At 37.1% G+C, this 144,179-nt stretch overlaps 2 pseudogenes; one reads left to right on the forward strand and one right to left on the reverse strand.

The window, feature by feature from the left end:
- Positions 1 to 27,259: 27,259 nt before the first annotated feature.
- On the reverse strand, positions 27,260 to 29,318 carry LOC100774975 (annotated as a pseudogene).
- A 1,488-nt stretch (positions 29,319 to 30,806) lies between these two features.
- LOC100750496 lies at positions 30,807 to 109,428 on the forward strand (annotated as a pseudogene).
- Positions 109,429 to 144,179: the final 34,751 nt, after the last annotated feature.

The raw sequence follows: 144,179 nt of genomic DNA on the forward strand, positions 1-144,179 counted from the left end.
GCCTGAGTGGCAATGCTGCCACTTATGTCCATGGAGTTTTGTAGACCCAGGCTGCTGCCAAGAGGCATGTCTGGATCCATGGCCCCATAGCAGATGGTGTCTGTGTTGCTGTCCATGGCTCCATGTACCACCAAAGACATTACAGATGCCAAACATCTGGGTAGACACCTGAGGCTATGTTACTCCCTAAGGATCATGCTGCCAGTGAGGCCATGCAGATCAGGGTGGCCTGCACTTCCACCTGGGGCCTTGTTGATATCTGGGTCTGATCTGTGCCTGGGGGCCATGTCTGGGTCTCTGGACATACAGAAGCTAGGGTCTTTGTTAAGATCTGTGGCTCTGTTGCCATTAGGGCCTGTTGCTCTGCTCGGGGTCTCCATCTCTACCTGTAACCATGTTGGAGTCCAGAAACCACTTTGCTGCTAGGCCCAGGCCAATCTGAGAGGCATATGCTCCCATCCAGGTCCATGGTGACATCCAAGCCCAAGCTGCTGCTCCTGGTCATGTCTGGATCCATGGTCTTGCCACAGTTGAGGTGTGTGTGTTGAAGAACATTGCCTGTGTTACATCACCTTTACAATAGGCATGAATAATATAAAATGTCTTGGGCTAACTCTAAGCAAATAAGTGAATGATCTGTATGACAACAACTTTAAGTCTTTGAAGAAAGAAATTGAAGAAAATATCAAAAAGTGAAAAGATCTCCCATGCTCATGCATCAGTTGGATTAACATAATAAAAATGGCAATCTTACCAAAACAATCTACAGATTCAATGCAATCCCCATTAAAATCCCAGCACAATTCTTCACAGACCTTAAAATAGCAACACTCAACTTCATATGCAAAAACAAAGCAAAACAAAAAACCTAAGACAGCTAAAACAATGCTGTACAATAAAGGAAGTTCCAGACGTATCACCATCATTTTTCATATAGCTATTTGACATCCTTATAAAAATGTACATTCAAGTCATTTAATGACTTTTAAATTGTTACATATACTTTTATTTCATTTTTACATAGCTTTCAAATATATTGCCCTCTTCTATAAATTGTCTTCTGTTCTTCTGACCATATTCTTTGTTATGTAAAATTTGCTTTTTAGTTTATGATGTTGCCATGTACTTATCTCTGTTTGTCCTGTGCTTTTGGTGCCATACTCAAAAGCAATTGCCAAAACTAGTACCAAAAAACTGTCTCTGAAAAGGAGTAATGTCTACAATTATCTTCAGGCATAAGGATAAATATTTAGAATGTGGCTAGGAATTATGTTGTTCTTTTCTAAGATCCATGACCTTAACAACCACTGGTTGTTGTCTGGGCTTACGGACACAGTTTTCCTCCTGTAGAGAAGACTTGAAGTTCAATTAGACAGCTGTCTGTTGGTTACCACCAAAGTATGAGTGCCTTTAGGGATATCTTGCCATGATGGTCATTATTGTGCTTCATAGGCATCACAGCTAGGTGAGGACTGTTTGTTGCTCCCTCCCCACACCCTGGCAGTTTGTATGGAACTTTCTGTAAATATGAAAACAAAAAGCAAATACATTGCTCCTCTATCTTTACCTTTACATCACTTTTTCATTTGTCTTAGAGGCATTGGGAGCTGTGGTATATCATTCAGTATAGTCTTTTATTCAAACAATTTTCTTTGCAAATGTGCATTGTGTAATGTGTTATTGGGACAGGTTCAAGGCCCTTACCTTTCAGCACAACATCAATAATGGATCCCCAAAGAAACTATGTGGACATTACACTGTTGCCTAAAGCCATGTATACCAAGCAGCCATGGTTCTGTAGGCTCAGTCTCTTCACACACTCCAGCAGGTCAGAGCTGTTGGGGTATGCCAGCTCAGAGCCCTGGATGTGCACACACATGGTTGCTGAGTTTATCACTCTAAGCTGTTGGTATCACTCCTGTCAGGGTAGAGCCAGCTCTCCCATACTTATGGTAAGTGCAAGGCCATCTTTATCATGCTGGGTTACTGGGGTCATTTCATGTTGTTTCACTGATTTCATTCTTAGACCATTTTTCATTTGTATAATGGAGGGCTACAGATATTCTTGAGTGAATCTTATATCCAGCCACATCACTGAAGGTGTTTATCAACTGTAGGAATTCCCTTTTAGAATGTTTGCATTTGACATTTTCTTTGACTGATGAATATATTTCCTCTGTCTTATTCTCAACTCCTGAGATTTGCTCTTCCATCTCTTATATTTTGCTGGTAATGCTTGCACCTATAGTACCTGTTTTCTTACCCAAAATTTCCATTTCCAGTATTCCTTCAGTTTGTGCTTTATTTACTTCTTCTATTACAGTTTTCATGACTTGAACCATTTCCTTCACCTGTTTGATTGTTTTTTCTTGACTTTCTTTAAGGGATTTATGGATTTCTTACAATTATTTTTGTTTGTCTTTTCCTAGATTTCTTTAAGGGAATTTTTCATTTCCTCTTTAAGGGCCTCTGTCATCTTCATAAAGTTGTTTTTAAGGACATTTTCTTGTGCTTCATCTGCTTTGGAATGTTCAGGTCTTGCTGTTGTTCGATCACTGAGTTCTGATGGTTCCCCATTGCCCTTTCTGTTGTTGAATGCATCCTTTCACTGGAGTTTGTACATCTAGGTTGGGGAGGATTATAGGTATGGGTGTTGATTCTTGTGTTGTCTTTGTTGAATGAGAGTTTTGTTCCTTTATTATCTGTTTCCTTTATTGTATTGTGGCACAAATGGCCAATGATCTTGGTGACTGACAAGAGTTCAGGTATAGTAGGGTTGCCTCAGCTGAGGTTTGTGGGGGTTTTGTTAGCTGGAACCAGTGTGTCCTCAAGTTCTTCTGACTGGTATGGTATGTACCTTTGTCTATGGAGTCTGTTCTTCCAACTGGTATGGGTTGTGCTTGTAACTATGGAGTCTGCTGGAGTTTCAGAAGAGGGCTGGCTATGTGAAGGATGATGAGGTGGGTAGGGTTGGGCAGTGAGGTTTGGAGAACAGAATCCAGTTTGTGTTGGCAGTGGTGGTACAGCCTGCAGGTAGGTCTCTCACATGCTGTCAGATGCTGGGGACTACACCAGAACAGGGGAGTTCCATCATAGTTGGGGAAAGGGCTCAGCTGCTTTGCTGGTGCTGAGATGGGAGTAGGGGGTGGGGACACGTAGGGACCCTGGCACTTACAGTCTGGAGGTTGATGCAGTTCAGCTGAAAGGCCAGTCACTCACCAGTTCTTCCAAATTGTGAGGGTTATGCCTTTGCATATGGAGTCTGCTGGAGCTTTGTTGGGGGAGCTCTCCATGGGTAGCATGATGAAGTAGATAGGATTGCACAACTTGTGGGTCTTGGGAGAACAGAATCCTGTCAGTAGAGGTGGTGGTGGTGGTACAGACTTCAGGCAGATCTCTCACATGCTATCCAGCTGCTGGGCCTGCCTAATTCCACTTTGATTCTTTAAATCAGAAAAGATTTTTGTTCATCTGTTTGTTGTTTTACTTATATGCAGGAAATATGCCCAAACTTCTTCTGAATGAGACATAAAAATTTAAGAATACATAATTTTGATTTGTAAGTTTTAGGAAAAATATTTATGTAACATTATACTCATTCATGTAAAATTCATACTACTTTCTACAAATAATAAAAATTTATTTTTGTAATTTGTGAAGTGTTAATAGTCCCTGTTTACAAATACTTTTCATAAAAACAGTGGCATATATTTTTAAAAATATAACATATTATCACTCTGTTTTCCTGATAAAAGGAGTACTGGGATGACTTCTAAAATTATTATTTTTTGTAGTTCTGGGGTAGAACACAACACATGCTCATGAAACAGTCAACTACTGACTCAAATACTCATCCTTACTCCAACATAGTAAATGACAATATTTTTCTTCAAAAAACTAAAGGAAACAAAATAATTAGTATTAATAATATAAAGAAATACTTGGTTATAATAAATCCTGTGATTCAATTTCAAGCTAGAATCTCTAAATATATGAATTTTTATGAAGTTTTTTTGTTTTGTTTTGTTTAATTTATACCTCATTTGGACTCAGTTTCAAATTCTAAAATATGGGGTGGTTGGACTGAGTTGTCTCTATGGAACTTTTAGTTCTGCAATACAATGAATAGGTTATAAATATTTAATTTCAGTTCCTGAGTCATCTGTAAAAATAGTTTCAAAAACAAGCTTTGCAGCAGGAAACCTTTCCCTACCATAGCAACTACACTGGGATCATGTTACATTGTGACACAGCAGAGTTGCAAGTTTCCAGCAAACATGAAGAAGCTAATTATCTCATTTCTGCCTCATATCACCAATACAGGCAGATGGCATTCCTGAATCAGAGACATTAAATAAAAAGGATTACAAATAAAGGAGGAAAACTATGGGAAAATTTGTCCTACCTGAACATTTCTCCACATTACCAAGTTAATAAGAATAGACTATAAAATTTTCAATAGTTTTTAAGTGTTGGGTTTGGAGAATTCAGTCAGAAATAATCATTGCCTTTGAGTCTCATGAGGAATGACTATACAAGCTGAGTTTAAATTTAATGTAAGATTGTTAAAATGCTATAAAGCTGCATTAAATAAAACTATTTACTTGTCACACATGTTGCTTACAACTCAAGAGAACTCATTTTAGGTTTCTACCTTAATCATATAAACCATTTGACCTAATTATACCCTATAATTATGATAAACTAAAATATATTCAGTTCCCAAATCTGCTCTACCCCATAGTTTTTTTTAAGATTAATTTCTATTTTATGTATATTAGTGTCTTCACTGCAAATATATATTATCTAATCTGGTGCCCATGTATACCAGAAGAGTATATTTAAATTTCCTATAATGGGAGTTGCAGATGGTTGTCTGCAGCTATATAGCTTCTGGGAACCAGACACAGGCCCTCTGAACGAACAGCAAGTGTTCATAAGTGCTGAGTCACCTATCCAGAACTATCTACATGGCTTAGGAATTAACTGTGTACCCTTTGTTTACTATAATCCAACTGTTGGTGAACAAAAACACATTCTGGTGATTTTTTAACTTACCCTTTTTGCTTTTCTAATATGCAAATCTATTAATTTGTTTACTATATTCCATTATCTGGATCAAGCATCTCCAGCCAAAATTATGCTGAAAGATATTAAATGTGTACATCACATATCATTTTCAAAGTTATGAAACCAATTCACTTTTATAGTAATTTTACTTAATAAACTTTTTGCATAGGTATATTAGATGTGTTGTAGGTGGTTTACATAAGTGATTGAATATTCTTTTTGAAACAGAAAAAAGATAAGTAAATTTTAGAAAGTTAAAAATGTTTACCTTATACTAAGGAAATATGCATGGTACATTATTGTTAGAGTATATTAGAATAATTAAAACATAGCTATCTATCAGTCTCCATGGAATATTTTGTTTGAAGAACTTCTATGGATACCAAAGTTCATAGATACTCAAAAGTATTAAATTAAAAAATAATATAAACTTTAAAGATCCTCAGAATGCTTCCAGGTTCTGGTTATCACAAATAATACTTTTATAAGCATAGTTGAAGAGATGACCTTGTTGTATGAATGTGATTCTGTAGCTAGGACCTGAAAACAACCCAGATGCCCCTTAACTGAAGAACTGATAAAGAAAACATGGTACATTTACACAATGAAATACTACTCAGTGAAAAGACAATGGAATCTTGAAATTCACAGGCAAATGGATGGAACTAGAAGAAACCATCCTGAGTGAGGTAACCCAGTCACAAAAAAAAAAAAACAAACATGGTATGTATTCACTCATATATGGATTTTAGACATATAGCAAAGGATTACCAGTCTATAATCCACACCTCCAGAGAAGCTAGAAAGAATGGAGGACCCTAAGAGATACATGCATGGTCTTCCAGAGAAGGGGAAAGGGACAAGATCTCCTGAGCTAATTGGGAGCATGGAAGGAGGGGAGAGATGGTTAGAAGAATGAGAAGGGGAGAAAAAGAGGGGAGAGAAGGATATGAGGGAACAGGAATACTGAGTTGAGGGAAGAATAGAGGAGCCCAAGAAAAGAGATACCATGATAGAGCGAGTCATTATAGAATTAAACAGAAATCTGGCACTAGGGAAATGTCCAGAGATCTACAAAGATGACCCCAACTAACAATCTAAGCAATAGTGGAGAGGCTACCTTTGATGCCCTTCTCCTGATAATGAGATTGATGACTACCTCATATGCCATCCTAGAGCCTTCATCCAGTAGCTGATGGAAGCAGAAGCAGACATTCACAGCTAAACACTGAGCTAAACTCCTGAAATGGCAACTATTTTGTGTTTTATTTGATATGTGAAATATGATTTAAACATCTGTATAGACAGATGTAGATGACGTAGATATAGATATATGATTCAGATATATAAAGCAGATTATGTAGGAGATGTCTAAGCAGATGGAGTTAAAACAGAGGAGAATGAAAGGGAAGAAAAAAGAACAATAAACGCATTTTCACTCATATATAGAATATATATCAAATATAAAAGCACAAATTGTGCACATTTTAATATAATAAATATAAATGCATGAAATGAAAGTCAATAAAATACTGAAAAGTATGGCTGAAATTGGAGATTAATTTGCTATCCTGAAATTTTAGTGTTTGGAAAAGCAAAATATAAAAGAGAATGAAACAAAAGACAGGAAGAATGCTTGAGAGTATACTGTTTTACAGTTTCTATGAATGTAATAGTTGTCATGTAAGCTCATATTTTATTAAAATAGGTTGATACAGAAAGGTGATATCTGAAGAAAGAAAAGCAGAAGTAAGACAAGGAAAGATGGTGGTGGAATGAATAGAAGCAATGTGGTGATCTTTGGGGAAAGACATAACATGGCCTGACCTGGGATTTTCTGGGACTTAAAGCTTGTTTCTGGGTTGTCAAGGAAAGCTTGTTTCTAATTTAAATTAAAACGAATGGATGGATGGTTAAAATGTGCTACATTTACACAAAGAAGTAGTTACTACTCAGCAGGAAAAAAATGGAATCTTGAAATTCGCAGACAAATGGATGGAACTAGAAGAAACCATCCCGATTGAGGTAACCCAGTCACAAAAAGACAAACATGGTATGTACTCGCTCCTATATGGATTTTAGACATAGAGCAAAGGATTAGCAGCCTATAATCCACACTGCCAGAGAAGCTAGGAAATAAGGAGGACCCTAAGCGAGACATACATGGTCTCCTGGAGAAGAGGAAAGGGCCAAAATAACCTGAGGATTTAGGAGCATGGCAGGAGAGGGGAAGGAGTTAGGATAAAATGAAGGGGAGAAAAGAAGGGGAGAGGAGAACACGAGGCAACAGGAAGACTGAGTCAGGGGAAGAATAGAGGCAACCAAGAAAAGATACCATAATAGAGGGAGCCATTATATGTTAGAAGAGAAATCTGTCACTAGGGAAATGTCCAGAGATCTACAAGGATGACACCAACTAACAATCTAAGCAATAGTGGAGAGGCTACCATAAACGCCCTTCCCTGATAATAAGGTTGATGACTACCTTAAATGCCATCCTAGAGCCTTCACTCAGTAGCTGATGGAAGCAGAAGCAGACACCCACAGCTAAACACTAAGCTGACCTCCAGGAATCCATTTGGAGAGGAAGAGGAGTGATGAGTAAAGGGGTCAAGACCAGGTTGGAGAAACCCACAGAAACAGCTGACTAACAAAGCTCATGGACCCCAGACTGATAGCTGAGAAACCAGCGTAGGACTGACCCAGACTCCCAGCACATGAGTGTCAGTTAAGAGGCCTGGGCAATCTATGGGGCCTCTAGTAGAGGATCAGTATTTGTCCCTAATATACAAATGGACTTTGGGAGCCCACTCCACATAGAGGGATACTCTCTCAGACTAGACAAAAGGGGGAAGGCCTAGGCACTGCTGGATGTGATATAACAGACTTTGAAAATTTCCCATGGAAGGCGTCACTCTCCCTGGGAATCAGAAAGGGAATGGGATAGGTGGTGGGTGTCTGGCAGAGGAGGAGGGGAGGGAGAGGGAACTGGGATTGACATGTAAAACAAGCTTGTTTCTAATTTCAATAAAAAGGGGAAAAAGACTGAAGAAAAGGATAAAGTCCTACTTTTATGTGTAGTCTTTAGGTTAAAAATAATAAAACATTATAAAAAGAAAAATATAAAAGAAGACAGAGGCTATTCCTGGGGCAAATACATTTTTCTTTCTGTGAAACTGGACGCTACAGTACCTTCAGCTCTTTTGTAAGCATTATTTTTATAGGATGCCAATTCTACTTTATGATTGTCAACTCAGTATTCTTTATGGCATTGCCATCTATAAGCCAAATGGCACAATCTTTCTTCCAGAAAAATATACTCCTCCTAAAAAGACATCCTCTCAAGGAAATGCTAGTAAAAACTTCAGTAACCAGGCTAAGGATTCTTCTTACCTCATATTTCACTGACGATTGGATTATTCTTCCCAGCCAAGCAATAAATAGATCAATTATAAAATCAAATTTAATATTTTTATAATGGCTCCTGATTCCTGCTATGCCAATTTTAATCCTTTGAGAAACAGGTAAAGATATAGTGTGAAGGAGTGGGTTATAAATGAGAAAAAGCATTAGATTGTAGTTCAGTTTTCTATTGCAACACTCAAGAAATTCTTAACTTGACCAGTGAAATGACCCATGCAAAGCTACTAGAGGAGCCCTGTCTGAATCAAGTAGAGATGTTCTGGAAATGTTACACCTGTTGTGTTGAGTATTTGTGTGATAAAACTGTGACCCTGAAGCAAGTTCCATAGTAAATACAAAATTGTAGCAGTTAGAAGCTCTTAGTTTACTGTGCTCCCTGCAGCAATTCTCTTGAAGGGATATTTCAGCAGTGCAATGTACCTTCTTGGTTGTCACATCTGGAAAATGCTTAGTACTGTTTCCTAAGAAGATGCCAGATGTTGTACAAATGTATCTATTTTAAGCTTATTCTCCAGCTGGGAAAGTCTTCTCCTTCAAAAGTAGCCTTTCACGTTTTAATCATGAAGAGAGAAATCAGTCACTATATAAACCACAATGCAGCATGCTCAGATTAGAAAGCAGAAAATTACTGATTAAGTAAGTCTTTGGCATAATATGCTAAGGTCAGCAGTAATATCTTTACTAATACAGGGCTTAGAGCAGGCAATAAGCATCCCATCACAAATCAGTTCATGCCACAATGAGAAAAAGCAATTCAGAAAGATATAACAATATCTAGTCAATGTCAAAAAATCATTTTAGCAGTAATTTTTAAAGATTATAAGGTACAATTTCTATAGAACATTGGAACCTGATCCCAGAATAAATCCAGCCTAGAAATATCAACGAACATAACTAGCCAAGATAAAGGGGAAAGAGTTACATAAACAGGTGGAGGTTGCTAACCTTCTATGTTCCCCTAACAGTCATCTTTTGCTACTTTACTGAACACTAAGAATATGGCCTCATTTATTAACCATATCTACCTACAAGCCACTATAGAGATGCTGGTTCAAAAAATCAAGCCTATTTCAGGGAGTCCATCAATAATTAGTTTGTACAGCATGTTTAAAAACCAGTTAACTGCTACACCCTGAATTGGAATTTGGAGATATGGACCACTGACTTCAAGGAGGTAAATCAGGTATATTGTTGGTTGTCCAACTAGATAACAATGATAACATGATTTACTCTTGGAATTTCCCTATTATTATTTTTTTTGTTTTTTCCAGACAGGGTTTCTCTGTGTAGCTTTGGAGCCTATCCTGGCACCCGCTCTGGAGACCAGGCTGGCCTCGAACTCACAGAGATCCACCTGTCTCTGCCTCCCGAGTGCTAGGATTAAAGGCATGTGCCACCAATGCGCATTAATTGTTAAAAGTAAAATTTGCTTTCTTTGTTTCTGTGTCATATCTGATAACAGGGTTGAAAGTATGTGAAAGGAAGTTCTATATGTATTTGAGTATATATTAGTTTTGATTACTATGACTATTATACATAGATTTATATTTTTAATTAATATCTTAAACATTGTTTGAGCATTGTTGAATTATCAATTTTATAATGTTTTATACTGTTAATTTATTATAGTGTTATTTATTTTACTGTTTATATATTTAAGAATATAATTCATATATGATCTGAGAAAAGTTAAAGATATAAATATTTTCCTTCAAGTCGTGATTTTTGACAAAGGGAATGCAAATAAAATGCATTTTAAATTATTTAATTAAAATCCATGTGATTAACAAAAAGGAAGGGAATATGAAAAAGCTATATGAAACTTCTCATCTTGTTACCAAAATGAATATATATATATATATATATATATATATATATATATATATATATATATGGGAGTTAGCCTACATAGCTAGGAAATGCTTCTCTTAGAAGCAGTCGGGGAAACCACCACAAGAATTTTTCAGGGAGTAACCAGAGGCTCTCTAAAACAACATAGATTCTTGTCATTCTTGATTTCTTTTCAAAGCTAGGGCATAACTCTATTTGTGAAGGTACCACCTTCCCAGGGAACATTACAGAAGGAGTAGGAAGTATGTAAGAGCTGCAGCATAAGTGAGGTATTCCAATGCTAGCTTGTGTGCTCAACAGAAGCATTGAAATCCTGAACTCAAAAGGGAGGGAGAGGGATCTGGGATTGACATGGAAAACAATCTTGTTTCTAATTCAAAAAAAAAATCTGCTAAAAATAAAAACCCGTAGTTTTCAGGAATGGCCCCTCATAAGACTAGCCCTGTCAACAATCAGTCATGGATGGAGGAGAGGCTCATAGTACCCTATCCCTTTCTGTTGAACTGTTGGCTATTGAGAGATTCTTAGAGAAAGGAAATCTTTGTCTTCATTTTTATACCTTCCAGGTTCCAATGATCACAGGGGCAATCCTGGTTAAACTCAGTGGCTCATAAAAAATAGAATTGAAAATGAGAAAGATATTTGTATCGGAAAATGGATAGGCAGGAGTAGTGGGAATGTGGTTAAAGTGGAGATGAGAGCGTTCAGTATATATTATGCACATGTATGTAATTGCCAAAGAAAAAATGTAACTAATAAAGCAGCAATACTTCAGAAAGTCAAGGACCAGCTAGTCTACATGCAGCATGGAATAAACAACAAAAGATACCATCAATGTGCAATGAAGAAGAGATTATGGAGTGTTTATTATTAAATGGGACACCTATATCACAACCCCTATTTCCAAGGCTGGAGGGGTCAAGATAGATGTGGTGAATATATCTGTCTGTATATTGAAACAATATTTGTTATGCATAACAGGGCCATTGCACACTCACAAACTCACAATGACTATATTTGCATGCAAAAGATCAGTACAACATCAAGCTGACGAAAATCCCAGCATAGATAGGGGAGATCATAAAGTCACAGGACTAGCTAAGGAACTATTAGTAAATGATGGCTTCTGTGGGATAGGGAGTGATTTTTCTTCAGGCGTGTGGTTCCTGAGAGTCTACATGTGCTCCAATAGATGGTCTTACAATTGTGCATATACAATTGTGCATCAGTAAGTGGACTCAGTGGGCTTGAAAAATAGAGAGCACATGAAATTGAGAGGGAATAATGGTGGGAGGACAAGAGAGTAATTGATGAGGAAAATTTGATCAAACCACATCACATACATGTATGAAACTTTCAACAATAAAACAATAATAAAAAATAAACATGTGCAGAGGAACATAAATAAAAATAACAGATTTTGGCTTTAAGTGTATAAACTACAAAATAGTATAAGGACTTCTATTTGGGAAACTGACTACTTCCCATCTTGAAATATTCACTCTGAAAAAATAAAATAAAAGACCCGACCTCAACAAGGTGGAATGCAAGAACCAATACTTTCTCGGAAAGTATTCCTCTGATGACCACATGTGCATTTTGTCACAAACACTAAACACAATACAAATACAATAATAATTATAAAATTTACGGAGGCATACTCAATCATTAGACATGCTTTCTGTTTATAACATGTGAAGAGATGTAGTAGTTTTTAACACAAAGATATTGGTGTGCTAAGTGAGGGTAGTAAAGGGACAATGCATCAGAACATCTCAGTGAATTCTCTATCTAGAGTCATAAAGGGCCATAGCCATTCTTGAAGATGACCTCTGTTTATGAGTTGATCTTTTTGTAGCAGAAAATCTTGCAATGTGTGGTTTATTGTGAAACCAGGTTGGAAAGGTGCAGTTTTACTGACCTCATATTTTCTCTGAGAATAGCTTGAAAAGGAAGTCACCCTTTTGAGTACAAGAAACAAATAAAAGTAATGCAGTAATATAGACTTGGGGATCCTCTTTCTAAGGAATATCCTTCATTCATTAACAAAATCCTAACACGTTGGCAAGATAGGTGTGAAACACTGCCTTTGATTGTAGGATTATTTAGTTTTCATTGTACCAGTTAGAGGTTCCACTTCTAATTTATACAGTTAGTTATCTTTGTCACAGCATGAGGTCTTACAGCTGAGCAAGCAGCTTTGGCAAAAAGTCTAAGGCCCTGGGCTTGAGGAGGGACAAAGGGAATGAAGTTGGCTGGAGGCCTGAGGAACTCAAGGGCATGTAACGTGAAATCAGTTCATTTTCAAGGCTTATATAGATGGTAGGCACTTCCTGCCTCTGTTTCTAAATGAAATAGGGAAATTTTGACTGCCTGTGAACTTGTCATAGCAACAAAGAACAATTTCATTCATCTTCCCAAGGAATAGCTTCTGGTGTGTATGTATACAGAGTGATAGAAACTCGTTCAAATGAATATTGGTTTGGGAGCTTTGGGCATGTTAAAGGGGGCACAGCTGTGATTCTTCATTGGCTAGGTGAATGAAATCAGCCATTTAAGAATGGTGGAAGAGCCAGCTGGAATGAAATCAGTAGCAGTAGTAGCAGGAAAGATAAAGCTTTAAGACCCTGGGAACCAATGCACACAAGCTTTCCTCTAGCTCTCTCCTGTTAAGTAGATTTCCATTGGAGGCTGTCCAGAAGAGATTCCAACCCATTATACACCCACTTACAGTAATGGCTGGACTGGGCAGTAACTAGGAAAACCCAAAGAAATAACAGACACAGAATCAGAACACAAACAAAAAGACCTGACTTGCCTTACAGAGCTTTGATCAACTCAGTCCTCCTATCTTAAACTTACATATCCTCACGGGACAAAAATACCTAGATTTAAGGAAACAAGAGGTTGAAAACTATTGACACAATTCAGAATAATAAGTACCAATATTCACTGTACACAGATACAAATATTTCAAGTAAATCAATAAAAATGTGTAACAGGGACCTTAATCTGAAATTACTTTTAGATGAGCATGTACCTATTATGACTACAGTATGTATATGAAGTACTATTTTTATGGGAGAATTTCAGTCATTCATAATTTATTATTTATTTGATTTGGGGATATTTTAACATTTACAAATTCTAAAATTTAATATGATAGCTTTTCTTTGGCCTTTTATTAAATTCCAGGACTAAAGTATCTTATAATTTAAAAATCTTGTAAGTGATGATGACATACTGGAATTGGGATCTAGAATGTGAAGGCTCCACTCCCCTTACTATACTCTGTGATTAAAGAGGTAAATTAATAAAACAAAATTTAATATCACAGCTCAATTGCCCAATTCATAGATTTGTGATGTACTCCAGGGGAATTGAGTATTGCCTTTATTACCATCTCTATTACTGTAATCCAGAGTACAGGGAGTTCACCAAAACACAAATTACTAGTGTTCTTCCTATTCTGAAAGTATGGGAAATATCATGGATCATGAGCTACAAAAGTAGCAATGGAGACTTGCTAGTAATTAAAATGAAGATAAATAAGAAGGAGCAAAACTTTAAAGCAAAGCAAAACAAACAAAAAACAAGTAGCAAGAAAAACAATCCATGAATCATTACAAGTGTGTGTGTGTGGCGGGGGGAGGGCTATTTGCACATGGATTCAGTTGCCCTTGAAGGCCAGAAAATTGAGCTATATCCACTAGATCTGGAATAATAGGAAATTGCAAACTGGGTAATATGTGTGTTGGTAACCTAAGGCAGGTCTTCTACATGAGCAGTAGGCTTCAACTGTTCAGCCATCTCTCCCTGCACCAGGCTGTTGTACCTCATTTTAGAGATAGGCTGTTTACTTTCTTTGAGCCTTGTCATGATTCCAGGATTGTTTTCTTGGTGGACTTCAATATGGCAAAGCTAGTCATCTAGGCAAGAAACTGTCCTTGCCTCTACGGCTGACAGTATATTGTCCAAACTAGACAAGCAGGACACAAAAGAATGTAACTACTGAACTTTGACAAGAGAATGTAGAACAGTCCTTCAAAATTCCTGCTTCATGGAAAATTCTGTCAGATACTCTAGGCCTGTATGCTGAAGATGGATTCCCCAGTACTACAGAGGAAACTTGATTGACTATCCAAGCAGCCTGCTGTCTCTCTTGTTTCTGTAGTTTTGGAAGTTGTTTGCTCTGCACTTTCTGTTTACTCAAGTAATATTTTAACTTTATGGGTCTCTGATGGGGATCAAAGACTAGATAGCCTTATAGTTTTCCTTGTCACCAATTTCAGAAAATAAACTTACATGAGAGATTTAAAGTTTATAAGGTTGAGAAACATAAAAGCTTAAGCTATTTATCAAAGAAGCTGTTTTTAGGTCTAAAATGGGTACTTTTAGAATGATAATGAAATTTATGATAGAAAATGGTTTAGTTATAAAACTTTGGACACACCATGCTAAGTTAGATAACGGATTAATTTCTCTGAGTTTGCTGAAATCAAATGGGCTAGACATGCAAAATGTAATTATTACATGATAATTTTTCTTATTTTATATAGTTTTACTCTATTAGAGTTAAAACACTTCCCTTTAATTAGACAAAATGTGGAAATGTTGCAGACTATTTGTACACTGTGTAAATATGTGTTGCTGTGATTGATGTAATATTAAGCTGAGTGTCCAATAGCTAGGCAGGTGGTATAAGCAGGACTTCTGGGCAGAAAGAGAGGAAGAGGAAGAAGAATCTAGGTGAATGTATTTCACCATCAGACTGGAAGCAATTTGGATGTGCCATACTAATCAAAGGGAACAAAGCTATGTGCCAGAATTCAGAATAAAAAATTATGAGATAATTAATTTAAAAGAGCTTATTTGGAAAATGCTTAAACTAAGGTCGAGATCTCATAGTTAAAAACACAAACCAAACCAAAAAACAAAATTGAAAATAAAATAAATTATATTACTAAAGGGACACAACTTTAATTGCATCAAACCATGGAGTAATTTGTATTCCATAAAGATGTAAAAATAACTTCTATAAATGAATATGTTATAATAAAGACAAACCAGACTGATGGAAATATAAAGGACAGAAAAAAAGAAAAACAAAAAACTTGATTAAAATTATTCATCTGTTATTTGCCACAGTGACTGTATATTTTCATGAAGAAGTTCTTCCAATAACCTCAAGGATTATGCCTTTTGGTGAAATAAATTTTATTTAACTATTTCAGAAAAATCACTAAAACTAAAGAGGAACAATAATAATCAGTGAATAATTGAACAACAACATTCACAAATGGTGTAGATTGATATCTAGATGATTGAATACATATTTCTGATTTTTGATGTATATAATGTCCTCTGTCATCCCATGCCAAATGAGGTGAGTCTATAATGCAATATCTGAAAAGTTCACTATTCAACCACCAATTATAAAGTACGTGATAGTCTTAACAATATACATACTAAATATGGAAGTAAACCTTGCCATTGCAGGAAAATGGGTGCTGGACTTGAAAGTTGCTCATGTAAATATATTCAATGAATTAAAGGTACAATAAAATATCTTAGTTTTTAACAACTTAAATGAAGGTGTTATGATAAGCCCTCATGAAATTGTAGATACTAATTAATTCATTAAAAACAAATGGAAATGAACTGAAAATTTGGAGTTGACAAGATCTCCATCATTCATCGCATTTAAAATAAAAAATCTGGCTAGGTGGCAGTGGCACATAACTTTAACCCCAACACTTGGAAGGCAGAAGCAGGTGGATCTTTGTGAGTTCAAGGCCATCCTGGTCTAGAGAGTGAGTTCCAGGACAGCCAGGGATACACAGAAAAACCTTGTCTCTAAAAACCAACAAAGGAAAGAAAGAAAAGAAAAAGAAAAATCTGAGATATATCATTATAAGTTATGATGTATTGTATTCACTAAGATTTTTTAAAGATGAAATATGTTTATATTTACATGCATACATATATGTACTCTTTAAATTATTAAAATAATTACATTTTATTATAGAAAATTTTCTCTAAATTAAGACACTAAACCAAGAACCAGACATAAATATATGAAACACAGAAAAATAAAATTGGTATCTTTAAAAAATAAGTTATTTTCATACACAAAAATCCAACCACCTTAAAAGTAAAATTAAAAGAATTTCAATAATTTTATAAAGAAATATGTCACTAATATTTTAGAAAAAAAGACACTTCTCTGCCATCTTTGTTGAACACACATATAATATTCTAAGACAGAAATACATTTATAAGAAAAGTATAGACATAAATTTGTTATGTAAACACCAACCATAAAAAACTGCAATGGCTGCATTCATAAAATAGAGTTTAAACTCAGGACTTCAATCAATGAAACAATAGAGTCAATGATATACTAGAAGCAAACAAAAATCAGTACAAAGAATCAATGAAACGACATGTTTTTTCTTTAACAATTTCATCAAGACTGACAAACCTTTGGCCAAACTAACTGAAAAAGACAAAGAAATCCAAATTAAAAGGGAGACATTACTGTATACACAGATAAAACTTAGACTCATGAGGACACATTTTAAAAGTCTGTGTTCAACCAAATTGAAAAACCTATAATAAATGATGGGTTTCTTAATATATGTGACCTACCAAAGCTAAATCATTCTGAAATAAACACATTAAATAGTCTACAAAAGTTACATGGCTTGAAGGCTAGCTGGTATAAAGTAAGCCTCCACTCTCAGCTCCAATTTGGTTTCTTTGTTCTACAAATGATGTTTACAGTGTCTTCAGCAATTAGGTGTTACAATCAAGTTCTAATGGACAACCAAGATTAATGGTTACAATCCACCCTGTTTTGGCCATCAACTTGTAAGGAGATGGACCACAGATGGAACTGGGATTTTTTTAATCATACATGGATCCTAACAAGATCATTATTATCCATTGAGTTAACCACCATTCAAGCCTTTCTTTTTTTTTTTTTTTTTGGTTTTTCGAGACAGGTTTTCTCTGTGTAGCTTTGGAGCCTATCCTGGCACTCGCTCTGGAGACCAGGCTGGTCTCGAACTCACAGAAATCCGGCTGCTTCTGCCTCCCGCGTGCTGGGATTAAAGGCGTGCGCCACCAACGCCCAGCTCAAGCCTTTCTTTTAAAACAATATTTTAATAAGCTTACAAAATACTAGAGTCAAAGGCTTATGATGCTATTATAGTCCCTATAATATCCTAAAATTAATCCTACTATTTATATTTTGCTATTTTTTTCTTAAATGATCATGTTCTCAAACTGCCCCCTAAATACTCATGTTTATACTTGGCTATTAGTAATGAACCCAGACTTCTTCAGAAAATATTTTTATTACAGCTTGCAAAGGTTAATGGAGAAACCCTAACTGGCCACATTCTGAGTGTTGTGATGATCTTGAATGTGACATCTATACCACTCCACACCACCAATCAGAAAAAAATTGTGGCAGAAAGCAAAACACAATTATAAAAATCAGAGGATGTGGAAATGCTCATAAAAAAGACTTATGGACAGGAAATAGCTATTGTACACAAAAACACACTGTAACTATGGCTATCTGCAAAAAAAAAAAAACATATATGATATTGGACCAGTTAACATTCCATCATGGATTGAGGAGGAGCCCATTAAGCCTTCCCATTCCTGAGAGACTATTTGCAATTATTAATTGTTGTGGAAGGGGTTGACATTTTCTTCAGTGGTGCAGCCACTGGTAAGTTGCACTTACCATTAAATAACCTCCCATTCATTCTCAGGGGAAAAAAAAAAGAACTAAACTCTGTGTTCAGCACACATAAAGAAGAAATGAATGTATGTGGGGAACATTTTGATATGAAATGTTCCAAAGGGCAAGAGATGGGGATGAGAGACAGGAAAGGGATAAAAATGCGTAAAATTCATTATGTAAATATATACATATATTTTAATATGTCTTAATTTAGTTAAAATAAAAGGTGAATAAATATCCCAAATTTCCACATTATAAAAGTATACCACTAAATACAAATCAATCAGAAGTAAGAAAATAATTAAGATTTAAGTAGAAATCAATGAAAAAGAGAATGGAAAAAATCAATGAAACTAAAAAGTTGGTTCTTTGAACATAGCAAAAAATTGACAGACATTACCTAGACTGCAAAAACAAGGAAGATGGAAAATACCTAAATCAGAAGTAAAAGAGATAGAACCACTAACAAATAAGAGAGCTAAAAGTATTTTAAAAGAATGTAATGAAGTACTGCATGCCTTACAATTATGTAATGCAGAAAAAGAATACAATGAGCATATGCCTAGAAAGACACAGACAACAAAGCATGTATGTACCCAAATTAAGTGTTCAGCCCTGAAATTATATATACATAAGCAACATAATACTGGCTAAGGAGGTTGTGTTTATACATTTAGGAGTACCGCCCCACCCTCTCTCTCTCTCTCTCTCTCTCTCTCTCTCTCTCTCTCTCTCTCTTCTCACACACACACACACACACACACACACACACACACACACACGTATATGTATGCATGTACTAAAAAGGAGATCATGAATTTAGAGCAAAGCAAGGACGTAGATGGTAGACGGGAAGAATTAGAAGGACAAAAGAGAAAAAGGATAATTATTTAGTTATATTTTAATTTAAAAATATTATAAACAAAGAACTATAAATATGCATACAAGGCTTGTGAGACATCTCAGTGCATAATGTGCTTTCCACACAAGCACAATGACCCGAGTTCAGATTTTCAACACCTGTATAAAAACAAGGCTGTAGCAATAAGTCTTTCTGCCAAAGACACCGAAGCCCTACCACCATGTGGGTGCTTTCTGCTAAGGTGCCCAAGTTCTTCCAGCCACCAAGTTAAGGTCCCAAGTAACACATAGAGACATATGAGGTACAAATGCTGCTTGGCCAATTACTAGGATTTCTCATCTGCTAGCACAGTCTTAATTATCATAATTCTATATATTTTATAAGACTTATCTCAGGGAGGACGCCTTCTGCTGGTGTCCTCATCCTGGAATCACATGGTGGCTCAGAGCAGAGAGCAGGAGGAAGATCGAAAAGGGAAAAGGAACAACTTCCTGCTTGTCCTTGTTTAAATATGAGTCTGCCTGGTATGTCATTTCCTACCTGTATCACAAGACTTCTTTTTACTACATTTCACAGAATCCTCCTTGACTCCTAGTTCCACCTATCTTTCTGTCTTATTGGCCAAACAGTTCTTTATTCATTAACCAATAAGATAAATTTACACAGAAGGGCATTCCCCATCACAAGGCAGATACGTTGTTAGCTTGGATTCACAGCATTCAGAAGGGAGAAACAAAGGATCCATCAGGCAAGCTGGCTACTTAGCGTAGCCAGATTGGCAAGCTTCAGGTTTAATTAAAAATCCTGCCTTAATAAAATAAAATGTAAGGAGCAATCGAAGAAGCACATAGCTTCAAACCCTGGCTTTTATATGAATGTACACACATTTGAACACAGAAATGAATATATGCTTACACACATATGAACATTTACATATAAATTCATGCACATAACACTAAAATACACATGCAAAAAAGAGAGAACACACAAATTAAATACAAATAAAAACTTACACACCTTGATCAATGATTACAACCTTTCCTTAAAGGGAAAGCATAGACCCATATGGCTCCAACTAGAAATTTCCACCAAACATTTAAAGAAGAATTCATACTGGTTATCCACAAGATTATTTAAAATAGAAGATAATGGAACATTTCCCACCTCATTCTATGAAGCCTGCTACCCATTACCTAAACCAGACAAAAATACAAAAAAGAAAGGGAACTACCACTCAGTTTCCACTGTAGTTACAAAAGTTCTCAAATAATATTAGCAAATTAAATCTTGCAACACATAGCAAACATTTTACACCATAACAAAGTGACATTTATTTGAAGAAGCCAAGGCAGAATTAACAACTGAGCATCAAATTTCAACTATTTTATTTTATATCACAAAAATAGATAAAACTACTTCCTCTTCAAAGACACAGAAAAGTCATTAGATAAGAATCTAAAAATGGATCCTAGCTGAAGCATGTAGGTGGAACACAGATGAGAGAGAATTCTGAGGCCACTGGAAAGGGTAACTGTGATTCAGCAGATGACAAAGCTAATCAGTGAAACCAGCCAATCAGCTGTGGAGGGCAGGGAAGAGAGTGAGTGTGTCATTGAGTTTTATGCTGATCATCTATTTTTGTTGGGTACCAAAAATGAAGAATCATTCTTGGTTAAAATATTTTCGGTCATTTTTCCCAATCTTTTCTTCCTGATGGTATTGAAACCTTCAATATTTTATGGAAGCTGTCACTGGTGGTTAGCATCTGGGTGGACTTTTCTCTGAACATCCTGATGATCAGCATCTTCCCCACCATAGATGTTGTCCATTTCAAAAGGCCAGTTTCTACAGGCACGATGATGAATGCACAATGATTAATGGATCCTGTGTAGTGAACCAGCAGCTTGTTTGGTGCTTCTGACCTGGGTGCTGTAAAACTCATTACCTATTGTAACCTTTCTAATGGATTTAAAATAGATTTCACTACTCTTACATGGTTACACTCTTAGGCAATCTCGACTTGCATGTTCCTTGTTTATGTGTCTTTATTTGTCACTGTTAGGCACTATCAATAGACTAATATATATTTATATATTTCAAAAGTCAATCTATATTCAGAGGGGCAATTTATCATGTTCAATTTAGAAAACAAAGTCACTTAGTACAAAGATTCATGCCTACACAATGGGCTTTAGATACAAGTAAGTACTTTTCTTTTTTGTTTGTTTTTGTTTTTCATTTTTTACTTTTTTTGCAGACAGCGTTTCTCTGTATTGCTTTGGAGCCTGTTCTGGCACTTACTCTGTAGACTAGGCAGGCTTCAAACTCACGCCTACATCTGCGTCCCGAGTGTTGGAATTAAAGCCATCCTTGAGCAAGGCCTTGCAAGTAAGCACTTTCAAAGTAGAATTTTGGATTACAAAGAAACCGGAGGGCTCAGGTTGTCAGTCCAGGGTGAAGCATTTGGCTAGTAAATAGATGTTTAATGAATAAACAAACAAACAAATAAATAGGCAAGGCAGATATTAAAATAATGTCCTCTGCTATACTTTATAACAAACACTGTTATTTAACATATCTGCTTCCCTGTAGTCTTGAGGTGTCTGGTAATTACCTGGCTCTTCTTCCATGGTCAAGGTAATGTTTCAGTCTGGCCAATCAGATGAATTACTTCCCCCAACCACTGTTATTGGTTCCAAAAATGTCACATGACCCAAATACAAGGCCAATTTCCTTATTCTCACGAAGTAGTATATAGATTCCCCAAATGGAAGAGACCATATATCTTTCTTCCTCTAGCATTACTAACAACTAAGATGGTGGAGTAATCACTGTCCCCGATCCTCCCAAAGTAGGAGTTGTTTACAGTAGGAGCTAGTGAGAATAACTCATCAAGACAGCCATGTTTAACACACGAGAGAAGCCTTCATCACCACTGATTTCTCTTCTGGATGTTTGTCTGTCCCTAAGATTTATTAAGTTAATTTAACTTCAGCCCTTGGGACTGTTAACATCTCCTAGTAGAGAAATGTCAGTGAATCTCATAGAGAGAGGTAAGTGGAGGAGGGTGATGAATATGAATGGCAGCAGAGAAAACTAAGTTTGAAGAAAATAAAAACTGTAAGTTAAAAGCAAAGAACTCTAGATTGAAAATCCCTCTTTGACCAAGTTTATGTTTATAAGAAAAAAATTAATTTAAAATAGATCAGAAAAGACCATAGGATTTTTCCTACTAAAAATGTATTTTCCATTTTACATACCTGTAGATGGAATTTTCTGTCCCTCCCAGTCCCACAGTCATTTAGTCCCAAATAAATGCATGGAGGCTTATATTAATTATAAACTGGCAATGGCTCAGGATTCTTGTTGGCTAGCTCTCTCTTAATTATTGACCCATTTCTATTAATCTGTGTATCTCCATGTGGTCTCGTCTTGCTGGTGATGGAGGGGTCTCTTCCTTCCTTGGCAGCTACATGGCTTCTCTCTTCATGACTCACTCTCTAAGCCTCTTCCCAGAATTCTCCTAGTCTGGTAGCCCCACCTCTATGTCCTACCTGGCTACATACTGCCTGTCCATTAGCCAAAACAGCTTTATCCATCAGCCAATAAAAGAAACACATATTTACAACATACAGAAGGTCCTCCCACATCACATACAAACCTCAGTTCCCCTTTCCTCCCCAGCTCCCACCCCCTTCTCCTCCTACCCCACCACCATCCACCTCAGAGGGGTAAAGCCTTTCTTGGGGAGTCATCAAAATCTGTCATACAAAGTTGTGGCAGGACCAACCCTCCCATATCAAGGCTGAGAAAGTCATCCCAGTTCATGTACCTGAAATAGATCCTGATGCCATTGCCAGGGTCCGCCACAACAGATCAAGTCACATAACTGTTACCCACATTCAGATGGCCTAATTTGATCTCATGAAGGTTCCCCAGCTGTCAGGCAATGCTCCATGAGCTCCCACTAGCTTGGTACTGCTTACCTAAAAAGATAGTGGTTTCTGAGAAACCTGAATCTATTGTAAAATCCAGTTTCCCTTACTTTCTGTGGCTTCTACATGTTTTAGCCAAGGACAAGCCTAGGAAGGGATCAAGGGGGTGGGTGTTTATTGTTCTTCTTGCACCTTTTTTCTTAGTCAAACTAGGCTATACCCACTGGGTGACCCACAGCTGTCTCTCTGGTAACCACACCTACCCATTTCCTTGCAGGCACACAGATGCCAATACCACTCCATTTTTGATCTCTGTGTTTCTCCCTGCTTTGCCTATGTTTCATCATCCATCCCTTATTCATTGTGAGTGTGCCTGCTTGTGGCTGCACTTGGCCACTAAGTCTGAGTATTGGGCAAAAGCCGGGAGATTTGGATGAACCACAAGACTCCTGGTCCTTTTCTGAGAGATTGTCTCTCACCTTTATTGTGGAGCAGCCTTATATACAAACTTACGAAAACTCCAGGTCAAAGGGTTCACAACAGGATATTGATCCCAGTGGGGTGAGATCAGGAAAACAGGAGGTACCTGTGGTTATACTGGAAAACAATTCTTAGAGACCCCATGGGGGCTGCGTTCCAACATCTCCCCCTTCTTTATATATAACAAAAGAATTATCAAGTAAGAACTATAAGATTTTAACCATTCTATCTTAGTGTGTTACTTTATCTATCTGCGACTCCATCAAAGACCATAGAAGGATAATATATAAACTCTAAAACTGACAGAGACATCTTGCTTCCTAGACAGTCACCCAAAGATTCTTGGTAACCTTGGGGCATCTATCTTTAGCCTACAGACCACAATGTGTCTGGCAGACTTCTCAGCAAAGCAGGAAATTCTAAACTGTCCACCTGCATTGGCAGTTTGTCATCTTTTTTTCTGTGTCCTGTAGAATGTCTGGCAGACTCTTTCATGAAGTAGGGAATTCTAAACTGTCCTGCATTGGCAGTTTGTACTCCTCCATGAAGCAGGAACTCTTTAGGCATTTTCCTGTGGGTCCTGCATGTCCAGTTCATAAAGCAACAGTTAGACGGTTTAGGCAAGAGTAGCTTCTTGCCCAAATGGCTGGTTTTGCCATGTCAAAGTCAAACTCTATAATGAGTTTCTTGGGTGCCCATCTTCCTCTCAGATATAATTGGTGTGCCAGGAGCAGTTGTGTCTCACTGTCAAGAAAAACCCTAACCCATTTAATTGTCATATATTCCATCGGTCTTTGAATGGTATGAAGAATATCTATATATCTAGAAAACCTAACTAGTATCAACAAATGAAGATCCATTCCAATACAAAGTATCAACAAATGAGGATCCATTCCAATACAAAGTATCATTTCTATATCATATTCCTCCTTTTTCTTTTTAAAAGTGATTGACTGTGACCACTACCATTTCTAACCAACCAAATTTAAATGAAAACAAATATTTGGATCACCTGGGCCACTGCTTCATGGGGTCTTGCCCCATGAAACCATACCAGTCTGGAAGAAATCCACAGCTCTTCACCCTCCATGGGAAAAAAAATCAGAAATTTCCCTCCCAAGTAACCTGTACTTTAACAACTGTTGCTCCTTCCTCAGCAATTAAACGATTCAAAGACAACACAATAGCATTCTTTTGTTAACAATCACACATGTACAAGCACACTTCATACACACATGTGTGGCCACACCATACATACAGAACATACATACATCTTTTGAACAAAAGTCACAAAGGAGAGGAGGTGTCAGGGATGGCCATCCTTACCATAGCTTGGCATCTTTGGAGGGTCTTGAGAACTGCCACATCTTTGTCCATTCCTGTATGGTCTTTTGTACGGCCTGGGTCTTTTCTTTATCTACTTGGACATATTCTCCTTTCTCATCTGATGCGACAGATGATGTGGATGGCTTGCGATGAGGGCTCTGGGAGACGGGCTGAAAGTCCAGGGCTATGTAATTCACATTGCCAGTAATCTTTTTTGGAGCTGGGCTGTTAGTCACACTGGATACAGGTGATGAAGACATTGGGTTCTGCATAGGGACATAGTTCTCCTCACTGTCTCTGTATTGGAGATGGAATGGCAGCACTGGGAGGAGCTGGAGTTAAAGGTGTGGTTGACTGTGGACAAAGACTTGGTGACAGGTGTCTTGAAAGGAAGCTTATTGGTAACAGTTTTGTTACTCAGGTCAAGGGGTACTGGCTTTGCTTTTTGGCCAGGCTTGAGGTGGATACTGACCAGGGGTGGCTGGATCTCGCTTCCTTGCTTGGCAAAGTGATGGGGCATTGTGCTGATGGGGATGTCAGAAACTGAACATCCCATGGGTTTATGGGCACATAGTTGTCATCAGAGCTGGCACTGTCTGATTGACCAACGAAAGTTTTTCTAGAGATTTAGCAGACCAGCAAGCAGCTTCTTCAACTCGTGCTGGATACTTGTAGTCACTGACTGCAGGTCTCTGTTGAGGGCTGCCCCACAGAGGTGTCCTGTGGTGCTGTGATTGGGGAGCTATGGCTGACTCCACTAGGAGGTCTCCAAATTCCATACACAGGGTGTTGCTGGGTGCCTTGAAGGTGCACACATCCTCACTATCTGCTGAAGATCCTGCTTGGAGCAGGGGCTGACTGGAGCTGCTGAACTCAGCTGGAGAAGAGCAGAGATTATGACTGACTGAAGAAAGGTTTCTCAATGTGTCAGTGCTCTCTTTAGTTTGACTGAAGCCGCAGATCTGGCAGATGCTCTGGACCCACCTATTCCTGTCAGCCTCTGTCTCAGCCACCAGGTAGAAGGTGTCCTCATTGGTAATGATATCAAACATAAACCTCATTTGGAGCTCTTGTTTGTTGAAGGTCAGGGTTCTTCCAAGCATAGTGCCCCAACTTTTTCTCAAGAGGCAATTTCTCCAGACAGCCTGTGCACACCACATCATTGCTGGCTGACTAGAGCCTGCAGCAGGCTCCAGTGGACAAAAGCAAGGGCTGCTGTGTCAGCTGGCTGCTGGTGGGTAGCTCTGGAGGAGGGATTCCTCAGTGGCGGATATCCCGCATTTCTTTAATCCAAAGTTAAAATTAAATCTTACCAGTACCTTGTCTCTTTAAACTTTACCTGTGTGATTGACTGTGATCTCTATTCCAACCCAACTCTCTTAGGAGTTGAGGCACCCCTTTTCCAGTGCCTTTGCAGTCCAACTCTCTTAGGAGTTGAGGCACCCCCTTTCCAGTGCTTTTACAATCCAACTCTATTAGGAGTTGAGGCACCCCTTTTCCAGTGCCTTTACAATCCAACTCTCTTAGGAGTTGAGGTACCTTTTTTTCTAGTACCTTTTGCAATCCACCCTCACAACTCCTTACTTGCTTTCCAGCCTTCTGAGGGTGATCTCTCAGGGTCCCCTTTCTTTCCCAATCTCGGTGAAACCTCCATTTGTGGCTGCCCTTGGCCACTAAGTCTGAGTATTGGGCGAAAGCCGGGAGATTTGGATGAACTACAAGACTCCTGGTCCTTTTCTGGGAGAATGTCTCTCACCTTTATTGTGGAGCAACCTTATATACAAACTTACAAAAAACCCAGGTCAAAGGGTTCACAACAGGATATTGATCCCAGTGGGGTGAGATCAGGAAAACAGGAGGTACCTGTGGTTATGCTGGAAAACAACTCTGTTTTTTTTGTTGCTGTTGTTTTTGTTTTTGTTTGTTTTTGTTTTTTTTTTTTTTTGCTTTTGGAATTTTATGTTTTTAAAAAAATCCAGAATGGATGAAAAGAACAATCATCAAGGATACAGGTTCCAAGTCACAGGCCAACCAAGAGGGTAGCTAGAAAGATACGCCTTAGGACCAAGAGAGACTTCATCTCTCCCCTATCTCTTTAATCTATAGTTAACACAGCTATTATCCACTGACCTAGCTTTGCACCTACAAACCATGGCACAGGTAGCTGTCATGCAAGGCCTCAGTTGAAGGACCAATCCCTATACACATAGGTCATTCTTTATAGCAGTACTCTTGGCCAACAGGATCTACAGATAGTCTTACTGCATGTAAAATGTGTTTCATACCTAGAAACATGGCCATTTCAGCACAAACCAGATATACCTTAATAATGATTGATATACAGCCCCATCCCACCCCTTTACATGCGGCTGAAAATAACAGACTAGTGACAGAACAGTATGAACCTGCTACTGCTGAATTTACCACCCATTAAATGAGTTAGCTAATTGTCAGCTAATTGTTAGCTAATTAGCTAAACTTATATATTAAGGAAATTATATATAAAATACTGCAAAAACACAGTAAAAAGACTGAAATTTGCCCCTTTTCTGCTCAGGAAGTCCCTTTACTCCCAAGCTTCACGGTATGTTGTCCTCTCTGGCCTGACAATGTGCTGCCACTGTTACTGTTTCTCTTCTCCTCCTTCTGATCTTCCTTCTGTTCCCCAGTACCAGAAGTCCCAGAACCTTCCCGTTCAGATGCCATCTTTTTATATGCCATTTCAAAGAGTTTCAATGATGCCTACTGAAGTGAAGATGCTGCCTGTCTAATGTTTTCTCCTGTTTCACTGTCCTTTCGAGCAAGGCGTTCTCTCATTTTGGAAATCTCTTCCTTTAGTTTGTTGCACTCAGCAGGTAACTGATCCTTGAATTCTTCCATCTTTGTTTCTGTATCATGAATAATTCCTTCAGCCATATTAACTGCTTCAACACGTTCCTTCTTTCTCCTGTCTTCTTCAGCATACTTCTCCTCATTTTTTACCATGTTTTCAATATCATCTTTGCGTAATCCGCCGGAAGACTGGATTACAATCTGTTGCTAATGTCCTGTTCCTTTATCTTTGGCAGAAACATGTATTATCCCATTGGCATCAATGTCAAATGTAACTTCAATTTAAAGAACTCCACGAGGGGCTGGGGGAATTCCAATCAAAGTAAACTGTCCTAAAAGTTTGTTGTCTCCAGCCATCTCTCGCTCTCCCTGACACACTTTAATCTCTGCTTGCGTTTGTCCATTAGCAGCGGTACAAAATACCTGGCTCTTTTTAGTTGGAATAGTGGTGTTTCTATTAATAAGTTTGGTAAAAACACCTCCCAGAGTCTCAATACCCAGAGAGGGGAGTCACCAGCCAACACACCTCCCTGAATGGCAGCTCCAATGGCTACAGCTTCATCAGGATTAACAGCTTTACTTGGAGCTCTGCCAAAAAGATCTTGCACAGTCTGCTGAACCTTGGGCATCCTTGTCATACCGCCAACCAAAATCACTTCTCCTATATCACTCTTGCTGACTTCTGCATCTTGCATAGCTTTCTGGCATGGAGCAATAGTCCTCTTGATTAGGTCTGTGACATTACCTTCAAACTGAGCTGGAGTCAGTTTCATATTCAAATACTTGGGTCCAGAAGCATCCATTGTCAGATATGGCAAATTGATGTCAGTCTGCACAGATGAGGAGAGTTCACACTTAGCCTTCTCAGCAGCTTCTCGAACTCTCTGAAGTGCCATGTTGTCTTTGGTCAAATCAACCCCCTTCTCCCTCTTGAACTCCTTGACAATGTGCCGCAACAAAGCTTGGTCAAAGTCTTCACCTCCTAAGAAAGTGTCCCCATTGGTGGATTTCACCTCCAACACTCCTTTCTGAATTTCCAGGATAGAAATATCAAAGGTTCCACCACCTAAATCATACACAGCAATGATTTTTATCTTCAGATTTGTCCAGACCATAGGCCAGGGCAGCAGCTGTAGGTTCATTAATCACTCGAAGTACATTTAGCCCAGATATCTGGCCAGCATCCTTAGTAGCTTGTCGTTGTGAGTCATTGAAATAAGCAGGGACTGTGATCACAGCATTTTTTGCTGTGTGACCCAAGTGATTTTCTGCAGTCTCTTTCATCTTCATCAACACAATAAAGTTTTCCATGAGCTTCAACCCAGGCATCACCATTAGAGGCACGGACAAATTTAAAGGGAACGTTCTTAGTGTCTTTCTGTACTTCAGGGTCATCATATCGACGTCCAATTAGACGCTTTGTAGCATAGAATGTATTGTTTGGGTTGGTGACAGCCTGTCGCTTTGCTGGCATGCCAGCAAGTCGTTCTCCATCTGCTATAAAGGCAACAACAGAAGGGGTAGTTCTGGCACCATCAGCGTTTTCCAGGACCTTTGCTTGTTTGCCCTCCATAACCGCCACACACGAATTGGTAGTACCCAAATCAATACCAACAACTGCGCCCTTAATTGCCTCTGATGCATAATCCCTTCTTGAAACAAAGCTAAAAGCCTAATGACTAAGGCCATTCTAGCCATCCTGGTGATGGGCGGCTGCGGGAGTCCGGGAGGCTGCAGTGCCCACGAGCTGCGCGGGGGCAGCTCTGCTGGCTCTAATCATGGCGGCTGGACAGAAGGTGTACCAGGGCAGAGAACAAACATGGCACTGGCCTGGAGCTGTGAGGCACGGTGGCGCTTCTGGAAAACAACTCTTAGAGACACCATGGGGGCTGGGTTCCAACACCTGCTGTTTCATCCCAGCACTCTGACAGATACAGGACCAAGAGAGAGGTTAAAAACAGTTGGTCCAGAGTACAGCTGTGGAGATTCCATGGGACTGAACTAGGCCTCTGTATGTGGGAAACAGTTGTGAAGCTTGGTCTATCTGAGGGGTCCCTGGCAGTAGGACAAGGATCTATCCCTGGTTCATGAGCTAGCTTATTGGAGCCCATTCCCTATGGTGGGACGCTGTTCTCAGCCTTAATGAGGGGGTGGGGGGGTGGGGTTGTTGGTCCTGCCCCAACATAATGTGCCAGACTTACCTGTTGGGACCCTTACCTGTTGGGAGGAGTAGGGGTGGGGGAATCTTGGTGTGGAGTCAAGGGGGAACGAGAAGGAGGGATGGGAGGGAGAATTTTGGTTGGAAATAAAAAATAAAGTCCTTACCAGTCAATCCCGATGACAAATTTGGCTTCATCATTCCCTATGCTGATAGAAGAAAGCGCAACGTGAAAGGAACTTTTCAAAATTTAAAAAAATAATAAAATAAATTTTAAAAAGGTTAAATACAATAAATTTAAATTGTGTGAGGTGACTTCTTCAATGCATTAAGAACAATTTCAAAACCCAGGAGCAAACATTATATATGTTGTATAAATAATAAAAGCTGGCCTCAAGCTATAGCCTTTTCAATGTTTACTTTATAGCAGGCTAAGACCATCAGCTCAAAGGTCACAGGCACAAGACACAAACTTTAACACATCCAGTTGCTTAAATCCAGTCCTCAACAGCCTATTCTTAGTCCTGTAGAGCCTGATTGCTTTGCATATCCTGACAAATTACACATAACATCAACTAGCCATAGATAAAGCAAACCTTTTATCTATAAAATATCATAAATTGTGATGCTCCTTAGAGCTGTTTGACCCAAAATTTTTTCACTGTTCCACTGATTAACATTATCCTCAAAAAATCCATAGTCCTCTTTCAACTCTAATTCTGGAAGGTCAGTCTCTGCATGTGTATTACTTGCTTTGGGGAGTTTGTTGTGACACTGTGTCTCCTAGGAATGTCAGAAGCTCTGTCCATAAAGCTTTATGAGCATGACTGTCTAATTATGAGTTAAACATGGATGATCTACCAATAGACATGCTAAAGTGGAGAAGAAAAACTCAGGAAGCCTCAACCATATACTAAGAACTATAGGCAACTAAAGAATGTTGATAGCTGGAGAAATAGTCTTCTCCAGGGAAGAATATGCCAATTGGATTATTCAATACCAAATGGTCAGGCCTGAAATTTTCATACAAGTAACATTATACCAACAGAAGTGGTTATATTTAGGAATATATATGTATACATGTGTATATACAGTAATGACTAATGGAAAATGGCCATGATTTTGAAAAATATCGTGAACAGGTATGTGGGAAGGTTTAGAGGGAGGAAAGGTAAGGAGGAAATTATGTAATTATAATATAATCTCAAAAAATAAAGAAAAAACTCCTGAATGATTGTGCTCAGTCTGACTTTGCCTTGTAATTCCTGTGGAACTCTATTCTATCAATGGCCCCACCCATATTCAGAGGGGGTTTCTCCTGTGAATTAAAGCTTCTGGAAATGCCCTCAGAAACATAGCCAAATATGTGCTTCCATAGTAATTTAAAATCCTGTTAAATTGGAGATGGAAATTAATTGTCACAGTGAGGAATTACATTGCAGATTCAATCCTCTTCAAATATTGATTAATCATGCTTATTTTGAATGCTGTACTCATACATTTTTGTCAGTTGGCCCCAAAGTCTTTTAACTGATTAAAGATTGACTATTTTCTTCCTAAGATCTATCCAAAGTCTAACATGTCTTCTCTTGTACTTGTATTAGTTTGCTTATTATAAAAAAACATACCACTAACTGGGTAAATTGAACATGGATTTTCCCTCCAGAGGCCTATGAAAGTCTGAAATAAAGGTTGCTTTCTTCTAAAGGTGGTACAAGAAAAGTCACTTCTAGGTCTCTATCCTTGCATTGTACATATGGTTGCAATCTTCTTGGATCTTTATCTTCTATTTCTTGTGAATATATCTGACTCTAAATATTCTCATTGTATTAAGACACCAATTAAACTGGATTAACACACACCTTGATGTCACATTTATAATTGTGGTCTCTGAAAAGACTATGTATCACAATGTAGTCACATTCTGAAACACTAAGAATTCAGACACCAACATATGAATATTGGGAGGGAGAAAAAATTAGCCCATGACACCACTTTAATTTAGGTACTGGAAATGCTAGCCAGAATCATTAGGCAAGCAAGAGAGATGAATGTCAAGAAGTTGGAATGTTGTTGTTTCAGAGTCTAATTTACAAATTCTCTTCAGCAATCTTAGGCTACCCAAGCAGCCATTCTTTGCCCTCCTTCAGTGCAAGTCTACATCCTAATAAACAGTTTCAAAAAACCTTTGGAATATATTAAATTAACAAAAGTCCTATTCTCAACCAATGGAAGGGCTAAAAATATGATCAGGTAGCATCTGAAACCTATGTTCCTGTCTGTAACTGTTTATCTGATATATGCAAGGATATGTTCTAAAATTACCTTGATTTAGAACTTTATTCTGCTACTATATAACTTCATGAAACTTATTCCACGCTGGAACATGGACCATGGAGTAACCTCATTCCATCTTCCTGAGCTTTGGTCATTCAAATTTGTCTGTAGACTAAATTCTTATTTCCTTCAATGTGATAGCTGTGTTTTTTTTTTTTTTTTTTTTGGCTTGGTTGTTTGGTTGTTTGCTTGGTTGCTTAGTTGGTTGTTTGGTTGGTTAGTTTTTATGTAGTATTGCACTGATAAAAGCTTACTGTGCAAGTATGATCCTCAACTATATACAATGAACTACAAGCAACTAAGAGTGGTAGACACAGTCTTCTCCGGGGAAGTGTACACCAATTATTTAATTCCTTATCCCTGAAAACATAAATATAAATAACATTTTTCAGTCTGAGAAGATAACATTTAGAACTATATTTGCATTAATGACAATTAATGAAAAAACCAGTCAAGAAATTGCAAGAGAGAAAGGAAGGGTATATGTGAGGCAAACTAAAAGGGAAATAATAATTATGATCTCAAAAATCAAACAAAAAATCACGCATGGTTGAGCATGTCTGTAACCCAGTCATTGAGGAGACATGGTGCTAAGAATTTTCCTGAAGTTTGCTAGGCACCAGCATTGTGGGAGTTTGGGGAGAACAACTAAAACAGAAACAACAAAAAAACCCAGAAAGCTCCAGGTTCCTTGGGAGCTCTGTTGCAGGGCAGCAAGACTTAGAACAGTGGACAATGCCTGACATTATCCTCTTGCCTCTGCACATGTGCCTGTATGTCTACCCATGTGTGCAGGTGCAGGCAGGCACACACACACACACACACACACACACACACACACACACACACACACACACACGCATACATGCAAGCACTCAATTAAGTACATGCATGTATGTGTAAATAAAGAAAAAAAGAAGCAAAGAAAAAGGAAGTCTGGCTGCTTTGCAAATAGTGTCCTTCCTAAATTAGAAGGAAAAGTTAAGACATGCAGAAACAAAATATGTAAATTAGAATAAGAGTCTTAATTTCTATTTTCACTTGAAAAAATAAAAGCTATTATCTGGATATTAGTTTTTGTTGAGGAAAACAGTTTTAACTGGAGTAGCTGTTGCTTCCTTTGGATGGCAGACTGCTTTATCTCTCTACCAACACATCACACATCACTAATTTGTTTTACTTGCCAAATCTCATATCATGTAAGTGCTAAGTAACATGCTAACATTTCATGCTACAAAAAACTAAATAAGGAACAATGATAGTATCGTGCCCCTGGTATTTGAAAATAAAGATTGCTAATTGTATTAAAGGTTTTTAAATGTTGAAATTTCCAGGAAATGTTACATAAGAGCCAGTTTTAAAAACATCAGCTAGCGCCAGGCGTTGGTGGCACACGCCTGTAATCCCAGCCCTTGGGAGGCAGAGGCAGGCAGATCTCTGTGAGTTCGAGGCCAGCCTGGTCTCCAGAGCGAGTGCCAGGATAGGATCCAAAGTTACACAGAGAAACCCTGTCTCGAAAAAAACAAAACAAATCCCATCATCTAGCAATGAATATATAACTTATTCACATCTGAAAAACATGATATCTAATATAGAGATAGGAGTAGTAAAATATCTGATGAAAAGAAATCAAAGAAAATTACACTAGCATCCACATTGTGATACTAATATATCTCCTTTACTTTAAGTACAAATGTTTTTTATGCAGACACAATAGCATTGCACTCTTTTGTAGAACAGAAATTATAGTGATTTACATTATACTGTGTACCAGTTTTTTAAAATTTAATAAGATTATTTTAATAATTAATTACACAACAGAAACTAATTGCCTGTCACAGAATGATATGTGTTTGGAGTCCTAGATGGGAAGAAAATGAATGCTGTTGCTTTCATAAATATTCACTCAATTGTTTTACACTGAAACATAAGCATTTATAACACAAACAATGAAGGAAAACAAGCAAGACATTTCAATACAAATCAAAAAGAAGGGATCACAATGCTTTTTGGAACCAAAAACTGACAAAAATTCAAATAATGTAAGCATATCACTCTAATGCTTTATTTTAATAATGAAATGAAAAACTATTTTTCTTTAACATAGAACAACAGTTTAAGTTTTATTCCAAACATATTGTAGACAGATATGAACAAGTCAAATTGCATCAAAGCCCTTTGAAGTACCTACAGCAGCAAAGAGGGGAGAAAAACATACTACCACAAAGGGAAAAGACTTCCTAGTATTCTGTCTCTTACAATCTTTCTGTCCTTTCTTCTGTGATGTTCTCCAACCCAAGATGCAGGAGCTATAATATAAATGTATCAGTTGTGGTGGGCTCCCCATTATCTGTTGATTTCTATATAATTTGTTTTTATGTTTTGGGTTTTGTTTTGTTTTGTTTTGTTTGTTTTATCTGTGATGGTGTCCATCTGATTTGGTCACCTCTGAAACCATATCCACACAAAAACAGAACAGAAGTAGACCTAGCAGGTTGTATTTATAAAGGGGTGTGAGTGTGTGTGTGTGTGTGTGTGTGTGTGTGTGTGTGTGTGTGTGTGTAGAGGGGACAATATAGAAGGGATTGGAGGAAGGTATGTACCTGGGAAGAACTGGAAGAATGAAAGGGGAGAAAGTGATGTAATTCTATTTCAATTAAAAACATCATTTAGAATCCTTTCTCTGTGTGTTTGCTGGTGATGTGTATAAAAGTTATTAATTTGTGCAAACTGACAGAGACATCTCCCTGCCTGGACAGTCACCCAAAGTTCCTTTGTAATGTTGGAGCATCCATCTTCAGCCCACAGGCCATAATGTGTCTGGCCAACTTCTTAGTTACCTAGCTTCATGGAAGAGTCTGCCAGAATTCTGCATGAAACAGAGAAAAAAATTACAAACTTCTAATACAGGTGGACAGTTTAAAATTCCCTGCTTCACTGTTTTGTTATATATAATTTTACTGTTAATGTTAAAACATTTTTATTAATACAGAATAGAGGAGATGATGGGGGATGTTCTTCTGTATATATGTTTCTCTTATTGGTTGAAAAATAAAACACTGATTGATGAATAGCAAAAATACCAGACAAGGAGAATTCTGGGGAGAGGATATGGAGAGAAGCTGCCAGTGAGACACCATCTAGCTGAGGAAGGAGTATCAGGTCCAGACCCTTCCCCAGTAAGATAAGACCATGTAGAAATACTTAGATTAGTAGAAATGGGTTTATAATTAAGAGAGAACTAGCCAGTTAGAAGTGTAAGCAATTGGCCAAATGGTTCATAAATTAATATAAGTTTTTGTGTGATTATTTGGGGCTAATTGGCTAAAGATCCAGGTGAAAAAAGAAACTCAATCCACACAAAAATAAACAGGTAGATCAATGGAACAAATCCAAAGACATACATGTGAGTACATGTAACTTCAGCCACTAAATACTAGACAAAGAAGCCACAAACATACGTTGTGGAAAATAAAATATTGCCAGGGATCACTGGGTGTCAACATACAGAAGAATGAAATTAAACCCACTTCTGTCGCCTTGTACAAAAACTAACTCCAAATGGATCAACGGCCTATCCCCCCCTGTCCCCTTACTAAGTAACTCATCTCTATCGTTATTTGTATTGTGGCACACAAATAGGAAACTTAAACCTACATTCAACAACCATATATAACAAAATAAAACAATATTTCTGTTTTAAAAGATGTGTTACCTTACTCCTGGATGACTTTTTTCTAGCTCCATCTAATTTACCTGCAAATTTCACAATTCCATTTTTCTTAACAATTGAATACTATTCTCCCATGTGAATTTACCACATTTTCATTATCTACTCATATGTTGATGGACATCTAGGCTGTTTCTAATTTCTGACTATTATAAAATGAGAGGCAATGAATATGGATGAGTAAGTATCCCTGTAGTAGAATTTAGAGTCCTTTACAAAGATGCCCAAGAGTAGTATAGCTGGATTTTAAGTACATTGATTCACAGTTTTCTGAGGAACTGCACACTGATGTGTATAGTGGCTATATAAGTTTACACTCCTGCCAGCAATGACCAAGTGATCCCCTTACCCTGAATTCTCACCAGCATGAGCTGTCATTTGTTTAATTTATCACATCCATTATGACTTTAGTAAAATAATACCATAAAGTAATTTAATTTGCATTTCTCTGATGGCTAGGAATGAATCTCTCTCTATGTGTTTCTCAGCCATTTGTATTTCATATCTTGAGATCTCTAAGTTTTGTTCTATATGCCACTTTTAATTAGGTAATTTGTTTTCTAGACAATCATTCTTTGTTTGGGTTTGTTTAGTTATGTATATATTTTGAATATTAAACCTTTATTGAATGTGTAATTGATAAAATTATTTGCCCAAGCTGAGGCCTGCAATTTTGCCTGAAATGATGTCTTTTGCAACACAGAACAGAAGATTTTCAGGTTTCTGATGTCCCATTTATTAATTGTTGGTATTAGTGTACTGTCAGAAAGTATTTGTCTGTACTAATAAATTCAATCCTATTTCCCATTTTCCATTCTACCATATTCAGGAAATATAATCTTATTTTGAGTTTCTTCATTCATTTGAAATTGATTTTGTGCAGCAACATGACAAGGCTGTTCACTCTTTCTATACCTATTCAATATTACTTGGAGTCTTGGCTAGAGCAATAACAAAACAACAGGAGATCAAGGGAAAACAAATAGGAAAGAAAGAAATAAAATTATCATTATCTGCATTAATTCATAAAAGACCTTAAAGACTCTACCAAGAAACTTCTGCAGCAGATAAACACTTTCAGTAAGGTAGTAAGCTAACACAGATAAATCAATAGCCTTACTATACTCTAATATCAAGAATACTGAAAAATAAATCAAGAAATCAGTACCTTTCACCTCAGAAATACTTTGGGATAACTGTAAATAAACAAGAGAAAGAATTGTATAATAAAAATTAACACATTGAATAAAGAAATTGTAGAAGACATCAGAAGATCTTCCATGATAATGGATTGATAGGATGAACATATTAAAAATGGCCATAATACCAAAATCAATCTACAGATTCAATACAGTCTCCATGAAAATTCCAACACAATTTTTAACAGAAATTGAAATGACAATGTTTTAGGTTCTATGGAAATATACACACACACAAACAAAACCAAAAAAATGAAAAGAAAAAAAAATTGCTAAAACAATTCTGAATAATAAAAAATTGCTAGAGATATCATCCCTGATTTCAAGTTGTACTACAGAGCTATATCAATAAAACAGCATTTTACTTTTCACAAAGTGGCAAAAATATACAATGAAAAAAAAAAGCATTTTCAACAAATAGCTCTTGTCAAACTGGATGGCTTCATGTAGAATAATGAATATATATATATATATATATATATATATATATAGTATATATATCACATGCAAAAACCCAACTGCAAGAGGAATTTTTTTAAATGATGGAGGATGCCATTCTGTATATATGTTTCTCTTATTGGTTGATGAATAAAACAGTTTGACCAACAGAGGCAGTAAGATAGGCAGGGCTATGAGACGAGGAGAATTCTGGAAAATGTAGGCCAGGAGAGATGGCAGAGAGATGTCATGTAACAGAGGAAGGAGTAACAGACCTGGACACATCTCTGGTAAGATAAGACCACCTGGAAATACTTAGATTAGTAGTTATGGGTTAATAATTAAGACAGAGCTAGCCAATAAGAAACCCGTGCCATCAGCCAACAGTTTAATAATTAATATAGTGTCTCTGTGTGTTCACTTGGGGTTGAAATGGTGGGACCTGGTGGGACAAGAAACTATGGCAACACTTAAATGTGAATATTTGAAGAATATATTTTGAGCCTGTAACTACTACTTAAAACTTCAGTTTTCCTTGGCTCCTTGTGATTCACTGCTACAAGGGAAAGGTTTCTACAAATTGTCATTACTGCCATGTAGAGGAAGAAGGCCAAGTGTATTAGTTACCTTTTTGTTAATGAGATAAAACCTATAAGAAAAATTTGCCTTTCTGGGATCTCCTGTTCTGGGTACTGCAGCAAGTCAACTCAGCCCCTGGCGGACCAAGCAACCCAAACAAAAGTCTACTGATATCACAGTGCTAGTCCTACCCCTACTCAGGGGAGAGATGAGCTTGGGCACCTGTCTCAGGCCTTGCCCACTTTGGGATCTCCTGGCCTGGAGAATTCAGGCACATCAACTTGCCCCCAGCAGGTCAAGCAACCTAGAGAACATGCAGATTAACAAAATCAGAAATAAAAAGGGGGCATAACAACAGACACTGAAGAAATCCAGAGCATCTTTCAGGTGATACTTTGAAAACCTGAACCACACAAAATTAGAAAATTTAAAGGAAATGCACAATTTTCTGGATAGATATCACTTAACAAAATTAAATCAAGAACAGATAAGCAATTAAACAGGCCTATAACCCCTAATGAAATAGAAGCAGTCATCAAAAGCATCCCAACCAAAACAAGCCCAGGGCCAGATGGTTTCAGTGCAGAATTCTACCAGAAATTCAAAGAAGTACTAATACCAGTACTCCTCAAATTGTCCCACAGAATAGAAGCAGAAGGTTCATTGCCAAAGTCTTTTATGGAGCTACAGTTACCTTCATACACAAGCCACACAATGCCACAACTAAGAAAGAGAACTACAGACCAATATCCTTCAAGAATATTGATGCAAAAATATTCAATAATATACTGGCAAATGGAATCCAAGAACACATCAGAGAAATCATCCAACATGATCAACAGGCTTCATCCGAGTAATGCAGGGATGGTTCAACATATGAAAATCTATCAATGTAATCCACCACATAAACAAACTGCAAAAGGAAAACCACATGATCATCTCATTAGATGCTGAAGAAGCCGTAGACAAAATCCAACATCCCTTCATGATAAAAGCTTTGGAGAGATCAGTGATAACTGGAACATATCTAAAATTTAAAAAAGCAGTATACAGCAAACCAACAGCCAACATCAAACTAAATGGAAAAAACTTAATACAATTCCTCTAAAACCAAAAACATGACAAGGCTATCCACTTTCTCCATATCTCTTCAATATTGCACTTGAAGATCTAACTAAAGCAACAAGACAACAAAAGTATATCAAAGGGATATAGACTGTAAAGTAAGAGGTCAAATTTTCAATATTTGTAGATGACATGACAGTTTACATTAGTGACCCAAAAATTTCTACCATGTAAATCCTACAGTTGATAAATACCTTCAGCAAAGTGGCAGGATTCAAGACTAACTCAAAAAATCAGTAGCCCTACTATATACAGATGATAAATGCCCGGAGACAGAAACCAGAGAAACATCACTCTTTACAATAGCCATAAGCAAAAAAAAAAGTATTTTGGGCTAATGCCAACCAAAGAAGTGAACGACCTGTATAGCAGGAACTTTCAGTCTTTAAAGAAAGTAATTAAAGAAGATGCCAGAAAATGGAAAGATCTTCCAAGCTCTTGGACAGGTAGGATCAAAATAGCAAAAATGGCAATCTTACCAAAAGCAATCTACAGATTCAATGCAATTCCCATCAAAATACCAGCAAAATTCTTCACAGACCTTGAAAGAACAATATTCTATATAGAAAACAAAAAAACCAAAACAACCCTGTACAATAAAGGAACTTCCGGAGGCATCACCATTCCAAAATTCAAGCTCTATTGTATAGTTATAGTCCTTAAAACTATAGTCCTTGTTATTGGCACAAAATTAGACAGGTAGACCAATGGAATCGATTTGAAAACCCTGATATTAACCCACATACCTACTAACACCTGATTTTTTAAAACAAAGCTAAAATTATACAATGGAAAAAAGAGAGCATCTTCAGCAAATGGTGCTGGCATAACTCGAGCCTGGCATGTAGAAGACTACAGATAGATCCATATCTATTGCCATGCACAAAACTTAAGTTCAAATGGATCAAAGACCTCAACATAAATCCAGCCACACTGAACATCTTAGAAGAGAAAGTGGGAAGTAACCTTGAAGGAATTGGTACAGGAGACACCTTCCTGAACATAACACCAGTAGCACAGACACTGAGATCAACAATTAATAAATGAGACCTTCTGAAACTGAGAAGCTTCTTTAAGGCAAAGGACATAGTCAACAAGATAAAATGGCAGCCCAAAGAATGGGAAAAGATATTCACCAAATCCACATCTGACAGAGGGCTGATCTCCAAAATATACAAAGAACTCAAGAAGCGAGTCTCCAAAACACCAAACAATCCTATTAAAAAGTGGGGTACAGAACTGAATAGAGAATTCTCAGTAGAGGAGTCCAAAATGGCTGAAAGACACATAAGAAAGTGTTCAACATCCTTAGCCATCAGGGAAACGTAAATCAAAATAACTTTAAGATACCATCTTTCTCCTGTCACAATGGCTAAAATCAAAAATACGAAGGACAGTTTATGCTGGAGAAGATATGGAGAAAGGGGAACACTCCTCCACTGCTGATTGGAGTGCCAGCTCAATCAGCCACTTTGGAAATCAGTATGGCAGTTCCTCAGGAAAATGGCAATCAGTCTACCACAAGATCCAGAAATTCAGTCTTAAGCATATACCCAAAAATGCACATTCATACAACAAGGACATCTGTTCAAGTTTGTTCATAGCACCATTATTTGTAATAGACAAAACCTGGAAGCAACCTAGATACACCTCAACTGAGGAATGAATAGAGAAATTGTGGTACATTTACACAATTTAGTTTTACTCAGCAGAAAAAAAAATGGAATTTTGAAATTCCCAGGCAAATCGATGGAACTAGAAGAGTGAGGTAGCCCAGTCACAAAAAGACAAACATGGTATGTACTCACTCATATATGAATTTTAGACATAGAGCAAAGGATTACCAGCCTAAATCCACACCACCAGAAAAGCTAGGAAACAAGGAGAACCCTAAGAGAGACATACATGGTCCCAGGAAGAAGGGGGAAGGGACAAGATCTCCTGATCAAAGTGGGAGCATGGCTGTAGGTGAGAGGGAGTTAGGAGAAAGAGAAGGGGAGAAGAGGAGGGGAGAAGAAAATAATAGAGAGCAGGAAGATCCAGACAGGGGAAGAATATAGGAGAGCAAGAAAAAAGATACCATAATAGAGGGAGTCATGACAGGTTTATGCAGAAATCTAGCACTAGGGAAATGTCCAGAGATCTACAAGAATGACACCAATTAACAATGTAAGCAATAGTGGAGAGGCTACCTTAAATGTCCTTCCCTGATAATGAGATTGATGACTACCTCATATGCCATCCTAGAGCCTTCATCCAGTAGCTGATGGAAGCAGAAGCAGGCACTCACAGCTAAACACTGAGCTGAACTCTGGAATCCAGTTACAGAGAGGGAGGACTGATGAGAAAAGGGGTCAAGACTAGGCTGGAGAAAACCACAGAAATAACTGACCTGAACAAGGGGGAGCTCATGGAACCCAGACTGATAGCTGGGAAACCAGCATAGTACCGACCTAGACCCCCTGATTGTGGAAGTCAGTTTGGAGGTCTGGACAATCTATGGGGCCTCTGGTATTGGATCAGTATTTATTCCTAGTACACAAATGGACTTTGGGAGCCCACTCTACATACAGGGATACTCTTTCAGCCTAGACACATGGGGGAAGGGATAGGCCTTGCACCAAATGATGTGATAGACTTTAAAGATTCCCCCATGGAAGGCCTCACCCCTGGGGAGCAGAAAGGGGATGAAATAGGGGGCTGGTGGGGGGGCAGGGGAGGAGGGGAGGAAAAGGCAACTGGGATTGGCATGTAGAACATGCTTGTTTCTAATTTAAATAAACAGAATCTGAAAAAAAAGAAAAATCCAATTATATGAGAAAAATTTTATTTGTATTGCAATTCCTTTGGTTGAACTCTTAACTGTTATCAAAGACAGAGCAGAGGGCAACAGGCACATCTTGTTGTTCACTCTCTTAACATTTTTGATACTGATTCTCTTAAAGAAAATATTCTAGTCTTATTTGTTGAGTATTGAAATCTCATTGTTCAATTATTTTCAGAAAGCGAAAGCTTTAAAATGGTGGTTTCTGTTATACTACCAAATTTGTAATATGAAAAGTGCCGTGAATTTCAATCAGATAATTTTGTTTTGTGTTTAATATTTTAGTTTTACTTTCATACAGTGATTGGAAAACATTAGCTTAAATTTTCAATTTTCTTCTTTAAAACTTCTTTAGTATCCCTTTGGTGTTTTCACAACATGCCCTCCAAATCTGTTCATCTCCGGGTACCACCATGTCCTCTTCTCATCGCTGCCATGCCTCCCTCCAAATAAGGAAACAAATCAAAGTAATCAAGCAAGGGAAGAAAAGCAAAATCCAAAACAAAAACCACCCCAACAGAAAAATCTTTTTGCTTCGCCTTCTTTCCTTCCTCTTCAACACCTCTTCATTCCTCCTGGTGGCAATGGAGGCTTCAGTGTGTCATACAGTACACTTCTTTGTCCCATTAGTTTTACTGGCAAATGTCTATTGCAATGAGTTACTAGTCTGATTGAAGGCCTCTAGCTTCTGGTACACCATTATCACAGGATCCCCTCTGGAACTCCTCTAGGATACCTGTGGCTGGCCTGAGTCTTGGAGATTTTGTGGGTATCCTTCCAAAGGTGTAGTCCCTTCACCAGTTCCAGCAGGTCCCAGATGGGGTAGATGCTAGGGTAGGTCAATCCAAGGCCTAGCTGTAGGCCTGGATAGTATTACCCAAGATGGTCAGTCCAGGCCCCTGGCACCACCCACCTCTGGCGAGGGAGTGGAGTGAGCTACCCTACATGCATGCCTCAGGGTGGGTTTACCATGGCCTTTGGTGATGGGAGGGGCCATCTATCCAGCATGCAAGGGCAAGCTCCCTTGGTGTAGTGTTGAAGTCCTGCTTTCCAAGGACATGCCAAGGGTGTGACTGGCTCAGCATGGCCCTCTGATTTCATCTGTTAAAGTCTAGGTTCGCAACCAAAAATATAAAATTTAAATTTTCACAGAAGGCTATACAAGATTACTCCAAAGTTAACAATGTCTAGAAAGACTGTTTTATGACTTCTTATACTGTTCCAGTGTGGTATCATTAATGAGCAATAAACATTTGAGTTTAGAATCATTAAGTGAAGAAAAACAAAACTTTTCTTTAAATATAAAACTAAACAGATCTAGATTTCCACAAGAGAGAAAAATCCATTTAAGAATGCCAAAACAGTTTCTTAGTTGTGTTAAGCTTGGGGAATATGTCATAGTATAAATTTTTCTTTAAAACTATTTCCATATTTTGTAACATATCATTTAGAAAATGTGAACATATTTTATCATTGTACAGTCAAACACTGTGTAAATTGTGTCTTTAACACATTCATACTAATTGTGGCTGCATGGAAGGTGTCAATATAAGTATTCATTTTTTGTAGGGTATATCTAACAAAGGAATAAGCAATTGACTACTATTACCAGAGCATTTTCTCATATCTAATATGAAAAGCCTAATATATACTACATAATTCATTTGGAGATATTTCATAAAGTTTCAGGGGTGTCAGGTTTTCAAGCTAATCCTTAGAAGTTGTTGAACTGAATCAGTCAAACAAACGATATTTAAAGCACAACCTATGGGTCATGATATAGACTTGATAATAAAAATGCTAGGTGAAATGAAAATGAATATTAGAAGGTTGAAATCAGTGAAATAGATGTGTTCTCAATTCATTATAGACAATGAAGAAAATCTTGTGAATATATTTTTATAAATTAATTCAATATATGTGTATAATTCTTGTTATCTCTTCTGATTAAGATGAAGTCAAAACAGAGAAAAATTAATGAAGTTACCCCCACATCTCAGAACAATGAAATATACAAATACATATCAATTTTTTCAAACATTCTATATTTATAGCTAATGTGAAACCTATATGCACATACACATGTGGTGATATATTGTTTATGGTTTATTAAATCCACTGTAGATCAAAGTAGCAAAACAGCCATACTAATTAGCTATAGAATCCAGGCACATACCTTTAATCCCAGGACTCAGAATTAAGAGGTAGACAGAACTCTATTAGTTCAAGGCCACATTCACTACAGAAAATTGATCCAGTCCTTAAAGAAACAGGTCACACAATGGTGATCTCAGCACCTGGGATCATGTACCTTTAATCCCAGCACTAGGAAGGTGGAGATAGGATATGGCTGGGCAGAGAAAGGAATATAAGGAGGAGGTGACAGGGATTCAGAGTGTTTTGCCCCTGAGGATTCATGGAGAGAGGATTGCCATTTCAGCTGGGTAGAGGTAAGATCTACTGGCTTGTCTGCTTTGCTTCTCTGATTTTCAGCTTGAAGCTTGAACCCCAACATGAGTCTCTGGGTCTTTTATTTTTCCTGCTACATATGCATACATTTACTCAAAGAAAATTATACTCATATTGAAAGCCTACTATAATCTTAATTTCTTATCTTTATTTTCACATAAATAGTTAAAATTATCCTAGTAAAATTAATGTGTCCTGTTGTTTCTGAACATTAGGAAATGTCAAGTGCAATTCTTGTTTGGGGCACTAACAATTCTAAACTCAATGTGTGATATACACACATAGCTAAAGAGTAGCAATGGTATTTCAAAATTCCTAATGAAGATCAAAGAAACATAAGATACTCACTTCAAAGGAGAAAGAGGAACAAAGAAGACAGGCTAACTGTGATAAAATGATTAAAACAGTTTACGCACAGAGATCAGAAATGAAGGAGACTATTTACCCAAGGGAGAGCTAAGACCGGGTGGTGGTGGCACACACCTTTAATCCCAGTACTTGAAGACAGAGGCAGGTCAGTCTCTGTGTGTTCGAGACCAGCCTGGTCTACAAGAGCTAGTTCCAGGACAGCCTCCAAAGCCACAGAGAAACCCTGACTCAACCCCCCCCCCAAAAAAAAAGAAAGAGCTAAAATGAAATGAGAAAAAGTTGGGTGTAGCAGATACAAGCCTACGTTTAAAGTTCCTGTAAGTGAAATTCTTCTGGTGGTCATAGGAAGAGAAGATTGGGAAGGTAATTTGGGGTCTATATGCAAAGGCATGAACAAGCCTTTGGAGTTTCTAAGTGTTGCCTTCTACCCACAATCATTGGAAAGTCATCAAAAGAGTATCCTGATTAGATTAGCAACAGTATGGTTGCCTGGCAGTACAAGTCAATTTGATCCTAGTTGGAGTGACAAAGGAAGTCATGTTTCAAAATTGACCAATGCATTAATTGTTGAATAATTGTTTCCACAGAATTATGAGAGTCTCTGCAGGTATGGATTATGATATTTGAGAACTGAAACAAAAAAATACCCATGATAGAAGGAGAGAATAACATGTGATGTGTATAATTAAATAATCTTTGATATTTCCTATTAGCATCCTGGAAAAAAAGAAGTAATTGCAAATTTTCTTCTCTACCAAGTGACAAAATAGAGATAGTTGTAAATTTCCTCAAGGGCCAGGACCAAAACTACAAGAAGAAACCAAGACAGAGATGGAAGGGAATGTACTTAAAGACTACTAAATGGAATTAGGTTGGAAGTCAGTTAAGTTTAGAAAGCCTTTATATAGATATTTGTAAGGGAAGAAAGTATGTGTGCACACACAAATGCATGCATGCACGTGATTTTTATTCCTTTCTGTTCCTACACACTCACCCTCCTAGTAGAGCAAATCCAGAGGAATTAACTTGATAACATTTTAGAAGGTTTCCAATGTAAGATTCATGGACAAAACATCTGTTTAAAGAAAAACTATCCAATATGCCCAGACAATATTAGAAAGTATGTTAATACTCAAGAAAGGAAACCTAGAGAATCATTTTAAATTCATTATCAAACATTTAACTTTTTATTAAATAAAATAGAACAATGAATCTTAAAGGGTTACTAAATCAGTGGCACTGTACATTGTATATTTCCATACTTATGAATAGCCAATTGTAAGTAATCCAAATTTCAAAAGACAACTGGCCTGGGGAGGTGTTTACAAGTGATTAGAATTTCAAAGAGCTCAGAATAAATACCAGCTCTTTGATAGGATAATTTATGCATAAAGTGGCAGGAAGAGGTGTCTGACTTGTTCTTGGAAAGTTCACACATAGCTATATTATGACTTTAAAACAACCTTTGGTAATTTCTCAAGTATAAGGAAAGTCTAGCCAAAATATTTATTAAAACATTATTGACAAATAGTATACACCAGGAATAAAGAATATCATTTTTATTTATCATAAATAATATATCTCCAGTATTTGAAAAAATATAAATTGTGATGTGTTTACCAGGGTATCCTTTAAATTGAATATCATCAAAAACAGTCTAAAGAAACACAGAGATGAATTAGCAATTCAGAGGAATAGTTGCACTCAATGTCTTTTTGTGAGCATCAGCTAATCACAGGAAACTCTAAATCCTTGAATGTATAGAGCTATTTAGTAATCAGTAGCCCTCTAGGAAACAAATAAACAAAAGGGCTGAAATACCCATTGTATTGTATGGGTCAGTTGAGGGTTTATACAGGTAATATTAAACAGTACAGTCACTGACTAGCATTTTTCCAGAGGATAATTAAAGAATGCAGCACAAAGGTGTTTTCAAGAATAAATGGCACTTCTTCAAACAAATGCATAGTATTTATAGTCTAATTTTTTCTGTTTCAAACCTCTGAGTCTTCAAACTTTGCGATTAATTTATTCCTAATAGGTATTCTAGTGAGAATATAAATTTCAATGATGTATTCTGTTCTGGGAAACAGAACAGCCTGATTTGTATAGCTCCAATTGCTGGGTCAATGAAAAATCCACGAACTAAAAAAGCCACATGTCTGAAGTACAACACTTGAAGGGAATTCATGGCATACATCTGAGAATTTCTCAGACTCTCAGCTGAGGCAGTTTGCAAAGAGTTATGAGTGGGGCTCTGTTTGGACTCATTGCCTTGATCCTAGCACCCCTACATATGAGCCACAGTCTAGCAGTTTTCTCTTCCAGGGCACAATTCCACAATGCTCTTACATTTCAGAGCAAACGAAGTGCCTGGGAGCATGCAATTGCAGCACTTGCTTTTGAAAGCAAAGACTATTTTATTCATCCAGGCAAGAATTGATATAGCATGGTAAAAATGGATCAAAGACAGACTGCTTGTTTGCAGCTTTGGGGAGGGGCTTCTGGGGGATGATATAACAAACTGAATGTGCTATGGTTAAACGCTTTTCTTTGTCCTTTTCACCTTCCAATTTCTAAAATTAGTGTAGTTTGGAGACCTAATAATTGACAGCTAAAGGTCTGTAACTCTTACTTGTGTTTTTCACTGCTACCTGATATAACAGCCAAGAGAATTAAGTGATGTTAAAAAAATGGCTGTCACAAAGGCAGGACTAAGCTGCTCTTAACAAATTATAATATGGCCTGTACCTGGAAACCTGAAAACTTGGGTTTCAAGTGCTTCAATTGGGGACTTTCTGAAAAGTCAGAGACTAGGAAGGTTTCTTCCTGGGACTTCTGTGCAGAGAGGTTTGTATTCTAGGTAGGAGGAAGCAACTATCTAGAACAAAACACCACCACTTCCAAACATGTATTTCATATCTCTAATTATGAGTGGAGCCACAATACATGTTGGAATAATTAATATCTTGCATTACTGCCTCTGATAAGAGATAGAAAAGGGCTGGTTTCTGATTCAGTGACTTTAATAAATCAAACATTTCAGATAACTGACACTGATCTTGACTTTAAAAAGAAGACAGAGCTGTTATCTTTTTTAACCTGAACTCAGGATGTCACTGATGATTTGGATAGAATAATATGCTATTGAGCCATATACCTCACAGAGCATGTATGTCATATGACAGTGTCTTGAGTGTTGTGGGATAACAGTTGAATTTACTGTAGTAGAACTGAAGGTTTCCTTGCTCATTGCCTCCTCACTGGGATAATCACCTCCTCTCTCTGATGCCAAGTTTTTTCATTTGTCCAAATGGCAAGACTGACAGCTAAGACTCTGGAAGACAGTCTTAGTAAATAATTGGATATTAAAGTCATGTTAGATCTGGTGCACAGTTCATACTTAAAATTGTTATTTACTGTTTCAACATGACACAAAGAGCCAACTGAATATGTCTGCTGTCTCACTGTTACATGGTAGCCTAGTAGATTCCTTAAAATGAGTATTTCACACAAAAGAAATAAGCAACAATCTAAGTACATAAGTTTTCCAACATGTTCTTTTCTTTTAGATAGTTTTGAAGTTCGTAGGTGCTCACAAAAATAATCATTGTAGAGTGGTTAGTTTAGCAAATGAAAAATATAGCCTATCTGGTTAAACCTAAATTTCAAACAAATAATTATTGTCAGTATAATTTTGTACCAAACATCTCATTGGATATAATTATAGTAAATATATAGTAAGAACAACTATGCAGACATTTTCAGAATGCTGTGACCATTGTCCCCTGGATGTCTTATAGGCACCATGTATTTTCCATGTCAGATACGAAACACAACCTATCTGCAGTAGTGATAAATCTTTCTTTGGACTACTCAGGCCAGAAACTTCAGCTGTTTTGATTCCACTTTCTCTCATGCCTTTTTCACAAATTGTCAGGAAACACTATGGCATCTACCTTGAAAGTGGTAGGAAAATAGGAGTATTTCTGGCAAATATCTTGTCCATAGCAACAGTAATTTTATCCTAAATAAATACCATGACTTCCTTGTTTCTGCCCTCCAGATGCACTATTACAAAAGCCAGAGTAATCTTTTGAAAAATAACATAATATGCAACCAACCATCTCACTTTGGTTATATTATAGTTACCATAGTGGCCTATACAACACATTTTAACATTATGTGATGTCTACCTCCACTTAGTAGACAATAGTCTTCAATAGAAGGTAGAAATATTTATCTTTCATTTGTTACTTTACCATAAATCTCATAATAGTATTTGGGACACAGTAGACACTCAGAAAACACATATTCAAATAAATGAATGACTCATATATGTCAGGTACTAAAATTAAATGTGATATTGACTTGTGATATATATTTATTTCATATTCACAAAATTCTGTACTTGATGAAATGGGGTTTTAAAAATATTAGAATACCATAAAGAGATATTGTCCCCCATTGATTGTGAAACAGGTACTACCATAATATATATACTGTCTATAATCTTTACAATAACCCTACAAAATAAATAAAGCATACAGCTAACGAGCCAAGGTCACCAAACAATAAAATATCCAGTGTAATTCATCTAACTCTAATGTTAGTTCAATTTCCAGAAAACATTATATTGCTTTTGTGGCTTCTATATTTCTTCAGAGACTTTCTTGAATAAAAATCTACTACTGCTGAGTTGCATCTTCCTTTAGTGCACTGAACTCAGATAAAGAATTTTGAAATGGTCACTGCCTGTTGATTGCATGGTGATGCATGGTACCTTTTATCCAACATTACTTTTTCCTTAACTGGCCTTTCTCCCAGTAACTGTCTTTTCTCCACATCTCTGCTTGATTTATCTGATTCCACCTATAAATTGTACAAATGTTATGTATTTGTCTTGTTATTACATTTACCATAATGTACTTGAGATTCATCCACACTGTTATGAGTGACAAGAATTCCTTTTCATGGGGAATATTTCATCCTAGAGTTTTTCCCTTGCTGTTCATGGAGTTGTTTCCCAAATGCTTGGAGATACTCAAAGATGAAGGTGATCAAAACTACGAAATGACCAAAAGCTGCCCACCCGATCTCTTGAGAACTGTTTATTGTGCTCTATAGACTGCTTCCTATTGTCTGAGGGCACTTCCATTATTTACATGTACACTCAAAAGAAAAACTACACACGTAGATAAAAACACACATTTAATTTTATCCTTACAGTAGAGTTAAGTGTTTGAGGTGGGGATTGGTGGGGAGCATGGGAGCATGGGAGGGTGAAGGAATGGAGAGATTGATATGTAAATCAGAGTGCTTCTAAAATAAAAAATTATCAAAATATTAAATAAAAATGTACACAATTTATTTCCTGATTATATTATAAGAAACTTATTATTTAAAAACTGGGGCTGATGAGATGGCTACACAGGTAATTGTGCTTGCCATCAAGAATGGCTTATAGATATCAGTTTGATATCTGGATCCCACGTGGTAAAAGGAGAGAACTAACTGGTGCAAGTTGTCTTCTTACCTCCATACCTGCACCATGGCATCCATGCACACACATGCAATAAATAAATAAATAATAGATAAATGTGCACATTTTAAAAAACTGATGCTGATGATTTGTAGATATGTTTGTACAACTTATAATAACTATAAATATAACAATAATAATCTTTAGTCAAAGTAATCTTTTTTTTTTCACTCCAGACCTGAAAAACCTAGGAGAAAATTTCACAATTACCTTGTTGTTATTTCCATGAGCAGTCAGTTCAGATTATGATTTCATATAGATAAAACTAAAATATATGGCAGCATACATATGGACTAAAATATTATTTTAGAGCATTTGTATATTAGCCTGTTTAATCTGAAATAATAAGTTTATGTGTTTTGAATCCAATATTTTCAATCTACTTTTTAAGTTAAGTAGAATACCATAATTTAACCCTTTAAAATTATACCAATTGCCATAAATATTTATTCAACATGATCTTGAACATATAGGTTTTATATTTAAATAATTTGGAGAACCAATGATAAAGTTTTAAGTCATGAAAGTGGTGGGGGAAATAGATGATATTTAAATTACAATAAATTAACCTTAGTCATGAACAAACTAAACTTTTAAGCTAACAGTATTTTTATGGGACAAAATAATTTTATGGAGACTTTATTATATATCTTATTTTACCTTAAAACTTAAATATTTTTGTCTTGTATATATAGTAACAAAAGCTCTTATGCAAATACATTTTTAGTGTCTAAAAGGGAAATATAATTTAGTAACTTTCCTTTGTTTTGTTTTACCTTTGGACAATTTTGATAGTCTATAGTAGCTATCTCTAGGACACATTCATAAAAATGAAATGTTTTTTGGTCACTTATGCATCATCTTTTATAAGTGAGAGAAATAAAGTACTGGAAGAAGGTAAATTGATAGAAAGCCACTTCCTGACAAATATGAAATTGTCACTGTAAAATAATAACTAAGTTTACTATCAACATAATGGAGGAATTTTACAAATAAAAAAATTCACATACACAAGAGAGAGAGAGAGAGAGAAGAGAAGAGAAGAGAAGAGAAGAGAAGAGAAGAGGGGCATGCAGCTTATTTTGACATAATGTAGTCCCTTGACAATTCCATTAAGTCATATAGTTAAGAATCAATCATTTACAGATAGACCCAAAAATAGAGGCTTTCATTCCCATTGAGGAAAATGACATTTTAGGTAAATATTGCATGTGTCCTCATGAAAGTTTCTATTTTTGTTTCTATTGTACTCCTCAAATGCACTATCTTGATTGTGTGGGAAAACTATCAAAAGTAGCAACTTTAATTCCAAATTGCCCAGTTGAAAGCTTTCCAGTTATAAATATGCATACAATTTATGTTTATAAGGAATGGCTTGATGAAGGTCGGTTCCAAGATTGTAAGAGACTTAATCATGAAAGGAGAACATCCCATGAGCACTGGGCAACATTTAAGTATGTTGCTCATTTAACCCAATGAATCAAAAGTCAATTTGAATGTTAACTTTAGGCTGAGAATCACTATTCAAGCAGAAAACAAGGCAATCTGAGTCTGGACTGATGGAACTAAACAGAATTATTCTCTAGAACAAATAAAGCAAGAATGGGGAAGAAAGCTTGTTCAGTACTTAAAAAAGATGACCCTTGGCAAAATCTGGTCAAAGGACCTTGGTCTAAAGAGACATTCTAAGTTCCTCAGCCTAGAACTGTGACAATAACTGTCTGTTGGAGTGCTCTCATTCTTTCACTGTGGACTTTTTTCTCATGAAAAAAAAACAGCACTCAAGACACTAGAATAGTTGATAGACATTTGAAAAATGTATTATAAGGCTTCAAAACAAGTTACAAAAGAATAATGCAAATGTGATCGGTAGCAGAAATACTCCAAGGGAGTTTATTTTTAGGGAAAAAATAAACCCAATTCTGAAAGGCTTCAGTAAAACATCATTGTTCAATTCAGAATGAACTAGCTTTTCAGAACTGTGGCATTTCAAACAGAAGCAAGAATTTCAGATACAAACAGTATGACTAAATTGAAGGACCTGCTCCAAAACACACAGTACTTTAGGTGAATCTCAGCATAACTACCATTTCTATCACTGCCTTCCACTCAAAGACAACTAAGAACACACCATCTGCCAGAGGAGTTAGGTTTATTACTCACTGCAAGAAGAACACATTACCACACAGATGAGCTGTAGAAAGGACTTATTTGAAAAGTATTTGAATTTGTGTCAGCATTTGGAGGAGGAACTTAAGAATTAGGACTTTACATTTTATTGACTATTATTAGGGAGTGGACTATGTATTTGAATGAATTGCATAAGCCTACAAATAAGCATACCTGAGTGTGACTAAAGCTATATATAGGGAGGAAAACATCAGATATTCATATTTGCCTGAACAGGAGAACCTTTGGTAGCTTGGGGTACAGACAATGATCATGGTTTTTGTTTTGTTTTCTGCAGTGTATAAACATTTATTTAATGGTGATCTTTTGTGTTGATCTCTAGTGATCATAAAGTGATTTTTAAGGTGCTTAAGTCACAGGAAAATACCAAGGTATAGTAATGAGTGCAAGTAGCCACTAATACATAATGATCATGCCAGGCCAGCTGGTAGATTCAGTTGATGCTTGTCTTTTTGTCATCATACCCCAAATGCCACTTTGTAAGAGTAGACAGATATTTTATCTGAAGATAGAAGGGTAGTTAATAGTATAAGCACTAGGGATACATTCTTTCCTTAGAGAATAAATATCATTAAGTGACAAGCAAAACTCATGTTGTAGGCATGTTGTTAAATTATCAGGACAGATTTCAAATAGGTTCCTGTATGGAAGAATGCAAGTGGAGAGAGATAAATATACATTAAAATGTCCTTAAATCTGTACTTTTTATAAATAGTTCAAGCAAACTTATTCAGGAGCCTATTTTGAGCTAGAATTCTCATTTAAAGTAAAAGTGTCTAAATGAGAACAATATACCCATTTTGCTCAGTACATGAAACTCTATAATTTGCTGGAGAGATAATAGAACTGTTGCACAGACAAAACCAAAGCTTATAAAAATCTGTTTACCACTGGTCTAATAATAAGTCAACCCTTCTTAGTTGTTTCATATGCAAGTGATTTCTGGAGGTTGAAAACAAGTGGATGAGTCAGTAACTCCAAGTTTGGTAGACAGATTCGCTGCCTCGTTGCCAGGCTTGATTGTTGACAGCACTGGAGTTAAAGGGAACCAAATGAACCTTGGATATATAAACTTGGTTTCAATAAGAGGTAAGAGATTAGATCAGTAGTAAGAGTAAAGAATATGTAAAATACTAGATCATCACATAATGCTTATCTTATCTCCAAAACCCATGTAAAGTTCAACAAAGAACTAGAAAATTAAGGTAGATATATTATCTAAGACTTAAAGAAGAAGGCAGAGTTACTGAGGCAATGACAGGTGCTTTCCTTCCTGTTGATGAACTGGGTTTCTGCTTTATATGATTCTTATGTCCTGAAGGTTTAGAAGATAGTGTGGTAAAGATGCAGACAATGAGATGTAACATGGATTAAAATACACAACCCAATTAACAGGTCAAATATACATCCATTCAGTGTTATGTTTCATTATCTCTGATATTACATATATTATTCTAACTAGCTTCATATCTTCCTTTTTAATCCTATGGACTGTTTACCTTGTCTAGCTTCATTGAATGACTTTTTATGACTTCCATAAGTCTTCTGTTTTTGCCATGGGTCGAAAGTAGTCATTTACCCTTTCATGACATTAGTCATTACATCAGGAGGATTTCTTATGTCATTTAAATTTTTTACAATAGTTCTGCCAAATCTGTATTATTACTCTTGTTTTGCAGAAACAGCAGAAGCACTGAGGCTAAGGTTCATTGCCAAAGAGTTTTTCTGGAAATCATTTAGACCTAGGTTCAATCTCCAGTATTTCCAGAAGGAAAATGATGCAATGTAAACTCACGCAAACATCAAAATCAGGATCCTGAGATTTCTTGCCATGATATATTATGCTACTCAGCTTTCACTGGGAACCTCTGCTTGTTTTTGAGCCCCAGCATTTGCCAAGATTACCCTACTGATGACTTCACTAAAAATGCTACCTGTCTCTAGAGAAAGGAAGTTACTTCTGGCACTCATCTGATGATTACTCAGATTTTTGCTTCAAATGCCTCTGCCTTAGTTAGGCTTTGCACTGCTATGATGAAACACCACGACCAAAAAGAAGTTGGGGAAGAAAAGGTTTATTGGCTCATACTTCTAGATCATAGTCCATCATTGGAGGAAATCGGAACAGGATCTCAAGCAGGGCTGGAACCTGGAAGTAGTTGATGCAGAGGCCATGGAGGAGACCTGCTTACTGGCTTGCTCGGTCTGCTTTCTTATAGAACCCAGCACCATCAGCCCAGGGATGGCACAACTCACAATGGGCTGGGCCCTCCACCATCAATCATTAATTAAGAAAATGCCTTACACCTGAATCTCATGGAGGTATTTCCTCAACTGAGGCTCCTTCCTCTCTAACAACTCTAGCTTGTGTCAAGTTGACACACAAAACCAGCTAGTACAGCCTCCTAACCATTTCTTGTGCTGTTGGGATGTCCTGTTTATATAACTATCCACCTACACTATCACGGTAATATATTTTTTGAGTAATACAAACTACAATATGGTATATTGGTATTCTAAGAGTCATAAATATATTGAACTCTGGCACTATTTAAGCTTTTAAATCACTTTCTATTTTCAAGTTACATAAATTTAAGGCCACAAAGGCATTTAGAAAGTGCCATGATGCTCCAATATGAAAGACATAGGGGAGAGATGGGGGATAAAGAGAGGGAGGGAGAGGTGAACACTAATGATGCTATCCTCCTACACTCTTCTCTGATACCAACCTCTCTAAGACTATGTAGTAATTTACTAAAGGGTAAAAATCCTCTCACCAGGATTTTTATTTTTAAGTCAACCACCTTCCCCCTCCCATCTAGAATGATTCTATATCTCTTTGTGTCTCCTCTCATAATTTTCCAGATCATTTACTAACAGTGGTTATCTGGCCTGTGTTCTCTAGTTCAGTCTTTGAGAATTTTAATCTCAGTGACTAAAGGCACACATTCCAATTTAATGTCCCTTTATTTCTACTTCCTCCGTGATCAAAACTATTACAGATTATACTTACATCAATTAAACAGCCAGATTCTATATCTTAAAGAACCTAGGAACTTAAAATATTTAGAAGTAAAATGTGCAATAAAAAGTGATGATACCTCATCACATCATTAGAGTTTCTGTGTAGCTTTTGGAAACATTGCTTTCAGTCCATGGAAACTTGAATGAAGAAAGTGTCCACATGGTAACTAAATCAGGAGTTATGAGCCCTGTATCATATGCTCTTGCCATCCTTAAGCAAAATGTTATTTGGCATTTTTCTAATTTTGCCAAAGTAAACTGAGCAACAATGAAATAATTTGAATGTAAACCCAAAGAGTAACTGTGTCTTCAAAGTTACATTAAGCTTCTGAAGATGACAATGGAAATATACAGAATAAACCAAAGCCTGTGTGTTTCTCTCTGGAAGTATATTCTGATGAGAAAGTTTGGATACAATCCCCAGCTTTAGGATCCTTTTTGTATTATTTCCTGTTTCTCTTGTGACTTCTGGCTCCTGCATATACTAGCTTTAGGAGTAGGGAAGGGTTAGCTGGAAGAAATGCATGAAAGCATGATGTGTGTCTATTTCCCATTCAGTTGAAGGTAAACTTCATATTTATAAAATAGCAATCTCATTTCAGGCAACTTATATAATGAGAATATGTAAAAGATGCAACATAAAAGATGCAACTTCTTTATTCATGAATAAATACTTTTCTTTTTTTCTTTTTTTCTATTTTTATTTAAATTAGAAACAGGCTTGTTTCACATGTCATTCCCAGTTTCTTCTCTCCCCTCCTCCCCTTCCCCCAACTATTGCCATATCCCATCCCCTTTCTGCTCCCCAGAGAGGGAAAGGCCTTCCATGGGAATTATTATCTTTTACTCCCTCTGAACTAAATCAGCTACCATCTTCCAGGACAAAACAATAGGTGATGTAAAGAGCTCTGATTCGTAACCTTAAAGCAGATAAACTGAGAAAAGCTCAGTCAAGTAAATTGCCTTTTATCTACACATATACATGTGTGAATCCTTATGCAGAGATACATGTGCTTGCACACACACACACACACACACACACACACACACACACACACACACACACATGCAGGCACACACACATACCCCATAGTGGGAGAAATGGAGTTCTAGTAATATTAAATAAATGAAAGGAGAGGTACCAGGAAGAAAATATGAGGAAGGATGCCCTAGTCATTGAGAAGAAAACTTAATGTTTTTAAAAAAGGTTATTAAAAACTTACTTTTGCAAATAAATTTCCCAATATTAATTCATATTTAAGACTATATAATGTATTACAAACCATTAAAACTGATTTATGCTTACATAGTGTCAGAGACTCTAATTTATACATATAATTCTTATTACTGAGATATAAAATCAGACCTTTACTTGTTGTTGCTTTTGGTTGTAGTTACAATGATTCAAGAGTCAAGACTTTTTTTTTGGTAGCAAATGACAAATCAACTCAAACTACTAAAGCCATAAAACTGGGTTTCATTGGGTCTGTAGAACAGGGTAGAAAAGACTGGAAATGATGGCTGAGCACATTAGGAAGTCTATGCAGATTTTCTCCTTGAATCTTCCTTCCTTTGCAGGCATAAAGGAAAATGCAACTGCCAGGGTAACCTGACATTCTGGTTATTAATACATAGTTGGCAGTACATTGCTCATCATACTTATGATACTTATTTTGAGCATTATATATTCATCACCAAATATGTTCCTCTCCTCCAGCAAAATGAAAATTAAATGTATTTGTAAGAATTAATGAGTGTGTAAAATATTCATATATGTAAACCATTTCAGTTGGGATTTGTGGTAGCAGCAGTAAACGTGTGCAGCAGCTGGTATCACATGCTCTGTGAAATTAATATAATCTCTCTCTGGAATTTCAGCTGTGTTTAGCCAATTTGTTCCATTCTGCTTTAATAGAATGCTTTATTTCTGACTAGGTGTGGATATTTTAATCCATAGATCCCATTCACTCCTACAAACATACATACCTTCTAAAATCACATATTCAATACTGAATTGTTATATCAATTAACTGAGACAGGATAAATTTGAAGTGAATTGAGAGCAACAAACCATTCAACTGTTTATTTCTGTGAAACAAGAAATTAAATATGCTTTTATCAAAACAGAGTTTTGAAAGGAAAAAAAATGAAAGTAAAAAGAAATTATCACAAGGGTCCTTAAAATATGTGATGGGAAATGCAGCACATTATAACTATAAGAAACATATGAGCTCTATATCCAGAAAGGTTATGTTTTGGGTCTGTCTGGGGATAGGAAACATCTTGTAATGGCAAAACAGCCCATGATCAGTACATATGGAAGAAGGGTGTCAATTTGGGAGAGTTAGATAGATTAAATTGTTAAATCTGCATGGTAACCCAATGCTTATTTCTAGAGACAAAGTGATGTTTATACTACCATCATCAGCCTGAAGGTACAAGTCACAAACCATGTAGCAAGATATGTCTTTTGTGCCCAGGGAAGAAATACTCTTTTCTGCTGTTTATTTGTCTTTCTGCTGTTTACCTCAAATCTTTTTCAAGGGATACTTTTAGTGACCAAGCAATTGCTTGCTGGCTACAGACTGTTCTGAATGTGAAATCATGGCCCCTCATAAGCATATTTGTTTGAATAATCATTACCTAGTTGAGAACCTATAGAAGCCTCAATTGAAGAATAGAATCACTGCTTATGGACCTCGAGGTTTTGTAGCCCAGCTCCATGACCTGTGCACTCCTTGCCTCCAGATTGTCCATACAAAGTGACCAAACACCTCAAATTCCCACCACCATGCCTTCTCTATCACCATGGACAGAAGCCTAAATCAACCCTTTCTTTCTTAAGTTACCTCTTGCAAGTTATTTGATGATAATTTTAAGAAAAGTAATACTGTTTTGGTACCAAGGGTGGGATCACTGCTGTGACAAACATGACTATATAGTTCTTAGGCTTTTGAAACAAGCTTATAGGAGGTATATGGGAGATTTTGGAATTGTGGACTGTAAATATCTTAGAATATTACAAGAAAAGCTGACTGAACCATTCCTGTGAGAGTTTGGAAAGCAAGGATGCTGAAATGAATACAGACTATGGCATGCTGGCTTTATGAAATTTCTGAGGGGACAAGGACTCCACTGGGAAATGAGCTGGAGAGCATTTATGTTACACACTGGCAAAGAATTTGGCTTCATTGTGCCCATATCCTGAGAAATTAAGTGAGGCTAAATTGAAAAATAATGCATTGATTTGGTTGGCAGAGTAAACTTTAAAGTAGGCTAGCACACAGGATATGTCATGGTTTCCTTTCATCAGTCTTATCCAGTTTTATAGGAGAAAGAGTAAAACATGCTGCAGAAAGATAAGAAAAATATGATACTTGATTGGGAAAGATGTATGAGCAAGCATTATTTCAGACAGTGAAGATAATAAATCATCTACAATTGCTAGAGAATTTAACACTATTAAAGAAAAATATGGCACAGGACAAGGAGAAAAGTACATTCTAATGGAAAGACCCCTACCTATGAAAGACTCCATTTCATGAAAATGCAAATTCATTTCAGTGACGATAGCCTAAACTCAGAATAATGCTGAGGGAGTTTCTTTCTTGAAAACAACAGCCTTTGGAAGTATTCCACCAGGATCAAATGAGGAAGATTCAGCCATGAAGACTGGTAAAAAAGTAGGCAAAATTGTAGGGGTATTTTCCAAGAAATGAATTAATAATAGTATGTTAGGAAAGAGACAACAATCAAATATATTCAATCTTATTGAAGGATCAAGCAATAAGAAAAATAAGAACATTGTATAAAATGGAAAAACAAAGAAGCAATTTGTTAACATTGCATAGCTCCTACAGGGAATCCACTGTTTTCAGCAGATAATGACCAATGTTATATCGAAACAAGGAATATAGAAATAGATATTCATCAAAACATTGAACCCAGGTTACAGAACTCCTGACAATTGGTCTAGTTTTTGATTAAGCACTTCCAATATAATTATTATTCTCTATTATCCTAACAAAAATAAAACGATTTCCATTTTTGGTAAAGATCCCATGTCACCTCATGTTGAATACATATGCTTATTAATTCTTATTCATCATTTAAAGTTCTGCCTTTGTGGTCACAAAATTTAAATTATTGTTGGCATGTATATAGACTTCACTTGTAGTATTTTTAAAAGTTCATTTTTTTTCTTTCACTACACATAACCTCTTTAGGGATAGCACTTGTAGATATGGTAAACTTCCTATAGATATCCACTACCAGGTTCATGAACACTCTGCTTTGGTCACCATCCCTGACTTCAAGCTCTATTGTAGAGCTATAGTCCTGAAAACAGCTTGGTATTGGCACAAAATTAGACAGGTAGACCAGTGGAATGGAATTGAATACCGTGATATTAACCCACAGAAACATCCACAGAAAACTTCAGAGGCTTCATGAAGGTCACATTTTCACTGGTTAGCTTCGATTTGTACATGATGCACTTTGGGAACATTGAACAGCATGTACAAGTTATTTTTTCATAACTTTCCAAAATTTATTAGAATGTCATAGGGAATTTCAGTTGTGTACTTAAATTGACCCATGGTGAGGAAGAACAAATAACAATCTGAAGAAGCTCTATGCTGAGTAAAATATCCAAATAAATTCTTTTCTGATAGACTGACTATTCCTCCCTCTCAATATTCATTGCTTAAAAAGGAAACAAAAATCCCTTTTCTACAATTTTCTGTAAAGCACATATGTCTAACTTTTTGTCTTGATGTATTGTGAATGCTTTTCTCAGTAAGAGATGATCCTGCTACTTATATCATCTTATATCCACTCATCAAGTCTAAATCTTAGAACACTCAGTCTCCTTGCTCCAAACACAATACTTGGAACCCTTAACTTTGAACTGAACAGGCTGTCAATGTTGCTACCTTAGTTCTGATTTCAGCAGACTTTAGATCCTATAATAACAGTCTATCATAAAGGGATATAAGCATTAGAGCAGAACCTATATATACTACTGATGTTCTATCCCTCTCAAAACAGCCACCATTCCTTTACTCATCATATTCCTGTTGTCTTAGTCACTTTTTCTTTTGCCAAGATATATCACTCTAGTATAAACAGTTACACAAAATACTGATGCCAATGCACTAGTTAGTATGTTAATATTCTGGGAGCACAGTGAGAGATCACATAACACAGGTGAACATAACCAAGGAAAGCTTCGTGAGAAGAAGTCACATAAGTTTATTTTTGGAGACTAAGCATAGAATTGACATTATCAGTGGGTTGATAATCAGACCGTATGGGAGAAATAACTAGAGGTATAGAGTGGGATTACATGTCTGAAGAATTTCAAGCCATTTAGTGTTTTATTCTGTGGTGGTCAATACTGATCATCAACTTGACAGGATATGCAATCACCTTGGAGAGACACATAAGGGATAATATATTTCTTTAAAAAAAAGAAAAAAATATAGGGAGAGAGAGAGACACAGAGAGAGTTACTTAGTATATAGTTAGTTAGTTAGTTAATTAGTTAGTTAGTTAGTTAGTTAGTTAATTAGTTAGTTAGTTTGTTTGTTAGTTTGTTGGTCAGTCAGTCAGTCCATGGGCAAGCCTTGGATAAATTATCCAGTTTGGGGTAAATGAAGTGGGAAGACTTACCTTAAATGTGGTTAGTCCCATTCCACTGGCTGGAATCCTGTATTAAACAAATAAAGTGAGCTGAACAATAGCATTCATGACTCCCTGCTTTTTGAGTGTGGATGAAATGTGATCAGTTGCCTTAAGTTCCTTACCATGAAGAACTCTATCCTGTTGAATTGTTTGACGAAATAAATCTTTCCTTATGCTGATTTTGTCACTGTGGCAGTGAGATAATGACAAATACATATGACAGCATGGATGATGCATTTGTACATAGATCAGAAGATAGGCCAAGATGACATTGAGGAGGAAAGAAAGAAATCATATCAAATGTTCAGGGGGTGATTTAGTATAGAAGTAGATTTTAAAACTAAAACTGTTTCTAATATATAGCCAGGCTATAAGACTGCTTCCACATACTCTTGTAGGTGGGGTTTTCTGTAGCACAAATAATAAAAACCCAGAGACAGATATTGGGGTTAAAGCTGAAGATCAGAAAAGCAAAGCAGCCAGCAACTAGAGAGTTCTCACCTCTACAAATGCTCAGACTGGAATTCAGACTGCCTTCTGCGTAGACTCTGATTTCATTTCCATACTGTGCTGCTCCTCAAACTGCACTGCTTTCAACCTCAGACTGGACTGCTCATGCCTCCTCCAACCTTATATTCCTCTCTAGTGGTGGTATTAAAGGCGTGGGATCCCAAGTGATGAAATCACCTTTGTATGAGCCCTGTTTCTCTTTTACACTGGATCAAATTTGTGTAGCTCAGGGTAGCCTTGAACGAACAGAGACCCCCTGCCACATTAAAGGTGTGTACCACCACTGCCTGGACTCTATGGCTGACTAGTGTGGCAAGCTTTGCACTCTGATCTTCAGGCAAGCTTTATTTTGTTTATGTCATAAATAAAATATCACCACAATTTTCTGTCCCACCAGTCAGCTCTGTCCAGCCAGCCAGCCAACTCCCAAATAATCACATTGAGACTTATTGTTAATTATAAATGCTCAGCTCATAGCTTAGGCCACTTACTATCTCTCACAACTTAAATTAACCCATAATACATATCTATGCATTACTATGCAGTGTTACCTTTTTTAAAGCATGGACTTCTCATCTCTTGCTTCCTCTGTATCTCACTGGTGATTCTGCGATCCTCTTCTTTCAATCTGCCTAGCTAGTGACCAGTTGGCTCTTTATTAAACCAATGAGAGTAATGCATATTCATTGTGTGCAACAGGACTATTCCTATTCATTTCCCCATTTTTGTCTAATTAAGAAGCTTTTCATTCTAACATAGTAAAATGATATTGCAAGTTCTTTTACCATTTGTTGTAAAATAGAACTTAGGGATAAATATTAAAAAAAAACCTTAGATAATAACAAGTGACCATGACATACACTGTCACTGTCCACTTTCTGGGTCAAAAGACCACTCAACCCCTTTGTCCCACCTCTTGTTCTTTGGAGGGCTTTACTTTATATTGTCCCAAGTCTGTCAGGGAACTCCATGATCCATTCTGGTCAGCTGAATGTGAACCTCAACTCTTGAACCAAGCAATCTATTCCATTGTACATCAGACCACAACATAGACAAAATTCCTGTAACATTTTCCCCTTTTTATCAACTGAAATGTAAGAATTCTAAGTCTAACACAGTAAAACTACATATAATAAAAATAATTATCAGGTGTTCTCGAAATAAAAAGAAGAGGTATTAAACTTAACAAAATGAAACTATATATAAAAGAACAATTATCAAGTAAGAATGAATAATGTTTACAATGAATAATGTATTTGGCAAATAGAGAAAATACTCCATTAGCTGTCCTCTAGTGAAGAATCCAAATTTTCATACCTAATTTACTTTCTACCAAGATTAAGGAAAACTGTAACTATAACTATCTTGTCTTCAATCCCATCAAAGACCTGGGAAGGAAATAATATTACGTGAATAAACAGGAAGTACAGAGCAAATTTCTAAAATTGAGAATAATGACAGAAAAGGCTGGCTGTCTGGACAGTTTCAATAGATTCTTTTTCTTTTTCCATGTTGGAACATCCAACTTTGGCCTACAGGCCTAGAATGTCTGAAAGACTTTTCTGAGAAGCAGGATATTTTAAATGACTGTCCTACCCTGCCTTGGCAAAGTTTGGCAGTCATTTTTCCTTGTGTCCTGATTGTCCAGTTTGGACAGCATACTGCCAGCAGTCAAGGCAAGGGCAGTAACTTATCCAAATGCCTAGCATTTGGCACAAAGAAAGTAAACTCCAATATGGATGTTCTTTGATGCCCATCCTCCTTTTGTGAAATAGATCTGTGCCCCCAGAAGCAGATGTGCCTCATTGTCAAGAAAAGCCTTATATTATTAAAATGTTTTAAATGCTATATTCTGTAGGACTTTGAAGCATTTGACAATCACCTATCTAACATATTTCTCTGTATGACATTGAAAACATACTTAACATGACTATAAGTTTGATAGTTATGGCTTACTAACTATTAACCCATATTCCTGTATTATCCTAAATAGCTTTCAAGGACTAAAACTTTACATAATTCAACAAGCTGCATAGGTAGAATACCTTAAACAAAAATAGAAATGTGTGTTCAGGTAACAAAAATACCTTAAACAAGAGAAGAAACATATACACAGTATAAAAAATAACTTTAAATTTTTATCAATATAAAAATTCATACAAATGTAATTTTTTTAAATTAATAGTCGCTTATGGGATTAAAGTAGACCTCATAATCTACATTTTTCTATCATTAGTATAGACTCTCTATAGTCCATGATTTTTGTGTTTTAATGTATATATAAATTAAAGATAGAGTTTCTTTAAAATGAAAATTCAATAACTCCTGTAAATAGTATGCTTCCTCAGATATTGGTAGTATTTAGGTAGATGGATTTCTACAAAAGGCACCTAACTCTGATATTGGCAGCAGCCACAGCCTGCCACAAATGATCCTGTCCATAAAAACATGTTTAGGTTCAAGATACAGTGTGACCATCACTTATCAATGGATAATATATTCCAAATCTCCCAACATATACTTAAAATTATAGTACCAAAGAATAATAGTGTTTTTACTAAATAATATAATCTATTCATGTTTGTATGATATTTAGTTTATGAACTAACCCAATAAAAGATTAACAGCAATAACTCAATAAAACAAAATTTTTTAGTAGTATACTATAATAAAATTCTGAATCACTGATTTCTGGAATTATCTTTTTCATATACACACAATAGTTGACTACCACAGATACTAATCAGAATGGTGATTTTCTGAAAGATAGAGGAAATATTCTAAATGCTCATCAATAGGAATGCAGTATAAACTGATGAACTAATCACATCTATACATGGTAAAATTATTCAGTTAAGCAAATATTTTGTATTTAAAAGTCCAGTTTCACATCAAGAACTTTTAATGAAGTGGATGGTTCTGGAAATGATATTTCTCTGAAAATTATAGGAGAAAGATGAGAGCTCTTTCTATTTAGAATCAATCAGACTAATTGGGTAAATAGAATGCTCAATATACTCTTAATTAAAAATTGTTTCTCTCAGATTTAGGGAAGTAAATAGAAATTAAAAGTTTGGGTGAGAAAAAAATGAAGAAATTATTATACTATAAGAGGCAGTCCAACACTAACACATGTTTTTTTAAGTGCAATACTAATTATGCATCATTCTTAAACTTTTCACTGTCTTAAAATCCATGTCTGGTTCATGTCTGCTTACATATATCTCCTAAAAGTAATGCTTTCAAGCCCTTGATGGTGGACTTTATCTTGGCACTGTAATAAGTGTGGACAGAATTTTGAGTAAAGTGGGTAGTTGTGCTGACTTTTCAACTGAAATGCAAGTTAAATGGAAGAAAATATAAATAACAACAAATGACTCAGGCTAAGAGCCATTTGGGTAGAGCCCTAACATTAGTATCCAAAACTTTTTGAGACATTATAGTTTCCTGGAAAGAAAAAGAGACAGAAAATATGTCCCAATCCCACAATTAATTTTATGTGTGACCCTGTGCTTTTTTTTCCTGAACTCAATGTAAAAAATTCATATGTACTAAAGGGGGATATAATATATTTCCACCATCAGTTACTATTAGGTTTTTGAAATGTTTTATCAATTATAAAGCATTACATATTATCTATGCTTATTAATGTACCTAAGCAATATGCTTCTCATTATCTGATAGGAGCCATCTAAAGAATAATTAAAATTTATAGGGATATATAACTCAGTAATAGGGAACTTGCCTGGAGAGTAGAGGGCCCTGCATTCAATCCCCAGACCTGAAAAACAAATAAAAAAGAAGGCAGTAATTCAACAGAATAATTATAGTATAATGATAGTTTAACAGGTTAAAGTCCCAGGCTACTATTACAAAATTATATACTTAAGGTCAATCCTTTTCCACACAATATATGTAGGTTGAACATTATGGCAAATGCTAGTAAATAAGGCTGAATGTGGACTATGAAGGTTATTGGAGGCTGGCTGAAAAGCAATTTCTAAATCAATAAATGCTTAAAACCTACTGAGAAGATGGTGAAACCTACAGCTGCATGAAATTGGAATTGTTAAATCCCAAATTGTTTGTGAATAAAGATTTTAGAAAATAGCTGTGATGGTTTCTAGTTCGGTGAATTCACAAAGCCAGTTACGGTTTTCAAGTAATCCACTTGACCACACTTAATATCATTACTGCAGAAGGGAGCATCCCATGTGCACACTTTCAAAGAAATGAGGAGATTATGACAGAACATCATGCAATGAGTCTCGTAAAAAACATGCTTGCCATGAACATTATCTTACTCTATTCAACCAGAGTATAATTTGCTCTGTCCTCTTCAAAGCAAGCCTTTCTTCCAAGGCAATGGTTTTGGAGTCTTAAATTTTCCTACTAACCTAAAAATAATGGCAAATTTTAAAATACAACAGTAAAACTAAGACACCTACATTCTGTAAATCACTCATGTGTTCTGCCCCATGAAATATAACTACCAATAGGTGTTCTAGAGCAAACTAGCTGATTATTTAGTGGCAATGTCAAAAGATTAGAATAAGGTTTCTCAAACAATAATGTAGATAGAAACCACTAGCAGAGTAGATTAAAATACAGATTCTAACAGTATAGTAAGCTGGGCTAACATACCGCATATCTAATAACCAACAAGGTGGTGCAGATGATGATAGCCTGGATCATATTTTAAATATTAAGATATTCCATATGTGTTTACTCTCTATGACTTTTGGATCAATTACCTGTAGCAATTGTTAAAATTCATAATTCTACCCTCAAGATGCTAAGTGTTCTCAAGGGCAAGCAAAATCTCAACATTATACATCTGGGCAGTATAAGAAGTCTTCTATTCTGAACCACTCTTTACACAATGCCTGGTCATAAGAGAAAACATCTTCCTAGATGAAATAATTGAGTGTGTGACTTTGCGTACATAAGCCACACTAAAAAGCCCCAAAGACACCGCTTGAATTTTGAATGCTGAAGAAAAGACTTCCCAACCAGAAGTATTTCTTCTTATTACCTTCAGCCTTGAATGTTCAGAAACTGAGTCTGGACATTTCCTCAGAAAAAATCCCAATTTCAAAACTTTTCAGATCCTCACACCCCAATAGGACTTCCACTGCATACTGTGCATTGGCTGTGGGCCTCAGTGTTCGCTCTTGTGCTAAGTCATTTGGTTTATTTCCTTCCATTTGATTTGTAGAACCAACTTCTTTATCTATTTCTCACTAATGAACTTCTTCAAGCAAATCAGCAAAGAAAAGAAAAAGAGACAAACAAAATGCAATAGATTCTAAATCACATCTCAAACTCTTACAAGATGCTTTCACAAAGAGGCAATAGGTAAGATACAAAACTCACATAGCATGTACATTATATTCTATTATTCTGATTCTTATTCACATGTCAAAAGTATTAGTATAAAAGGAGACTAATTCCAAGCATCAGTCATATTGGAAACTGGGTAATGAGTTTCCTTGGCCAGCTAACAATAATGTTTGCATGGAATATGATGATTCTTTTCTTAAATACATTGAACTCATTTCTATTTCCCCAGAAAACTATATCTAAAAGTAAAATAAATTCTTATTGCTGTCTTATATTCCAGTGAATATCCTAACACAGATTTATATTGTTTTGAGTTTTTGGTGTGAAAATATTTCTTTAGTGGCATTATATAAATCACTTACCAGCTGATAAGTTATAGCACTGAAATTATCCCTATGTAAGAATCTCAATGAACTGTGATTGGAACTGTTTCACAAGTAACTGAAATTTCAAGTGAACTTGTTAAACATATTAGATGCAATCCAGTTATATTTCACATTTAGCTTTGTTTAAACTTAACATAGGTAAGTAGTGAGGAGATACTAAAACATGTAAGCTATTGAGGTTTCTTCTCCACTGGTACATGATTGTTCATGTACTGACATAATGTTTATGGCTGGTGGGAGATAAGCAGTGACATCAAGTCCATCCATGTCCCAGGAATAGGTATCTAGTCATGTCATCTACTAGTCCTGTGACTTGGCAATGGTAAGAGTTGGATTTATGTACATTTTTTAAATTAATGGAATAAAGAACTGCAGCTTGAAATCAACAATAGTAAGAATATTTAGACCAAATAAACCATCAAACAATACAATTTGTGATATTTATTTCCTCCTAGCCTTCCTTCCTTTCTCTCTTCCCTCTCTCTCTCTCTCTCTCTCTCTCTCTCTCTCTCTCTCTGTCGAACTCTCAGCTCCTTCTCCAGCACAGCTCGATGTCTCACTGACTGCTACCATGCTCCATGCCAAGATAATAATGAACTAACACTTTGAAACTGTAAACTTGCCTCCAATTAAATGTTTTCTTTTATAAGATTTGCCTTGGTCATGGTATTTCTTCACAACAATAGAGCAGTGACTAAGACATATGTCATTCCTGAAGACAAAGGGAAGGGAATCAAACTCAATACACAACAGAGATCCTTATAAAGAAATGTTTATTGCTGTGCCATTCAAAATAGCCAAGATGTGGAGCCAACCTAAATAGCAATCAACAGATGAATGCATAAAAATAATGTTATCCTATAAACAATGAAATTCTAGTCAGTCATCAAGAAATTGGGTCTGGAGGAATGATTCAGTGTTTAAGAATAATTTTGCTCTTCCAGATGACTGGAATTCAGGTCTCACCTTACTTATTGGGCAACTTACAACAACCTTTAACTGTAGTTCCAGGGGATCTGATGAACTGTTCTGGACTATAAGAGCACATTTTCATGTACACACACACACACACACACACACACACATACACACATTAAATCTTAATCTTCAAAAGAGTGAACTAATTAATTTGCATGAAAATTAGAGATGGAATTAGAAGTATCACGTTAAATAAAACAAACACAGAAAGAATATGTAATTTTTCTTTCATCTTATGAGCCCAACCTAAATTGTACATATATATGTGATAAGACAATAGAAAGGGACAATTTGGAAAGAGAGAGGGAAAGATAAGGTAGTGGTAGTTGAGCATGAATAGGATCAAAGTCTATGACATACTTGAACAAAATGTCTTTATGAAACTCATTAATCTGTATAATGAATATATAATAATAGAAATTATTTTAAATCAAAATTTGCAAAGGCTACCGTTTTCTTGATTAAGTGTGGTACACTCTGACAAATAACTGAAAAAGTATCACAGAACTCTGGGTGGTCTGTTTATTCACTAGCAATGATTAGAAAATAATAAAATAAATATATACTTAACTCAGAAATTATTCTCTGTTCATTTAAACAGATTATTTTCTCCTTTATTTTATGGAAATCTTTTTGTTCTTATAATTGAGATTTTGTGTGGTTTATGGCATTTGAAAATAATAAAAAATTAAAAGGTATCTATTTCAATTAAAGTATGTAAAAATCTTATAGCATTTTTTAAAATTTTAGTTGCTCACATATATTATTTGTAAAAAAAAGAAAAACTGTTAATGTGTTTTTTGGAGCTTTAGGTTTTGGTTTTGGTTTTTTGATGGAGGGTTTCTTTGTATTGTTTGGGAGGCTGTCCTGGAACTCTCTCTTTTAGACCAGGCTGGCTTCGAACTCACAGAGATCTGCCTGCTTCTGCCTCCCGGGTGCTGGAATTAAAGGCATGTGCCACCAACGCCCACAGTAACATATTTTTAAAAGTGGTTTTCATTTAAGCAATCAAAATAGCTGCTAAATCATTGAAATCTGGGGGAATTTAAATGAATTATAAAAGCTTAAATTAGAAAATATTAAATAAAACTTTCATTCCAGTCTTCATGCTCTTATCTTTCCTCATGCAAAGAATTAATACAGAGATTCCCTTTGAACCCACAGACCACTCCAGCCAGGGAAGCAGGTAGGCCTACTGAAGATCATCACCTCTTTCTACATTCCTTTAAGCCCAATTATCCCTAGCTCAGTAGTAGATAACCTGCTATGTCCTGTTTTCACTCTCCTCCACAATTCCCAGGGTACTAAGAAGATCCAGGTGGAACACCCCGCTTCCCTCTCTCTTTTCCGTTATTGCCTAGTCCATCCCCATTCCTAAGTGTCAGCTCCCAATACCCAGCAACACATTCTGCCTGAAAACCCCAGTGGCCATACCTTATCAGGATCCCAGTAGAATTTCCTACCAGAAAATCCATAACCAACATACACTCCTAAGAATCAGGAAAGGTAATAGAAACTAAGGGAAAAAACCCACCCAATAAAGACAAGACTAGATATCAGTACCTAGAATTACAATCTTCCCAATCCCAGATGCCTAGATGCCATAAAAAAACTCAAAATCAATAACATCCAGAAAATTATTTCACTATTAGAGCCCAAGAACACTACCACAGCAGGCCCTGAGGATTTCAACATAGCTGAAAAACGAGAAAAGGACCTTATAATGGCCTTTTTGAATATAATAGAAGTCCATAAAGAGGAAGTGAATAAATCCCTTACTCTATGAAAACACAAACAGTGGAAGGGAATGAATGAAACAGTTCAAGACATGAAAGTAGAAATAGAATAAAAAAAAACAACCCAAACTGAGGGAGATCTGGACAATAAAAATTTAAGAATTCAAGCAGGAACTACAAAAGCAAGCATGACCAACCAAGTATAAGAGATGGAAGAGAGGAATTTTAGGTGTTGAAGATCCAATAGAAGAATGGATATATCAGTCAAAGATAATGTCATACATCAGTCAAATGTTAAATCTAAAACACCTTGTCATTTCCACTGACAATTACCTTCATAAAAGTGTGTTGGACCCAAGAACACATCAATCAAAGCTATCAACAATTGTCAAATAAATATGTGTCTATCATTCATTGATTGCAATCCTTGCTTGTCTTGTTGCTGTGACAAAATAGCCTAGCAAAAGTAACTTTGGAAGAAAGGGCTCATTTTGGACCACAGTATAAGTGTCATCATAATGGAGAAGTCATAGCAGCAGGAGCATGAGACAGCTAGACACATTTCATTCAAATTAAGAAGTAGATGGAAATGAATGATTGTTCTCAGCTTAATTTTTTTCCTTTTTACTCAGTCTGGAACCTCACCCTGTGAAATAGAACCACATTTAGGGAGGGTCTTCTTATATTAATCTGATCTAGATAATACTTCACAGCCATGCCTTAAAAGTCTTCCTAATCTCGGTAATTCCTTATGGGAGATAAACCCAGAGGTTTGTCTGCTAGGTGGTTCAGCATCCTGTCAAGTAGATAGTAAATATTAATCATCACATCTGCAGTTAATAGTATATGTTTGTAACTAAAGGACATATGGGTGAGAGTAAGGAAGGTATGATCAAATCAAAAGTGATACTCTGATTTGTTTCTACACTTATCTGTGCTACTTTCTCCACAAACCTGAACAAAGAATAGGGTATACATAAACAAAGGATCATTCACAGGGGATGGCCTTTGGGACCCCAGGCATATACTGATTTATCTAGTTAGTTTAACTATACAATAGACTTGTTTCCTATGTTTTAATAGTGAAAGGACTAGCTCCCTGCTTTAGCAGCCATGACAGGCTACAGAAAAGACTCAACATGTGCTTGCCTGACCTTGCCTCTCCTTCCACTCACTAGGAGGTCATATACCCACATAGTAAGGAACCAATCAGAAGTTAGCTGACTTCCTTTATAGTGCTTTATGTTAAAAAGGGCTTAACAGTGACATGCAAACATAGCAATGGCCTTGGGAGGACATATAGGCCTTAGCAACCAGTTGACCAATCAACATAGGACAGGTCGTCCAAGCCCTGAAGCTCACTGATCCTGAGGCTGTTGCTTACTCTAGACACTCCCCTTACACTGTCCCATAAATTCCCCTGCCTTGCAGTTTCTCAGGATCCTTCTCTAGCCACCCACTACAATGAACAGATAAAAAACCCAAGTTAATACAGTTAGCTCATCAAACCACAATAAAAGAAACATTGCTTTTGCATTGGATGGGGTCTCTTGTGACCTTTGGGGTTCAGAATCTGGGCACAACACTAGTATGTACAACAACTAAATATTTGAAGTATAATAAAATTGTGAATTGAGTAATATAAAACAAAGCAAAACAATCAAATATTAAATATTTTTCCAAACTAACCTGACATTTCAATTTACCAGAGTTTTCTAATATACTTTTAACTTTGAACAACTTATTTCTTCCTTTTGTTAGTATTTTTAAATTAACATTTATTTGGAACAATACATATACAGTTGTTTTTTGTATTCTCTAATTAAATACAGAGATTTCATAGTAATAGAGGACTAATCAGAAAATGCCTTTAGTCAGTGATTTCAGGAATATTCAGGAACTTTGTTTCTTTTTAATCTTTATTTTTGTTTTTTGCTTTAAATAAATTCTTTAATTACTACTTGATGGGGGAAGTACTTCTGTGTTTGTTTATCTTTTTCATTGTTAAATAAAATACTGTTTGGCCAATGAGACAGCAAGTAGACGGGACTAGGAGTCAAAGGGGATTCTGGGAAATGTAGTAGAGAAGCGCTGATTCAGGCAGGAAGTGACATAGCAAGGAGACTCATATTTAAGCGAAGGAGAAACAGGAAGGGCCCCTCTTTTCTCCTCCGCTCCTGCTCCAGCAGCACGTTGTGATCCACAGCAAGGAGGGGCGCCAATAAGGGGTCTGATAAGATAAGTCTTATAAAATATATAGATGTATGATAGTTAAGACTGAGCTAACAGATGAGAATCCTAGTCATTGGACAAGCAGCTTTGAACCTAATACAAGTTTCTGTGTATTCATTTGGGCCCTAACTCAGGCGGGCAGCTTGCGTAAAGCATACACGTGGCAGTGGGGCTCAGGCAGCTTTTGGCGGAAAGATTTATCATAACAACTACTCATATTTATATATCCACCCCCCATTCCCTTGCCCTCCCATCCTCCCATGTTTCCTACCAACCTCCCCAACTCACCCCCCAACTCCTCCCCAGGGATAGTTAGGCCCTCCACAGGGGACATTCAAAGTCTGTCATATCTTTTTTTTTTTTAATTTAAAACCACATATATTTGAGATCAACTAATGTTGACTTGTTTTTCCAAGTACATAGTCCACAATTAGTTAAGGCAACAAAATTCAAATGTGGAAATTTGTATTGTAAGTACTATACTAACCAACAAGTGTCAAATTAAGATGGTTGATTATTCCCTGAGTTTCCTTTAAAATGAGGTATCTCTGTTTGGGTGCATTATTTCTAGAAGCCAAGTTTGATAAGAAATAACTTATGATATACAGAACACTCTTGATAGATATAACTTTTCCATAGTAAGGTAGAGGCCATTTTACATCTAGAGATGTATTAATTATAACCCTGAAGTAAAGAAGTATCAAAATATCAAAGTGTCATATTTGAGAACTGCACATGTTAACTTTTCCTAGGGAGGTACAAAGAAATACCTATTCATTCAAGATAAAACATCAAGGATAGAACACAGTATAATTCTATCAAAGGCCAAGTTGGTGAACCAGTTAGTTGGACTATTTACAGGTTAAGGGTTACTAACACTGTGAGTGACTTCAAATACTTGTATCACTGCAAAATTCTACCCCATCCTGGATGATAATGTCAAGGAAGCTGCATCATGAAGACCCTCTTTCAGTTAAGATTCTGTTTCATGTATATTCTATGCTAAGATCACTTGTCTGTGGGGGCAGATAGTGCAGAAAAGATTAATAGCTTTACTCTCAGTGATGGTCTTGACATCCTCACTCATCTGCTAGATAGAGTCATTATCATTTCTATAGACTCAGCTACTTCTGTATTGTTTGGCTTATTAGTGGTCATGGCTACTTGGCCATGGTATTCTTTACTATAGATGACAATATGGTGAACGTGTTAATTCCAAACAAAAGTGAGTTGACACTATTGACATACATAAGCATATTAAAATGTTATAAGAGAAACTAGGCCTAATTATTTATTGGATACACCAAGGAAAGAGCATAAACATCTCATGTCCACCTTTCCACTCACTCAATTTTTTAGACGTAGTCCTGCTCTTTTGCTTCTGTAGCCAGAATCAAGTCCATATCTCCACTCTCAAACCTGTGACCCTTAAAGGCATGGTTCACTACAGCAGCTTCTTCTCTATAGCTGGTTTATGTTATCTTATCAAGACAGACTCTATTTATACTTCTATTGATCTACTTTTGAAATCTGTTGAAAATTTGCCACTGACTCTAATTTGCCACTGAAACCGAATTACCTTGAGAATTCTGACATTGTAGAAAGACACAGGCATGTGTGGTTTTGTTTCTGACATAGACATTCATGAGAGTAGAGAAATTAGGCAGGGATAGGGTTAGTCTCAGTATCACACTAGTACCATAAACAAGTCTACAAGTACAGAAGTATAGACTTCAAATATAAATTCACCATGCAATACTTATGTAACAGATTTCATGAAAAAGCAATACTTCAATCCTTAATGAATAGGGAAGGACATGCTATTTCTAGATTCTAAAAATATACCTATATTCATACCAATAAATATGAAAAATGGAATGTGAGTTAAATATTCAAATGCCATTTAGTATGTGAAGAAAGTTATTATAAAAGGTTAAAACATGTCAAAAATCTGTGCTAAGGCTTTTCTTTTTTTCTTTTTTTGTATTACAGTTTGCAGATAAAGCTATTTTCAAATAATGGAAATTTTAAAACACAAAGGCTTAAGTGTAGTATTTCATGAGGAATTTTGAGAAAGTATTCTATTTTTAGAAGAAAGAGCTACAGGAAGGATCAAGGACATCCGTGATTACAATTGCTGCATATTGCTTCAAGGAGCTCAAATGATTAGAATATCTGTTTGAAGAAAAGAAAATGTCATCATGTCTGTCTAAACCAAGAAAAATGTGGCAAATAATTATTTATTGCTTCATAATTATAAAACCCTTCAAGCTGGAATCCTATATTAATACTTTCTTTATATTTTATACTCCAAGAAATAAAGCTGCCCTGGAGAGAAAGTGGAAATGACTTGGCCATCTATGCCAGAATGTTTTTCTCAGATCCATCACTACCCAGCTGTGCAGTCTTAAGACAGTTGCCCAAACTTTTTGAATACTGGTTCCTCCATCTGTAAATAATGCTATCTAAATCAGGGCTGGGGAGATGGTTTAGTAGGTAGAGACGCCTGTGTGCAACTCTGATGATGAGTGCTTAATTCCTCGGATCTACACATCACGTCATAATATCTATGTTCCTGCACTTTCTCACATTTACATGTGCACATGGATGAATGAATGAATAAATAAATAAATAAATAAATAAATAAATATCTTTTTAATCTAATTTATCTGGTTTGTTATAATAGTCAAAAGAAATTATGGCTACAAAATGATTTATAAATTCCAAAGTTCAATGACAACAAAGCTTAATACATTCATTTGCTAAATGAATTTTGAGTGAAGGAGGACTATAGATATATGAACACCAATAATAATATTAATGCTAGCATTTTGGAATCCTTCATTCATTGTCAGACACTGAATTCTGTAAGCATATATTTCCTCCAAGCTACAAAAAGTAAGACATAGAAATAATGAAAGAAGATAAAGGACATACAAGCACAAAAAAATAATCTTCTGGAAATTGGCTATCTGAGAATAAGACAAACAAAACTCAAATAATAATTAGATGCGTGATAGAAGAAAATTTCTCTAAACTAAAAGAGTTTGCTGAACAAATAAATCATTGTATTTCATCTGAACTTAATATAAAAAAAAAAAACTTCTAGACTTAGCCTGGTGATATTTTTGAAATACCTGTATGGAGAACAATTTCTACATATAGCTCAACAGAAAAAGCAGATGACTTACAATGAAAGAAAACCAATGTACTATGAAACATCTGTTCTGCAATATTGAGCACAGGAAGAAAGTAAAGCAAAGTTTTTAGAGCTGTGAAGTAAAAAGATTATGACCTCAGTATTCTTTCCTTAGTCAAGACATTGTTCATTGATAAATCTTATATTCCAGCATAAAGAAACAACAGCCCTGAACTTTTTTGCTCTGAATAGCATAATAGGCAAAACATTGTTAAAAATATGTTACAATTTAATGTTCTATCTGGAATATAAACCAGAAACAATTAAAGGATAATAAATGAAACCAAATAACAATTATATGTAGAAAATCCACTTGCAGTGGAGACAAAAGACAAGAACAGTTGTCTTTTCTACAATTAAAATTGATCTTCTAATATCAATGAGGCTAATCAAGACAATACCTCGAAGACCTCCTGAGAGGCTAACCTTAATCTAGCTGTATCGAGATGCCTATCTCCCAGGTGATTTAAGATTCTGTCAAGTTGACAATTTACAGTGATGATCACACTTAGTAAAAATGGAATAACACAGGATTTATAATGCACTCTAATATAACCTGAGCAGAAGCATTGTCGTCCAGGAATAAAGACACAAACAAGACTTAACATATTCTCCTTCCAAAATGAAGAAGACCCAGTGTTTTAAAGCTACACAGTACCACAGACCGTTTCTGAGGAGTATATATGTCCAGATATTACCACAAACTTGGTTCTGAGCCACTACATTATAATTCTTTCATTAGCACAGAACTCACCTGTTGGTTTCATTTAAATGCCATTTCTCCAACAGTAAGACAGCAGCGAGGCCTGAGATTCTGGCTTTACAACAAGCTCCTATATGATATTGATACATGCATGTAGTTGAAAGTTTTCTCTGTCTCGCCTGGTACCACTGGGCCTATATCTCTCCCACCCTCCAGGTTTCCACAGCCACTTATGAAATATTCACTTAGAGGCTAATATATCAATTACAAATGTTTGTAAAATGGATCAGATATATTATTGACTAGCTCTCTCTTATAAATTAACCTTATTCTGTTCATCTATATATTGCTTCACGACTGTTGCTTGCTGGTGATGCTCTGACATGTTATTTACTCCTTTGGCAACTACATGGTGTCTCCCTGATTCCACCTTTTTTCTCTGCATTACTCTGTTTGGATTCCCCATGTAGCTATATTTTGCCTGGATATTGGTGTAGACAGCTATATTCATCAACCAATAAAAGCAACACATATTCACAGCATACAGAAAGATTTCCCATATCACATGAGGGTCCATGACTTATGTAGCACACCCGGAGAAGCAAGACTACTCAAAAATAATTTCAGACACAAGCACAAACATATACACATTAATAGGCATTTTTTATCCTAAATTTTATAAAAAGAAAGTGGGAGATTTATAGATTATATAAGCAAAAATAATAAAATGTGTGTTAGTTATAACATAGTCTGGATACATGTGTGAAGATATATAGGTATATCTAAATTTCATCCACTAAGCAGGTAGTTGTACAAGATTAATTATCGCACCATGTTGGGCAGGAAATGCACAGCACTCCTCAAATTGTTCCACACAATAGAAACAGAAGGGTCATTGCCAAACTCTTTTCACGAGGCTATAATTACCTTGGTACCCAAGCAACACAGAACCACAGACAAATATCCCTCATGAACACTGATGCAAAAATACTCAGTAAAATACTGGCAAATATAATCCAAAAACACATCAGAGAAATCATCCACCATGATCAAGCAGGTTTCATCCCAGGGATGCAGGGATGGTTCAACCTATGAAAATCCATCCATGGAATCCACCACATAAACAAACTGAAAAAGAAAAACCACATGATCATCTCACAAGATGCTGAAAAAGTCTTTGACAAAATCCAACATCCCTTCATGATAAAGGTCTTCAAGAGATCAGGGAAAACAAGAACATAGCCAAACATGATAAAGGCAATATACAGCAAGACAATAGTCAACATAAAACTAAATGGAGAGAAACTCAACACAATTCCTCTAAAATCAGGAACAAGACAAGGTTGTTCACTCTTTCCATGTCTCTTCAATACATACTTGAAGTTCTAGCTAAATCAATAAGACAATGAGACCAAGGGGATACAAATTGAAAAGGAAGAAGTCAAACTTGCACTATTTGCAGATGATATGATAGTTTGCATAAGTAACCCGAAAATTCTACCAGTGAAGTCCTATAGCTAATAAACACCTCCAGCAGAGTCGCAGGATACAAGATTAAGTAAAAAAAAATCATAGCCTTACTATATATAGATGATAAATGTGCTAAGAAAGAAATCAGAGAAATATCACCCTTTAAAATAGCCAGAAACAACATAAAATACCTTGGGGTAACACTAACCAAACAAGTGAAAGACCTGTATGACAAAAACTTTGAGTCTTTAAAAAAAGAAATTAAAGAAGATACCAGGAAATGGAAAGATCTCCCATGCTCATGGATAGGTAGGATCAACATAGTAGAAATAGCAATCTTACCAAAAGCAATTTTCAAATTCAACACAATCCCCTTCAAAATTCTAGTGCAATACTTCACAGAACTTCAAAGATTAATACTCAACTTTGTATAGAAAAACAAAAGACCCAGAAGTGCCAAAACAACCCTGTACAATAAAGGAAATTCCAGGGACATCACCATTCTAGACTTCAACCTCTACTATAGAGCTATAGTCCAAATTGATCAAAGACCTTAACATAAATCCAGCCAAAATAAACTTCCTAGAAGAGAAAATGGGGAAAACCCTTGAACGAATTGGAACGGGAGACTGCTTCCTGAACATAACACCAGTAACACAGACACTGAGATCAACAATTAATAAATGGGACCTCCTGAAACTGAGAAGCTTGTTTAAATGAAAGAACATAGTCAGCAAGACAAAATGGCAACCCATGAAGTGGGAAAAGATATTCACCAACCCCACATCTGACAGAGGGCTGATCTCCAAAATATACAAAGAACTCAAGAAGCTAGTGACCAAAACACCAAACAATCCAATTAAAAAGTAGGGTACAGAACTAAATAGATAATTCTCAATAGAGGAATCTGAATGACTGAAAGACACTTAAGAAATTGTGCAACATCTGTAGCCATCCAAGAAATGCAAATCAAAACAACTCTGAGATACCATCTCACACCTTTCAGAATGGCTAAAATCAAAAACACCAATGACAGTTTATGCTGGAGAGGATGTGGAGAAAGAGGAACACTCCTCCACTGCTGGTGGGAATGCCAACTTGTACAGCCACTTTGGAAATCAGTATGGTGGTTACTCAGGAAAATGGGAATCAGTCTACCTCAAGATCCAGCAATTCCACTCTTGGGAATATATCCAAAAGATGAAGATTCATACATCAAGGACATCAGTTCACCTATGTCCATAGCAGCATTATTTGTAATATCCAGAAATGGGAAGGAACCTAGATGTCCCTCAACCAAATAATGGGTAAGGAAAATGTGGCACATTGACACAATTGAGTACTTCTCAGTGGGAAAAAAATAAAATCTTGAAATTCGCAGGCAAATGGATGGAACTAGAAGAAACCATCCTGAGTGAGTTATCCCAGTCACAGAAAGACAAACATGGTATGTATTCACTCATACATGGATATTAGACCTAGAGCAAAGGATTACCAGCTTTCAATCCACAACTTCAGAAAAGGTAAGAAACAAGGAAGACCCTAAGAGAGAGACATACATGGTCCCCCAGAGAAGGGGAAATGGACAAGATCTCCTGAATAAATTGTGAGCACAGGGGAGGAGGTAGGGGAAAGGGGAGGAGAAAAGAAGAGGGGAGAGGAGAACAGTAAGGATCAGGAAGATTGAGTTGTAGGATGAATAGAGGAGAGCAAGAAAAGAGATACCTTAATAGAGGGAGCCATTATAGCTTTAAAGAGTAATCTAGAACCTGGGAAATGTCCAAAAATTCACAAAGATTACCCCAATTTAACAATCTAAGCAATAGGGGAGAGGCTACCTTACATGTGCTTCCACTATATTGAGACTGATGACTACCTTAAATGCCATTCTGGAGCCTTCATCCAGTAGCTGATGGAAGTAGAAGCAGACACCCACAGCAGAGCACTGACCTAAACTCCTGGAATCCAGTTGTAGAGAGGGAGGAGTGATGCGCAAAGGGGTCAAGACTATTTTTGGGAAACACACAGAAACAGCTCACCTGAGCAAGTGGGTGCTCATGGAAGTCAGCCGGACAGCTGGAGAACAAGAATGGGACTGAACCAGGGCCCTGAGCTTGGGTGGCATTTGGGAGGCCTAGGCAGTCTATGGAGCCTCAGGCAGTGGAACCAGTATTTATTCCTAGTGCAAGAATGGACTTTAGGAGCCCATTTCTCCGTGGAGGGATACTCTTTCAGCCTAAATACACAGGGGAGGGCCTAGGGTCTCCCCCAAATGATGTGACAGACTTTTATGACCCTCCATGGAAAGCCTCAGCCTCCCCTGGGTGTGGATGGGGAGGGGGAGACGGGAGAGGAGTGTTGGTAGGGGGCATAGGAGGATGGGAGGGAGAGGGAATGGAATTGATATGTAAAATTGATTGTTTCTAATTTAAATTTAAAAAGTTAAAATTATCATACTATGGATTTGAAAATGCTGTGTCTTATAATCCATATATATCAAGAGTCTATATCACAACTGAATGTGAATTATAGGTAAATCATTACATTTCTACATTACTGAAGTTATTGGATTAGCATTATTAATTGGTAGTCAATTAAACCATGGTGTTCAAAGTTTGGATGCTCAATGCTATCATTAGCTCTAGATTAATGTGATTTCTAAAGTACATGAAAGAATATTCCTGAAAACTAATCACATTTATAGTAGATTAATAGAACTGGCTTAACTGAATCTGAAAAGAACTTCTTAAAATCAAGCTGGATAGAAAGTGTCTTTTTAGAGGAACTACCCATACACATTTGATGATTCTATGAGCTTTCAAGGCTGTGAAATTGGCTATTATGCATCAAGTCTACTTTCTGAAATCTATGCCAAGTTCCAGTGTAATTTCCGTTGCCTTTCTGCTAAACTTACCACTTCTACTCAGACCAATTTAAATTTACTCTAATCAAGGTTCTATTCTCCTCCTTCCATGTGACCACCTTTTAAATTCACTTGACTCACCATTCTTGCTGTGATAAAGATGTAGGACCCAAGCCTTTGTTTTCAGAATAAATCCTGAATGTTGCATTTGATTTTCAGAATCAATTTTGAAATGCTTTTCTTTAATTAGAGAATTTTTATTTGCACTTACTTGTCAAATGTTATACTCTTATTGCTCATAAAGTATAAAACAAGGTTTTCCCTCCTTACAATTCATTAACACAGCTCTCATTTCAGATTTATTATCAAGCCCAGAAGTCTGTATTTAGAGTAAGGCATATATTTTTCATTTGCAGCAGGAATCATGTGTGTCAAAGGGCAATAAATGTGTTTTCATAACTAAAAGACAACTATGATTTTCTGAGAAACTATAATTTGGTGCTATGACTATGTTTATATAATAAACTAGCAGGACATTCCACAATAGTCTATGGAACAAGTAATCCTATAGACTGGATATTCTTAAACACATGGTTTGCAAGTTAAGCAACTGTTACAATTATATCATATCATTTTCAACTTTCTGATGCCACCTTTGTCTAATTAATGAACAAATGTTGAAGCTGGCAGTTTTGGTCCTAAGATGCAAACTGAATCATGATACTATATTGTTTCAAGTCAATGCTCGTTGTATCAACTAAACCAATTCATTCAGAAAGATAGATTAAAGCAATGTTTGTTACTTAGATGAGTTTATCTTCTAGAAGTTATGAAATTCAAGTTAATAAAAGACAGTATGAATTTACAATCTTTTTATAAATTGCCATAAAATATGCCTTGAAAAGTTTGGATTTAAGAGTTTTATATTCTTTTCTTTCCTTTTCTTTTTGTTTTTTTGAAACAAAGTTTCTCTGTGTAGCCCTAGCTGTCCTGGAATTAGCTTTGTTGACCATGCTGGCCTCTAACTCACAGAGATATGCCTGCTTCTGTCTCCTGAGTGCTGGTAATAAAGGTGTGTGCCACCACCACCTGGCTTGGATTTGAAGTTTAAAGTGACTGTAATAAAAATAATTTCAATCGTTATGGCTATTAAACCTTCCTGTCAAATGCATTTACTTCTAACATATTTGTTTATTTCAGGGATCTTCAAAATAACAGGTGCAGATACTCACCCTGATTGAGACTTCTGTCATTTTCAACATTGCTAATGAAACACAAATGATGAGCTTCTTCCATTGAACTTAAAACATTTGCATTGGCTGGTTAGCAATGATCTAGCAATCGGAGCACAGCCATAAGCTGGTTGGACCACAAGAGGGTTTTCTTTCTTTCTTAAAATTCAAAATAGCTTCTTTCCTCATAAGAATATATCCTGATTATAGGCTCCCTCTACTCCTCCCAATTCCTTCCCAACTACAATCACTTCCCCTTCAGATCCACTCCATTTCTTTCTATCATTAGAAAAGAACAGGCTTCTAAGATAGATAACAACCAACATGACAAAGTAAAATATAAGATGAAGTAAAAGTTATCATATCAAAGTTAGACACAGCAGCCCAACAGGAGGAAGAGAGTCCCAAGGGTAGGCACAAGAATCAGAGACCCACTAGTCCTCATAGTCAGGAGTCACATAAAATACTACCTTATATGTCATCCTAGAGCCTTCACCCAGTAGCTGATGGAAGCAGAAGCAGAGGCCCACAGCTAAGCACTGAGTCAAACTCCTGGAATCTAGTTGTAGAGAGGGAGGAGTGATGGGCAAAGGTGTCAAGACCATGCTGGGGAAACCCACAGAAATAGTTCACCTGAACAAGTGGGAGCTCATCACCCCCAGACTGACAACTGGGAAACCAGCATTGGACTGAACCAGGCGCCCTGAAAGTGGGTGTTAGTTAGGAGGCCTGGGCAGTCTATGGGGCCTCTGGTAGTGGAAAGTATTTATCCCTAGTGTACAAATAGGTTTTGGGAGCCCATTCCCCATAGAGGGATACTCTCTCAGCCTAGATACATGGGGAAGGGCCGAGGTCTTCCCCAAATGATGTTACAGACTTTGATGATTTCCCCATGGAAAGCCTCACCCTCCCTGGGGAGCAGAACGGGGATGGGACTGGGGATTGGTGTGGGGCAGAGGAGAAGAAGAGGGAGAGGGAACTGGGATTGACATGTAAAACAAGCCTGTTTCTAATTTAAATTAAAAAATCTAGGGGAAAAAGAAAAAAATACTAAGCTAATAATTATAACATATATGCAAGTGACCTGGTCTAGATCCATGTAGGACCTGTACTTGCTACTTCCATCTCTGTGAGCTCATATGTGTCTTCTTTAGTTGCTTCAGAGGGTCTTTTTTTTTCTTGGTGTCTTCTATTCCCTCTGGCTCTATCAATTTTTGCTTCCTCTTCTGTTGGATTCCCTAAGCATGGGGGTAGTGGGTTGATGAAGACCTCTAATTTAAACTCTCTCTCTCCACATTATGTCTGGCTGTGGCTCTCTGCATCTGTCTCCACCTGCTGCTTGTTAAAGCCAATCTGATAATAACTGGAAAAGTCACTGTTCTAAGAGCATATCAGAATATCATTAGGGATCATTTTGTTGTTTTTTAGACCAGTAGTGCTAGGTGTTACTCTAGGTCTCCGAAATATCTAGTCTCTGGTTCTTGGTTATCTGAATAGTGTTGGGTACCGATTCCTTCTCATGGAGTGTGTCTTAAGTTAAATCATACATTGGTCAGCTATTCCCACAATTTCTTTGCCACCATTGTCCTAGCATATTTTGCAGGCAGGATAGATTGTAGGTCAAAGGTTCTATGGCTGGGTTGGTGTCCACGTTTATCATTTGGTAGCCTTACTTATTCCTAGCAAAAGAATGGATTTTGGGAGCCCAGTCCACATAGAGGGATACTCTCTCAGCCTAGACACACAGGGGAGGGCCTAGCCCCTGCCCTAAATGATGTGACAGACTTTGAAGATTCCCCCATGGAAAGCCTTACCCTCCCTGGGGAGCAGAAAGGGGATGGGATAAGGAAACGGCGGGGGACAGGGGAGGAGGAGACGAAGAGGAAACCAGAACTGACAGGTAAAACAAGATTGTTTATAATTTAAATTAAATTATAGAATTCAAAAAAAGAATACCTTCCTGTACCAAAGAGACTAAAATATAGGGGTAAAGTTTCCCATGTAGGCACCAGCTTGATATGATCAAGTCCAGTAAGTGTGTGGATGTTGTCTTCAGCAATGGGGTCATACAGTAATTTTGCAGAGGGAAACCCTTGTTTTTGGCAACAGCCTGGGTTGCTTGGGGATTTCCATGGTACCCCCTTGGCCAACTATTCAATGGAATTCAAACCAATCTTGCCACTTGAAGCATTAGGTGGCTACAAGAGATGGCCAGTTGAGAATCCATATCTCAACTGGTATAGCTGGATCTTGAGGCAGATTGATTTCTATCTTCCTGAGGAACTGCCACACTGATTTCCATAGTGGGTATGAATGTTACACTCCCATCAGCAATGAATTGGTATTCCCCTTGCCCCACATGCTTGCCAAAATGAACTATCATTTGTTTTATTGCACTTAGCCTATCTGACAGGTATAACATAGGATCTCAAAGTAGTTTTCATTTGCATTTCTATGATGGCTAAGGATGCTGAACATTTCTTTAAGTGTTTCTCAGCCATTTGAGATTTCTCGATTGAGAATTCTCTTTATATTTGTAACTCTGATTTTATTTGGATTATTTGAGTTTTTGATATCTAGTTTCTTGAGTTCCTTATACATTTTGGAAATTAGACTTCTATTGGATGTGGAAGTGACAAATAAATATTTTTCCACTCTGTAAGCTGTTACTTTGTCCAAATGATGGTGTCCATTGCCTTACAGAAGCTTTTCAGTTTCATGAGGTCCCATGTATTAATTGTTAATCTTAGTGCCTGAGCTTATTAACATTCTGTTCAGAAAGTTGTCTCATGTTGTCAAAGGTCTTTTATGTCTCATATGAGATGATCATGTGGGTTTTTTTCTTTCAATTTCTTTATATGGTGGGTTACATTGTGTGATTTTTCATATATTTAACCAGTTTTACACCTCTGTGATGAAGCCTACTTGATCATTGTGGATGATCTTTGATGTGTTCTTGGATTCAGTTTGCAAGTATTGAGTATTTTGGCATCCGCTCATAAGGAAAAGTGGTCTGTAATTCTCTTTGTGTGTTGGGTCTTTCTGTTGTTTTGATATCAGGACAACTGTGACCTCATGAAATAAATTGGCTAATTTTCCTTCTGTTTCTATTTTTCTGGAATAATTTGATGAACATTGGTGGTATTAACTCTTCTTTGAAAGAATTTTGTACTAAAACCATCTGGCCTGTGATTTTTTTTTTAGTTGGGAGACTTTTAATGACTGCTTCTATTTTATTGCAGGATATAGGTCTATTTAAAATGTTTATCTGATCTCGATTTAACTTTGGTAAGTGGTACCTACCAAGAAAATTATCCATTTTTTATATTTTCCGATTTTTTATAGTACAAGCTTTTAAAGTATGTCCTTATGATTCTCTGCGTTTCCTATGTATCTATTGTTATGTCCCTCTTTTAATGTCTGATTTTGATAATGAAGATATTTTCTCTCTATTAGTTTAGATAAGGGTTTGTCTATCTTGTTGCTTTTCTCAGAGAACCAATTCTTTGTTCCATTGATTTATTGTATTATTTCTATTTTATTGACCTCAGCCCTCAGTTTATTTCTTGCAGACTATTCCTCTTGTGTATAACTACTTCTTTTTGTTCTAGAGCTTTCCAGTATGATGTTAAGTTGATAATATGAAATATCTCCAATTTCTTTATATAGTAACATAATGCTATGATCTTTACCTTTAGTACCACTTTCATTCTGTCCCTTAAGTTTGGATATGTTGTGGATTCATTTTAATTGAATTCTAGAAAGTATTTAATTTCTTTCTGTCTTGACCCATTTTTCATTCAGTAGAGAACTGTTGTTTCTGTTGTTGTTGATATTTAGCTTTAATCCATGGTGGTCTATAGGATGCAGTGATTTATTGCAATTTTCTTATCTGTTGAGACTTGCTTGGTGTCTCAATATGTGTTCAATTTTGGAGAAAGTGCCATTAGGTATGGAGAAGAATGTATACTCTTGTGTTCAGGTAAAATGTTCTGTAGATATATGTTAGGTTCACTTGTTTATAATATCTGTTAGCTCCAGTATTTCTCTGTTTAGTTTTTGCTTGGATGATCTATCCATTGGTGAGAGTGTGGTACTGAAGGTTCCCATTATCAATTTATGAGTGTCAATGTGTAACTGTAGTAGAGTTCCTTTTATGAACTTAGATGTCTTTGTATTTGAGGCATAGATGTTAAGATTTGAAATGATATCTTGGTAGTTTTTCCTTTGATAAGTGTGTAGTGTCCCCCCATAACTTGATTAGTTTTGATTTGGTCTATTTTAAAATGGTTACATCAGCTTGCTTCTTTGGTCCATTTGCTTGAAATATTATTTCTAACCCTTTATCCTAAGATAATATCTATTCTTGATGTTGACGTGTGTTTCTTGGATATTGCAAAGGGATGGACACTAGAGTTTTTCATCCATTCTCTTAGTATGTGCCTTTTTGTTAGGGAATTGGGACTGCTGATATTGCAAGATATCAATGACCACTGACTGGTTATTCCTGTAATTTTTTGGTTGTTGGTTTTGGTGGTGGTGGTGAATGTGTGAGTGTGTTTGTATGGTTTTATTTCTATTCTTTTGATTTTGCTGGTGTGAGAACATATATCTCTGTTTTCATGGGTATAGCTAACCTCCTTGAGTTGGAATGTTCTTTCTAATATCTTCTGTAGGGTTGGATTTATAGATAGATATTGCTTTAGTTTGTCTTTGTCATGAAATATCTTGTTTTCTCCATCTATGGTTACTGAAAGTTTTGCTGGGTATAGTAGTCTGTGCTAGCATCTGTGGTTTCTGAGTCTGAAGCACATCTATCCAGGCCCTTGTGGATTTTAGAGTCTCCATTGGGAACTAAGGTGTAATTCTAATAGGCCTGCTTTCTATGTTACTTGGTCTTTCCCCATGAAGCTTTTTAATATTTTTCTTTGTTTTGTATGTTCAATGTTTTAATTATTATGTGACAAGGTGACTTTCTTCTCTGGTCCAATCTATCTGGTGTTCTGTATGCTTTTTGAACCTTTAGAGGCATCTCCTTTTGTATATTAAGAAATTTTTCTTCTATGATTTTTTGAAATTTTTTTCAACAAGTGTTTGGCATTTGAGTTGGATTTTTTCCCCCTTTTCTATACCTACTATTCCTAAGTTTGTTCTTTTCATAGTGTCCAAGATTTCCGGGATGTTTTGTGCCAGAGGCTTTTAGATTTAACATTTTCTTTGACTTATGTATCCATGTCTTCTATCATATCTTCAATGCCTGAGAGTCTTTCTTCCATCTCTTGTATTCTGTAAGCTTGCCTCTGTAGTTTCTGTTCTAATTCCTAAATGTTTTATTCCCACAGTTTGGGTTTTCTTTATTGCTTCTATATACAATTTAGGCCTTGAACAGTTTTATTTATTTCCTTATACTGTTTCTTAGTGTTTTCTTGAATTTCTTTAAGGGGTTTATTCATTTCCTATTTAAGGACATCTAACATAACCCTAAAAGGTGTTTTAAAGTCTTTTCCTTGTGTTTCACTTATGTGAGAATATCCAAGACCTGCTTTGGGCTTTAGTGGAGACATAGTGCCTTCACTGTTATTGATTGTGCTTTTGTTATAGTATCTTGGCATTGGGTTTAGGATGATTACATGTGCTGATTTCTTGGGTTGTCTTGATTGGCTTAGTATTTTGTTCCTTGGCTTCTGTACCCTCTCTGGATTTTTGGAGAATGTGATTGCTGTTTGTTGCCTGATGTCCTGTCAGAATCATCTGGTGTGTTCCCAGGGAATACTTGCTGATGTTGGACTGATGTGATCCCAGGGAATACTTGCTGGTGTTGGAGGCTGGGATACTGAGATAATTTGTGGGGAGGCAAGTTGGAGGCAGTGGGTCTTTTGTGACCCATTGGGGACAGGGTCAGTGAGGAAATGGAGAACACAGCATGTTTCCTGCTACAGAGCTTAGAATGAGACTCTGGGGGTGGGGTTGTATCGAGGGAGCAGCAGGGGAGGTATGTATCTGCTTTCAATCTACTTATTGAGCTTTGAGAAGGATCCTTAAGTTAGCAGTGGGGGTGTCTGTTGGAGTTTGAATCTGGGACAAAGCAACAAATGGGGAGAGGAAGTTTAGTAGGGGAAGATCTGTAGAATCTACAGGAGATGGGAACAGGGGGCAGGGAAGTCTTCCATGAGAGCTCTGCTGTAGAGCAGGGGATGAAACTGGGGGAACAGAGTCAAGTGTGGGGAGGGAGGCAGGAGGGTGTCTATAGGATCCACAGGGGAGTTGGGCAAGGGGAAAGGAAAGCTGCAGGTGGTGTGTAATCAATCTTTCTCTGTCCCACCAGCCAACTTGCAAATAAGGACATGGAGACTTCTTATTAATTATGAAACTCAGCCTATATCTTAGGCTTGTTTCTAAATAGCTCTTTTAAATTAAATTAACCCATATTTTTATTAATCTGTGTTCTACCATGTAGCTTTTACCTCTAACCCACCATGTGTGTCCAACTCAGTCTGTATAGTGGGAAATTGCCAATACGGAGTCAGGTAGAAATATAAGGGTATTTAATAGGGAAAAGCCTTACTTACAGAGCAACCTAGCCAGCCAGCATGGCAGCAGTCTGTACAGCAAGAAGCAAAGTGAAACCAAAAGAGCAAAGGCAGTCACACTACGTCACTCTGACCACGCCCTCACAAGCATGGTCAGGCACACCTGTAGGCAGCCCCTAAGTAGGCGTGGCTACAGCTTCCCCTACAATTCTGTGTCTGGCTAACTTCTCAGCCTCTCTTCTCTCCAGTCCCTGGAAGTCATGTCCACCTCCTTCTAGCTATTGGCCCTTCAGCTTTTTATTACACCAGCCATAGCAATACATTTTCATACAGTGTACAAATACCCCACAACGTTCCTGTTCAGTTGCAGTGCTAAGGGCAAGACTGGGAGATTGTGTTTGTGGGAACCTAGAAGAAAAAGTCTGCAAGCCACCTACCACAGTAGTTGATTTTCAAAATGTGTTCTCCTTCTTTATCCATTTCCCTTCTGTTTTCTTTTTCTTGCCTCATCCTCATGTTTGCCTGTTCTTTTCCCTTGCTCCTCTTTCATATTATCTCACTTTGACTGTCCTTTCATTTCTACTTTTTCATCTTCCTTCACCTTCCTGTCTAGATTGCCTGTCTTTCATTTCTCTTACCATGTTCCTTTCAACATCCCCACTTTTGCACCTTTTCTTCATACTCTCTTCTTGCCACATCTTTGTAGTTTTCTTTGCCCTTCCTTCTATTCCCTTTTTTTTCAGTTTTTTGCTCTTTTCATCCTCTGTCTCTTCCTTGCTGTTTTATAGTTCTCTCCTGCAGGCTTTGGTAATAGGCCTAGGCTGAAGATCTTCTCCACAGGATCACCAGATGTTCTTTCACCTTCTCCCCTCCTTCTCGTAATTTTATATTTTTATATGTCAGTTTTCTTTCCTATTCAATGCAATTGAATGGTATATTTCTTGTCTTTCTCTATTTCACTGGAAATGTACATATCTGCTTTGTTCTTTTGCTTTCCAAATGTCTCTACCTTTACTGAAAGTACTTGTGCCTTCCTATTTGTTACTAATGAAAAAATCTGTGTTCTGTTATGCTAGATTCTTAGAAAAAAAGCTAGGACTGAAAACAGACTTTATGTAAATGTATTTTTTGTAGCTTTTCTCATTTGCAATGAATACTAAAATTGATAATTAGGCATAACAAAGATGAAGTTATAAGAACTGAAAATACAAATGACGTTGAAATAGCAAAATAATTCATTTTTAGATCATGTATCTGGTCTTTGAATCTTAGACAGCTTAAGGAAAAAGAGAAAACCATTGGTTAGATATTGTAAAGGAGAACATGGATATCCTAGAGAAATGAGAGAAAAGAATATTGGGGTTATATGTATAAATCCTCTGTGAATTTATTAATTTTAATATTCTAATAGAGATTAAATAAGATAAATTATACTTAGTGTCTTCTCTGAATATAAGTTAGACTTCATCTGAGGGAAGAGATAAGTAAGATACATCTTGATGACATGAGCTAATCAACTGAATAATCATGTGGCAAACCAACAAACAAAGGTATAAGTCTTGGCCAGGCGTTGGTGGTGCATGCCTTTAATCTCAGCACTGGGGAAGCAGAGACAGTTGGATCTCTGTGAGTTTGAGACCAGCCTGGTCTACAAGAGCTAGTTCCAGGACAGCCTCCAAAGCCATAGGGAAACCCTGTCTCCAAAATCCCAAAAAAAGTGTAAGTCTTGAACCTTAAGCATAAACATCAGTGTGATCTAGAACCAAACTCAAATGAGCAAATTAAACATCAAATGAAAACTGTGATGGGGAATGTACTGTGTATGTTTATCTTATTGACTGTTAAATAAAATACTGTTTGGCCAATGAGACAGCAAGTAGACAGGACTAGGAGTCAGAGAGGATTCTGGGAAATGTAGTAGAAAAGTGCTGATACAGGCAGGAAGTGACATAGCAAGGAGACTCATATTTAAGCAAAGGAGAAACAAGAAGGGTCCTCTTTTTTCCCCTTCCTCTTCCAGCAGCAGGATGTGAGCCACCGACAAGCAGGGACGCCAATAAGGCATCCTCTATAAAGATAAGTCTTATAACATATATAGATTTATGATAATTAAGACTGAGCTAACAGATGAGGAATCCTAGTCATTGGCCAAGCAGCTTTAAACCTAATACAAGTTTCTGTGTATTCATTTGGGCCCTGACTCGGGCAGGCAGCTGGCATAAAGCGTACACGTGGCTGTGGGGCTCAGGCAGCTTATGGTGGAAAGATTTATTGTAACAAAACTGAAATACTTTTTATATTTTATCCAATTTGGACTAAATAGTTAATTTGAGGGCAGAGAACATGCACAGCATATCTGATCCAAACAGGGACAAATACTAGACCCCAATTGTGATGCACTGTACTAAAAAAAGTGCTCAATTGCCCCATCACTCACACAATCAAGTAGAAGCTCACACATGGAGGGCAAATGATGAAAGGTCATAGTAATAACAACATTGTATCACTGATCAGGAATATACAAGGAGTCATGGATGCTGTCTGGCAACACAAAAGGCATGGTTTGAATTATGCTTTATTTTCATATTTTGCATATGTTTCATTTATCCCATCTACACTACAGACAAATAGCCAAATATCTAAGATTTTCTAGTGTACCTTCTTTCTTTCCTCTGAATAAGGTTTTTTTTTTTTTGTGTGTGTGTGTGTGTGTGTGTGTGTAAAACCTTATGACTCTTTGTAATGATAAGTCTTCCAGACAAAGCTGACCAAGCACTGCCTGCAGCGTTAGGCCACAAAATAACACACAGAGGTTTATATTAGTTTCAAATGCTGCTTGGCCAATTGACTAGGCTTTCTTATATGCTAGCTCAGTCTTAATTATCAACCATAATCATAAGACTTGTGTTATGGAGGATGCTGGTGGTAAGTGCCCTCTCTTGCCAGCGGATCACATGGAAGCTCCAGAGCAGAGAGCAGGAGGAAGAGGAACAGCAAGAGCAAGAGAGTGACTTCCTGTTTGTCCCTGCTTATATATGAGTCTGCCTTCTATGTCACTTCCTGCCTGGATATCTTTACTACATTTCCCAGAATTCTCCATGACTCCTAATCCCACCTATTTTGCTTTCCTATTGGCCAACAGTACTTTGTTTATCAACCAATAAGATACACAGAAGGATGTCCCCAGCATCTCCTCTTTACTGTCTAAATAAAAAGAATGGTAACTTATCTTTTATAATAACTGAAGAAAACTATAACCATAACTATCGGTCTTCAACTCCATCAAAGACCATTGAAAGACAACACATAAACTCTAGATCTGACAGAGACATCTCACTACCTGGACAGTCACCCAAAGTTCCTCTGTAACGTTGGGGCATCCATCTTCAGCCCATAGGCCACAGTGTGTCTGGCACACTTCTCCATTTCAACAGGAACCCTTTAGTACTGTCTTGTTTTGTAAGTTCAGCAGTCACTTTCTTGTGGGTCCTACATGTCCAGTTTATACAGCAACAAACAGTCCAGGCAAGAGCAGTTTCTTGCCCAAATGGCTAAACTTGCCATTTTGAATGCAAACTCCATAATGAGTTTCCTCGATGTCCATCCTCCTTTCTGATGTAATTGGTGTGCCAGGAGCAGTTGTGCCTCACTGTCAAGAAAAACCCTAAACCATTTGAATGCCACATATTCTGTAGGTCTTTGAAAGGTATAAAGAATATCTATCCATCTCTAATACATTTCTGTATATCTAGAAAACCTAACTAACCTAACTGTAGGTTGTGGCTATTATATGTGACTATATAATCTTTATTTAATGATGCATATCACAAAATTGACCTTTAATTTGTATCAATGAATGAAAATCCATACCAATGTAAAGTATACATCTCCATATTTTTACAGAAGGGAGTCACTCAGAATTTCATCATTTGTATATTCAACCTTAGTTACAAACCATGAATTTGTTTCAGGGAGTCATTCTAGCATATTATAGGGCTATGGGATTGCCATATGCAGACATGGAACATAAAAAATACAGCCTAATATTTTGTCTTTGCCAGGCTTCTAACTTGGCACCTATATAAGTCCACTCCATTTATTATGCTGCCAAAGGTAGATTCTTTTGCCAAATGAGTATTTACACACTTTAATACATAGTCAAGGACTATTTATTATTTCAGCATTCTAAGATAGGTAAACAAAATATTTGATCATATGTAGCATGACTATTTGAAATCAAGGACCTCTGCTTCTTCCAGTCTTTAGTAATATTATGTTAAGTATGCAGATAAATGAAAAGAAGAGGAAGTTTCACTCCACTTTGTAACAGAATATGAAGAAAACTGATAGGAACACTCAAGGGAGAGGACAGGTAAAGAAAACACTATAAATGTGACTGAAGAAATTGAAATCTCTATGCTTGAGTCTGTTTAGAATGGAAAAGATATTATACATAACCTAGTTAACACCATGCACCCATAATTGAGTTAAGGGATTGTCTGCATTTTAATTGTTCAGATGCATGTGGGCTCAGTCAGAATATCCTTGGAGGAAGAAACAACAGCTTAATGTATATGTAAAGTTATGAACTCTAACAATGTTACCCACAAATTTAAAGAAGGAAAATAAAGACTATTAAATAGTTTCCTATTATTTTATACATGTGAATATTTTGCATTCAAGAGATAGCTCTACTGACTTCTTTCTATTCATAAGCATTTCCCCCAAATATGTTATTGAAGACACTCTTAGGTTTAAAAGCCATTTAGAGTTCATAAATAGTTCAATTTTTTGGTATAAATTGAGAGTCCATTGTCACTTATGTGAATTTCTCCAGAAAATGAATTTTCTATAAATTCCCTAGATGCCCAGACTACTCTGTCAAAGTTACTAAAACTCTTGCAGACTCTGGGTGGCAAGAAAGAAGCCCAGAGTTAACATTTGCAGTTAAAGCAATACTAGCCATAACTTAAATTCATGCACAGCTCAATGATGTTTCAGAGCGAATATCCCATGTTACAAATAATTCTGTGCTGGTTTAGTTTTATAATGCTTAACATCAGCAGTGACCACGCAGATATTCAGATAGAGCTTCCATTCATAGAAAAGCAGTTTTCAATCCAAATCTACCTTCACAAGTTGTTTGTACACTACAACCCATCATCAGTTCGTCCAATGGCAGACTTATTTCCCACAAACTATATTTCTAATCGCTGGATTCATCCCTAGCTTTGGTAATGCATCATTCACCAGCTGCTGAGCTAGTTGTCCCCACCCCACACACCTTTCTTCCTGAAAATGTTTTCCAAGATGTGTTTCATAGTTTCCGGTATTTGTTTCATATGGTTTTCTATTTTCATCACTTCTATTCAACCAGAAAACTCTGAAGCTACCACCCTAAAAAAATTATGGCCAAACATGGTGACATATTCTGATAACTTTAACAATCAAAAAGGTGAGACAGAAGGATAGCAAAAATTAAACTGACCTGGTTAACATGGAGAGATCTTGATTCAAAAAAATCATTTTTCTTATGTTTTGCCTTCTCTTAATAAATTAAGTTTCACTCCTTGCTTTTTTCCAAAGTTTAATTTTTGGACTTTACTTTATTCTTGTAATTAAATTAAAAAACTACAATTCATTATATAGTCTGTGGAAATAACTAACCAATATCTGATTTGACTGAAGGCCCACTTTGCCAAATGTAACCCATACCCGATAATATTTGGGAGACCAAAAACCTGAGACTAGATAGTCAGGGACCTAGGGGGAAAAACAAGAACTAATGTTTTAAAAAGAAGACATAGCAATAAAGTTACTCACAACACTATTATGCTATACTCATAGAGCAATTTCTTTCTCAGCCATTATCAAAGAAACTTCCTCCTACAGCAGATGGGAACAAATACAAAGACACACAGTCAGATATTATGCAGAGGGAGAGATTGGAAGACCCAGCCCTAAATGGGATGTCTCCATCAAATACCTCCTCTCAGGGTTCAGGGAACCCCATGGAAGAGGAGGAAGAAATAGTGTAAGAACCAGATGGGATGGAGGATTCCATGAAAACAATGCTTTAAAAATCAACCATATCAATGCACATATGAATTCACAGAGAATGAGGCAGCATGCACAGGACCTTCACAAGTCTGCACCAAATGGACTCCTAGGACTGAAAGGAGGTGTAGACACAGACTCTACTCCTGAACCAAGAGTTATCTCCTATTTATAACCACTTCAAAACAAAAATTTAGTTTCTTTCATGGGAGTCTCACTGAAGAAACAAACTACTGTTAAACTTATAGGTTGCATGCTCAGCATAGCTAGTCAACAGAAAACAAACTTAATGCCATTCTTTGCAGGTTCCTTGTCTCTTAGTGTCATCAGAGTTTTTATCTTTTTTCCTTAATTTTATATTTTAAAAATTCTTATTTTTTTTCCTGTTTTCTTTGTACCCTATAGGCCCTTTGTGTATATATTATGGCTTCCAGTTTTGCCATTTTATGAGATTCCTTAGTGTTCAAATGTGTAGTTCACTGTGTCTCTATCTGGTTTCATGGCTTTTTTAGGAGATTTCCCTTCTGTTTCTTTGTATTATCCTATTTTGATATGTTTTCTTTAGCTGAATATAATATATTATATTTTATTATTATCCCTTAGAAATTTGTTTGTTTTATAATGAGAGACAGAAAGGAAGTGGATCTGCATTGGAACAGAGATGAGGAGAAACTTGGAGGAATAGAGGGAATGGAGCAATAATCAGGATATATTGTATGAAAGAAAATCTATTTTTAATAAAAGAAAAATGCCATTATATATGATACAAGTATTTATGACTTAATTAAATAATTTTCAAAGCATTTTTATTAAAATTAATCTAGTTTAGAGGATCAGAGAGTTTGGTATGAAATTTTGCTTCCCAGTAATATCTAATAACATCAATAAAGTCTTTCTGCCTAAGCACAAGCTGGACAAGGACACCAATAGAGGTGCTAAAGTGGATGGGGGAAAGCCCACATGGAACTAGGCTACTAATGTTGCTGAGAGTAAGGGAGACAGTCTTCCCTAGGGGAAGAGCAGACCAATTGGTTATCAATTCCATATGGTCCGACCTGAATATATATAATAGTAAAAATATACAGACTAAGAAGTTTACATTTAGTAATGTATATGCATATACATATATGCCTGTAATAACAATTAATGGAAAAGAGGCCATGAAGTTGAAAAAGAACAAAGATGGGTATATTGAAGAGTTTGGAAGAAGGAAAGGAAAAGGGAAACATGTAATTATACTATATTATCAAAAATAAAAATCTGTATTTTTCAATTTAAAATATTCATTTCTCCAAGCAATTTCCTAAGTACATGATTTGTTTTGAAAAATAGTTGTAAAATACTTTTGTGTCTATGTACAAGCATTCCATAAGGATGGACAGGCAAGTTATTAAAGAGTTTCAGATTTGTTTCTGTTCAGTAGAATTCATAATACCTTACATAAGTTGATTATATTTTCCTGGTTTAAGTATAATAAAGATCTCTTCTGTCACAATATCACATGGCCTATATAGAATGGTCATGGATTAAATTAATGAAAATGAAAACCAACTAGCATGGCATGCAGCTCACAAATTTCCAAGCTGGTTTCTACCTTCTCTTCTGCAAACCAATTCTCTGATCCTGTAAAGAATACACGATTCAGGAGAAACTCAGAAGTGTCATATTGTAGAAGGATATACTTGAAATCCACTACTGATAAAAAAATATGACATTAGCCAAATCATCTCCACAATGTGAGTCCATTAGCTGATGGTGCCAATGGCAATAGTTGTCACTAGAACCAACTAAGATATTTTTGTAAATATTTAAGCTAAGCATGGCTGCTCTAAGCACAGACTTTCCAAATACTTTCAACATTTGGGTATTTCTGCCTTATGATAGCTTGTCTTCATTTATCTCTTCATTTTGAAACATGTTAATTGGAAGAAGAAAACATATTCTATTCCATGATTACCTCATATGTCATTACTGCACTAATCCACTTACCTAATGCTCCCTTCACCATACACTATGAGGTGGCAAACCTCCCCAGCACAGCCATCTTGTCTGTCTTCTATATTTTATAGCCTCAACAGTTTTTAACTATTTTAAGAAATATACAAGCATATAATCAGCAGAGTGGCAGTAAATTGGAACTTCCTGCTACAGCTGGGGCTTCATCCGCTCTCATTCCATAGACTTCACAAGGTCATTTTAGTTTTTCTTTGCCTAGAAAAGATAGCAGAATTATGCATGTACTTCCAATGGTCATGGAAAAGGATGCGTGTAGCTACCAGCAAAACATATATCCTGTCTCTGTCTTGGCTAATATCATAGTCTGATAGGATGTGACGCAGTTATAGAAGAAACACGAGAGTAAGCCTGCAATAGATCTCTATTGCCTAATTCTGCTGAAGAGTGTCATAAATCCCTAGTTACAAACCAAATGAACCAAACATGGTATTTCCTAGAGGAATTTCATATCATTTAGACATTCTAAGATAATTTTGTCATTAATTCTTGACACAGCATCTGGAACTTAGAATATAACATGGTGAATTAACACACAACTGCAAGGCCGAGGGAAACAGAATTTCTACTCCTGGATCTATTCTAGCCAATCTGAGTGTCCTAAGCCATAGGGGTTTTTGAAATTTGTTTTTTAATAAATGTATTATATAAAATATCAAAAGTAGGCAATTATATGAAAGCCTCATGCTTCTCAGCATATCCTGGCATGAAAATCTAAGTATGAACAGAAAAACAAATGGGGGCTAAAGAGATGTATCATAAGAGAGATGGCTGCTCTTCCAGAGACCTGACTTTGATTCTCAGCACATACATGGTATCTCACAACCATGTGTAACTCCAGTACCAGCAAGTTTGACACCACTTTCAGGTCTCCACAGGCACCAGGTGCACACATCTTGAACAAATATACATACAGTATGTTCCTGAAACTGATATTGGTAGATAATAATTAAGGAATGGGACAAGATTCCAAAGAAAGACTTCAAGACCTGTTACTATGAAATGTGAGTGAATCACATATTACAACTCCTCAAGAGAAGCTAGTGAAGAATACAATCACTGGCAAACTCCCTTTGTCAAGATCAGATGATGTGAAAAAGATGCTTCCATTTTGTAAACATCTTGCAGTTCTGTTCTATTTGCTGTTACACTCAAGTTAATACCTAACCCTAATATCTATTAAGGTCATTATTTTAGGTATAGGAGTTGTGTTATGGATATACGCATTGGATCTGGGAACCCCATATTCAGTTTTTCTCTGCATTTTGATAATTGTGTTTTTTGCTATGGCCTTCTGTTGCAAAGAAAAGCTTTTTTTGATCAGGGGTGAGAGCTACATTTATCTTACCTTTGAATATATATATATATATATATATATATATATATATATATATATTGCACTTTTTTAAGAAAGTAGAGGTAGAAGGTTCTCCTCTGAGACCCATAACCTCACTTGCCCTAGATAGTTTGCTAGGTTTAAAGTATTAATAATGTTTTTCCATTATATTTAATAGTCTTACATTACAGAGACAGGACAGAAAGATTGTAAGAGCCAGAGGACCAAGAACTCTCCTGTAAGATTGTGTTTCCAAAAAATGACAGAGCAATTTCACCTATGATGATATTGCCAATAATATGGTTGCCCAAACAAGACCTGAATAAGAGCAACACCAAAAGGCCTGCAAAAATGTGAGGGGATTTAAAGGCACCTCACCCCTAGACAAAAAATATACCCCTAGACAAACCAAGGAATGCTGTAAGATGGATAATTTATATTCCCAAAGGCTAATCCCCCTATTTGCTTATCCAATACCAAGTTGTAATCCTTGAAATCATATACATATAAGAAACATTAAATAGACTCAGTGGTTATATTTATATATTTATGCATGGACTAGTTGAGGCATCTCTGGCAATAGGACCACCACAAAAAACTGGAAGTGAGCTAGCTGGTTGGCACCCACACCCTATATTGGGATGCCATGCTCAGCCTTAATGCATGGAGAGGGGCCTGGCCCTGCCCAAACTTATAGTCAGACTGTGTTGAACCTTCATGGGAGCCCTTACCTATGAGAAGTGGACTGGGAGGAGGCAAGGGGTGGTGGGAGGAGGCAGAGGGAGGTGTGTGAGGAAGAACTGTGGTTGGAATATAAAATAAAATTAGAAAATAAAGAAGTACCAATGCCCAGACTACCCCAGAGAGTAATTATATGAAAACCTCTCATTGTCATAAACAGTCATAGGTATGTTTGTGATTGATATTGCCAAGACTTTTTTATTTTTATTTTATGTGTATGGATTCTTTTGTATGTATATGTGTCTGTGCACCTCTGTGTGCTTGGTATTAGTGGAGGCCAGATGATGCCATCTGATATCCCTGAGCTGTCATGTGGGTGCAGGGAATCAAAGATATTCCTTTGGAAAAGCCACCACTTCTCTTAACCCCTGAGAGATCTCTCCAGCCCACTGAGATTTCAATGTGAAACAAGAGCAGAATCAGTCATGGGTATCACCCCATGGATTTATTTTACTTGTCTTATGAATATTTGCTGTCAAACCTCAAAAGATGGCATAGAAACCACATTTAGAAAGTTTCTCTTTGGCATCCCTGGTAAGAACAGTTGCAGCTTTATTTGCTCTAGAAGAGAGAGAAACAAATAAATACATTATTTGATTCTCAAACACTAAATATTGCTACACAGTTTCATAAAGGAACCTTGTGCTACTACAAAATTACCAACTATAAAATTAGACTCTTCAATCCTCAGAGTAAATGGAATCTGAGTCCCTAAGTGGAGCAGTGTTGATCCATAATGACTGTTATTAGTTTCATCTTTATACTACAAAATATTTCACTCGCACTAGTTATTAGGTCTTAGCAATGCAGTCTGTCTCCACGGCTCTTTTTAACTCCATATGGTATTTATTTTATAGCCATCATCTGTGATACGATTGTGACAGGTGGTACTTATGGCAGCATGATTAGCATATTTGGTATCTCAAGGCCTAGTGGCTGATTTATTTAGAGGCCCCTTCCTGAAATTAAGTTCTTTTATGAATTGCTATGGAACCAGATTTACTTTATTGAAAAAAGGCTAGCATTGTCTGTCCCAGTTTAAATCACCCATAAAACCAGGAAAACATCTTAAATATGTAAATATCCCAAAATAGCAGAGGGTCTAGGTCAGCCTAGGATTGCTTGATGAAAATCTCTCTTACTCTTGATGTTCGTTTTCTAGATGAGGCATAAAATTTCACCAGTGAACTGAATTGTTTTGTTTTTAGATACTGGGTAGTCATCTAACCTCTCTGGATGTCAAAAACTTGTTCTACAAAGTGGGATTACTGAGTCCTATTCTGAATAGTTATTTGAAAATTAAAGATCATTACCATATAGGAAAATATCAAACTTAAACCAAGTATTGTTGTTGGCTTTTTTTATTCTTTTGCCCTTTGGTCTTTTGGGAGCCTACCACCCAGCTCCCTAATAAACCACACAAAAGGAGGCTTATTCTTACTTATAAATTCCCAGCCTTAGTTTGGCTTGTTTCTAGCCAGCTTTCCTTAACTTAAATTATTCCATCTACCTTTTGCCTCTGGGCCTTTACCTTTCTCTTACTTCTGTATATCTTACTTTTAGTCTTACCCCATGTCTGGCTGAGTGTCTAGCCCTTCTTTTTCTCACTCCTTGTTCTTGCTCCTCCTTCCAAGCTTTCTCCTTCTATTTATTCTCTCTGCGTGACAGTCCTGCCTATCTTTTCTCTTGCCTCACTATTGGCTGTTCAACTCTTTATTAGACCAATCCAGTGTTATAGACAGACATAGTAACACAGCTTCACAGAGTCAAACAAATAAAACAAAAAAGAATTCAACACATCTTTGCATCATTAAAACAAATAAGCATAATCAAATGTAACACATCTTAAAATAATATTCTACAACAAAGTATTTTATTATTCACCAACTCATGCATCCATTTGGTCAACAGTTTTTTGAGAAATTTCTGTACATCTTGCCAGAAACTCAACTAAATCAAATAAAATAAAAAACAAAATTTCTACATTATGAGACCAAAGCTATAAGTAAATTATAATGAAGATGCCAATTATATATAAGCCTGATGGAGAAAATAAATCACAAAATGGAGATTTGAAATGCCAAGGTTAGAATAGGAACGTTAGTTTCATCTTTATAGAGTTCAAGAAAGACTCCATGATAATATGTGTAGAAAGAGAAAAAAAGGGGGTATTGTATAAACAATTTCCTTCAAGATAAAACCTTATAGGGAAACTTGCTGTGTAAGATATTCTAAAGGGGGGACTAGGGAGAGAAAATGTTTTCTCCTCTTCCTTCTTTTTACTGGATGAATAAATTTAAGAGTTGTTTCCGGTATTCTCTTTTTAAATTTCTTTTCTATTTAATCAATTTTTTGTGTACAATATATTCTGATTATGGTTTTCCCTCCCCCCAAATTCCTCCCAGATCCTCCCTACTTCTCTCTCCATCCATATTCTCACACTTTCCTTCTCTGTCTTAGAAAAATAGACACTTAAAAATAACAATAAAAATATGATAAAACAAAAACATGGTAGAGTGGGGCAAAATAAAACAATGAGCAGAAGAAAAAATTTAAAAAGAAAAAGAAACACATATAGATGCAGAGATACACGTGTTCACATAGAGTGATTTCATAAAAACACAAAACAGAAACTATAATATACATACAAAGGACACACATGCAAAACATTATGAGACAAAGAACCTCCAAAAATGTCATTGGAGCTCATTTTGTGTTAGCCATGTATTACTAGGCATGGAGACTGCCCTTAAGAGTAGTTTGTATAACCAGTGACTCTCCATTAGAGAAAATTAGTTTTTTTTTATATGGGTGGTTAACAATTGGAAATAGAATCTGTGTTAGGGAGAGGGTTTTGTGTCTCTTTCACCTCACAACACTGGGACCTCATATTGTGCAGACCCCTGTGGCCCTACATATGCTACCACAGTCTCTGGGAGATGATATATGCAACAATCCTGTTGTGTTTAGAAGGCCTTGTTTCCTTTGGATCCTGCATTCCCCCTGGCTCTTAAAATCTTTTTGTCTCTCCTTCTGAACCCTGAGGGGAAGGATTTGATGAAGACATCCCACTTAAGACTTAATGCTCCAAGGTCTCTTACTCCCTGTACATTCTTTTAAAATTTAAGGCAAATTGATATATTTTTGATTTAGTAATAGATGGACTGGTTGCTCTTTGTTTGATAATGGAAATATAGAAATGAAAAGCTAGAAATGTTCTTAGTCACATGATGTTTTCATTCTTTTTGTTCAGGGGAGTTAGGAAACCCCAAACACTTCAGCCATTTATTATCCCTTCTCTCCATAAATAGATTGAATTATATGCTTAAAAGACATGGCTATCAATTTCACATTTATTGATAGTTAGATATATATCCACTTAAACAAAGTAGCAAACATCACTGTATATTTTCAGTGTATCAGTTGGGTACAGCTGTGTAAAGAGGAAAATTCTTGGAATCAAATTAGCTCAGAACATACTGGCATTTCTTTAACAGTAAATCATGGTAATTCTCTAGCTACAGTTCTTAAGCTTCACTGTGATTCTTTGGTTTTTCATGCTTCCATGACCTGGCATCTTCCTCCAGTTAGTGGACAAATGATTATAGTAGGCCCTGGTACCACATGGAACAGTAGCATAGTAAAAAATGTAAAACAAAGAAAGAGAAAAGTTGAGTCTCCTTAGCCCCACTGCTAAGTAGATTCTCCATCAGATATACATTGACCATGATTAAGTTAAAAATGCATCATATGATTTGAAAATGCCTATCTGAACACAATGAAGTTCTTTTGTCTCAGAAAGAAAAGATGAGACGTACTTGAATAGGCATATAAGATGTCAACAACATCATGTAAGAAAGGCTGAAACCTCAGTCTTCTCCTCTTACCTAATTAATGACACTGAAATAAATTCAAACAAGGGTGGTCAGGTGATCATCAAGCTTAGGGATTATTTTTGTGTGTTTGTTTGTTTTGTCCTAAAATCATACATACTTCTCAACTCTTATCTGAAGAAAAATAGTTACCAAAGAAATCTCAATGAGAAACAAGCAACATGAAGTACTTGTTCAAACTCTCTATGAGTAACAATAGGAAGATCCAGCTATTTCAACTGCCCAATGAGTAGAAGACAGAGAAAACAACAAACAACACCTATCTTTTTACCTCACTCAATTCAAATTCCACAGAGCTTTGAACAAGACCTGCATCTCTTCCCATAATTAAAAGAATAGTTCAGTACCTTTGGAATGGATGAATTTACACCATTATCCTTCTTTGAGGGTTGAAATAAGGACCCAATCTCTATACCCAAGGGAAATTGTCTGTAATTCTGGATTATTTTTACTCTTTAGAGTATAGAATGGAAAAAACATGAAGGCTGGAATCTGAAATTGTATTAGTTAATGACACATACACACACACGAGACTGACAAAACTTGTAATAATCTAGGAATTTACACTTAAAAATAGATAAATTCAAAGACTGGAATATTCCAAAGAATCAAAACAATTCCAAAACTGAACAAGTATATAGTTCTCAGCTAAATAGGAAATATTTCTTTGAGAACTTAGTAAATCCGTGGTACATAATTATAGAGATAAAACCCACATTGAGCTCAACATCCATACAAAATATGAAGACATTTACTCTATATTTAAAATGTCTTACTTTAACTTGTGCTATTTATAAATATTACAATGACAACCACTGTCAAAATTAATAGTCTATGCCCATCACAGTAATTATCATCCCCAAAGAGTGATAAAGATCTGCATTTAAACAATGGCTACTTCAGTAGGCAAAGAAGTTTCTGTACCAATGGCTAGAAGGTTTTGATCACTGCAAGTCATGTAATCTCTTAGACCTCTTTCTAGTGGATTATTGGGTCTCTGTGAACTCAAAAATTAATGGTAAATGTGCTAATTTGCAACCACTGTATTTAATGTAGTTGTATTATTTGTATTGTTCTTAAGGAAAGGCTATCTTCTCTTACTTTGAAAGCTACACAGTATTATTAAGAAGAATTTGCTTAAAAAAGAAAAAAGGAAGGAAGACTCATTGACAAAAATTATAAACTGTTCCTTTTTACAGACATTGTTCTGTTGCAACAATCACCATCAATGTATTTATGCATCCCATTAGTATGTGTTTTGATGCTATTTTCAAAATGAAGTGGATCACATTGGTGTGGGATAATCCTTCTGTATGCTATAAATATGTATTCCTTTCACTGGTTAATAATAAAGCTAAATTGGCCTATATTCATGTAGAATAAAGCTAGGCAGGAAAGCCAAACAGAGATAGAGGGAGAAAGAAAGGTAGAGTTTGGAGAGATGCAAGCCACCTGCCAGAGGAACAAAACTTGCTAGAAAACAGATAAAGCCATGAAGTCATATGGCAAAATGTAGATTAATGGAAATTAGTTAATAGTGAGGAATAATCCTGAACTATAGGTTAAGTGTTCTGTAATAAATATAAGTTTTTGTGTGGTTATTTGGGACCGGGCAAGCAGGACAAAACAAAAAAGTTCCTCCTCCATTTACATCACATTGAATATATTAGAATATATCTAAACTGTAATTTAATAAATACTTCATGGAATTTAATTAATCATAAGCCGGGTGTTGGTGGTGCATGCCTCTAGTCCCAGCACTCGGGAGGCAGAGGCAGGCAGATCTCTATGAGTCTGAGACCATCCTGGTCTACAAGAGCTAGTTCCAGGACAGCCTCCAAAGCCACAGAGAAACAGTGTCTCAAAAAACAAACAAACAAACAAACAAACAAACAAATAAAATAAAAAAACAGTAAAGAAAAAAGATAAGATAGAAGAAAAGAAAAATTGAGAAATAAAGAGAAAAACCAGCATGGGAAGCTAGTTTTGTGAGGAAAGAACTTTCAGTTTAAGCGTGAGGAATTAAATTTAATCTTCACAACCCACATTAAAAACCTGGCAGGGTATATGCAACAACAATTGATGAAAAGGTGTTCGTAAGTTTAAAATTGAGTGTGGAGGGATATATGGAAGAGTTGGAAGAGAGGAAATGGAAGGTAGAAATGATGTAATTAAAATGAAATTTCTAATGTAAGTAAACATACTTGCAATCCCAGAACTGGGAGCCAGAGCAAGGGATTCCTGGGAGTCCCTAGACAGACATCATAGACTAATTGGAAAATTTTAGGTCTCTCTTGGAAGCATTGTAACTAAAATCAAAATAAACAGGTGAAGGGCACCTGAGGAGGAAAAACCCCTGAAGTTGACCTCTAGCTTCCATATGTTTGAGGACACACATACATATGAGCATGTGAACACACGTATGCACACACACATAAAAGGACACACACACACACACACACACACACACACACACACACACACACATGTCCATTAGTGTATATGGACAATTTATGCTTAGGATGTTTTGAAAATTTTATTTGATAAAATTTGAGGTTAAGAATACCTATTAAGTATTTCCTTAACTCTTCACTAGCACCTTCTCTACCTTTAACTAATCTAGTTCGGAAAGATAGCAGACTTTTCTTCAAGTTCATGTGGTGATATACAAATTTATGAAGCAATAGTTACACAGAGAGACAGGATTCATTAACATTTATTATGCCTATTTTGTTTTTCCATTTGAAAATACACTGCAACAGCTTTCTCCAAATAAAAGCAAATCTTTAAAGGAAAAAAAAAGGAGAGTGTGAGAGATATCCCAATGGCTCTGAGTTCCTGCTGCTCAATCTTGATGACCTAAATCCAGTTCCTAGTACCCACGCTGGGTGACCAACAACTGCATATAACTAGCTCCAGGGCATTCAACACCTCCTTGCCTCTGCCCCTGAACAAACACAAGTGACATTCTGACCACCCCCTGACACACACAAACAAACAAAAAATAAATCTTTCAAAAAGTAATTCCCAACTGTACAGCCACTCACACTAACTCCCGCAACTTGTCCTCTACCCTCCACATTCACTGGGAACATGTGTCTCCCCTCACACCCCCACACAAATAAATAACTGTAATTTAAAAAAAGAAAATAATCAATTGAAAAGTATAGCATAAAGGCTGTTTCCTTAGATATGTTCTTTATCTACATTCACTTCCTTCACTATTTCAACATGTCCTAACTTTAAATAAGTTACATTCAGACAGCTCCAAATGAGGACTCCAGGGTTTCTTCTTCCTCCAACTAAAAAATATCTATATTTAATTTCCTTCTCATCTCATGAATTATATATCTAGTATTTCTAAATTTTGTTATTTATATATTATGATTTTAAGAAAGAAATTAAAACCGTATAAGTTTTTGTAAGCTAAGCAAATATTTAATATAAGAACCAAAATGATCATAGAATTGTTGGAATTTCTGTGGGCTGGCTAGAGGTATGCTGACCTTTTTGCATCAACATACATAAAAGCAACTATGTGGATTTTCCCTGTACTTTATGTGCTCATCAACCAAATTTTATCCTCTTTACTCTGCTAAATGTATAATCATTATTTTCAACAACCTACTTGCAATTTTAAACTATACCCTATATCACCCTTTCTTTGTTTGATTTCACAGAGAATATAGACAAAAGAAGGAGTGCTGCATTAAAGTCGTCCAATGTTCATACATTGGAAATTTAATCCTCAATGAAATATTATTGACAACTGGACCTGGAAAAGATGATCAGGTCATGAGATCAACACCCAGAGTACAAGTCTTACTCTAACACAATCGGTTGTTGTAAATATGAGCAACCTTAGAATCATAATAGAAAAAGTAAAATCTAACCCAGTAGAAGAGCTAATATAAAATGAAAAATAAAACGTAAGCCAGGCGTTGGTGGTGCACGCCTCTAGTCCCAGCACTCGGGAGGCAGACGCAGGCGGATCTCTGTGAGTTCAAGACCAGCCTGGTCTACAAGAACTAGTTCCAGAACAGCCTCCAAAGCCACAGAGAAACCCTGTCTCGAAAAAGAAAAAAAAAAAAAAAGAAAAGAAAAGAAAAACAAAACATAATGCAAATGCACAAAGTATGTATACCCTGGCAATTCCTAGCAGTCCTCTTAAATGCCATTAAATGTTAATACATTGGAAACTGCTTGAAAAGAAATGCATGGAGAGCTTCTAAATGTTACCTATCATTCATTCTGTCAAAGGTAAGCTCAATGACAAAGAACTCAAGTGTGTCAAACCCAGGGAGAACGATCAATCATTTGCTATAGTAATGATTTTCCTATTCCCCAAACTCTCCATTTTCACCTATAGAGCTCTACTATTAACTTTTTACATATCCTGTAAATTCATCAAATGACTGACTCCTTCATTTCAGGCCATGTGTGTTTCAACAGATGAAATGATTTTTAAAATTTCATTTCAATTTCATTTAATCGTGTGTATGCATGTGTGTGATGTTATGGGTGCCCATGTAGGATAGATGTCTAATTTCTTACAGTAGGAGTTAGAGAAATTTGTGAGGTTCTGAACTTGGACGATGGAACCTGAGTCTAGGTTGTCTAGAAGAGTGCCACGTGATCTTGAGCCATTTCTCCAGGTCAAGATGCAGTTATTTTTAATACAATATTACATCTATTTGTACCTTCAAACTGAATTTCAAAACAGCATAAACCAAGATATAAAGAGAAATGATGTGTAAATAACAAAAACTGAATATGAAATGTTGAGGCTAACTTAAAATCATAGTGCTTGATAAGAATCAGTATGTTTTAGTAATGAATAAAAATCACAGAAGCTAGCATAGTAGTACATTTTATCCAAATGATTGCTATCTTTTTGAATAAAAGAAATGAAAGTTTATGCTTTCCTGTTAACTAATATTAAGATGAATTTTACGCCCTTAAATGGAAGTAGATTTATTCACAAAATGTTCTGGTCAACTATAAATACCCCTGTACACACAATTCTCATCTTTACAAGTCAAATAGTATACAAGTAGAATTCTATATTTCTGAATGTAGCAAAAATTTCACATAAATCTTGATTTGTGTTCCCAATGATCTCCTATTACAACTATAATTGACAAATATTATGCATCTACCATGTGTAATGTGCATATGTTTATGCTTTATACTAATGATGTCAGCAATTTTCCTGTTAATTTGTGCTTTACTACTGTTGTTAAATGATCTAAATATCCTCAGCATTTCCACGTAAGTTTTGCTGTGCATATTAACATGTGGCAGGGAGGAATAGAACCCTACCTACTGGCAATGGCCTTGACACATCAGGAAACAGATTAACAACAGAGGAACATATTTCTGGGGCATCACATGGGTAGATATGTCTACCTTAAGTTCTTCAAGGTGTGCATGGTGACAAGGTGATTTCCTAGGACATGTTCATATGAGAAGGAATGGATATTACATTTTGTTTAAGACAATGAGAAAACAAGTATAACAGAATGTGTGGGCAGCTTTTACCCATGTGTTCTAATTGTATTTTGTCAAAACCTTGAACAAATAAGTTATGACACCTTTGCTAAGGTGCACTCAATTCTTACATTTTAACAAGGAAAAATTGCCATCTAACATTACAGTATAGGGACTCCAATACCCTTCTGTTTGCCATTTTGAAAATGAGCAACAATTTGGCCGCATGGAAACCTAGGCAGAAGGTTTTTCTGTGTGTCTTTAGCATGAAAATGTATTCTGATAAGTTAAATAACTGGATACTTAGAAAACAACTACCATTTAAACAACTTGTATCTAAATAAGTTTTGTAACATCATGGAAACTTTAACAATGTTTTTCAATTAGAGTTATTAGTGGACTCTCTGATAGAAGTCAAGCACATGTAAGCCATTCTGTTAGTATTCAGGCATCTGTACTGGACTGTCCTTGGGGTTCTGTCAGGGTATGCCCTCAGCTGCAGCCACAAAGAGCACCACCTGTGCACATTCACTATGTTACCTTTTAAAATGGCCCTGCCTACCTCCCATCCTTCTCTCTTTCCCTCCCTCCCTCTATTCTGCTCTATCCCTCTCCCTCTCTCTCTCTTCACCATTTTCCTCTCTCCTCTCTCCTGCTGCTCCTGTCTCTGCAGGCCAGTCTCCCAACTCCCCTTTCCCCTTTTCATGATCCCTATGATAAGATAATATGACCAAGGCAGTGGTGGGACTTGCATCGTGGCCATGGCGACTAGAACTCTGAATCCAGCTCAGCACTTGCCCTCGCTTAGCCATGAAGACCAAACTGATCCAGAAGGTCAAGCAGGGCCACCTGCATGAAAGCCGTGACAGAGCAGGGCGCCGAGCTGTCCAAAGAGGTGCCGAGCACAACCTGCTGTCGGTGGCCTACAAGAACCTACAAGCCGCAGGTCCTCCTGAAGGGTCATCTCAAGCATCGAGCAGAAGACTGACACCTCTGACAAGAAGTTGCCGCTGAGCAAAGACTATCACTATCGGAAGAAACTGGAGTTAGAGCTGAGGTCCATCTGCACAACAGTCCCGGAATTGTTGGATAAGTGTTTAATAGCCAATGCAACTAATCCAGAGAATAAGGTCTTCTATCTGAAGATGAAGGGAGATTATTTCCAGTATCTTGCTGAAGTACCATGTGGCGATGATGGAAAACAAACGGTAGATAACTCCCAAGAAGCCTACCAACAGGCACTTGATACAGGCAAGAAAGAGGTACAACCTACACATCCAATTCGCCTGGGGCTGGCTCTTATCTTTTCTGTATTTTACTATGAAATCCTTAATAAACCTGAGCTTGCCTGCATACTGGCCAAAACCAGCTTTTGATGAGGCCATCGCAGAGCTTGACACACTGAATGAAGTTTCCTACAAAGACAGCAACCTCCTCACGCAGTTGCTTAGAGACAACTTAACATCATGGACATCAGACAGTGCAGGAGAAGAACGTGATCCAGGGTAAGGGCTGAAAACTGAAGGCATCCAGGGTGCCGTCCTCCGCCCCCTCAAGAAAACCTTTTTACATCTCCATTCCTTATTCCGCTTGGATTTCCTCTAGCAAGGAAGCCCATTCATGTGTATGGGATCAACTGTTTATAGTCTTTTCACACTGCAGCTTTGGGAAACTCCATCCCTTGATTTGTGTTGTCTCAGCCTCCCTGATGTGCAGTTCCTGCTGTAGAAAAGTATCAATAGCTTCATTTCATATAAACACGAGTAACTTCCAGACACTTGTGTAGAGGGCTGACAGTCCTTTTGGTATTTAAGTAATCGGAACCAGTTCTTCAAATGGCTGTGTTTTGTATTACTGTGAAGATATGGAAATGTAGTATATTACAATTTAAATTAATTGTAATAATAACTTCCTGATTTCCACATTCCCTCTCTGACCCTCCTTTGGGGGTTTCCTTTCAGAAGCAACTTTTCCATACTCGTACTGCATATGCCTTTTTAGTAGGAATCCAGAAGTGTTAGATTAAATGGGAAAGCTGTTAATGCATCCAGCCTTGGGGTCACAGATCAAAATGTCTCCTATGTCACGTATTCTGGAGATTACATTTGTCTGTGACAACAGGGAACTTCCTTTATGTATTCTTCATTTGCTGCTGTTTGAGTTGACAACTTCCTTCCTTCCCACTAAAAATTTACTTACACGCTGGGCATTGGTGGCACATGCCTTTAATCCCAGCACTCGGGCGACAGAGGCAGGTGGATCTCTGTGAGTTCAAAGCCAGCCTGGTCTCCAGAGCGAGTGCCAGGATAGGCTCCAAAGCTACACAGAGAAAGCCTGTCTCCTCGAAAAACCAAAAACAAAAAATTCACTTACACCTCCAAAAAAAAAGGAAGAAAAAGAAGAAGAAGAAGAAGAAGAAGAAGAAGAAGAAGAAGAAGAAGAAGAAGAAGAAGAAGAAGAAGAAGAAGAAATGGTTACAGTTTCAGAGGTTGAGTACATGGTCTAATGGCAGAAAGCATGGCAGCAAGCAGGTAAGCATGCTGCTGGAATAGAGCCTGAGTGATTACAACTTGACCCACAAGAATAAGGCAGAAAACCAACTGGAAATGGTATGTGTTATGATAAATCATTCCGCCAAAAGCCACCAAGCCCCATCGCCACATGTGCACTTTACGCCAGCCGCCCGCCCGATATAGGTCCAAATGAATACACAGAAATTTATATTACGTTCATAACTGCTTGGCCAATGACTAGGATTCTCATCCGTTAGCTCAGTCTTAATTATCATAAATCTATGTATTTTATAAGACTTATCTTATTGGACGACTTATTGGCGTCCTTCCTTGCCTGTGGATCACATTCTGCAGCTGGAGGAGGCAAAGGGGAAAGAGACACTTCCTGTTTCTCCTGCGATTAAGTATGAGTCTCCTTGCTATGTCACTTCCTGCCTGGATCACCACTTCTCTACTACATTTCTCAGAATCCTCTTTGACTCCTAGTCCCGTCTAACTTGCTATCTCATTGGCCAAACAGTATTTTATTTAACAATCAATAAGATAAACATACACAGAAGTACTTCCCCCATCATCTCCTCTTTTCTAAAATAAAAGAAGGATAACTTATCTTTTATAATAACTGAAGAAAACTATAATCATAGCTATCTGTCTTCAACTCTATCAAAGACCACAGAAGGAAAATATATAAACTCTAGAATTGACAGAGACATCTCACTACCTGGACAGTCACCCAAGTTCCTCTGTAACGTTGGGGCATCCATCTTCAGCCTATAGGCCAGAGTGTGTCTAGCACACTTCTCCATTTTAAAAGGAATCCTTCAGTACTGTCTTGTTTTGAAAGTTCAGCAGTCACTTTCTTGTGGGTCCTGCATGTCCAGTTTATACAGCAACAAATAGTCCAGACAAGAGCAGTTTCTTGCTCAAATGTCTAATCTTGCCATGTTGAAAGCAAACTCCATAACGAGTTTCTTTGATGCCCATCCTCCTTTCTGACATAATTGGTGTGCCAGGAGCAGTTGTATCTCACTGCCAAGATAAACCCTAAACCATTTAAATGCCAGAGGTTTGAAGAATACCTAACCATCTCAAATACATCTCTGTAAATCTAAAAAACCTAACTAACCTAATTATAAGTTCTGACTATCATAGGTGATTATATAACCTGTATTTAATTATGCATATCATTTTTAAAATCTGTATAAACACAATACCTAAACAAGAGGAGACATATACCTATCACAAAATTGACCTTAAAGTTGTATCAATAAATGAAAATCTATACCAATGCAAAGTATTCATTCCTTTATCCTATTCCCCTTTTTTTTCTTTAAAAAAATTGACTATGCTCATTATCATTTATAACCAACCCCATTTAAATGAAAACAAACATTTATACACAATATTTGGGAATACAGGCATCATTCTCTCTAAACTGCTTCCTGCTTATTGGGGGCGATGTTCATATACCATAGGGATCATGATAAAACATAGAAACCTTACCAAGTCCTTGTTTTTGTAGTCTGTAAGGCTGTATAAATCATCTCAGCTTCAGGGAATCTTGCTTGATCAAACCATTTTAGTCTGGAAGGAATCAATAGCTTTTCATTTTCTGTGGAAATACAAGCAAAACCTTAATTTCTAAGTAGCCTGTCCTTAAACTTAAATTTTGAAGTTAGAGCATTTTTAAAATGTATAAGTTGGATTAATTTAGCAGCATTTATAATCAAATGTGTTTTAGTAGCAGTAAGTCTTTCCTCGGCAATCAAACAATTTAAAGACAACAATATGGCATATAGTATCCAGACTCTCTGTGTATTTTCCATCTTTATGTGGCTTTTTATTACTTTATTTTTATTTTCTTTTGTTTCTTTTTTCCCGAGACAGGGTTACTCTGTGGAAATCCGCCTGCCACTGCTTCCTTCTCTCACAAGCCTAAACGCAGTGTAAACCTGTAGAGTTTTTTCTTTATCTGGATCTGTCTTTATCATCTCAGAAATGTTGAGTCTAAACTCCAGAAGCGCTGGGACAGCGCGAGCATATGGAAGCTGCTCTGATGCCTCTCAGTGGCCCGGCAGGCTGTGGTGGCAGGTTTCCCTCTTTCTCTGGGAACCTTGGGGCATGGGGGTCATCCCACTCACTGACACCATTCTGTTACGATAAATCTTTCCACCAAAAGCTGCCGAGCCCCACTGCCACATGTGTGCTTTACACCATCCGCCCACTCGAGATAGGTCCAAATGAATACACAGAAAATTGTATTAGGTTCATAGCTGCTTGGCCAAGGATTAGGATTCTCATCTGTTTGTTCAGTCTTAATTATCACAAGAATATATATTTTATAAGACTTATCTTATTGGACGACTTATTGGCGTCCTTCCTTGCCTGTGGATCACATCCTGCAGCTGGAGGAGGCGAAGGGGAAAGAAACCCTTCCTGTTTCTCCTTCGCTTAAGTATGAGTCTCCTTGCTATGTCACTTCCTGCCTGGATCACCACTTCTCTACTACATTTCCCAGAATCCTCTTTGACTGCTAGTCCCGTCTAACTTGCTGTCTCATTGGCCAAACAGTATTTTATTTAACAATCAATAAGATAAACATACACAGAAGTACTTTCCCCATCAGGTGTGTGTTAGTATTCAGGCATCTGTACTGGCCTGGCCTTGGTGTTCTGACAGGATCTGCCCTCAGCTACAGCCACCAAGAGCACCAAGTGTGCATATTCACTATGTTCCCTTTTAAAAGGGCCCTGCCAACCTCCCATTTTCCTTTCTTTCTGTCTGCTTCTCTGTATGTCTCTCCTTTCCTTCCTGTCTCTGTCTTCTCTCCTGTTGTTCCTTTCTCTGTAGGCCTTTCTCTCCCCTCCCCTTGCCCCTTTTTATGAAACCACCCCCCAAAAAATAAACCTCTGCTTGAACCCTGCCACATGGCATATTTCTCTTGAGCACTCCTTTTCTTAAATTACAACACCTTCCAAGAAAACATAGATACAAAGTTTGGGTCTCCATATTAAAAATGAACTAACGAGGGGCCACACAACACAGGGAAACTTATGATAAAAAATATTCGTAGATCTAAGCCATACACCTTAGTTATGGCAATCAGAACATATTTTAAATCACTATTCATTTAATAGACTAAATTTTCAACATCTAGGAAAATATGTTAAAGGCGTTTGAGAATAATTTTCCACATAGATTTTAAATTTTGAATAATATCTTCTCTCCCATTTTCAGTATTTAGTCTTGCTTTTCCATAAGAAATTGATTTATGACCCAGTTCAGAGAAACATTCTGCTCAGCAAAGAGCACACACACACACACACACACACACACACACACACACACACACACACACAATGAGAATCACTTTATTGGATCTGTGTTGAGTTACAGAAGGTTACGGTATCTAGTTCTAGTTTGTTTCAGTAGAATTTGATTAGAAAGTTGTTGAAAATTGAAACTGATAAGTGCCAGAAAGATAATAAAACTAACAGGACTATGAGATCTTTATTTGTAGTGAGTAACCATCTTCAAATTAGTTTAGAGTACAGTATAATGTAAAGGAGCAAATCTTAACATAAGTCCTACCATAAATATTAGTTAACTATATGACCTTGATAGAGAGCTGTTAAACTTTAAAAATTTGTTCTAAAAATGGGAAGGGAGCAATAATGTACATATCACCTATCTTTTTATTGCTGATGTATATGCACATAGCTGTATGTAGGTATGCATGCATACATGTGAGAGAATAATTGTATTGTTTGTACTTCCTAGTTATGCTATGTAATACAAAATACATTTCATCCTTACTTTTATATTTCTTTTTTGTCAGAGTTTACTTAGATCAAGCCACATTCAGTTCTTTCTGGTTCATATATTTTATAACTATACCTAGTGCTAAGAATTCCTGAATTTTTATATCAAGAAGTTAAGATGAGTAAGAAATATATCAAACTGAAATACTTTCTCACAGTTACAATTAGCTGCTAAGGTTAAAAATATAATTCATAGATTAATTGGAACAGGTGGGTCAATAAAATGGTCCTTGCATTGTAGAGTAAGTTTTAGCAAGACAAAGGAAAAGTCTAAATCTCTGCCAACCTGGAATATTAGCAGGAGTGTCAGGATCATGCCCTAAGAAATCATTTATTTTCTAACAGCCTTGAAATATGGGCCTTTGCTCTTTTAAGCTCTTGTTATAGAAGTGGTGCCAAGTGCTGTTGAGAATAGAATTCTTAGCTGTGATTTCCAAGAAAAATAATGTAAGTAATGTCTCTTAGCTCAAAGGCATGTGAGATCCATTGCTTCAGATGGATTGTAATCTTATAGTTTTAAACATAGGGTGGCTGCTTTGAAGTAGTGTAAAAGCTTCCAAACAAAGAGTAATCGTTAATCATTCAAATTGAGAGAGTTGTTTTTTAAGCTGAGATATTGTTATTGGATATAATTGAAGAACTAAAAGCACTATGTATAAACATATCATATTTCTTTTTTAATGGAAATAATTCCAAGTTTAAATTGTTTTTCTCTTTGAGATTCTTATGCAAAAATTCACAAAATATTTCCCTTACAAAAGGTCTTTATGTTTCCATTCCTAGGGAGCCCTAAACAAATTTTAATGACCCTCATTTCCTTATCTTGTTAAGTTTTATTTTAAGACCTTGTGGGACCTAACCTCTACATACACCATGACCACAATATCCTAACTTCTACCAGCATATATATTTTTCCTACCTTTGAATTTCATGTGAGTTGAGTCATCCAGCATGTGCTACTCTGTCAGATTCTTCCCAACATTGTGAGTGGAGATGACTCTACTGTTTCACTGAGTTGGATTTAATTACCTGTCATTATTTCCTTCTATTGCATTGTAAAATTATCCTGTATTTTGGCTAGTTCAATAATAAGATCACTTTCTCACTTGGTTCTTATCTTTTTGAAAATATACTAGTTATATATTAGGAAATAAATTATTATATGTAAGTCTTTCTGGCTCCCCTACATGCTTTACTTTGACAGTAGCACAAAATGCTATGGTATTAATTACACCACATCTGCAGTTATAGCTGTGATGCTATTTTGTCAATGAATTTTCAATTCCTTAAAGATAAAAATTTGGGATCTCTGACTTGACATTTAAAAGAGGAGACTCCAATACTTGCAATCCAAATGATGCGTGCACTGAAAAGACAATTTTCTCCCAGTATTTCCTTAAACATGTTGTTTTCCAGAATTGATAAGGAACATCATAAAGAGAATTTTAACCAAATTTATATGAAAAAGTTGAGCACCTCTAGCCATAAATGTAAATACATGCATTTGATTTGTGTATACAAATGTGTCTTCACTTACTGACAGTTATCCCAAAGCAAATATTTACCATAAACTGTCACATTAATATGCTCTTGGTAAGCTTGAATACTGCCCCACATGTGACAAGGCAGTGAAGTAGAAACTCCACCAATTAACTGGTGAATTTTATAAATAATCTCAGCCAACTGGCTAATTTATGTCAACATTTCTGCTATTACTTTGAAAACAATGCTCACTTCAACTCCCCACTTGTGGAGATAAGCCATAGAAGAGGAAAGCAGTGCATCTTCTTAGAGTAACATGGCAATTACTTATCTAAACCCGATACTTTCTACAATACATATTCTTTTTCTTTGTTTTGTTTTTCGAGACAGGGTTTCTCTGTGTAGCTTTGGAGGCTGTCCTGGAACTAGCTCTTGTAGACCAGGCTGGTCTCGAACTCACAGAGATCCACCTGCCTCTGCCTCCTGAGTGCTGGGATTAATGGCGTGGGCCACCAACGCCCGGCTTCTACAATACATATTCTTATAATGCTTGTAATAAAACTATAGTGACAAAGTGACAGTATAGTTGGTTGAAAACTACTCTATTGCTTTTTTATGACCGGCTATTGTGAAATACAAACTATAATCGAGAAATCTAAATCTATCAATACAAATCAATACATTTCACCAATGTTTATAAATTAATCCAATTTAGCCATATCTATTCTTATAAATATAAAATACCATGTACAAGTTAACTCTGTACCTCTCCTCACTAACCTTAGTTCATAAAAGCTAAAGCTTTTTTTTAACATCTTTTACCCTATAGAAAGATGATTGCACATATTAAAGTAGTTACTATAAACCTCCACGTAGTCTATGTGCTACTACAAGCATTTGAAATAATTGTGCATATGAAAGTGCTGGCTATAACCCGACATGCAATCTATGTGCTCCTACAAACATTTGTCCATGACGAAAAGCTCATGGGAACCAGGATTGATATGTAAAAGAAGCTTATTTCTAATTAAAAATGAAAAAAATAAAATAAAATGAAAGTTAGCAGTTAAAAAATTGTGTATCTCGTCTTGATTTAATTTTGGTATGTAGAAACTATGCAGAAAACTGTTCATTTCTTTTAAATTTTCCAATTTTGTGAAGTATAGGTTTTTGAAGTATTATCTGATGATTGTCTCAATTTCCTCAGTGTCTGTTATTATGTCTCTATTTTCTTTTCTGATTTTGTTAATTTGGATATTCTCTCGGTGCCTTTTGGTTAGTTTGGATAAGTGTTTGTCTATTTGTTGATTTTCTCAAAGAACCAACTCTTCATTTCATTGGCTCTTTGTATTGTTTACTTTATTTCTATTTTATTGATTTCAGCCCTCAATTATATTTTTTCCTGATGTCTATTCCTCCTGGTTGAGTTTGTTTCTTTTTGTTCTAGACATTTCAGGTGTTTCATCCATTCACTAGTGTGGGTTTTCTCTTACTTCTTTATCTATGTGTTTAGTATTATGAACTTTCCTCTTAGTACTTCTGTTAGACCCCCCGGAAAACTCAGGTATCCTGGGTCCCAGGCCACGACCTCGGTCACCCCAATCACCAGGTGGAGTGGAGAGCTTGATGCAAACTGCATGAGGCTTTATTGTAATTTAATGAGCTAACCCCATGTTAGCTCTGGTCTTTCACCCACCCGCCGTGGCGGATGGCTAGCAAAGACAAGACCTAGGGCATCCCAAGAGATCTTGTAGGGCAGCATAAGGGGAGTGTCTAGGGGTACGCACAGGCTCACTATTGGTGTACCTCCAGCCTTGGAGGGTTTGCCCTGTGTTGATTGGCCAACTGTTTGTTATGGCCCATAGGCCCTCCCAGGGTGGTTGCTATGCTATGTGTGCTTGCCGTAAAGTACACCCAGGGTCGTTAAGCATAGCGCCAGCAGCTAACTTCTGATTGTTTCCTTGTCACGAGGCAGGCATCTGACTTTCTAGTGTCTAGGACAAGGTCAGACAAGCAAGTGTTCAGCCGTTATGACTGCCAAAAGGGGAGCTGGTTCCTTCACTTCTTCCATAGTGTTCCATAAGCTTGGGCATGTTGTACATTCATTTTTATTGAATTCTAGGAAATCTTTTCTTTCTTTCTTTCTTTCTTTCTTCCTTGACCCAGGGTAATTCAGTTGGGCATTATTCAGTTTCCATGAGATTAGAGGCTTTCTAGAATTCAAGTTCTTGTTGAATTCTAACTTTAAGCCAAGGTGATGTGATAATACAGGGGGTCATTTCAATTTTTTTATATCTGTGGAAGCTTGCTTTGTGACTGAGTATATGGTGAATTTTAGAGAAGGTCCATGTGGTGCTGAAAAGAATATTCTTTTGTGTTTGGGTGGAATGTTCTATAGATGTCTGTTAATCCCAATTGAGTCATAACAATATCGTGGCCCAGCATGTCTCACTGCCAAACCACAGAAGCCACAAGGTCCTGCCTGAGTTTGGGAGTGTAGACTTGGAAATTCCTAGCAACCCAAAGGCAATAAAAACCAGACACAGGCATCTTGTCATCTTTGGAAAGCTCTCATTTCCATGCTGCAAACTGGAGTCTCGCATCTATTCCAGCATATTCCTCAACTGCTTTCTAACTGTTCTCCCCTGACCCTGAGGCCATTTCTCCCCAACCTCTCTCAAGATCTTCTTAGCAGATACCTCCAAATCCTCTCTCCTCAGGAAGACCTAGCCTTCTGCCCTGGTGCAGGCCTATTCAAATGCTTAGTTCTGTAGAGATGCAAAACTAGGGGACATTCTCCACTGAGGCTATGCCATTCAGCAGCAAATCAGCTACCATGTGCAATACAATGCAGACTGGAGCTCCTGGATACTGAAACTGGAGGTTTGGAGCCTGAGAAATTCTCTAATGAAATTGTTCTTGGCTCCCAACAATTCCCATCTCCTAAATTAATAAAAAGAAACCCTTGCTTCTGCAAATGAGACAGATGACTGTCCCTGTCCTAGGTGGCTCCCTTCAACCTAGGGGGGAGGAGGGCATCATGGAACCAAGCATTCCATCATGCATGTTCTGTCTTAGGAATTCCTGAAGGCAAGTAAAAAACATTCGCTGTAAGAAAGAATGTTAGTGGGGGATGGTCCAGCTCCATCTGTTCCTGAATCAGAAAAATCCACCAGGAAGTAGAACCTGAGCTCTTGTAGCTGTAAACATTCTCTTGCGGAAAGGAGAGATATAAAAGAGTTAAAATGGCCTTTTAAAACCTTTGTGGGAATGTCTCCAGGGCCTCTGGTACAGACACGACTTAAGTTTACTCTCTTAAACATATTTCTTGTTCTTGTCCCGACCCGCAGGACAGCAACCTAGAGTGAGAAGTCCAGGGAGGGGAATGGGGACAAGAGATGAGAGAGAATGACCACAAGACAGGATTCTGATCAAGTTGCAAATTTTAGTTTTTCCAGGCTAGCTTAATTAGTCAGTAGTATGGGGTAAAGGGGAGGGGAGAAGAGGCCAAGAGCCAGGTGTTAGTTAAAGCAGGATGTTAGAAAACTATAGAAGGAGGATATTGGCAGGGTAAAAAGTTCATGGGTGGTGAGGAGAGGGAGGGTTGCCTAGGTAAGTGGTGGGATTAGGAAGGGTTACTTAGGTAAGTGGGCCTGTGGTTGGAACAAAGGATTCACGCCTGGGTCATGTTGTTCCTTCTGGGTGCTCATGATTCTAGAAGCCATTTATAATCAAAAGACAGTTCTATAACCCTGTGGCTTGCCAAGTTTGGCCTAAAGGTTCATGCCAAGCTGTATGGCTCCCAACAATTTCTATCCTAAGGCTTGTAGCTTACAAGTTACATTCCTGTTAGAATGAACTTGGACTTCTAGTTTCTAATAACATTTGCATAACACATATATAGCAAGGTTACAGACATTAACAATTTCATCATGAACATACATTAGGGTGAGTTACAATACAATCAAAGGACAACAGAATGTTCTCACTATCTGTGGGGTATGGACAATTTCATAATTCTAAACCTTTTTCCCCCCTTTTCCCTGTCTGGTGCTCAATGCCCTTTGAAACTTTCTATTTTTTTGCTTAAAGTCCAAAGTTCTGTTGTCTGTAAAGTACTGAAATCTGGTTTGTAATATCATAGTCTTTGAATGTTAACTGAAAGATCTTTTGTCCATGTGTCATTTAAGCATTGTGAAGGGGGCTTCTGCCACTCACTCTGGTTTATACCAGTATCCAACTGTCCTAAATGGGTCCTTTTTCCCAGTGGGAAAAACTGGCAAAACATTTCTATGTCTCTGGTTGTGGCAAGAAAGCAAGCTGTTTATTGTCAGATTGTCAGCTCCAGAATGAGCACTCACAGGTTCAGAGCGGTGGATATGGCCAATCTATTGAGAAGTTGGGGCTCTGGAAACCATCGAGAAACTGGAACTGGGTGTCTCCTATCCTCCTCCGGTTGTAGGTCAGATATCCTCAACATTCAGGAACCCAGGTTCTGTGTTTCAATCCAGCTGGTTTAGACGGTCTCCCAAGGCCTCAGGTTCGATTTTTCTCTGTTCCTCACATCTCACTAACCGTTCCAGTAGCCAGGGCGCCTGGTTATCCACCTGTGAGAAAACACAGACATGCCCTCGACCCCAGATAATTATGATGTCTGGTCCCCGCCATTGTCTGGTACATGGATCTCTCCATTTGACCTTAGTGAAATTTGCTCGAGTTCCCTCATGCCAGAATCTGTCTGCAGCAGATTGCTCACTGGCATTTATATGTTACGATAAATCTTTCCACCAAAAGCCGCCAAGCCCCATCGCTACATGTGTGCTTTACACCAGCTGCCCTCCCGAGTTAGGGCCCAAATTAATACACAGAAACTTGTATTAGGTACAATGCTGCTTGGCCAATGACTAGGATTCTTATCTGTTAGCTCAGTCTCAATTATCATAAACCTATATATTTTATAAGACTTATCTTATCGGACACCTTATTGGCATCCCTCCTTGCTGGTGGATCACATTGCTCCGCTGGAGGAACAGCAGAGGGAAAAAGGGGGACACTTCCTGTTTTCCTCGCTAAATAGGAGTCTCCTTGCTATGTCACTTCCTGCCTGGATCACCACTTCTCTACTACATTTCCCAGAATCCTCTTTGACTCCTAGTCCTGTCTAACTTGCTTCCATTGGCCAAACAGTATTTTATTCAACAATCAATAAGATAAACATACACAGAAGTAGTTTCCCCATCATCTATATTTCAAAGTTTAAGATGCATCATATGGCGACTGAGGACACAGCTCCCCCTTTTTAATTCTTAGAAGCTGTTAGATCCCTCATTCCTCTGTTAATTTTCTGTCTGGCAGACCCGTCCCCTGGTAAAAGTGGGGTTTTGGAGTCTCCCACTACTAGCTTGTGGAGCTGATATGCAATTTAAGTTTTAGTAATGGGACATATATTTTCTGGATTGAGACTTATCCTTGATGAATTTTTACTGAGATGAATATGAAATGTCCTTCATCATCTCTTTTAATTACCTTTAGCTTAAATTCTATTTTGTTCGATATTAGAATCGCAAGCTTCTTTATTATGTCCATGGTAAGCTTGCTTGTTATGTCCATTTGCTTGTAAAGTCTTTTCCTAACACTTTACTCTGACGAAATGTCTGTCTTTGAAATTGAGGTGTGTTTCTTGTAAGCAGCAGAAGGATGGATCCTGTTTTTGTATCCATTCTGTTAACCTGTGTATTTTAATAGGTTAAGTTAAATCCATTGATAATAAGGGACATCAATGACCAGTTATTGTTAATTCTTGTTATTTTTTTGGTGGTAGTGGTGTGCGTGTGTGAGTATATATGTTTCTTTTTTTTTAGGATTTGATGATGTGGGCTTATCTATTGCCTGTGCTTTCCTGGGTACCTCTAACCTCATTGGGTTAGAGTTTTCCTTCTATTATTTTCTGTAGGGCTATTTGTGGACGCATATTATTTAAATATGGTTTTGTTATGGAATACCTCAGTCCTCTCTCTCAGTCCTCTGAACCGTAGATATATGTGTCCTAAGGAGTCTCTCTCAGTCTTCTCTCTCCATTCACTCCTATGTACAGTCTGTCCCATGACCTAGGGCCTGAAGGCTGTTTAGTCCATATGGGAAGCTGGTCACTCACCTCTCAGTCCTCTCTGCACTGTAGAATTCCGTGTCCCGGGGGAGCAGTGAGTTCATGGAGCATGGGTCGGTTTAGGGGTGGAGTGGGGGATCTGTTGGTATAACCTACCTACAGGAGTCTTTCTTTCTGACCTGCTAGAAAGACTGTGATGGGTGGGAGGAGGGCGGGGTTTGGCCCCAGGACCTAGGGCTGAGAGGCTGCTTGGTCCAGATAGGAATATGGTCACTCACATCTCAGTCCTCTCTGTGCTGCAGATGTCTTGATGAATATAATTTAAGTATCATTTTCCCCCTTATAACACATCTCTCTGCTTTTGCTTTTTCCTATTTAGTTTCTTCTGTTGTCATTTTGACTCTCCTGAAACTTTTCCCACCTCATTTGACTGGCAAATAGCATCTCCTGGTTCTTGGAGCATCAGTGACAAAACCTTAACCAGACATACAGTGTTACATATTAATAACCTCATCTTCCTAATACACAAGTCCACACAATAATTCTTGGTTCCTTTCTTTCTAGGACAACACAATGTATACTTTGTTCTGTTAATACTTTATGGATAATCACAGTGTCAAAACAACCATTTCTATTGTTACATATAACAGTTTCTGTTTTAGTCATTTTTCTCCTTAGTCAAATTAACAGAATATATGGAGTAAGGATTGCTTTCTACTTCTTTGAATTCCACTGAATACAGGTTTTTACAAAGGACATTTTATTGTACAAGTTGAAAAAATGAATAAGTAAAAAGATCATCTTTCCTCAATCTAACAGATCAAGATTAAAATCTTGGTTTGATAATTTACATGATTTCATTATCACAAGTAATTTTCATCAGGAACATCCATTCTCTTATCTATAAAGTGATAATAAACTACCACAATGAATTCATGAGGCTATTGCCTAAGTGAATATAAAATAGAATTTTAGAAACCATAAATATGGATCTTAAAAGAAACATAGAATTCAGTGTTGAGGTGTCTAATGCATTTACACATTTGAAACTCAGCAAATTTAAGGCATGGGCCATTAACTGACCCTTCCAAAAACACAGTAATAAACAAAGATTTGTCTGTCCTTTTTAGCTGTGATTCAGAACACCACAGCCAATTTTATATGTCTCCATATTCCATTATGTTAATACACAATCAAGGAACTTAACCATGAATTTATTCAAGGATGATTTCCTGGTTGGCCATATGCCTTCTGCATAAATCCATATTTTTTTCTCTTCCCAAAGGTCAGATGTATTACTGAACATCTGCTCTAAGAAAATGTTTATGGAGTCAACAGTATTTTGGAATAAGTAGACACTTATGCTCCCAGAACATGTTTCCTATTGTCTGCTCCTTATCAAATGCCTGAGCATTATTGAACATAGCACTTCAATTGATATATAAAGCATGCTAATAAATACAACACAATTTTAAAGAATGTAATTAACACAAATGACTAAAACATTTTTGGAAATCCATTAACATTTACATGTTCCTATTGGAAAATTGATGCTTTAAAATGGTGGTGGAAAACATTTATATGGCATTCACTTCATGACAGTCAATATTCTAAGCACATTATCCAGTGAATTAGCTGATACTATTGTCCATAATTTTTATAAATAAAATAAAACTACAAAAAGGTTAAGCACCTTATCCAGGTCATTTATTACTTACTGACTGAATCAGCAGAATGTAAACTGTTTTTCCATTCTTAATAACTACTGTATACCTAAAAGAACAAATTTGTTTTTTGTTTTTGAAGATTTGCACAAGACTTTCTTATTATAAATGGAACATCACTTATGCCATAAATTTCTTATTAGAAAACATTGTAGTTGTTTTCTCTTTTTTATTTCTATTATAAAATTTTCTCTAAACAGCCTCCTGCAAAATGCTAGTATTTTCTGAGATAAATCACTGTGTTTCTGGAAATAGTATTTACTAGATATCTCAAGGCTATTGCACACAAGGACTAACAATGGCTATTATTGCATATATAAGACCCATAGGAAATCATGCCAACCAAAATCCCAGCATGGATACAGGAGATCCTTATGAAACCCTACCTCTAGTTAAGGAAGTATTGACAACTAGTGCTGCTGAGGGTGGGAGGACCAATTTTCTTCAGGGATGTGTCTCCTAAGAGACTGTCCATGACCCATAGATAGTCCCCGACACAAGCACATACAGATAGCACTAAGTGAACTCACTGAGTTGGTTTCTTCTTCTAAAAGGACAGAACACATGAGACTGTGAAGGTAAAGTGTTGTGGAATATGGGAGGAACTAAGGAAATAGACTAGATAATTAGATTTTATTAATATGTGTTATATACATATGTGAAATTCTCAAACAATGAAATTATAAAAAAGTGAAGATAAAAGATATTTTATGTTTTAAAACTTATTTACACATATAATGAGAGATGATCCATAGTCTGTAAGGTGAAGATATCTTTATTCAGATAAACACCAGCCAAGCGCAAGCCAGAGCATGCCAGGGGCAGCAAGGCAGCCAGGCCAGAGAGAAGGGGCTCCCATGTGCCTTGAAGCCCCTTAAAAACCTATCACTCATCATCCTGACCTCACCTTGACCATGCCCTGACAGGCGTGGTCACACACACCTGTAGCCAGCTCTTAGAAGGCTTGGTTATGGTGTCTCCCTACAATTCCCCTTTTAGTCTAAAAGAGGATTAAAACTTAACAGTGTAAAGTATCCAAAATTAACAATCATAAAGGTGAAATACAAGAAGATACAATAATCTGTTATGGCACATCCTAACTATGTCTACATCAGCTAAACCCTAAAGTCATCTGAAAGGTGGTGTCGAAGCCTGAAAGCCTCCTTCCAATCCCAACAGTAAACAATAGTAAGTTATCCCTAACTAGGCTTACAGTAACCTAACAGACAATAAAAAGGGACGGGGGTGTAGCATCCTCTGTACTTCCTGCCGAAATGGGACAATGGTAGCCTCATGGGGTCCTGTGGGAAGAAAATGTTAGTATGGTGAAAGTCTCTAATGGATTATATCCAGTCCATGTTAGATGGGATTTGCTTGATTGAAGATCTAGGTTGAAATCCTCAAGTTGATTGGAGTCAGTACCCTAAGTTCTGGTCCGTGTGTCAGTTGAAATGGAGTAAGTTGTATCCAGTGCAGTCTAGGAGATGTGGCCCAATTTCCTTCTGGAGCATCCAGGAATTGCTGTCAGGAAGGTCTTCATTGGCTGTATGGTACTCAAACATAAGTGTTAGCAGAGAAATGTTTGCTTGTATATGTATGGATGCTGGAAAAGGCAATCGTGGAAAAATAATGATTATGAGACACCGTACACCTTGAAGGAAAGAGCCAAGAAAGACAAAGACAGACCCCAAATTCTTCTCTTATTCTGTATTACATCAATTGGATTCTTGATACAATACAGAAACTCTAAAGTTTAGTTAAACACGTTCTTGGATTTTAGAGGAGGAAAGCCAAATCCAACTCTAAATGCAGTAGTGATTTACTTGAATAGTGACTAGAAAAATAAAGAAAAATAGAGTTATTTGAGAGACAGCTGTAATATTTACCATATGGCACATTCCTTTTGTTTGATGGTTATAGCTACCGTCTCTTCTTAAGTATCTACCCATGCAGTGTTCTTGGACTTGTGGAGATGAATTTTCCTGTGAAGATAGAAGCAAAACATTTCCCTTTCCTTTGGGAGGTTTCTATTTAGTTTATGAGATATAATCAAAACTTATGTAGAGAAATAGCAAATAGAAGGCAACCTATTATAATGATTTAAATAATTAGTGAATGTTTAATAACTGGATGGAATAGAAAATATTGGACCAGTAGATTCAAAGAACTTTATAATGGGCTATACAGGGTGGTAGAATTAAACTAGCAAACAACTCTTTTAAACACTAGTCAATATCAAAGACCTATTACTGATAATCACTGTGAAATATGTGCTTCATATTCCTGCTTCACAAGTTCCAAACCATATTGTTTGCAAAATAAGCTTCAAGATTTTTTTTCTGTAACATCCATAGTAAACTCAGGATCATTTAATAAATTACATACTCCATCAAGAATAATCATTGTTGCATACTCATCTGTACTCAGGGAAGAAATGCAAAGATTCTTCAACAGTAAGTGGTAGTTTAATTTTTAAAACAGTCATAATACTTCATGAGAATTGATGGTTTCTTTATTGGAAATATCTCTTTTGTTTGATAAGGTGCTACTGTCATGGAATAATATGCCCCCTATTCACTTACACTTACATCTCTCTTTGTCTACCTTCTGACTCTCCAAGGAATAATGTAACAGCTCTTAATTCTATTTTCTATTTACTGTAGTGGAAAATAAAATCTGCTATATTTAGGAAAGACACTGATAAACATTGATTCTCCATTTAAAAATAACAAATCATTATTATAATAACAAATAATTTTGTCTAGCAACCAGTAATCCCTTTCACTTCAAATATAGACTATTCACTTACATATAGACCATTAAATTTCTCATTTTGTGCTTTATGATTAATCTAGAAGGAAAATTTCAATTGTAGAACATACTAAATTTGCAGTGTGGGTCCATTATTGTATGGAAAATGCCATCTAATGATTATTTTAATCAAAACCAGGAAATTTTCTCTAATTTTTCATTGTAGTATTTTCATTTTTGTGTTTTTTTAAATAATATAACGAGATATAGAAGAGCATTTCATAGAAACACTTTTGCTGGAAAGGAAGGACTTTCCAGCACTTAAATCAGCACATTGACAGAATTGTTTTGAGATCTTTTTTCTTTTCATTAACACCAGGGATTTCTTTTTTGCCACAAAACAAAAATAGCCTGAAAGTGCTATTTTTCCTTGGGAGCATCTTTTCCAATGAGAAAAAGTGAACTGTGTCTCAATGAAATAACTTATGTATTGAAGGTAGGGACAACTATAAGGCAGGGAGCATTTTCTTATCAGTGCCACCCATAATGGTGATAACAAAATGCAGTGGTTATAACATCTTCTATTATGCCAGCATTTGATTCTTCTCTCCCATTCAATTATGTATGCACTAAAATTGTAATAACAATATTATGGTGCTTTCCCCAAGGGCTACTTCAACTATTAGTTTTTATGATACATGTAGGCTTAAAGTATTCCTGAATAAATATTCAAAAATAGGTTTATAAGAAATGAATTTAAGAAAGCAATTATTACATGGAAGCTTACTGAAACATTAAGACATTCACAAATATTGAAAATTGGTTTTGATGAGTTCATCAAAATGTATTTCAAAAATGAAAGATTCTTCATTAAAAATTGTAAATTTTTAGTTTGAGATATTCACACATCCATATGTATTTTGATCAAATTCACCATCTCTTCTTTCCTGTCCTACTGCTCTCCTATGTAAACCCCCAACCCATTTTTAACCCTAGCTTTATAAGTTTTTTTAATTAACAATAAGCACAGCATCCACTAAAATGTTGCCTATGTATTCATGGATGTAGGACCATCTACTGCAGCGTGAGTAGCCTCTCAGGGGTTATATCCATGAAGCAAACTTAGTTGCCAATAGCTCATTAACTAGGGGTGGCAGTTCATGAGCACAATCTGAATCCATGGTAGGATTTTACCTGACTCTAACTTGTGCACATAATTATATCTACTAAGAGTTCATGCAAAGGCCCTGACATATTTGGAAAACAATATGTATCTGCAGATGTCTATTACTTCTGACATTTATCATCTTTCTTGCCCTTATGATAATTTCTGAGCCTTGAGAGACAGCGATATGATGTAGATGACCCACTTTGAGTTGAACACTTCGTAGTCTCTTATTCTTTGCACATTGACTAGTTATGGTTCTTTTATATTAATCACTACCTACTGTGAGAAAATAAGCTTCTCTGATGAGAGTTGATAGACCCACTAATATAAGAGCATGATGTTAAGAACTTAGGAGGCACTTTAACATTTTGTCTATGTTCCAGAGTAATAGGTTTGAGTTTTTCCTTATGATTTATAATATAGCTGGCCATAGGTTTTTGATCCGGTTAACTGTGATGAGCATGGATTTTGCCTTGTGAATTGAATTTTAAATATAATTAACAAGTAATTGGTTATTTCTTTAATATTATTGCCACTAATGAACCAGTGGGTAAATATTGATAAACCAGTTATGACTGTAGCTGGTGGGGTTTACTACTGGGTAAAACCAAGAAGGCAAAACTCCTAAATTGGCACCAATTTGATTTATTCGTGTCCAATTAATTAGTCAAGTATGTGTTATCTTCAGCAATATGGTATTGTCATCAAGTTATGAAGGGTAACCATTACAGGATTCCCACCTGGGTCCCATCACCATTTCAGCAGCCAAATAACACATGGAGACTCTAGTAGTTACAATGCTGCTGGCCCTGCTGGCCAATGACTAGGGCTTCTTATTAGTTAACTCTGTCTTAAGTAATAACCCATAACTACTTATATATATTATATATATATATATATATATATATATATATATATATATATTTCTACAAGGTCTTATCTTACCGAGAACACCAGACTCATGTGTCCTCTCCTCCTGGGATCAAATGGCAACTCCAACAACCACATTTCCCAGAATCCTCCTTATCACCTAGTCCTGCCTATCTTGCTTCCCTATTGGCCAACAATGATTATTCATCAACCAATAAGAGAATCATATGTACAGAAGACTTCCACCATAAGGTAACCTAGAACATTGGCGATATACCATAATGCATATGAGGGCTCGGTTGGACCATAATGACCAATGACTTCAAAAAAGGTAATCCATGCATAGCATTTGACTTTTTCTTTGATAGCCAATTATGTCTAGGAAAATCACCACCTTCCACTATAGGATTGTCCGAGCCTGCAGGGCATCAACATGGGGCAAGAGAGTCAGGGATAGAGAATGTGGACAAGAGACACAGAAAGAACGACCACAAGAGAGGATTCTGATCAAGTGGCAAACTGTTTTTCTCAGGCTAGCTTATATAGTCAGTAGAGCAGGATATGGGGAGGGGTAGAATGGGTTGTTTGTGCACCAGTTGTTAGTAGAGGCAGGATATTAGGAAGCCACAAAGAGGATGTTTGGCAGGGTAAAGAGTTTATGAGTAAGAGGTCCAGGAAGGGGTTGCCTAGGCGACTGAGCCTGTGGGTGGAGGACTGGGTCAAGTTGTTTCTTTTCTTGAGCTGAGGTTCTAAGGAGCAGCTATGTAAAGGTTAATACACAACTATGTGGCCAGCTAAGAATGGCCTAGGATCTCATGTCAAGTCCTGAGATTTGGCTCCCAACATATTCCCCCTTCCTTGTATAAAAAGAAGTGGCCAAATTTTTCAGCAGAGGGGGTAGAGGCCTGGCCGTAATTGGAGAATCTATGTGGATTTTATAAAGGACATTTTTCTCAGACCTTGGGGATGGCTTCTCGGAGCCATCTGAAAGGCAGGACCATCCAGATGCCTTTGTGGGGGTGGGAAAGCTTTAGGACATCAGCCCCATTTCTCACAGGCATATTCCTCAGAATACAAAGTCTCCTTGAAGTACCATCCAGGTCAGCACCTCTGAAGGTGGCTGTGGGGAAGTGGGTTAGTTCCTCTTTGGAGGAAACAGCCCGAGATGGTTTATACTAGGGGGGCAAAGACATTCTCCTCAGAGAAGAGCTTAAGTTATTGGACCAGGGCAGACTTAGTGGCAGTCTACTTGTTGCTTGACAAAGGCCACAAGTCGATTAAAGGCCTAAGGGCCAAAGGAAAATAATAATTGGAGCCCTATCAGGGTCCAAGGAGGGAAGGGAAGAGGGTGGTTAACCGTGGGGAAGTAGTAGGAATAGGTAGAAGGAAGCAAAAAGGAGTAACAGGAGGTTATTTTCCCATACAAGCGAAGCCAGCCAAGCCAATTGTTGAGTTGGTGTCATCGGGGCCATTATCAGGGGACGTGGAGAATGGGTTGATCGGGACCTGGAAGGCAAGAAAGAGAGGATTCTCCTCCAGAGGGGGTAGGAGTGTCAGGGTGTAGTCCCTCTAACGAGCACTGAAGTTCCCAGATCCCCAACTCTGTTGAGCCGCAACTATGTGGCCGGCCAAGAATGGCCTAGGGTCTCATGCTAAGCACTGAGATTTGGCTCCCAACATAGGATTACTCCATTTATATATGTTAGTGCATAGATTAAGAAATATAACACCCTATCCCTCACTTCATTTACCCCTTCTTTCTCTGTTATTTCCAATCCTTCATATCACCTTTAATTTACTTTCCACCTACCCTGGCAACATAATCTTTCATTTTGTATGGCTATTCCTACTTAAAAACTCATATCTTAATATTCAGAGCTAGCATTCATACATGAGAGAAAACATGTAATATTTGTCTTTTGGGATCTAGGATACTTCACTTAGAATAATTATTTCTAGCTATCTATCTGCCACTCATTTTCATAATTTCATTTTCTTTCCAGTTAAGAGTATTCTATTGTATATATGCACTGCCTTTTCATTATCCATTTACCAGTTCAGGGAAATATATGTTTCCATTTCTTTTTTTTGTTTTTGTGTTTTTTCTGTAATTTTTTTATGAGTTCAAATTAGGAACAAGCTTGCTTCACATGTCAATCCCTTCTCCCCTCCCTTCCACCCACTTTCCCCCTCCCCCACTTATTCCCCACCCTATCCACCCTCCACTCCCTAGGCAGGGTAGGGCCCTTAATGGGGGCTCCCCAATGTCCACCCCATCATCGTGGGCCAGGCTTAGTCCCTCCCCCATGTGTCCAGGCCGAGAGTGCATCCCTTCACGTGGGATGGGCTCTCAAAGTCCCTTCTTACACCAGGGAAAAATATTAATCCACTAAACCAGGGGCTCCCTAGAGTTCGGAGGCCTCCTAATTGACATCCATGTTCAGGGGTCTGGATCAGAACTTTACTGGCCTCCCAGAGGGCAGTCTGGTGTCCATATGCTCCCCCTTGTATAGACCAGCTGTTGCTGTGGGTTTCAACAACCTGGTACTGACCCCTTTGATCTTCATTCCTCCCTCTGTGCAACTAAGTTCCAGAGTTCAGTTCAGTGTGCAGCTGTGGGTGTCTGCCTCTGCTTCCATCAGCCACTGGATGAGGACTCTAGGATAGCATAAAAAGTAGTCGTCAGTCTCATTATAGGGGAAGGGCATCTAAGATATCCTCTCCATCATTGCCTAGATTGTCAGTTCTTGTCATCCTTGTAGGTCTCTCGAAATCTCCCTAGTGACAGATCTCTCCTCGGACCTATAATGGCTCCCTCTAATATGGTATCTCACATCCTGCTCTCCTCTATTCTTCCCCCAACTCAATATTCCTGCTCCTCCATTTCCTCCACTCCTCTTCTCCTCCTCTGATTCTGGCAGCTCACTCTCCCCTACCCTCATGCTCCCAATTAGCTCAAGAGTTCCTGCCCCTTCCCATTCCTGGGGCCCATTCATTTTTTCCTTAGAGTACTTCTTGTTTCCTAGTTTCTTTGGTGAAGAGGATTGTAGGCTGGTAATCCTTTGCTCTGTGTCTAAAATTCATATATGAGTGAGTACATACCATGTTTGTCTTTTTGTGACTGGGTTAACCTCACTCAGGATGGTTTCTTCTAGTTCCATCCATTTGCCTGAGAATTTCAAGATTCCATTGCTTTTTTTCTGCTGAGTAGTACTCCATTGTATAAATGCACCACATTTTCTCTATCCATTCTTCAGTTGAGGGACATCTAGGTTGCTTCCAGGTTCTGGCTATTACAAACGATGCAGCTGTGAACATGGTTGAACATATGTCCTTGTTGTATGAACATGCCCTATTTGGGTATATACCCAAGAGAGGAATGGCTGGATTGTGAGGTAGACTGATTCCCATTTTCCTGATAAACCACTGTACTGATTTCCAATGTGGTCTTACAAGTTCCCACTCCCACCAGCAATGGAGGAGTGTTCCTTTTTCTCCACATCTTCTCCAGCATAGACTGTCATTGGTGTTTTTGATTTTAGCCATTCTGGCTGGTGTAAGATGGCCAGAGCTGTTTTGAGTTGCATTTCTCTGATGGCCAAGGATTTTGAGCACTTTCCTAAGTGTCTTTCAGCCATTTCAGATTCCTCTGTTGAGAATTCTCTATTTAGTTCTGCACCCCACTTTTTAATTTCATTGTTTGGTGTTTTGGTGGCTAGCTTCTTGAGTTCATTGTATATTTTGGAAATCAGTCCTCTGTCAGATGTGAGGTTGGTGAAGATCTTTTCCCATCCTGTGGGCTGTCGTTTTGGCCTACTGACTGTGTCCTTTGTCTTGCAGAAGCTTCTCAGGTTCAGGAGGTCCCATTTATTAATTGCAGATCTCAATGTCCGTGTTATGTTTCCATTTCTTGGCCATTGTGAATATAGCAGCAATGAAGAAGGATGAGCAAGAGTCTTTGTTGTGATATATCAAGTAATTTGATTGTATATTAGAATGGTATAACTGTATCATATGGTAGATCTTTTTATATTTTTATGTGGAACTTCCACACAAATTCCATAGTGATTTCACCAGTTTTCACATCTACTAACTGTAAGCTCCTCGAGGTATAGGAGTAGCCAGACCCAGCCCCTGAAGACTTCCAACTTCCAGGCTTCACCCACAAAACAATCTAGCCACAAGGGACCCAGCCCTCCCTCCCCCCAGAAGCAGGCAGTCAAGCTCTAGACTTGTAAGCACAGCAATCCCCACCCTGGAAGGTTCTACCCTTAAGAAATGCTGTATAAACTATTCAGAGCTGCTTAGTTCTCTGTTACTTCTTCACATGCAGAGTAAGCCACTCTCTTGGGTTCTTCCTTCCCAATAACTCTCTTGTGAGACTCTGTTGTGTGGTTTGACTGTGGGTTTCCTTGGTTCCAGACTGCTAAGATACCTTTCCCTTCAGAGCTGTAACATTTGCATTCAGGAAACCTTCTCTCACCAGAGCAGTTGTAACACTTGCATTACGGAAACAACATGTACATAGGAGAGCTTCACCACTTGCTGTGGGGAAACTTCCCTCCCTACCCATTCCAGCAGAGCTGTTACATTTTGGGGAATCCATTACTCTCGGAACTGTAACACTTACAAAAACAGTAAATAAGTGCTCCTCTTTCTCCATATCCATGCCAGCATTTGTTGTCATTTGTTTTTTTTTTTTTAACTTAGACATTATTACTAAGATAAGATTAAATCCAAAAGTAGTTTTGATTTGCATTTTCCTGACGCAAATCAGGAAAGTTGAACCTAAGGAGGTTGAAAAGGAGTATCTTAAAATACTTCTCATAATTTTGTGTGTTTTTTTAGAATTTCCTGTTTAGTTCCATTCTTCAATGTTTAATTATGGTTTGGGGATATTATGTATTACAGACACTATATAACCCTTTGTAAAAACTTGTAGTCAGTAAAGTTTTCATCCCAATTGGCAGGCCACCTATTCACTTAAATTATGGTGTCCTTTACTATATGGTAATTTTTTAGTTTTATTAGGTCCCAATTGTCAATTATTCATTTTAATGCCTATGACATTGAGGTCCTTTTCAGAAGGTCCAGTGCCTAAAGTTCAATCCTATTTCACACTTTCTCCTTTGATATGCTCAGCATATTGCTATCAGGTTTTATATTGGGGTCCCTGATCTTTGATAGTGTTTCAAGAGTAGTAATAAGGGAGGAATACCTATCCTAAATTTGGGTAGTATCTCTTAATACTCAGGGTACAGAGAGCATTTATTTATTTATTTATTTATTTATTTATTTATTTATTTATTAGCTATAGTTAGGGAACAAGCTAGTTTCACATGTAAGTCCCTCTCCCTCTCCCTCCCCTCACCTCCATCCCTCCTCCCCCACCCCCAACCTACCCCACCCCATCCACCCACCACTCCCCAGGCAGGGTAGGGCCCTCAACAGGGGCTCTGCAAAGTCCACCAAATCTTCCTGTGCTGGTCCTGGGCCCTTCCCCATGTGTCCAGGGCCAGAGTGTATCCCTTCACGTGGGATGGGCTCTCAAAGTCCCTTCTTGCACCAGGGAAAAATACTAATCCACCACCAGAGGCTCCCTGGAGTGCAGAGGCCTCCTTATTGACATCCATGTTCAGGGGTCTGGATCAGTCTTGTACTGGCCTCCCCGACAGCATCTGGGGTTGATGTGCTCTCCCTTGTTCAGGCCAACTGTTCCTGTGGGTTTCTCCAACCTGGTACAGACCCCTTCACTCTTCATTCCTCCCTCTCTTCAACTAAATTCCCGATTTCAGCTCAGTGTATATCTGTGGATGTCTGTCTCTGCTTCCATCAGCCACTGGGTGAGGGCTCTAGGATGGCATAAAGAGAAGTCATTAATCTCATTTTAGGGGAAGGGCTTTTAGGTTATCCTCTCCACCATTGCCTGGATTGTCAGATTGTGTCATCCTTGTAGGTCTCTGGAGATCTCCCCAGTTCCAGATCTCTTCTGGGACCTATAATGGCTCCCTCTGATATGGTATCTCTCATCCTGCTCTCGCCTCTATTCTTCCCCCAACTCAATATTTCTGCTCCTCCATTTCCTCTCCTCTCCTCTTCTTGTGCTCTTATTGTAGCAGCTCCCCCCACACCTCAATGCTCCCAATTAGTTCAGGAGTTCATGCCCCTTCCATTCCTGGGGATCATTTATGCGTTATAGTCCTTCATGTTTACCAGTTTCTTTGGTGAAGAGGATTGTAGGCTGGTAATCCTTTGCTGTATGTCTAAAAATCATATATGAGTCAGTACATACCATGTTTGTCTTTTTGTGATTGGGTTACCTCACTCAGGATGGTTTCTTCTAGTTCCATCCATTTGCCTGAGAATTTCAAGATTCCATTGCTTTTTTCTGCTGAGTAGTACTCCATTGTATAAATGTACCACATTTTCTCTATCCATTCTTCAGTTGAGGTGCATCTAGGTTGCTTCCAGGTTCTGGCTATTACAAACAATGCTGCTATGAATATGGTTGAACATATGTCCTTGTTGTATGAACATGCCCTATTTGGAAATATACCCAAGAGAGGAATGGCTGGATCTTGAGGTAGACTGATTCCCATTTTGCTGAGCAACCGCCATACGGATTTCCAGAGTGGTCTTACAAGTTCCCACTCCCACCAGCAATGGAGGAGTGTTCCTTTTTCTCCACATCCTCTCCAGCATAGATTGTCATTGGTATTTTTGATTTTAGCCATTCTGACAGGTGTGAGGTGGTATCTCAGAGTTGTTTTGAGTTGCATTTCTCTGATGGCCAATGATTTTGAGCACTTTCTTAAGTGTCTTTCAGCCATTTCAGATTCCTCTGTTGAGAATTCTCTATTTAGTTCTGCACCCCACTTTTTAATTCCATTGTTTGGTGTTTTGGTGGCTAGCTTCTTGAGCTCCTTATATATTTTGGAAATCAGTCCTCTGTCAGATGTGCAGTTGGTTAAGATCTTTTCCCATTCAGTGGGTGGTCGTTTTGTCCTACTGACTATTTCCTTTGCCTTGCAGAAGTTTCTTAGTTTCAGGAAGTCCCATTCATTAATTGCAGACCTCAATGTCTGTGCTACTGGCGTAATGTTCAGGAAGCAGTCTCCTGTGCCAATCTGTTCAAGGGTAATTCCCACTTTTTCTTCTAGAATATTCAGTGTGGCTGGATTTATGGTGAGATCTTTGATCCATTTGCACTTAAGTTTTGTGCATGGTGACAGGTATGGATCTATCTGCAATTTCAGAGAAAGAAATTTAATAGTATATTCTCTCTCTCTCTCCCTCCTTCCCTTCTTCTTTGCCACCATGATATGAGCTGTTCTACTTTGCCAATCCCTCTTTGTAATAATTTACTATCATCTTTGAAAACATTAACCAAAATAAATATGGGGAATTTTAAGTTGTTTTTCTCAGGAACAAAATGTTTTATTAAACAGATACCTATATTATGGTTTAGTCATTCAATGAAAATATCATGACAAAAATTAGTGAGTTCTTATTTCAGGTATCATTATGGAAGAGACTAAAAACCATAATACAGATCAAAAACAAGTAAAAACAAATATTCCCTGTTTAATTCCATTTACCTAAGTGTGAAAGTAGGAAACGGTACTGATGAAATACTAATTTTTTGTGAGAAAGAGAACTGGCAGTTATCAGGAGGCACACAGGCATTTAGAAGGACAGACAAGTAATATTCTACATTTCTTCATGTGTTGTTTCATGCTGTGATAATTCATTACCATGTATAAATATGGTATATTTGTTTCTATGCAAACTCATATTTAAGCAAATAGCTAAAATGAAAAAATTATCTGACAGATAATTATTAAGTACTCTCCATGTTGGGTACCAATTGAAGGTGAGGATGTAATTATTTCACTAGACCCAAGATAAAGATAAATGGATGTTTATCGGGGAACAATTACACAGAAAGTATACTAAGAAGCACGGGAATGCTTCTCTGTCCTTTCTATCAAATTGGCTGACCCACCAGAAATAAGCTTACAAGTTCGCTGCAAGACCACTACAATTATTAAGTACTAACTGTGTGCTCAGCAATGGAGATGGAAAGAGAAACTATTAACTTAGCAGGATATCAAGGGTAAAACTAATTATATATATAATATAATATATATATATATATATATGTGTGTGTGTGTGTGTGTAACATATATATATATACATATATATGTGTTGTGTGTAATATATATATATATATATATATATATATGAAATAGCCACTTAAATAGCTATATAGTTACAAATAAGTGAAGTGTTATGATATTTAGTACAGAGTCATTGAAAAATATGGGAAAAGAAAAAAGTCATGCTGTCTTCCTTAAGTCTAGCGATATATCCTAGTGCTATTGAAACATCATATACAAGACAGTAGTTGATACTGAAGGAATGTGTTTTAAGAAACTTTATAAAGACTGATTATTTTGCAGCAATTTCAAAACTAGGTCAGTAACTATTACAAGAAATGAAACTGTAAGTAGTGGACAGAAGATTACTCCTTAAAATGAGTAGGCAGTTTCTCTGTAGGCAAATAGTTATCCCGCTTCTAGAATACATTACTTTTTAAAATTTTTCCATGAATCGAAGAACATAGTAGGCAGTAGGTATGCTAAGATTTATCCACACAGATACATATATTTATTGGGTTTTCTTTATTTATGAATAATATTTTACTTAATGAATGAAACAAAATATATTTATTTCTTCATTTGTTTCTTAATGCAGACTGCTATAAAAGAATATCACCAAGAGAAATGTTCCGGAGATCAATGTACCAGTATTATTGGATTATGGTGACTTTGCATCATTGATTCTTTGTGTTGTTCATTTGTTTTCTTGTTTCTATTTCTTTTTATTCCAAGCTCCAGTACAATTATTTCTTCCTATCCACTCTGTTTTGGTGTTATTTATTCATTTTGTTCTAGAGCTTTAAGGTATTATGCTGTTAAATTGCTAATATGAGATGTCTCCAACATTTTTATGTAGGTACTTAGTGTTATGAACTTGCCTTTTAGAAGCTCTTTCTCTGTTGATCAATGAAATTGACTGGAAGAACCAGAAATAAACCAACACACATCTGGCTACTGATTTTTGATAAAGGACCCAGAAAAACAAACTGGAAAAAAGAAAGCATCTTCAACAAATGATGCTGGTCAAACTAGTTGGCTGTGTGTAGAAGAATGCAAGTAGATCCATACTTATCTCCTTGCACAAAATTCAAGTCCTAGTGTATCTAAGACCTCATTATAAAACCGAGTCCACTGACTCTAACAGAAGAAAAAGTAGTAAGTAGCCTTGAATGCATTGGCACATGAGAAGACTTTCTGAACAGACCATGGACAACTCAGGCACTAAGTTCAACAATTATTAAGTGGAACCTCATGAAACTGAAAAGCTTCTGTAAGGCAAAGGATGCCATCATTTGGTCAATGTGGCAGCCTACTGAATGGAAAAAGATGATTTTTTTAAACCAACTCCACATCAGATAGAAGACTAATATCCAAAATATATAAAGAACTCAAGAAACTACATATCAAAAAAAAAATGCAGCCGGGCGTTAGTGGGTCATGCCTTTAATCCGAGCACTTGGGAGGCAGAGGCAGGCAGATCTCTGTGAGTTCAAGACCAGCCTGGTCTACAAGAGCTAGTTCCAGGACAGCCTCGAAAGCCACAGAGTAACCTTGTCTTGAAAAACCAAAATAATAATAATAATGATGATAATGATAATAATAATAATAATAATAATAATAATAATAATAATAATAATGCAACCAAAAACTGGGTTACAAATCCAAATACAGAATTCTCAATAGGGGAATCTCAAATGGCTGGCAAGCACTTAAAAATGTTAACATCTTTAGCCATCAAGGAAATGCAGATCAAAACTACTTTGGAATTTCATCTTACACCTGTCAGAATGGCTAAGATAAAAAACAGGAGTGAAGGTTCCTGCTGGCAAGGATGTGGAGCAAGGGGACCACTCTTCCACTGCTGGTGGGAATGAAAACTTGTACAATCACTATGGAAATCAATGTGGCAGATTGATTTCCACAGAAATTAGGAATCTAAATGTCTCAAAACCCAACTATAATGTTCTTGGGCATATACCCAAATGACACTCCATCCTCAAACAAGGACACTTGATCATGTATAATTATAGTAGCTTTATTTGTAATAGCCAGAAACTGAAAACAACCTAGATGTGCTTCAACCACAGAATGGATAAAAAACATACAGTACATTTGCACGATGGAGTATTAGTTAGCTACTTTTAAAAAATGACATCATGAAATTTGCAGGCAAATGGATGGAACTAGAAAAAAGTCATTCTGAATGAGGTAACCCAGACTCAGAAAGACAAACATGGTATGTACTCACTCATAAGTGGACATTAGCCATTAAATAAATGATAACCATGTTTCAGTCCACAAACCCAGAGAGCTTAGGTATAGAGAAAGGGGCTGAAGGGAAGACACAATTGATTTTATGGCTAGACTGGGAGTGGGTGCAAAATGGGAGGACCAGGTTGGGAGTGGAGATGGGTTTGAGGAAGAGAAGGCATGGAGAGATGGTTAGAAGTAAGGGGTATTTGAAGGATGATATAGAATTGTAGAGCAGAGGAAAATTCCTATAATACTTGAAGGTGATCTTAGTGAAGTTTCCAAGTAATGAAGGAGACAGATTTCTAAGTAGTCACCTCTTCTCACTAAATAAAGCTTCCAATACTGGGACTGGATTATGTCCAATTGAGTTGTTGGCCAAAGGGGTTCCAAGGAAATCTACAAACAACCTAGGCTGTTGCCAAGAATATATGTTATCCCCCACAAATTGAAAGAAAGGCCTTATTGCTGAATAAAACACTCACATTACTCATTGTATATGGAGAGGTTAGGCTGGTATGTACATAGAATATTAACCCATTTGTTCTAGTGTCTTTGGTAGGGGAAGGTACTCTCCAGGCTATTAAAAGAGAACTGTAAAGATAAACCCAGCCACAAACCACTTACCATAAAATGTTGTCCTACCTGTAAAATATGCTAGGACTATGGTGGCACAATGTGTAAGGGAATAACCAACCAATATCTGATTTGACTTAAAGCCCATACTCTACACTGCTTTGGTGACCAAACACCAGAGACTAGATAGCTCAGAAAGATCTAAGGTAAAACTAAATTCTACTGGTCTTTTAAAAAGTAGCAACAAAATGATTCTCAGTGATATTCTGTATACCCATATATCAGTGTTTTGCTCAGTCATCATCAGAGAACCATCCTCCTGCAGTAGATGAGAATACCCACATCAGAGAGAGAGACAGAGACAGAGACAGAGAGAGACAGAGACAGAGACAGAGAGAGACAGAAACAAAGAGAACTTGGAACATTCAATTCTCAATGAGATGTCTCTATCAAATCCTTCCAACTCAGTACACAGGGTATGCCAAGGAAGAGGAGGCAGAAAGAGTGTGAAAGACAGAAGAGATGATACCAGGAAGACTAGTCCCTCTATATCAAATGAGGAAAGCTCTTATGAACTCATACAGACTGAATCAGCAAGCACAGAGTCTGCACTGGTTTGTACCAGGTTCTCTGTGTATATAATATGGCTTGCAGGTTAGTATGTGAACAAGTGTGTCTCTGGTTCTTGTGTCTTCCATTGAGCTCTTTTTCTTCTGTTGATTTGCCTTGTTCAACTTTAGTGTGATTTTTTATATTATTATATCGTATTTTGTTATGTTTTGTTCTTATCTCTTAGAAGCCTGTTCTTTTCTAATGAGAGACAGAAAGAAATGGATCTGGAGGGGAGGTAAAGGGGGGACGAACTGGGGAGAGTAGAGGAAGAGTAAAATGTAATCATGATATATCATATGAGAACATCTATTTTCAATAAAAGGAAAAACAATACACATAGTTGTGTTCTTCATATCTACACAATGTGACTAGTTCTTAGAATAGACATCCACATCATATTCCCATTTAAAAGGCAGGATTCATTCTCTTATCACTAATTGTGATGTCAACCCATGGTTGTTAATAGATGTTTTTATTTTTTATTTAAATTAGAAAAAAAGATTGCTTTACATGTCAATCCCCATTCCCTCTACCTCCCCTCCCCCCTGCCCCCCACTAATACCCTACCTATCAAATACCATTTACCTTCCCCAGGGAGGATGAGGCCTTCCATGGGGTGGGGCTCTTCAGAGTCTGTCATATCCTTTGGGATAGGGCCTAGGCCCTCCCCCCGTGTGTCTAGGCTGAGGGAGTATCCCACTATGTGAAATGGGATAGAAAATCCATTCCAACATTAGGGATAAGTACTGATCTCCTACAAGAGGCCCCATAGCCGGTGTTGGTGGCACATGCCTTTAATCCCAGCACTTGGGAGGCAGAGGCAGGCAGATCTCTGTGAGTTCGAGTCCAGCCTGGTCTACAGAGAGAGTGCCAGGATAGGATCCAAAGCTACACAGACAAACCCTGTCTTGAAAAAAAAAAAAGAGGCCCCATATATTTCTGAGGCCTCCTCACTGACACCCACATTTATGGGGTCTGGATCAGTTTCATGCTGGTTTCCCAGTGATCGAGGCTTTCAAAGTTTTCTCATATCCAAATTATGGCATTTTATGTTTAAAAGGTAATGGTACGTGGCTAATTAATTTTTTGCATCTATTAACATGATCATGCATTTTTTGTATCCTATTCTTCTAAAATGATATATTTATTTGACTTCCTTTGGAATGCTTATAGATCACTTTGTAATCATGTATGATCCTTTTTATATATTCCTAAATTTGGTTTCCTTATTTCCATTTTGAGTATTTTACACTTATTTTCATAAGGAATATTTTCTTTACTGTTTTGGATTTCTGTCTAGCTCTTATATCAGAGTGAAAGAAGCCCAGTAGCATTGATTAGAAAGTTTCCATTTCAGGGGTAAGTTACTTTATTCAATGACAATTAAAAAATAAATAATTTTTCAACCTATGATTTCTTGGATAATGTCAAATAGACACTTTAATCGTGAAATGAAAGTCCACAGTAGTTTCATAATGAAGTAGAAAGTATTTATAAAGAATCAAGTTATAAAGAGACCCAAAGCAGGAGGTACAGTAAGGGTCCATTTCCCCCTTGTGACTTATTTAAATTCTCATAAGTAGCTACTGAATTTTACCATCACTTAGTGTCTTAAGTACAGTGCTTGACAGACCACCAAACAGCTGTTTTGTTTATAGATTGCAGTTGTAGATGAAAGGGTAAAATCCTTTTGGAAAGCTATTGCTTTAATAAAATAAAAATCAAATAATCTCTATGAGTTTAGTAGCAAACTGTTTTCTCAACATTGGTAAAGAAATTATCAAAGGCAAAACCCCTATATTTTTGTTTTACTGGATCATACAGAGTGGGCAATTGCCTGCCCATATGGCCAGGCACAGAGTATTGGAAAACAGACTCATTAAATGGAAGTTTGTATTATACATAGCCCTATGTATACCATCATATGATTTAATAAGATACATAAGTTGAATGTAGCGAGGTCTTTTAGCAGAAATATCTTCTGGGTTTTGAAGATAAGTGGGATTGACAACAGGGCATTCTGTGAAAAAAAAAAATGGAACCATTAGGGGTTTTTTTGTTGTTTGTTTAGTTTGGTTTGTTTTGTTTGTTTTTTGGTTTTTATTCAAAACAGGGTTTCTCTGTGTAGCTTTGGAGCCTACCCTGGCACTTGCTCTGTAGACCAGGCTGGCCTGGAACTCACAGAGATCTGCCTGCCTCTGCCTCCCGAGTGCTGGGATTAAAGGCATGCGCCACCAACACCCAGCTGAAAAAAATGGATAATGTGAGCAGGCATCAAGTAGAGAAGGCAAATAAATATTGTTGTGTCTGCCACAAAAGATATAAAGACATAAAGATGGAGATTGATATGTGAAAGATTATCACAGAAAGATTGTGCCACATTAGTTTGATGCTGGTCACCCTGGGAAATACCAGTGGGTTCGTATGAGTAGAAATATTCATTCTTGACTGGATTTTATGCAGTGGTATGTAAAGTAATATAATACACTGCATCTAATAATAGCATGCCAATTTATCCCCTGAGAATCATTTCATCAGGTCAAGGATCACACCCTATGTCATCATCTATGATTTCCACAAGTAGCCAGAAAATCTGCCTTGCCGTAATAACTTAATGGATAATTTTAATACTAGATGCCTAAAATGTGTGGAAACATGCATGAAGAGCTGGTTTCCTGGAACTTAGCATACACAGGTTAGAAAGGAGTTAAGGTAATGTCCCACCAAATATATCAGTTCTGCTTATGGAGCTGGAGAATAGGATAGGGAGGATTTTAGAATGATTTTATTTTCTTTCTTCACTTTATTACCTGAAATTTCTTTTTCCTGCCTAAGATAGTAGTCACAGAACTAGTGGAACAGTGGATCCTCAACAAAAACTCCATATCTGTGATTTAAAAAATAATATGCCAGAATTCCTAAAGTCTTGATAGGGTATGTTATGACATTATTCCATGCAATGGTTGGAACATTAATTCCACAAAAATATGTGTTGGGATTTTGTAGAGCTTGAGTTTGTAGGACTATACTTTTCAGCAAAATTTGGACCATTATTTCTTCATTTTTTATATTCCTCTTGTCAGGAACACAAATTGCTTATATTTGCTACAAAAGTCTCAGATGTCCTTTCAATCCTAATTATTTTCTGTGTTTCATTTAATTTGATTAGCTTCCAGCTCTATATCTTCAAGTTTACTAATTTATATTTTTGTGATGGTGTGTGTGTGTGTGTGTGTGTGTGTGTGTGTGTGTGCGTGTGTGTAGTGTGTAGGGGCCACTGGTGACATTCAGACACAAGTCTGCCTTATTTTTTATTATTTATTTAGTTTTTTGTTTAATTTTTTTTCATTTTACATACCAACCCCATTTCCCCCACCCTCTCTTTCACCCACTCCCCCAACACCCCCATTCCACCCTCAATTCACTCTTCAGAGATGATAAGGACTCCTTGGGGAGTCACCAAAGTCTGACATACCAAATTGAGGCAGGTCCAAGTCCCTCCTGCTGTATCAAGTCTGAGCAAGGTATCCTACCACAGGGAATGGGCTTCGAAAAGCAAGCTCATGTATTTTTGATAAGACTTGGTCCCACTGCCAGCCCCCTTCAATAGACTAAGCCACATAATTGCCACCCACATTCAGAGGGCCTACTTTGGTCCCATGTTGGTTCCTCATCTGGCAGTCCAGAGCTCAGTTCAGCTGTTTCTGTGGTTTTTCCCCATCATGGTCTTGAAACCCTCTTGTTCATATGGTCCCTCCTTCCTCTTTTCAACTGAACTCCAGGAGCTCAGCACAGTATTTGGCTGTGGATCACTGCATTTGCTTTCATCAGTTACTGGATGAAGGTTTTATGCTGGCAATTAGGGCATTCACTAATCTGATTATAAGGGAAGGCCAGTTCAGGCACCCTCTCCACCATTGGTGGGAATTTTAGCTGCGGTCATCCTTGTGGATTCCTGGGGATTTCCCCAGCACCAGGTTTCTCCCTAACCCCATAGTGACTAACTGAATCAAAATATATCTTTCATTACTCCACATCTCTGTGCTTCCCCCACTCACCCATCTGGAACCCACATATTCCCATCCCCCATCGTCTCCTTTCCACCCCACCTCATCCAAGTGTACCAAGGAGATCTTAACTATTTCAACTTGAGCCTCCATATATGTCCCTCTTAGTGCCCTCCTTGTTTCCTAGCTTCTCTGGGTTTATGGACTGTAGACTGGTA

This window comes from Cricetulus griseus, chromosome X, assembly GCF_003668045.3.
Source record: "Cricetulus griseus strain 17A/GY chromosome X, alternate assembly CriGri-PICRH-1.0, whole genome shotgun sequence".
NCBI classification, from domain to species: Eukaryota; Metazoa; Chordata; class Mammalia; order Rodentia; family Cricetidae; genus Cricetulus; species Cricetulus griseus.